The sequence below is a fragment of the Acinonyx jubatus genome, chromosome C1 (genome assembly GCF_027475565.1).
Source record: "Acinonyx jubatus isolate Ajub_Pintada_27869175 chromosome C1, VMU_Ajub_asm_v1.0, whole genome shotgun sequence".
Taxonomy (NCBI): domain Eukaryota; kingdom Metazoa; phylum Chordata; class Mammalia; order Carnivora; family Felidae; genus Acinonyx; species Acinonyx jubatus.
This window is the reverse complement of record NC_069381.1, coordinates 37,629,005-37,741,300: the sequence shown is the minus strand read 5'-3', so window position 1 is coordinate 37,741,300 and position 112,296 is coordinate 37,629,005. Positions and strand designations below refer to the sequence as shown.

At 47.5% G+C, this 112,296-nt stretch overlaps 2 protein-coding genes and 3 long non-coding RNA genes across 8 annotated transcripts; 2 read left to right on the top strand and 3 right to left on the bottom strand.

The window, feature by feature from the left end:
- Positions 1–17,252: 17,252 nt before the first annotated feature.
- On the bottom strand, positions 17,253–45,597 carry SLC5A9 (solute carrier family 5 member 9). 3 transcript variants are annotated; one of them, XM_027059251.2, is made up of 14 exons: positions 40,184–40,330; positions 38,363–38,434; positions 35,111–35,215; positions 34,598–34,762; positions 33,314–33,419; positions 32,643–32,723; positions 32,122–32,327; positions 31,806–31,941; positions 31,221–31,328; positions 28,928–29,078; positions 26,995–27,163; positions 25,416–25,631; positions 22,026–22,185; positions 17,253–18,468 (listed from the first exon to the last, which is right to left on the bottom strand). In XM_027059251.2, the coding sequence occupies exons 1-14, from the start codon at positions 40,322–40,324 to the stop codon at positions 18,260–18,262; spliced, it is 2,025 nt and encodes a 674-aa protein (XP_026915052.2). In that variant the 5' UTR covers positions 40,325–40,330; the 3' UTR covers positions 17,253–18,259. The 3 variants fall into 3 exon arrangements, with proteins under 3 accessions (XP_026915052.2, XP_053069892.1, XP_053069896.1); XM_053213917.1 differs by lacking the exons at positions 17,253–18,468; positions 22,026–22,185 and adding an exon at positions 45,292–45,593 and having other exon boundaries at positions 23,480–25,631; positions 40,184–40,404; XM_053213921.1 differs by lacking the exons at positions 17,253–18,468; positions 22,026–22,185; positions 31,221–31,328 and adding an exon at positions 45,292–45,597 and having other exon boundaries at positions 23,480–25,631; positions 40,184–40,404.
- Positions 19,367–26,399, top strand: LOC128313743 (uncharacterized). Of its 2 annotated transcripts, none has more exons than XR_008294790.1 (3): positions 19,367–20,609; positions 21,177–21,274; positions 21,695–26,399. It is a non-coding gene; the product is annotated as an uncharacterized LOC128313743 (long non-coding RNA). The 2 variants fall into 2 exon arrangements; XR_008294789.1 differs by having other exon boundaries at positions 19,367–20,495; positions 21,695–23,128.
- LOC128313746 (uncharacterized) lies at positions 32,563–48,633 on the top strand. The gene is made up of 3 exons (XR_008294792.1): positions 32,563–34,405; positions 40,950–42,566; positions 48,160–48,633. It is a non-coding gene; the product is annotated as an uncharacterized LOC128313746 (long non-coding RNA).
- A 4,275-nt stretch (positions 48,634–52,908) lies between these two features.
- On the bottom strand, positions 52,909–53,716 carry LOC106974307 (nascent polypeptide-associated complex subunit alpha-like). The gene is given in 1 exon segment (XM_053204284.1): positions 52,909–53,716. A coding segment is annotated over 1 exon segment (648 nt). The 5' UTR covers positions 53,674–53,716; the 3' UTR covers positions 52,909–53,025.
- A 2,340-nt stretch (positions 53,717–56,056) lies between these two features.
- On the bottom strand, positions 56,057–70,936 carry LOC113599369 (uncharacterized). The gene is made up of 6 exons (XR_008294787.1): positions 70,468–70,936; positions 63,941–64,059; positions 58,570–58,699; positions 58,290–58,429; positions 57,918–57,998; positions 56,057–56,891 (listed from the first exon to the last, which is right to left on the bottom strand). It is a non-coding gene; the product is annotated as an uncharacterized LOC113599369 (long non-coding RNA).
- Between the last annotated feature and the right edge of the window lie 41,360 nt (positions 70,937–112,296).

Sequence of the window (112,296 nt, the reverse complement as noted above, 5' to 3'; positions counted from 1 at the left end):
GGAGTTTTTTGTGTATTTTTTAGTAAAATTAGTGATACATGCAAAGTGTTGAAGAAGGGTATATATGTATGCTTTCAGAAAGATCTATTTCCAGGAGATTCACAGCAGCATTGCATAGTACAACTTTTTCTGAACCTCATTTTTCCCCATGAAATAATCTTAATAAACATTGCCCTCCACTCCTCAGAGAAGTGTTAGAATTAAATAGGAAAATAAGTGTGGACATTCTTTGACATACCTGAAGCACTATCATAATTGCTTTTTGGAAATGATCTAGGAAAAGGAATTTGCAATTTGAAAAAATATTCCATCCAGCATAATAGCAACACTATTGGTCTGAAAGTTGAACAGATGTTAGATGTCTTTCTTTGAATTTGTCACCTCTGTGTTACTTAACCTCTCTGAACTCGTTTTCTCACTTGTAAAATGGAAGATATTTTCATAGAGTTATGATCATTTAAAAAGAATTTTTTAAGGTAATCTCCATGCCTAATGTGAGGCTCACACTCACAACCCCAAGACCAAGAGTTGCATGCCCTACTGACTTAACCAGCTAGGTGCCCTAGTTGTTACGATAATTTAAAGAGTGAATGCATGTAGAGTACCTTTATACAATGCATGGTGTTCAAAAGGAGTAACTATAATAACTAAAATTCCAAGCCAATATATATACAGGTAGTATTTTGAAAAATCTTGATTGGATTGGAGAAAAAAAGTAAAATACGAGCTATGTGAATAAATGTAAAAAAAATATTCAAAATTATTTTAAGACATGAAACCAAATTTCTCAGATTTTTGGCATTGCCTTTAAATTTACTAGTCATTTAATTTATGTAACTTATACACTATATGGAAAGAGCCATATATACCTGGGTTTGAATTCTCTACTGTGGTGCTATCTGGAGGTATTATTTTTATGATTAATAAAATGGGAATGATACCTATCTGGGATGGTTACCATGAAGAATACATTAAGTAAATGATGCAAATATATTAGATAAATGATGCAAAGTGACTAGCATTGTACCTGACAAGCAGTAGATGCTTAAAAATGATTTAGTACCCTTTCCCTGTCATTATTTTATTGTTTTGTGTATAAATCCGCCCAGGCATAGACAGCTGCCTTAGCATCATTATTTCTATTTTCTAAAATCCTATTAACCTTGTATACAAATGTGCATTTGGTAAAGGTTTTATGAGGCTTTAACAATGAAACTAAACACATGACTTCAGTCTCTGACAGTATTACCCATTTCAACTTTATGTGTGGCTTCTCTCACTTGTTAAGGTATTATTTTTGAAATAAGAATAAATTTAGTTTGAGTGTATGTTCTATAAAACTAGTTCTGATCCTAGGAAGTTTATTTTGTCCTTTGTTTATTTTAGATTTAGCACAGATATGTTTTATAAATTAACCACATTTATATTTTTTTTATTTGGGGGATGTTAGAGGTAGAAGCTTGAGTAAATTACCCTAATTCAACAGAAGGAACCCTAGATCATCTCAGCCAGATGAACAACTCTATAGCTCTTAAGAATTTGTAGGGGTGCCGGGGTGGCTCAGTCGGTTGAGCATCCGACTTCGGCTTAGGTCGTGATCTCACGGTTCATGAGTTCGAACTCTGCGGCTCTGTGCTGACAGCTCAGAGCCTATAACCTGCTTGGGATTCTTTCTCCCTCTCTCTTGGCCCTCCCACATTCTCACTCTGTCTGTCTGTCTCTCTCTCTCTCTCTCAAAAATAAACAAACATTAAAAAATTAAAAAAAAATGTAATGAATGGGATTGAGCAGTTATCTTTAGAAGATGCACTGATACCAGTCACAGAGGTATATGTATGCACACACACATGCGTACACATACAACATACTTTTCTTAAGTAGACCCATCTCAGGTTTACCAGATATTTTTTTAGAAGTGTTAAATTAAAAATTTTTTAATTACAAAACTTTCCTTGAGGGATCTCAACCTAAGATATAAATGAAGTAAATTTTTAAATATACTTTTTTTGGGGAATTGCTGGCCAATGAATATTTTGCTGTTGATCTTAACTGCATATGAATTATTCACTGCTCAGAAAAATAGTCTAGTGGTTAGACACGGTCTCTGGAGTCACACTGCTAGATTCAGATTCCATTTCAACCACCTAATAACTGTGTTACTTTAGAAAAATTACTTCATTTCTTTTCATCTTAGCTTTCTATCTGTAAAATGAAGATAATATTACCGATCTCATAGGGTCATTATGAAGATTAAGTTAGTTAACAAATATAAAGGGCTTAAAACCTGCCTAGCATATGTTAAGGACTCTATAAATGATATTTACTATGATAATGCTAGCTAACAGTTGAACTCATCTGAAACATGCTTTCTAAAACAATTAGTAGAGGTCCTTTCTTCCCTGTTTTTAATAATATGTTCCTATTAAATAAAAATGCTATATTGAGGGGTGCCTGGGGGCTCAGTTGGCTAAGCATCCTACTCTTGATTTTGGCTTAGTTCATGATCTCTCAGGGTCGTGAGGTGAAACCCCAAGTTGGGCTTAAGATTCTCTCTTCCCTCTCTCTCTGCCTCTCCCCCACTTACACTCTCAATCAATAAATCAATAAAAGCTAAGAAAATTTTTTAAGAAGTTAAATTGAAAAGGAAACTACCACTCGACAAGGACATGTTAAAAATTGGGGTGCCTGGGTGGTTCAGTTGGTTAAGCATCCAACTTCAGCTCAGGTCATGATCTCACAGTCTGTGGGTTCAAGCCCCACGTCAGGCTCTGTGCTGACAGCTCAGAGCCTGGAGCCTGCTTCAGATTTTGTGTCTCTGTCTTTCTCTGTGCACCCCCCACCCACCCACTTGTTCACTCTCTCTCTGTCTCTCTCAAAAATAAATAAACATTGAAAAAAATTTTTTTTATTTCACATTTTCCTAAAGGATAGCAAAAATAAGCTATCCTGATTCTCCTTTGTGGCCCAGCAGTTGTTCACATGCGATATAATCCTACAACTGTGCCACATAAAGAATGTGTTTTGGCATAGAAACTGCATAATTTGGAGAGGGTTTTGTTGATAATCTTAAACAAAAACAGTCAAACTCACTTCAGTTCCAGTGGAAAGCCAGGGGGGGAATTGTTTTTGCCAAATGAGAAAAAAAGATGCCAGCTTTTGAATTAGGAAGTATTTTCAAGTGTTTGTGTTGGGAAAATGGTAAAAAAGAACATTTGACTTTGGTGAATTTTTATCTACAAAACCTTTAAAGCCTTGGAAAACTATTTCCACTAAACTTTTATGATAAATACTAGTTTGTATCTTATGTAGCTCATTACTATTTTCAAACATTTTTATACAAATTATTTTATTGTATCTCTCCATAAGATGTTTATGCATCCAGTAGGGCAGGGATAATAATGCCCATTTTTACAAATGAGATGACTCAGGTTTGGGTTAAGTGTCTTGCAGGTCACACGGTGGGAGTATAAGTGGCTGAACTAGGATTTAAACCCAGATATTGGTATTTTCTCATAAATATCCTGTAGAACTTTCCCCACTATTGTTTGATTTTCCTTAGGTATGAAACTTAATATTAGATTTTAAGAGATAATATTTGATTCATTTGTATATTTGGAACAGGCTTGTTGTCCCTGATTCAGATCTTTGTATATGTTCATGAATATCTGTAAATATTTGCTTTTCCTGCTCCCTAATCTGCTCCTACCTGTTGCCCAATTCACTTCCTTATTAATACACTTCCGTTCCTTTGAACAGCAAGGAAAATTAAATTAGCCAGCTTGTAACTTAATAGTAGCTCTACTAAAAAGTTCTGTGGGCTTTAAAGAATTCAGCGATCTAGATACCACAAATAATTAGAAAGGGTCATAATTTGGAAATAACTTTTCCTTAGGTCTAGGATTCAAAACAAGAATATCTGAGACAGACCTAATATCCATCTCATTAGTGGAATATGCATGACAACATAGCGTTCAGATCGAAAGCTAGTGAAGTGGTCATGTTCCAGTTCAGTGGTTCCCAACCCTGACTGATCAGAGTCTCTCAGGAAGCATGTTAAAAATAGTTTCCTCATCTCAACCTTTGGAGATCCTGATAGAGTAAATTTAACTGTGTTTTTAAGAGTCTTTTAGGTGATTGTTATGCTTGCCCAAGTTGGAGAACCATGGGTCTAGCACTGATATTCACAGCATCCTCTGTAGTAAGGATTTAAATTGCTGATATAAGTTTCTCTATTTTATTTTAAGATTTTATTTTTAAGTAATCTGTACACCCAATGTGGAGTTCAAACTTATAACCCTGAGATCAGGAGTCTCATGCTCTACCAACTGAGCCAGCCAGACACTCCTCTCCTCCTTTTAAAATGTTTTCATTTTGCTAACCTCTTCATCATCTGGATGTTTTGTTTTGTTTTTACATTAGGCACAAAATGCATTGAGCTCCAAGAAGGATAAAGGCTGGCTCTTGATTTCCATGTGAATTATATACCTTTTGGGTTATCCGTGGCTAATTTTTCAATACCAGGTTTTTTTCCTCCCTTCATCTAAAGCGTTACCAAGGTCATTCATTTTTCTATGTATTCATTAGCAAAAATTGGGTACCTACTGTGAACTAGTTATTGTGAGTGGCACTGGGCAAATATAAATAAGATATATCCTGACCTCTCACAAACACATTATAATACAGTATGTTCTAAGATGTTAAGTGTATTGTGGAAATATACAGTATAAGTAAATGGATGAAGGAGATGTTTGGGTGGGTACTTTAGCAGTGTGAAAGAGGAAACGATCAGTTCCTTAATGAGTAAAGGAAGACATTACGTAGGCACACACTTTTATCTCGGTCTTACTGGATGATTTATCAGAAGGCAAGAGGCAGGGCATCGGAACCTGCAGGGACATGAACGAAGCGCAGCATAACTGCAGAAGGTTAGCACGGGTAGAGTATAAGGGTGCATGGTAAAATTGGGGCCCAAGAGGAGGATGAGGCATTATGTCAAAATCACATCAAGGCCCTTCTGCATGTGCTTTCCTCTAGAATTTGAACTGTGTCCTCATACCAAAACAAATCTTTAGGGGCTCAAGTAATGCCATTTCCTTCGCATAGAATTATTAAGCAGATGTAGCTGACACTCCAAAGGTCATCACCAGACCAGGGTAACCAGAGTAAGAGTTTTGTAGTCTGTTCTTCTGGCTCTTTTTCATCTTTCAGCATATTTATTACACTTGCACAGTAAACACTACAGATGACATAAAAAATGACTCTTAAGTGTTCTCACTGAATTTTCAGTCCAGTTTACCAGATGGCATAAATACTTGAAAAGATCACAGTAAGATCTTACAAAGGAATGTATAATTGCTGAAGGGTCCGTGAATAATGAGAGCTCAAGAGACGGAGGAGCCAACACCACTTATCTGAAAAGGCTTCATGAACAGAGGAGGGACATGAGTTCAGGCTGAAGGATGGGTTGGATTGGAATAGGTAAGGAAAGGAGAGAAGTCTTTAAGTGGGGAAGTATCGAGCAGCAGCATAAAGGTGTGAAATGAGGGTTAACCAGTGTGTTTGGGGGCAGCAAGCTGGTCACTCGCCTAGAGCTAGAGGTTTGTGCCGGGAGAACATCAGGAAACACTGGCAATAAATAAACGTGGCTTCTAAGTGCAACGAAGCCTTCAGAAAACCTAGGAAGAAAGGCTGTTGCTGAATTTACTTTTGATCCATATTAAAGATCTCACATAAAACTCTTAACTTCAGCTGAACTTTAAAAAGTAAATATTTTGTAATAGAAGAGTATTTTCTGGCATCAAGATACTTTCAAACACTAAAGTCATTGCCAGAGATTTTCCAGCTTAAACTCATGCTGTTTAAATGCCTTTTATGTTTAGATAGCCTTTTATGTGTGACTTAGGCTTGCTCGCTTTTTTTTTTTCTTCCAAGGGAAAAATAGAAAAGTCTAACCATTGACCCTATGTGCACAAAGAGCATAATTGTCACATCTTCATCTGCTAAATGCTTGCGTTTCATTCATTGCGTGTAGCCAGTGAACTTTAGGGATAATTCCTTCTTGCCTCGGACAAGAATGGAACTATCCAGATAAGGGCCACCATTGCTCCGACATCAAAGATTAATAGTAGAAAAACATTTCCTGATAAACTTAGAGTCATTGCTATTTTATATCAATTTTCTAAGTAGATATTTCAGCTTTAACTGGACTTCTCAAGCATTATTTTCTGATTTAAAAAAGCAATATCACATAAAAATTGGAAAATTATAGAAGTATTTGCTCATATAAAAGTAAAAACCTGAGATAACTTGGTAATGTTTTTGCATGCTTCATTGTGATATTCTATGCATTTCTACAAAGTTGTTAGTTTTTTACAAATAATGTATCTTACTATTTCAATGTTAACACATACACATTTGGTTTCTCTAAAATGGTGCCAAAATGTATTTTTAACGGTTTTCTAACGTTGCATTGATGTATGGTGAAGTAATTTAACCATTCCTTTATGGTTCGACAATGAGGTTGTTTCCCAATTGTATGTGTCCATTATATATTTAAACTGAGGAGAAACGTGTTTGCACTGGAGGTAGGTTATATGATCTACTTACACAATATGCAAGCAGAAAATAGATGACAGAAGGGTTGCTCTTCCTTCCTTGTTTGTTTGTACCAGAACACTCTATTATTTACATACATTTTAGCCTCTGTGCCATTTTCAGAAGCTTTATTTGTCTCACTTACTTTTTGGTTTGGGTAAGGCTTAAATAGAAAATCCATCTGTGAAGCATATTGTATATTCACATTGAAGGCTAAAAATCCATTTTTAATTAAAACTTTATTCAGCACTCATGGTTCACTTTGTCCTGTTTTTATTATGAAACACTTCAGACTTCTTCCTAAAACACATATGTCTTGTACATTTCAAGATGTTCCTTGTTGCTCACGCAGAACTAGTTTCTTTATGCTGTCAGCTCACTGCCATATGTTCCGGACTGTTCATTTTGCTTCCTTTCTGGCATTTGTGTAGGCAACATCTTGTATGTAATGCAAGTTAGTTTTATTCCCTTCGCTTTTATAAAACTTGTCAGAAGGTAAAATAGCAAACTGGAAATACTGAATGAATCTCTGGCTTGGTAGGTTGTACATGATTATAAAGGATGTAGCCTTTCTTAAGTTCCTAGTGTTTATAAGATACATGTCCAGTGAGATCTGAAGTCTTGCCAAATGTGAATAGTTACAATTAAGATTCAATTGGTGCCACTTGGCAAAGGCACACATTATATAGATTGCAGTTCTGTAGGACTGATTATTAAACCAAATGTGAAGATTGGGTGGATTGGGGGAAGGAAGCATACAAATACAAAATACAAAAGACTATCCCTTTTATTTTCAGCAACACACCATCATGCTTTCATCTAAAAGTCTTTCTGCAGGATTGTCCACACCATGGAAATGATTTTTGAGGTAAGTAGTGTCGTACTTTAAGTTAGGTATATCAGAGATGAACTGATTTAAAAAGTAGTGATGTTTAAGCTGAATCTGAGTTAGAAAAGGCAGTGATATCTGATGGTATTAGAAAGTTTGCTTTTAAAGAAAATTATGTCAGGATAGGCTGTACATTCTCCATAATATGAAGTCCCCAAGTAGTCAAACCTACACTACTCAAGCCCTAATGAGTTCTGAATATTTGAATTTTTCAAATAGTTCTGTTATACTTCCGTTAAAATGTTTGTTCTTTTAATTATTGACTGGAACACCTAAATTTATCACATATCTCCTAACTTCTTTGAAATAGAGGACACTGAATATATTTGAATGCATTCTTGATGATTCCGGCCCCCCAAACTGAACACTAGTTATCGTATCCACCAGTACAAAGGTAGGGCTGTTGAGGTGGAGGAGAGCCTTTGAGCCCACAGTGACTGCCTCCACACAAATATGGCTCTTTGTTTTGTTTTAGTTTTAGTTTTTGTGTTACTGAGGTGCTTCTCCCTCTCTTGCTGGCAACTGGCACATCTCATTATTTTCAGACTTTTTCTTCCCGCTTCAAATTTCCCATTTGTGTTGCAGAGTAGGCTTGGGGACCAGGTTACCAATTTGAAATGATTGTATAAAACAAGAATGAAAATGTCCCATCAGCGACCTTTTAAGTATTGATGTTATGTCACTGGCTTTGACTATTAAGAGATTTTGTTCACATCTAGTTCCACCTAGATGGATGAACTTGATGTGTCCAAAGAGTTTAACTGTCAGTGTAAATGTTAGTCTGTCTCTCCAAATTCAGGTAAACATTGAAGGGTACAATTACTTTGGCCTAATGTCCTAGTGTCACATAAATTTTCACATGGAGAGAAGTGCGCGTGCATTTAGACTGCATGAGTATATGATAATTTAGTATATCATACACCTCCACCCAGGACTGGTTAGAATACATATCTTTAACCATAATAATGCACAACCCGTAATGCAAGACCTATCATTATCCCAGGACACACATGGTATGTTTTGTTTAAGCTCATGGTGGTTTCTGTCTAAAATGGAAATCTTTCTTCAATCACAGCACATGAAAGAGCTAAAATATAGGGTTTTGAATATTCTGTGCAGCCATTTTGAAATGGACTAAATTTTTATTAGTAACTTTTAAACTTAACATTCCTTTTTTTTCTTTTTTTTTAGAGAGAGAGAGTGCGCGTGTATGAGCAGGGAAGAGGGGCAGAGGGAGAGACAGAGAGAATCTCAGGCAGGGTCAACACTCAGCACAGAGCTTGACACAAGGCTTGATCCCATGACCCTGGGATCATGACCTGAGCCAAAATCAAGAGTCAGACGCTCAACCCACTGAGCCACCCAGGTGCCCCTGAACTTAACATTATGAATAATGTCTTATGGATTTATATATTTGGTAAGTGTTTTGCTGTCCCTGAACTAATACATATAGAAATATGCATCCCGCACACAATGTCAGTAGGGCACAGGCTTTCCTTTGATTTTTATTGAGCACTTGTGTACTGGGCCCTGTTCTAGGTGCCAAGGAAAGGGGATGTAGAGAGGAATGAAACTCCATCCCTGCTTTTGAGGAACCTTGAGTCCTAAAGAGAAAGAGACAACTTCGTGGGTTACACTTCAACATGGAAAATATGATAAGGATAAACAAATCCAGTCCTGAACTCTAGAGGCTGAAGGAAGTGGAGGAAAAAAAGAAAAGAAAAGGAGATGGGGGCTGGTGGGCAGGTAAAGAGGCAGGAGGAAATGCTTCTTTCCTGTCTCAAGGAGCAAGAGACATGCCCCCAACTCGATTTTAGGAATACTAGAGGTGCATTTATTAAACATCTTGAATGGTATAGCTATTCTATCTTGGAAAAACAAAGTATCTAGGTCCAGAGTACTGTGGAGACAAAGGGAGAATCTGGTTAACTCTGCTAAGGAAGGAAGGGTCCAGGGAAAAGTTTAGACATTTGAGCTTGGCCTTAAAGAATGCATGGGATTTGAGTGGGCAGAGATGTGCAGAAAGGTAGCGCAGGCAAAGAGAGCTGCTAGGACAAGGAGGAAGTCATGGTAATGGAGACTACAATACCTATCCTGCCACAGTGAACTCCTGCGTCTTATCGCAGAGGAAGAAGTACAGTGTAGTAAGAGCCCTGGCTTAGTCAAGTCAGCTTGGTTGAGCCCTGTCAGTTTCATGAACCAATGGTGTGAGTTGGTGGCCAGACGCTGAATCATTCACTGCCTCCGTTTTCTCTGAAAAAAAGAAAGTAACGCCTATCCCCAGGGCTGCCATGTTGCACAACTGTAGGAGGCGTCATTCACATTGCACACCGAGGTCTCTACCTGTCTCAGGTGGATTGGGAGGATTCAACAAGATAATACATCTACACACTTAGCACAGTGGCTGGCACACAGTGCTCAGTAAACATTAGCTATTGTTAATCAGGCAGCTACAATTTTAAGGGATGAATCTATTAGAAGTCCTTTCTATTCATAAGGTTTTATGCACCTCTATCCTTGTTAAGTAATCTATATGGTGTGAGATTTCTTTGAGTACAATGCAAGATGCACTTTGCTTAAATTACTGGGCTTCAATACTTACTGTGAAGGAAGTATACAAAGAAACAAACCGAAGCAAAACAAAAAATTAAATCCCTCTAAAAGGCTTTGAATGATCAATCTTTTGTCCCTAGTCTTGGTTCCTTTGCTTCGTACCAATGTATAGAAGTCTCATATTTATTTTTATTACTAAAACTTGTCTTTTGTGACCATCCAGTGTTTCCTTTGGGAACTTTTTCTAGTGTAATTTTTTTGACCCTGTAGTTTAAAGATGTTTATTTCATCTTTTCCCTTTATATCCAGAAGCAAGGCTGTTTAGAATGGATTGGTAGGTTAGAACATCTGCCTCAGAAAATGGGGCAGCCATGAATTTGCCTGAAGATTCAGAAATGTGGCCAGGGGACAATTATTACCAGACTTCAAATGTCAGCAAACACTTCAGGGTTGCAGGAGAAAGAGAATAAAACACAGAAGGTTTAATGGCTTTTGCTATGGGGGTGATTGGGGCAAGCTAGGATGGAATAATTTGCCGAACACATGATAGTCTTTCTGTTACTTGTCCAACTGGGTTAACTGAAGCCTGTTAACACTCTAACTTGTGAAACAGAAAGCAGCCATTAGCTACTCAACAGTACACATAGTGAAGGCGGAGGTTAGGGTCTGTCTTTAGAGATGGAGTCAGCAGAGTTGGTGATTTATAGCAAGGACCATGACTAGGTAAAGTCAAAGGAGCTTGGTTAGTCATGCAGACCCCTGTCACTGGTTGAAATCAGACTCTGAACCTGGCATTTGGAGGGCAGGATGTTTATAAGGGAGTGCCCTGGATCCACACTAGTGGAAGGAAGGACACAGGGTTGGGTGTAGGGAGAAGTTGAGATGTGATATGGGTCTGATAGCAGCCTTGGCCAAGCCCGAGGGGCTCTCGAGCTAAAATGACCCACCAGAGTTGTCTCACATTAGGCTGAAATGACTATGCTTTTATACAGATTAGTCACTGGATGTGGGCTGCCCCTGAAGGGTAGGACCTCTGACAAATCACTTGTAGGGCTGACAGTTGAAGGCTGCCCCCCTACAGAACTGCCAGCAGTTGGGGCGCGTCCTTCCTGTCTTCACCTCTCCCACCCACCTCCAAATTCTATTGTAACATACGTGATCCAAACCAGTTCCAGAAGCCTCACTGGACAGAGAGGGGCTCCACCCTGTCCCTTTCCCAGTTTCCCCCACAAAATAAAGTCTCAAGTAATTCACTATCCAAAAATTACTTAGCCACTGGGCATCAAGCACCCTCCCCCACCCCATAACACAAAAATAGAGATCTAATACTAGTTCTGTGAGGTAGGTTGTATTTTTCTCAAGCAAGACGTATAAGGATGTTTTACAGCCCTGATCTCTTCACCAAGCTCCAGACCCACAGATACAAAAAACTCTTGGGCAATTCCAATGTGATATCTCACAGGACATCAATATCAACATACTCAAATCTGAACTCATAATTTTACTGTATTTGCTTCAGCATATATCCATCCATCCATCCACCGATCCTTATTTGTTATTGTGTAAATATATATAACTATTATTTTGACCATTTGTAACCATACAGTTCAGTGCCATTAAATCATTCACAATGCTGTGTACCCATCACCACTATTTATACCCAAAACTTTTTCATCATTCCCAACATAAACTCCATATCCATTAAACAATACCCTTTCCTTCCCCCCTCTCCTTACTTCCTGGGAACTAATACTCTACTTACTTTGTGTCTCTGCAAATTTGTCTATTCTAGGCACCTCATATAAGCAGAATCCTACCACACTTATCCTGTGTGTCTGGCTTATTCCATGAAGCATGTTTTCAAGGTCCATCCGTGTTGCAGCACATATCAAAATTTCATACCTTTTTATGTTAAATGTCATTCCACTGTGTGCCTATACATGTTTATCCATTCATCAGCTGGGGACTCTTACTTCTTTTCAGTGACACTGCAACAGCCCCACAAACTGCCACCCCTTAGCAGCCTCTGACCCTCTCATTTATTCTCTTTCTGTTGCCATAACAACCTTTCTAGATAAACAATAAGATGCTCCTTGGATATATCCATTGCCCTTCCTCACCCTCCCTGGCCCTATCCCGTTTTTGGTTACATCATGGCGCTCAATCTATAGTGGCATTCCATGGCCTTAGAATTTCCTCTACCCGTTCCTCCAAGCTGTTGTGCTTTACACATCTTCACATCCGATGCTTCAGCCACATCACGCACCTCACATCCCCGAGCGCGCCGTGCCCTGTTACCTACTTGTCTTGCTTTGTGCCGTTACTGCTCCTTGGAATATAATACACTCCATTTTTCTGCACATAAGTCTCTACTCCCCCTTCAAAATCCAAAATAAATTGTCATGTCTGTGAACGTACCTCCCCAACTCTACCAGGGAATCTGTTGCTTCTTTATTTTCCCGAAGTATTTTGCTCCCACTTCTACTTTCAGTCTTCAATGCAACATACTGCAATAGTGTACTTGCCTGCCTTTTTTATAAGATTGATCTCTGCTTAAACTGTCAATTCTTTGCACTTCTCTCCCATGTACCTGGAAGCTCACACCACCCACAAAGAACTCTGCATCTGGAAGCAGCTTGGGGGGTGGCCCCTGAAGGCAGATCCCCATCTCTGGGCTCAGGGACTAACTCTGCTACTGAGTGATGGGGCTTGGACACATCACTTCTCCTCTGAGTTTGTCTCTTCATTTGTAAATAATTCCACATTCTAGAGTGGTCCCGAGAACCAAATTAGATGACTGATATGGAATCGTCTTTACAAAATAATTGTGAGTGGTCGAAATTGGCCAGATTCGTTAGTCTTCACGTACTTCTCTTCCCAGATTAATTTGTCTTCTACAGGGAGTTCCCAGTTTTGTGAATTATTCTTTTAAGAATAAATCACAAGTAGCGGGGATGTAATTTTGGAGTAAATTATTCACTTGGAGTAAATGATTCATTCCACATTGTTGGGTCAGTTTCTGTAAATGGTTGGAAATGCAGGGATGCGAAGTTTAGGCAGCAAGAGAAAGAACTGTGGTCCAATGATGGCTGCCAGCTCAGAGGTAGGCGGCTCCCCGTCACTGGAGGCAAACAAGCAGAGTCTGATGAGACTTACCTGTCAGGGAGGCAGGTCAGAGAAAGTATGACCAGGACCGAGGTCACAGGAGGTTGCTGACCCCTGAGACTCCTTCCCTTTCTGAAGGGACACCATTCTAAAATTTACATAAAAACCACTCTGAGAGATGGATAAGGCTTTTGTATTCTATTCAGGGGATAAGGTAAAATGGTGGGGGGTTTCTTTCCTCTTGAAGTGAAAGTTGTAGATTTTATGTAAGACCACAGCAAAAAAATCTGACATTTCTACTTTGTGAGTCCAAGCTAAAGCTGAGATTTTATTTTGAAATATGAAAGTAAACTGTTACTAGCTCAATTTAAGTCTGTAGGATTTATATTTATATATAACCTTTAAAGTTCTCCCAACTTCTCACCCTGGAGAAAAGAAGAAATTACAGCAATCTTACTTAGGGCTGGAAGTCGGGAGAGACACTAGTTCTAGGTTAATGGAAAACTGACACTGTTTTGCCTGGGCTGCCAGCAGCTTCCAGCGGCTTCTAACTGATGTGAACTCTCACGCCCAGAGACACAGTTACGAGTCTCACATATTAAATTGAGTGCTTTTGTGGTCCAAGCTCAATTACGATTCAGTTTTAAAAACGTTCCTTCGTGGTATTTTTAAGAGCACTATTTGTTTTTACACACTACCCCTTCACAGTCCAAAGCAACTTCTAAATGTCGTTATTGCTTGTGGCAAATCCATTTCAATTCTCTAGAAACGACTTTTCAGTGTGTTTCTCCTTGTGCTGTGTCCGCTCCAGTGTGCAGGCATGTGGCTTGCTCTCCCTGTACACCCACCACCAGCACCGCGCGCTGCCTGCCCCACAGAGACAGAGCTGCGATAGGCACACAGTGTTAGAAGGCTCCTAGATTTCATCTCAACTACTATGAATTTTTGCAACACCCCCTCCTCCCGTTTACTAATGTTGAAGAAACTGACGAGTGGTAGGGGCAGGGAGGGTGGTTCACAAAGCAAGTAGTAGCACAATTAAGCTCGGGCACAAGGACTTTGGAGTCTTAAGCAATTCCCTTAGTTTGATTTCCCAGAAGCAGCACATGAGTGCAGGTGCAAGTAGTTTATCGGTCGGGCGATCCCAGGAAACACCGGCAGGAACAGGAGGAAATGAATCAGGAAAGGGGAGGCGGCTATTTAGGACGTGTTCATGGACAGGTTAACGCTGTGGGCCTGGAGGCCACCAGGGCTCCAGTCCCTGAGAACCTCTGGAGATGGTTCACAACAAGCCTCCGACTTGTTTGACCAACGCTTGTCTGTCGTTGGTTGAGCCTTGCTCTTAGGCTCTTAACTCCCCCGCACTTCCAGCCCGCTCTGTGCAGGTGGCTAAGCATTTTTCTGCAGCCAGAGAGAGCCCTCGGCAGAGAGTTGCAGGGCTTTGTTTAGGAAGTCACCCAGCAGGCAGCACTGGTGCAGGCCTGGGAGACATAGGTGGGACTGGCAGCCTCTGCTTCGGTGGTCGGATGCAGATTTCTCTCCTGTCTCTGGTCAGTAAACACCAGAGCTCCGCCTTAGAGGTGAGAGGCTGAAACAAAACGTGATTTACAAGGGAAGATTAAATAGGCCAATGAGTAAATACTATCCCTATGTTATGGGAACTTACTATGCACATATGCACCTCACCACCTTTGCACATGCTGTCCCTCCACCTTGTGTGACTCATCCTAGAAAACTCCTACTCATCCTCCAAAGTCCAGCTCCAATATGAACTTGACTGTTAGGTCCTTGCCTGACTCCTCAAGAAAAATTCATTGCTCCCCTCTTTGCTCTGACCGCACGCTGTGCCAGCTCTGAAATAACAGGACACGTAGTGTCCGTGTCTCCTGTGCGCCCACCACGGTGCTACTATTACTAGTAATAGTAGCTAACGTTTATGGAGTTTAATTATGACTTTATGTGCCAGGCACTGTTTAAAATGCTTTATGTTAATTACCTCACTCAATCCCCTCAGCAACTCTATGCAGTGGCTGCAATTAGCATCTCCAGTTTGTAGAAAGGAGACGGAGATGTTAAGCAAATTTCCCAGGATCATGTAGTTAGCAAGGGGCAGAGCTAGAAGTTTCCAGAAAGTCAGGCTTCCAAGTCCCTGCTCTTAGCCGCTGTACAGAACAGCCTATCTTTGGCTGCGGTAGAGAACGGGGCCCAAGGACTGAACCCTGGGGGTATTTCTAGCAGTTTTTGTAGGGCCTCCTGCTAGGCTGGGAAGCACGGTAGAGAATCTTACAGGGGCAGGCAACACGAGATTCACATTTTACAAAGACCCTTCTTGCTATAGTGTGCAGGGTGAACTGGAAGAGGAGAGCTTGAACACAGAGGCTGGCGCAGTGATCTGGGAAAGAAATAATGAAGTTCCAGGTTTAGCATGAGCTGGCCCCCGCTCATCTCCCTCAACACCAGCCAGCGCGGCAGGGCTGACACTCCTGGGTGTGCAGGTGGAGCATCTGGACAAAGGGGCTGTAGCAGTGAGAATGCAGCCTGGGTGCCCTGTGAGGGGTCACATAACACCAAGGTGGAGGGGCACTTTTGCTCACTTGCCCAAGAAGGCAGGTGGCCTAGCGATAGCCTTGCCAATCTGGACATTTTATTTTATATTTTATTTAATTTTTTTTTATTATTTTAGAGACCGCGTGCAAGCAGTAGAGAGGGGCAGAGGGAGAGAATTTTAAGCTGGCTCCACACTCAACATGGAGCCCGACACAGGGGTGGATTCCACAACCCTGGGGTCACGACCAGAGACGAAATCAAGAGTAAGACACTCAACTGAGTCACCCAGGCGCCCCCAATCCAGACATTTTAAGCTGCTTTTTTGTTTCCTGATTGTGTCATGCTTTCCCCCCACTTCTGTGTTTTGAATATTTGGTTTCCTCTGCTATGGATACTCTTTCACTCATTCATTAATTTATTTTTTTCACTTATTCGTACAACACATTCTTTTTAGCATCCACCATGTGCCAGTACCTCTGTATTTGACGGTGATTCGGTGGGAGAGCTTACAATCTAGGGATGAGATGAATATTAATGAAATTGTTATACAGATGTCACTCTGACACTGTCTTCGAAGGTCAAAGGGGACCATGAGACTGTATGCTGGGTTCTGGGGACTTATCTGCTCCAGAAGGCAGGTGGCCGTGGTAAGGTCACCACTGAGACAATACGGTTTCCCTTAGGATGTGCATGACTTTTATGCTGATGTGAAGACAAATAGGAACTAACCTCTACTAAAGAGGGTAGAGAAGGAGAGTGGCCACCCTTCCTGCAGCCCTACTATGTTTGACAGCATGCTCATGCACCCCTGGGCTGGAGGACAGAGGTGTGGATCCAGACAGGCTCGACAAAACAAAGAGAGGGGACACTGAGGAGAAGGCCTGCAGGATGGGGAGAGTGTGCAGTGAGGAGGGAGTGAGCACCGCAGTGCAGACAGCAGGTTAGAGCCTGGGAGATCTGTGGGAAACCCTCATAGCAGGCTGCTGAGGAGCTCTGGAAAAGAGGCATGTTCAATATTGAATTTCCAATTGTGCTTCTGTGGTTTAGGATTCTTCCCTTCCCCAAGCCTTCAGTATACTCAGTTGCACACAAATCCTTCATGGGAATGGTTTTGGGGAAAATCAAGGGGGAAAGCTGAGTTCCCTGTAAAGTCAGTGGGGAACAATGAGAAAAGCATGGGCAGGTGAGGTGACACGGGTAAAGTCAAAGGGTCAGAGGACACTGAAATTTGGAGCAAATTTGGCAGCAATAGGAGGTGTGCATAAAATCAGCCGTTTAAGCCTCAAAGGACTAGAATTTTAATTGTGGTCAATTATAGTGAGTGGTTAGCATGGAGTGATGATCACAGACAGCACTGGAGAGGGTCTGACGAGAGTAGGGACAGCCTAGACGCAGAGAGAGAAAGGAAGGGACCTTCTCACTGCGTCCTTGGCAATGGGACAGGGTTAGGGTTAGGGTTACTGTGGTCTCTTTCCAGACACCTGAGACGCAGTGTGTTCACTCCAGCTGAAGGAGGCTCCCCCTCCAGCCTGCTCCCCCAGTCACAGCCCAGCCAGCCACCACACAAAGCCTACCATTTATTGAATGCTGTTACTTTCTGGGTACAAAGTCACTCGGGACATGGCCCTTGGTCCTCGCCCCTTGGAGTACTCAATCTCCTAGGGGAGATAAACATCACAGAACCGTCATCAGTGCCGCCACAGAGGCAGGTCCAGAGGACGTGGAAGCAGGAGTGGGATCGTGACCCAGTTTCCGGTCATGGTGTTTTCCAGGGTAGGTGGGTGCCTGGCAGGCAGAAGGAGAGGGGCAGGGGCCCAGGCGCCGTGGCTCCCAGGCCACCCATGCTAGCCCTCTTCAGGGCTTATTCTTTTCAACAAGTCCTGTCTCTCCAGCTGGAATCCAAATTCCTCAAGGCCGTGGAGACTCTGCACGTGTTTGGATGCGACAGTGGGAAGGGGCAGAATTTGAGTGGTGCCAAGGAGAGTCCTTTGCCCCAGAGCTCCCTGCCCAAAACTCGGTCTGTGGCCACGCTTACACTCCACCCCAGTCCCTCACTCCCTTGGGGCTGTCAGGGGAAGTAAAGGCCCTCTGGGGTAGCACTTGCTAGAAACAGATGACTGGGGGTGGGGAACTGGAGAGGGAGGGGAAGGAGACAGGGAGAAAGGAAGAGATATGGGTGAGCAAAGATACACTTGGACTTTTGTAATGTTCTTGCTACCCTTTTTCTTATATCCTCCACTCTTTTACAACTTAAAACACATGCATAGTAAAAACTCCTGAATAGACGCACCAAGAGGGTGGAAACTGTGTTTTTGAGGTAGGGATGTATCGCAGTGTAATGGAAAAAGAGCTCGTTCGAGTCCTGCTGTGTGGCCCTGAGCAAACCCAGAGCCCTCTCTGGCCTCCGTTTCTCCACTTGGTGGGTGTGGGTGTGGGGGGGGGGGGGGTCTGGTGTCTCCTTCTCGGTGGTCGCCGGTTTCCATGGCAAGATGAGAGGGAAGCCTGTCTCTGAGGCCGCAGGCTTGGGCCCCGTTTCCTCTGCGTCCGCTGGAGGTCTGCGGGTCTGCGAAGTCACGCGAAATAGCCCCAGAGGAAGACGTTGACGGCCAGCAGCAGGACGGCATTGACGTTGCAGACGCGTGTCCAGAGCGGTTCCTCGGCGATGCTGGTCAGCTCCCGCTGGCGCGCGGCCGTCTCCGCGGGGCTCAGCGCCCGCTCTGGGGGCCCGGCCACCCCGCAGAACCAGTCCCACAGCAGCCGGCCCCAGCGCCTGCGCCGGACTGAGGACCAGGAGCGGGGGGGGGGGGAGGGGGGAGGGGGGGGCAGGCCAGGTGGAGGGAAATGACAAGGGGGTGGGGGAGGGAGAGCTGGTGAGACACGGAAGAAAGAGGGGCGGGTGGCGCTGGGCCCCTCCTGAGAGCCAACAGGCCAGGCGCCCGGCTGGGACTGGGAGAGAGCTCTGGCTACAGCCCGTCTGGCTACAGTCCCGCCGTCCAGCAGAGCCTCCCAGTGCCGCAGGGTGGGGTACGGGGTGAGGATAACGGGGTCTATCCACATTCAGAGCACGAGGACAGGCGGGGCAGGATCTGTCCCAGGAGGGCCGGAGAGATCTTCCCGCGCCAGGGCCGCTCCAGCTGGTCTGCCTGAGGTCCCGTGCAACCCCCCTCCGCGTCTCCCAGCGGCAGGCTCTTTTCCTTTCGGATAGGCCTGCCACACCGCGCGCTTCTTCTCCGGGTTGTTTTGAGCATCGAATGACAATGGACATTTGGTAGCGTTTTAAAAAGTGACTCGTGCTGGAGCAGCAGGGAGAGGCTCTGGAAACTGTAATGTTCTCACCGCACGTGAGACTGTGCCCATGCAGACCCCAGCACCAGGGCCGGGTTGCTTTGAGGTTAAAGGGTAGCAGAGTTCATTAAAAACTACGTTCGAAAAGAAGTAATAAAGTATTTTTAAGGGGTTTCCTTTTTGCATTAGCGGATAGCATATTAAAATAAAATTAATATGAAAACCTTTTCACTGAGGTTGAACAGAACCCACATTACTGTCTTAATGACTTTGGCACTTGGTACTTGGTAAGTTCAATGTGACTACAGAGTGTCAGAGATACGAACACTCCGGATGCCATCTGGTCTGGCTCCCTCCTTGTACGGAGGAGGAGGAGGAGGAGGAGGAGGAGGAGGAGGAGGAGGAGGAGAAAGGCTCAGAGAAAGGAAGGGACTTGCTTAAGGTCATCCAGCGACAAGCTGCACTAAGCAGTGCCAGGCATGTGGCATTTCAATTCTACTAGCTTTTATCATTTTACAAGCCCCTCCAAGTACTCTCTTCTGATTCTCAGGGCCCCCCTTAGGGGCAGATGACACACAGGAAGTCACGTGCCGATTCTGAGGCCCAGAGCGCCTGTTACAAGGTGCTCAGCACATCTAAGTGTGTCCACAAGCTGGCTGTATACACTTCCTTCAGATCCACTCTGCTGTCCTTAACAAGTTTTTCATCGTTCTTTTTCTAGGACACAAAATCACACTGCCATTTTGCTGTTTAACCTGAGGACAGCACAGATGAGCCTTCATGCCTGTGGGCCTTTTGTGAGGGGGAATCCAGAGTTCGCCTTTATTTTATTTTATTTTATTTAAAAAATTTTTTTTAACGTTTACTGATTGTTGAGACAGAGAGAGACAGAGCATGAACAGGGGAGGGTCAGAGAGAGAGAGGGAGACACAGAATCTGAAACAGGCTCCAGGCTCTGAGCTGTCAGCACAGAGCCTGATGCGGGGCTCGAACCCACGGACCTCGAGATCGTGACCTGAGCCGAAGTCGGCCGCTTAACTGACTGAGCCACCTAGGTGCCCCCAGAGTTCGCCTTTAATGGGAAGGAGCGGGAAGCTCCTCCTTAGCCTTTCTGGGGAGCCAGCCCCCAATAGGGAGCAGACATCTCTCTGCTTCTCCAGGGCTGGGCTCTGCCCTGTGGCATGGGGGCCAGCCGGGGGGAGGTGCGACCACCACATGAGTCTGCAGTGCTGGGGGTCAGCCGGGAGGGCACAGGCTATGCCCTTCCTTCCCAGCTTCTTCCTCTTTGTTCTCTCGCTACCTGCCTCACCTAAAAGAGCCTGTGCCTCCTCTGTGCCATGCATTTTACAGGGGCCAAGACTTGCTTCTTGCCATGACTGGGGGAGAAACAGTTTTGAGACCCCACCTGGTGCGTGGACCACAAAGCCTGAGAAAGAGGCCGGGGTTACATTTTGCAGAGCAAAACACACTGGAACTAATGGGGCACCTGATCGGACTTTGAGCTTCAGTGGCACTTTCTGAAGTAAGCCCTTGTGGGTTTTGACCTTGCAAGTTTGTAAAGGATTACATTCTCCGTTACAGATAGCTTTTATCGTGGACCACTGGCTTTTAATCGCCACAGCTTGGGCAAGAGGATGTGAGTCTTAGCTCTTGGTGGGGTCCTGGAACTTATGATGTCATTAGATCCAGGCATGTGGCTGTTTCTCTAGGCAGGGCCTTAAGCAAAGGTGAAGGGCCTCGAGAAAGGTGGGCACTTTCTCAGGTCTTGGGGGAGCACAGGCCCCCCCACCCCCGAGCCTGGGGAAGGCGAGGGGCCTGAGCAGCACGGTGCCACCAGCTGTTCAGGTCCAGCAGCTGGCACTTTGATGATCTAACCTAGGCTCTCAGCCTAAGTGAGTTATTGAAAGTTTGGACACCAGAGGCTTGGGAGGAACCCCAAACCCAAAGGGAGAAGGCCGCTGCCGAAGGCACCCCAACTCCACCCAGGTGCTGGGGTTCCCTCTAACTGAGGCGGGAAGTAAATTTAGAATTTACATTTCATTAAATTATTAATTTCTGAGGGCAATAGAATTTGATTTGGGGCTTTTGCTTGCAAACTAATTTTTATGACTGTAATTTTTCCTTAGGAATTTTATAATTTAGGAAGTCTCTCCAATGTCATTATATCAGAATGTTTTAACAGCGTTATTTAATCACACTGTAGAAAAGCTATAGCTGCATTATGTCTAAAACAGCTACATTATGTCTTATGCCAACTTTCCACTTTAGATACCGTGCGGCCTTGGAGTAAACCTAACTCAGGTACTGTTCTAACACCTTTGAGAGCCTCCAGGGGGCAAAATTGATATGGCCCATAGCAGCTCAAGGAGGATGCCTATAGGAATGGTGGTTGGTCTGGAGGGACCTGATGAAGATGGGGAGAACTATATAGACACACGGCTGCCCTAGTCCCGGGAGGGACAGCCATGCTTCTGTGCGACTAGAGGCAGAATTGCTAAGCTCTATGGGGAATAAATGAATAATATGGGTGGGGCACTGTTACTTTGATGTGCCTGGTGTTTCCTTCCATCTGGAGGGAACTCAGTGTAACACCCTTTGATTTTCTGACCTGAGGCTCATCCTCCGCAGGGGAGGTGAAGGGACGTCCCTGTTGGTAGGTTTGGGAAGTGCGAAGAGGGCATGCTTGGCTCTGTCTCTCCCTCCTCCCTCTCGGCATTGCAGTGCTCACAGGGGCAGGTGGCTGACGGGCTCCTCTGCCTCATGCTGGCCTTCAGTAGAAGGAAGCACACCTCCCCATGGATATAAAATGAATCTTTCCACCTGTCCTTTATCAGTAACAATAAATGGCAATATTTTGGCTCTCATCTGCCTTCTTGTTTGTCTTCTCAAATAGTTTAATAGCCATGTGGGAAGGGAAGGTGACTTTTTTGGCATCCTTCAGAGACCCCATCCCCTATGACTCCCACATGTGGGTCTTTGGGGATCCATGACATGGCATCTGTCCCCATTGCTGCTCTGCGGTGTGTGCCCCCCAGCAGACCCCCCAGCCTACCTCTGTGCTGGTCTTGGTCCTGGCTGGAGTTCTCTGTCTCTCCGCCTCCTGGAGGGCATGCCCCAGATGGCATCTCTGAAGTCCCTGGTGTGCCCTCCGGGGCCTCCTTCTCCAACTCAGAGTGGGAATGGCTCCGTGTCCACCACGTCAGGCGAGCGAGCTGGAGGGAAAGAAAATACCGCTTGAGTCGGTTACTTTTGAGGGGAAGTCTTACTGTGGGAAAAGACAACCCCCTTCAAGGAGGCCGGCAAAGCAGTGAGGAGCTCGAGGAACAGGCACAGGGCCGAGTCAGGAGGCCTTGCTCCAGCCGAATGCTCTGTCTTTGAAAATCTGCACCCCTGAGCACCTGTTCCAGGCTCCATGCTTGGAAACTGGGAGGAAAGAAGCCGGACAGGGAGGCAGGTGCCACACGGCAAAAGGCTTCCAAGATCAGGCTGTGGAGTTGATACTCGTAAATAGAAACTCGTAGGCAATGGAGAGTCACTGCAGACTTCAGACAAAGGGAAGAGACTCTAAGTTGTGGAATTTAGAAAGATCTCTTGGAGGGGTGCCCGGGGGGCTCAGTTGGTCAAACATCTGACTTCATCTCAGGTCATGATCTCACAGTTCGTGAGTTCGAGCCCCGCATTTGGCTCTGTGCTGACAGTTCAGAGCCTGGTGCATGCTGGGGATTCTGTGTCTGCCTGTCTCTCTGCCCCTCCCCCACTCGTGCTCTGTCTCTCAAAAATAAATAAACATAAAAAAAAAAGATCTCTCAGAGTGAATCAAAGGGATCCTGCCTGGAGGCTGCTGGAAAAGCAGAGCAAGACGTACAGAGCCTCTGGGATAGATGGAGGGGGCAGTCTTTGGGATGTTGAGGAGGAAGACCCACAAGCCTTTGTGACTGATTGATTGAGCCGGGCAAGGAATCCGCAGACATGGCTCTCAGGTTCCTGTCGTGGGCCATCAGATGGGTGGTGGGCGAGCTGGAGGACTCTGCCTAAAGACTGCCAGCAGAGCCCGCCTCCGCAGGGTGGAGGTGTCCAGGTGAGGAGCACCACACCTGTGTCCCGTGGACAGCCCTGGTGGCTTGACCTCTCCTCCCTTTCTGGAGGCTCGGCAGAACGCACAGCAAGTCTTCTGGCTGATATCAGTTGGACCCAACCGTGACCGAGCTCTGGACGGCCTCCTTTCCAAACAGCCTTTTTTCGTAGCCAGGCAGCTCTTGGTTCCATATTGACCCAGGTATCCCCTGCCCCGCCCCAGATTCCTACAAATATGTACAGCGGTGCAGGGTGAGAGGCCGTCTTCTGGGGCCCTTCCTGCCGGCGTCCAGCTACGCCTCTGCATGGTCGTGAGAGCCTGGGCTGCGTCTTCCCTTGTAAGTACATCTTCATAAATGTTACTTCAGACTTATACCATGTGTCATTGAGCAGTATGTGGGCGGTGTCACTTCATGGCATGGGAGGCAGTTGGATTTGGGGTTTGAATCTTTGGCTAGCGACAGAGAATTGAGTTTTGTCTTCATGTAGAGGGTGGTTGAATCCACGGACACAGATAAGATAACTCAGAGACAGTGTGGGGAGAAGGGTTATAGGCCATATTTGGGTTCCTAAGGAACCCTGACATTTAAGACCACAGAGAAGGCAGAAGAGCAGAGGGTGGAAAGACAATACTGGAGAGGAATATGTCACGGAAGTGAACGGAAGAGAGCCCTTCAGGAGGCAGGGGGTGGTCAGCGGTGTCTGGTTCCCAGAGCTCACTGAGGATGAAGATGAGGACGTGACCAGTACTTTCTGCAACAAGAAGGTTATTGGGGTCTTGGCGAGAGCAGCTGCAGTGGGAAGGTGGGACACCAGACTGGATGAGACGTATACAAGAAGTGGAAAGTAAGGCTGGGGGGGAGACCCCTCTGCACGGTGTCCTGGTGAGGAGCAGGGCGGGGGGCAGGGGAGGCAGCCGTAATTAGGGAAGGGAGGGGATTTTCAAGTGTGAGACATCTCAGTGTGGGGCTGAGAGAGCAGACAATGGAGAAGAAGTTGAAGATTCAGGCAGTGAAGAGAGACCATTTCTGGAGTGAGCCACCAGAGAAATTGGTCTCTCTTGGCTCCTCGGTAGGAATTAATGGTACCAAGGGTATAAAGTCGTTTTGCAAACTCTAAAGCACCATACAGGCCAGAGGTGTTATTCATAAGTTCCACCCAATGTTTCAGGGACTAACTTCTGGCATGGGCTCTGTTATTTTTGGGCTGAATTGTGTCCCTCCTTCAAATTTATATGTTAAAGTCCTAACCCACAGGACTTCAGAATGTGACTATACATGGAGAGAAGGCCTTTAAAGAGGTAATTAAGGTTAAATGAAGACAATAGAGTGGCCCTAATCCAACATGACTGGTGTCCCTATAAGAAGGGGAGACTAGGGGGCGTGTCTGGGTGGCTCAGTTAACTGTCCCACTCTTGGTTTCAGCTCAGGTCATGATCTTGCAGTTTGTGAGTTCGAGCCCCACATAGGACTCTGTGCTGATGGTGGGGAGTCTGCTTGGGATTCTCTGTCTCTTCCTCTCTCTCTCTGCCCCACCCCTGCTTGTGCTCTCTCTCTCTTTCTCAAAATGATAAATAAACTTTAAAAACAAAAGAAGGGGAGACGAGGGCACAGACGGGCACAAGGAAAGAGAGGGTGAGGACAGAGAGGAGAAGGCAGGCATCCGCAAGCCAAGGACAAGGGACCTCAGAGCAAACAGCCCTACAGACACCTTGACCTCAGACTTCTCACCTCCAGAACTGTGAGGACATACATTTCTGTTGTTTCACCCCCCCAGATTGTGGTTTCGTGTCATGGCAGCCGGAGCCAATACTCTTTTGCTCTAATGAAGAAAGGTTTCAAAGGACACCTTCAAAGTCTGAAGACTGGCAAATCTGTGAGCACAGGAGTGGTGAGGACTCGCTCTGGTGGACTCCCCTCATTTACCTGTGTCTCAACTGGCCAATGAATCCCTGCTCTTTCTTCTAGGGCCAGCTCAAAGTGACCTTGTCAGGGAACCCGATGCAACCCCCAGGGGTGACAGCGCCTCCTGTCCTCGGCCCCTCCCTGTGAGCTTGGTCCTTCTTCACTCTCTTGTGGTAGAGTAACTGCGTGTGCTGGTGCCTGTCCCCGACACTTGCTGGCAGGCCCCATTCATCTTGGTAACCCTAGCACAGAGCCCGGCACACAGTAGGTGCTCATTGAGTAAATTTCCCATTGAATGAATTACTTTTCACATGGGAATTACTAACCCAATGAGCTCCTCCTCCCAAGGACTCTGTGTGGCTGCAGAGGAGACAACCCAATGGAGTAAAACTTGGGGGTAGAATTTCAGACACTGGGGGTAGGGAGAACATTTCGTGGGGCCCCAGAACAAGCACTCCACTTGCCTTCTCCTCAGGGATGGGGGTGGTACAGAGACTGACAGTGACGATGACGATGGCAGTGAGCCCACAGAGCAGGAGTGCAAAGTAGAGGTAGTGGAAGTCCTTCAGCACGGCCGGCCTCCGGTCCACCTCCCCGCAGGCTGGGGCTGGGTATGAGAACTCCAGGATCATGCGCAGAAGCCCCACTGCCAGGCCAAACATGAGGCCCCAGAAGGCTCCCTGTGGAGAGAGGGCAGACACGGGCAGGGGTGAGGTCCAGCTGCAAGGCCCTAGGAAGCTAAAAGCCACTGGGTTGTTAGGGTGTTTGCAGGTCCGCCTTAGTGAGCTCCCCATTAATGCTGAGGCTTTGTCTGAACTCAAAGACGGGCAGAGTGGTGCACTGGGAAGGGCACAGGCTCCAGAGTCAGACACACTAGGATTTGGATCCTGGCTCCATTCCAGAACGATCAAAGCAGTGACTCAACCTATTGGCTTGGAGTTTTTGTGTGTGCAATGATAAGAGAAATTGATACTCTGTATAGATGCTTAGTATTCAACTAGAATGGAATATGCTTTTGTAATAAGCAAGGAAAACCAGGATCCCCCATCCTGATTTTCTGTTATAATAAATTAAAAAATCAGAATAGAGCTCTTCCTGTTTTGCTTTTTAAAAAGAAAAGCCCCAGCACCTCCCCTGTCTTGTTTATAACACCAGTTGACCTAACCTATACCTGTTTCCCATATGTATTTTAAAAAATGAGATGCTGATCCTGATTTCAAGAATTCTGGGATGAGCAAAACACTCAGAATTCAACCAAGCCCTGCTGTGCACCATGGTTATCAGCAGGGAGATTCGACCTCTGGAAACAGTAGACAGATTGGTGGGTACTCCCCCGGGAGAGGGGTTTCTGAGGTCTCCTTTGCAATGACTTTGAGCTGTCATGTGGCTCCTGCAGAGGTTGTCCATAACATCCCTTAGCCCCAGCGGAGTTGGGCCCCTCTTTTCTATCTGGGACTTCTAGCTCCTCCAGGCTGTCAGCTTTCAGCAGCTTCATGAACGGCGTGCCTGCAGGGTCCTCCCCATGTCCGCACTTTGCTTCATTGCTGTTATATTGCCTACATACAGAACCTTACGGTGTCAGAGAGGAAACAGACTCCAGAGGTCCTCCAGTCTGACTTGGGCTTTCACACACGCCATGCTACGTGTCTGGAGCACTCTTCTCTTCCCCATCAATCCTTCGGCCTAGGCTCAGATGTCACTTCTGACCCCCTCCCAGGCATCCCATAAGTTAGGTGCCCCTGATCTCTACTCTCACAGCAGTTATTATATTTCGTTATTATTTCTTATTGAATCACCTTTTCTCCCATCTGGCAGGGATGATTCCCATCCTTGTAAATCATTGCATCTGGGAGCCCCCATAATAGGATCGATGAATGTTTGTTGAGGGAATGAATGAATCAAGACCCGATGCGTGGGGAGATGGAAGCCTGAATGGGGCAGTGGGTATGTCTAATATGTCACAAAGAGACCCTGGATTAAGGATAGATCAGGTCTCCGGCCCCTCTGGTGTACTGGGAGAGACAGGTGTCCTGCTGTACTCACAGGCTCTGTGACCCTCTTGCAGAAGATGGCCAGCAGGAAGAGGGCAGTGATAGGCGGGGCCAGGTAGCTGGTGACAGACTGGATGTAGTCGAAGAGCTGCCCGCTGTTGGAGCTTTGGATGATGGGGATCCAGAGGATGCTGATGACAACCAGGAACACCACAAACAGTCTGCAGGGAGGACACAGGGCACCGTGAGGCATGCTCAGGGTGGCTGGGCATGGGGTGGGGGGAAGGTGATGCAAAGGAACCAGGAAAGGGGAAGGGAGGGGATGCATGGGAACAAAATTAGAGAATGCTATGAGACCAGAAATGCCAAGGTTCTGGAAATGCAGACTGTTCAAATCCCAGAATATCAGAATTCCAGAATCCAAGAAACCCAGGAGTTTTGAGTTGGATGTCTTTAAAGTCATAAAGCCCACCTGTTCTTCAGGAAGGAATCCACACCTTTCACAGCACCACCCACCTCAGTAAATGGCCTCTGGTCTTGGCTCGGGATGCCTTTCCTTCTCTTCTGCATTCAAACCCTGTGCAAGAGAACCCTCTTCTCCAGGATGGCTTTAACTTCAGGGACTTTTCCTTTCTTTGGGCTCCTCCAGATCTAACCCCTGCACCCTTACACTGGCATTTAGCTCATAACAGGTACTCCACCTTCGTCTCCTGACTCCCCTTCAAATGATCCTGGCTCAGGCTCAAGTTCCCTAATGCACTTCCTTCGGATTTTTTGTGAAAACAGTGAAAAACGTTTCTTGGATGGGCTGGGTGCAATAATGCATGTGGCCAGGAGATGGCGCCCAAACCCCACTGATGGATGAAATAAATGGCAGTGAAACTGGGCTGTGAGGGAGCTCAAAGGACGCTTCTTTGGAAATGTCTCTGCACACCTGTCCTCTCTTCTCCCTTCCCTCGCACATTTTCTCTCTCAGGCCCCACTAGAGCGGCAGCTACCACAGTCTACAGGGCGATCCTTAGATGCTCAGGTGCTGTGCACAGGGCTGGGGGCAGAGTGAGCGGGTGCTAGGGCTCCATTAGGCAGCAGTGGACTGAAGGCATCCTGGTGGAAGGAGCAGTGTGTGCAAAGGCAGGAGATGGAAGAGAGCAAGTTATCGAAACTCAAGTACCGCCTACCAAAAGGGAAGAATAAACATGGTAGTCCAGAAACCTGAGTCACAGAGCCTTAAATTAGGAAGCAAAGATTTCAGACAGTGCCCCTGTGTAAACCCTGTAACCTGTGTAAACACAGTAACCCTGTGTAAATATCAAGCCTAGGGAGGAAAAGAAAATAAGCCACCAAGTGATACTTTGAAAAGCATAAAATCAAAACCAACAAGAGAAAGTTCAAACTTCAGCTTGGTGTGTAAGGCTCTGCATCCTTTGGAGACAGCCTTCTTAGGGTCATCTCCATGGAGGCAGGCCCCACACCGCATCATGAGACCGCGAGCAGCCCTCAGGGCAGGGCAGGGCACGATGTCCCTGGGTGCCCAGCGCCAGGTGTGATGCAAGGGGGATGGACGGGGCGGGGGGAGGGGGGGTCCGATGGAGAAAATTAACAGGCTTTCTGTTATCCTGGAATATGGCCCAGAGCCGATCCTGAAGCTCCTGGGAGCGAGCTACTTGCTAACTTCCGTCCACTCACACAGCTCACCTTTCCCTTCTTAAATGCCTTGTCAGCTTCTCTCACTCTGTCGCTCACTTGCAAGAGAAAGTTGAACACACAGGGAAGAGATTTTTTTTTCCTCCTTACTCTGGAGGAGGAGCGTCCAGAGCCGGCGGGGGACTAACCTGAGGTCATGTAGGGATCTGACACTAGAACCAGGTGCTGGGACTCCCCACCCGCAGAATCTCCCCAGGGCAGCCCAGGGCACGGAGGGGGCCGGGGGTGGGGGGGGGGGTGCCTGCAGGGAGGGGGGAACTCCGGAAGGGGGCGCAGCGCACCTGCCCACCACCATCAGCTCCTGCTCTGTGGCCTTCTTCCGGAAGCGCTGCCACACGTCGATGGCAAACAAGGTGCTGCTGCTGTTGAAGATGGAGGTGAGTGAGCTCATGAGGGCGGCCAGGATCACGGCGATCATCAGGCCCCGCAGACCTGGGGAGAGGCGAGGTCTCCCGTGAAGGCCAGCTCCGCCGGGAGCCATGGAGGCTGCAGCGTCAGGCGGAGCCGGGAGTCTGGGGGTGGTGCTGGCCCTGCATGAGGTCCCCCTCCATGCAGATAAGGAGTCCAGGAAAACCAGAGGCCGGCTTCTGGATAAGCTCTGCCTTCGCCCCGCTCTGCCCTCTGCCCTGCTCTATGGCCTTGGGCGAGCCATCCCATCCACCCTGCCCAGTGCCAGCTCCCTTATCTGCATCCCTAAGAGCCGTGCGGCTAAGTGGTCCTTCTGGTTCTCTGCAGCTTTGACGTCTCAGTCTGGGCGTCAGAGCCTGGAGACACTTGGTTAGTGGGCCCCTGATGGGGAGGAGGGTGACGGTTAATTGAGTGTTTTCAGTTTTTGTTCTTTTTCACCGACACTGAGGTGCCAGGTTAAGGCCCTCGCCTGGGACGGGTGGCCCTGGGAAGCCCTGGATTTGTTTCTTGGTTCTGCAAGTAACCAGGTGTGTGATCTTTGAACTAGTTCCTTCCTTTCTGGGCCTGTTCTGCCCCATGTGGCAGGAGAAGGTGGATCCCGTTGCTATCTGAGGTCTCTACGACTCAAATTACCAAGATTCTGGAAACATGACTACTCATGTTTCCCTGGGGAGATGACTGTCCCTCAGCCCTGCCTCAGCCCTCTTTCCTCTCAGTCCAAATACTTAACCACCTCCTGGAGGTCTCCCTGAAAGACTCAAAATGTTCCAAACAAACCTAGGCCAGCACCTTCCAGCACCTTCTTCCAGGGCCTGTTGTTTCTTTCTTTGGTTAATAATATCCAATCTCCATACCAGACGCTCAGTTATCCTAGACCCCCCTCTTCTGCTCCCCTCCCACCCTACGTCCCTCAATCAGCCCCTCTGTGGAGGCCCCGTCCCACCAGCTCCACTATTTCTTTCATTCATTCCCTTTTTTCTTTTTCTTTTTCTTTTTCTTTTTCTTTTTTATGAGCCGGAGGTGCAGAAGAAGAGAGACAGAGAGAATCCCAAACAGGCTCCATGCTCAGCAAAGAGCCCAATGCGGGTTTTGATCTCACAACCAGGGGATCATGACCTAAGCCAAAACCAAGAGTGGGACACTTAACCGACTGAGCCGCCCGGGTGCCCCAATTCATTTCTTGTTCTACTGAAGGGAAGGGGTAGCCCAACTCAAGGACTTCCCCCTATAAACCTGGCTCTTTTCCTACGTCTCCACTCTCAATGTCATCGTAAACCCCGGACCTGGAGGCCTCCCTGGATCCCTCTTTCTCATCCCTCAAACATGATCAGTCATCAAATCCTGCCGCCTCTACCTCACAAATATCTTTTAAAACCCTTTCTGTCCATCTCTGAAACCACTGGCCTGGTCCAAACCACTATCACCCCTCACCTGGGCCACGGCAAACCCCTTGTTAACTGTCTCTCTGCCTCCCCTTAAGCTGAACCCTCCGTGCAGATGGTCCCCCTCACGTGCTCTGGCCTAAAACCCAGCGTAAAGGCTCTGCTCCACGGTGAGGCATAGCCACGGCCTCCTCTCCAAGGCTATCCATTCCTCCCACATGTGCGTCACACAGGTGACTCTACTTCGGTTCAGACTTCAGTTCAGACTTCATGCTCTCTCTCAGCCCAGGGCCTTTGCACACACAGCCCCTCCTCCCCCGAATGACATTTCCCACACCTGTCTGGCTTGTCTGCCTAAGATGTTCCTCAGGATTCAGCTCCGTTTCCTCTCCTCCAGAAAACCTTCTCTGACATTCCCAGGTGGAGCCAGGTGCCTCCTTAGGGCTTCCTCGGTGTCGCTGTGTCCCCACCCTGGTGACATAGTGTTGTGCCCTCTGTGAGCCCGGGTGTCCTGGAGATGGCATGAAGCCTCAGAGTAGGGGCCTGCCTTTTATCCCTGCCTCTCCAGGATTAGAGCCAGAATGGGTGCCTTACAGATGTTTGTGAAAAGTGTCTGTGTGTGTGTGTGTGTGTGTGTGTATTGGGGAAGGAAGTGTGGAGGTGAAAGTTTTTTTATTCCCTCTTTGCATCCGTGTCCACATTTAGTGCAATCCCTCCTGGGCACTGGGGATTGGAGGAGGCTGGGGCATGGAGTGAAGGGTGGTGTGGGGGAGACAGGACTCACCAACAGGCATGAGGGCTACGACCAGCTTGGGGTAGGCGATGTTGGAACACCCCACACGGGCCCCACAGATGCTTTGGCAGATGTCAGGGTCTACACATCCCACCTCATCTATAGAAGAGTGATGGCCATTAGGGGCGAGTCAACCTGTGTGTGCCTTCTTGGTTTGGCCCAATATTTGCTTTCCAACCCTACAGGGAGTGTTTACTGGTGACGCTGGCAGGAATCAGCATCTGTTGTAGAGGCCAGAGGGTCAAGGGGCAGGTAGATGTCTGGGTACTATGATTTAGCTGTCGCTGGTAAATTCCTTGACCATATACTACCCTGCAAAGCCTGGTAGATGCCTTTGCGTTGTAGGCCTTACATCTTGATAAAGGGCAAACATCCTCGGAAGGCACCAAGAATGCCTTCATTGTTCTTTCCCTTATGAAGGGAAAGTAGGATTTTAAAATGATATTCAGATACAAATTTCTTCTACTGAAATACTTATTGTATGTGTGGCCCACAAAGCCTAACGCACTTCCGATGTGTTCTTAATAGAACTGGCATGTGACCCCTCCCCCCACTGCAACATTGCCCAGCTCTTACCTGGGTACAGGGCCCGGCTGATCATGCCAGGCATGACGATGAAGAACATGGGCAGGATCTTCAGGTAGCCCCCCAGCACCGAGCCTCCCTTAGCGTGGGACAGATTCTTGGCAGACAGAGACCTCTGCACAATGACCTGAAAAGGGAGCAGTGGAGGCGTGCCACTTAGGTCAGGTGGGGCTCAGCTCAGCCATAGGCGAGCCCTGAGGTAGTCCCAGAATGAGTCCCAACACTCTGTGCACCTAGACGCGTGGTTTTCCCACAGGGAGCCACCCCAGTGTGTGATGGTCTGGGCCAAGCTTGTCTGGGGCATCACCTGGTCCGTGCACCAGCACCAGGTGGCCAGCACCGTGAGCCCAAAAATGAGGCCTGGCCAAGGAATGTCCCCGTTCACAGGGTCCCGGAGCATGTGGAAGGCATCAGATCGGGGGAGATGGCAGGTGGTATTGGGGACTGTGGCATTAGGGATGGCCTGTCTGTACCGTTGCTCCAGGCCTGGGTACCAGCCCACCTCCTGAAAGCCTGTGGAGAGAGACCACAGTGAGCAACACAGCTCCGAGACCCCAGTGGGCCTGTCACATGCCCCCACCCCACCTCCCAGTCCCATGTGGAGCCCCGGGGCTTGGAACTGGTATGCAACTTGGGAATGAGGGAGGGATGTGGGGTGTATTGAGAAGTTTGCTCTTTGGCAGTCCCACCCTGGAAATGGGGGTAGGGAGGTGGGGAACATGACCCTGTGTTCTGGATAGTTCCAGTCACAGCATGGGGGTGAAAGCCCAAGACAAATCGGAGAGCAATTTTGATGTGATGGTGGGTATATTCAGGTCTCTACCTTACCTAGAAACATGAGGACCAGGGCGCCCCCCACCATGATCACCGTCTGCAGAGCATCTGTGTAGATCACGGCCGTGAGACCCCCTGGGGACCCAAGGAGAGGGCTCATCAGTCAGCACCAACAAGGGGTTCCTCTCTGGCTGCCCGCCCTGTGCTTGGCCACACTGGGGAGACCAGACAAGACATGGAGTCCTCTTAGCAGGTCGATTCTAGCCACCTGCCTTCCCCCCACAGGCTGGTGCCAGCCACTGGCACTCAAATCTAGCTCTTTCTCTCCCCAGTGGCCCTTGGGTACCGCAGCTGCACCTCCCTCCTTTGTTCTTATTGTTTTTAATACCCCAAGACTATTCCTCTGCTGGGCTGATAGTTCTACCAGGAATACTCCCTCCCTCCCCACCAAACACCGTTTAAATTCCCTATATTTGCAAACTGACTTAGCCACAAGCCAGGAACCCAGGTGCCCAGGCCTATGGGAGGTGCTCTGGAGGAGACAGAGGAAGGCAGGCTGGTGGCTTTGCCTGGAACAGTCCACAGCCACACTACTCCTGGTGACAGTCCCCTAGTCACGCTCCTGCTCACTGTAGCATCCCTAGGTGACCCCACTCCACCTCTCCCTGTCTCTCTGTCTCTGCTCCAGGCACCTGCACCCCAACACGACCCGCCCTTGGCCTTACCTGCAATGGTGTAGACAGCTGTCACCACCAGAAGCATCACTGTGGAGAGGTATAGGTTCCAGCCCAAGGCTATCTGGATGAACAGGGCTCCAGAGAAGATGTCAGTCTGCAGAGACCGGGACCCAGGAGTCCAGGTCACCTGAGGCCCTCGCTGTGGCCACCAGGGTATGATGCCTCCTGCTCAGCCATACCAAGTGCTGTCAGCCCTCATCACATAATGAGGCTGAGCCTAAAGTGCCATGCTGAGGAGAATGGGTTTGGCCTCGGGGATGCTGAGGAGCCGTGGAGATTTTCAGGCAGAGGAGCACCGCATAAAACTTTGAAACCGAGAGCAATGAGGTCTGGTGGCACTAATGGGATAGTCTGTGGGTCGTGATGGCAGGGGGGAAGGAATGAAGAGTAGACAGAGGAGAGGAAGTGGGGAGCAGGGGTTGGAGAAGAGAGAGCAGGCACCCAGAGGCCCTCTTTTCCCTAGCAGAGCAGAGGCCCGCCCAGCTGCCAGGGGGCCCACGCTGACCAGACGGGCAGGAGCCCCAGGACAGATGACCGCACTTCTGGAGGCTTTACATGTTTGGGTTTATTAGAGGACCCGGCTGACCAGACAACATGCTGACTTAGGCTTGTTTTCCAGCATTGGTGGACAAGTGGCTGTACCATTTTTCCCATCTCTCGACCTGGCAACTCGTGGACTCAGTCCCCTTCAGTGCCTGCTTGCTGATCCCATTGCATGGCTGTTTCATGAACCCATCCCAGGGCTACAACAGGACGGAGTGCCAGGACGCCTGGACCGGGTCACAGGACCCAAACTTTAGTTCAGTCCCACAGCTCTATTCTGTGTGGACATGGGCGAACCATCTGCCCTAGGTTTGTTTTCGGAGTGTAGGTCAGAGGAGGAGGAATAAGGATCTTTTGAACAGTGACATGTAGGCAACAAATTCATGGTGCTTAATGGAGGATCAATTAATGGAGAGAGAAATGAATGAATGCACTCTAGATTAGGAATTATTTAAATAGAGGCACTGTCATTTACTTAACAGGTACTTCTCATTCATCTGTGATCGCTCCACTGCTGAGGGAGAGCGTGCATTGAAGGTATGTGGATTCATGCTTCCTCCCTTCCTCCCTTCTATCTATCTATCTATCTATCAATCATCTATCTATCTATCTATCTACCTATCTATCATCCATCCATCCATCCATCCATCCCTACATGCAGCAACAAGCCATGACTCAAGCTCAGCATTTTCAGGGAGACAAGATGGCCACATTGCGGTGGGTACTCACTGAAATCTTGGTGAAGATGTAGAGGATGAGAGACAGGACAGACATGTACACCTGGATCCTCTGGCCCCCGAATCGCTTCTTCAGGTACTGTGGCATTGTGACCACACCAGCAGCAATGTACACGGGGACAAAGATCCAGCCCAGGGCCAGAAGGAGCCAGGTTGCCTGGGAGAGTGGGGAGAACAAGAACAAGAGACATCTACCCGTGTCCTAGATGCACATGGAAGGACAGCCTCCTGTGCACGTCACGCTGTGAGGGAGCACCGAACTGGGAGGCAAGGGACCTGGGACCTGATTTTAGTGCTGTGTGACCTCTGATGAGTCCCTCTGCCTTTTCCAGGTCCTGGTTTCCTCATCTGTGAAATGGGTTCTCGATTTACCATACAGCCTCTCCAAGCACCTCCGAGGTTCCTCTCAGCACTAAAGCCGGGGGTGGGGTGGGGTGTGGGGTGTGGCGTGTGGGGCGTTCAGACCCTCGTTATCTCTGAGAAGCCTCCAGACCAGCTTCCTTACATTCCATTCGAAGCCCCCAACAGCAAGGCCTCCGGCAGCTCCTGTCCCAGCCAGGCCGATGAACAAGCCACTGCCCACATTGCTGGACATCAGAGAGGCTCCAATCTGCAAGGCACAAGTGGGGTCAAAGGTCGGGGTCAATTTTAATCCAAATCAATCTACAGCCAGGACCGTGAGCTTCAGGAGCTGTGAATAGAGCAGGGCCTGGGTCAGGAAATCAGAGGGAGGAGAGGAAGGGAGGGAGCAAAGGGGAGAAGGGAGGGAGCTGACGTTTATTGGGTACCTACTGTATGTGGGCACGGTGTGAGGCATTTCATAGGCACTAATGCACTTAATCTTCATAAACATTTCAAAGGATAGGTTTAATCTTTTCAATTTACAGAGGAATGAAACAATGTTAGGAAAAATGAAGCTGCTGGCTCCAGGTCCCCCGGTGAGTGAGTGGCCAAGTGGGAAAGAAGGGAAGCCATGGGAAACAGCATCCATGCAGGGAGGACCAGGCCCTGCACTGGGACCACCCATCTAGGGGCCTCCAGAGGCAAGGATGCTGAGGGGAGGAGGGGAGGTCCCCATGAGAGGGACTGAGGGAGGCCCTCTGCCACCCAGTGCCTCCAGCACTAGGCCAGGCAGAGGGAGGAGCTGAGGGGCTGAGCACAGGCTGGGCCAGCCTCGGAGTTGAGATCATTTTTCCCCAGGAGACAGAAATAGACACAATAATATAACTCTGATGCAATAGACACAATAAGGACGACATCATAGCAGTTAGTACATACACAGCATTGCCAAGTGCCAGGCGCTGGTCTAAATATGTTAACTTGGGGCACCTGGGTGGCTCAGTCGGTTAAGTATCTGACTCTTGGTTTGGGCTCAGGTCATGATCTCACGGTTCATGAGCTCAAGCCCTGCTCTGGGCTCTGGCTGACCATGTGAAGCCTTCTTGGGATTCTCTCTCCCTCTCTTTGCCCCTCTTCTGCTCTCTCTCTCTCTCTCTCTCTCTTTCTCTCAACATCTATATATATACACACACACAAACTAACTCAACCCTCACCACAGCCCTATGTGGTAGGTCCTATTATTATCCCCATTTTACTGAGGAGGAAACCAAGGCACAGATAAATGACTTGCCCAAGTTCCAGAACTAGTAAACAACAGAACTTTTGAACCCTGGCTGTCTGGCTCCAGTAATTAGTGCATGATTGTTGCTGGGCACCTAATAAGCACTCATTAGTGTTATCTTTTATTATTTGATGGGAGTCTTCACTGGATGGGAAAGGGGCAGAGGGAGGGGCTCCGGGGCCTGGGCAGAGGCAGGACGGAGGTGAAGAGCTGTGCTCCAGTCTTGCGCCCTGTGTGACTTTAACAAAATCACTCCCTCTGGCAAGTCTTCAGATTCCTCACCTATAAAATGTGGGGACTCACCTGCTCCCACTCACTGACTGTTCTAGCGGTGCTGGGCGATAGAAAGTGAGAAGGAAGGAAAGGTACTGAGACATTCAGAAAACAGCTGAGCAGCACGAGGGCACAAAGATTCTCATGCTGAAGCCACTCCGTGCTGCTGCACACACATGCGCACACACATGCACACACACTCAGGCGGTCCTGGGGACGCTGGCAGGGCTGGTGGGGAGTGCCTGGCCAGAGCATGGAACACTGGGTCTGCTCCCTTACTGGGAGCAGCGAGGTGCCTCGGCCCCACTCAGCCCAGGGCTCCCAGCTCATGACTGGAGGAGTCATCAATCAGTCAACAAGGTTGGCAGGGGGACCAGACGGGCCCGTCAGGGACAAGGATGCTGTTACTCCTTCTGCTCTTGGTTTCCCAGCCACACACTCTGCTCAGGCCACAGAGAGAGGAGTGAGGCACTTCTCAGGACTGGCCTGGTAGGGAAGGGTGCAAAGCAATGGGACCTGCGTAACAGATGCCCAGACACACAGACACACGGGCTTGTGTCACAAACAGGACCAAGCAGAGCAGGTTGTGCGTCCAGGAGCAGGCAGAAGCCCTGCCCCACTGAGGCTCGTGGGAGGCAGGGCTCGTCTCTACACCCTGCTCGTCTGGAGGACACCCTCCTCCTGCTCGGAGGCCTCGGGTTTCCTCACACTTACAGTGAGACACAGTTTCACATGGAGCAGGGAGATGTCCTCTCTGCAGGACTGGACGGGCACCCGGCCGCCCCTAGCCACTCTCCTGGATGGACCAGAGAGGCCCTCTGTCCTGCTTCTTGTCCCTCTTACAGACTCATCTCCAGGGCTGTGATGGGGGTGGGGGAGGGTGAGTACCAACTGAACAGAGTGCCCTTCCGTCTGTTGAGGTGATGGCTGGCAGGGACCAGTCACTGTCCCTGTGAGCTTCCAGCCCCTCGCCCCTCACACTCCTGGGGGTTCGTGCTAGAGGCATGAGATCTCCTTGCCCCTGCCTCCTCCTGTCCCAGATACTCGAACCTTCCAGAGAGCTCTGTCAATGTCCAGGGCCCCCTCTACTCTTCAGTGAGTCTGTCACCAGTGCAGGCAAGAAGAGTGGTGAGAACCAAGACAGGCTGTAGGGACGGCTGGTGGCGTGTGAGAGCATGCACTGGTGTGCCATGCGTGTGAGCTGTGCGTGCCCAGGCGTGCACACAGCCTCAGCTACCAGGGGGGGCTGACAGCTCCACCCTGCCTTTTCCAGGCAGGGCTCACCTCCCTCCATCGTGTTGCAGGAATAGGAAGTTAGTTTTGAGGAGCGAGAGAAACAAGTGAGGTGGCCTGAGGGGGGAGATGGGCTCACAAAGGTGTCGGGACCGATTCCCTGAGGATGCTGGGGATTGGACCTCTGTGACCCCCCCTCGCTTCACTCCTCTACAGTACTAAGCAGATGTGTCTGCTTCCCATGAAAGTCATTGCTAATCCCACCTCCCCTGAGGCCAGAGGCTTCCTGCACGTGCTCACAGCCCCTCTGTGTCCCCCAGCTCAGCATTCATCCTGTTTTCTGTGAGTCTGTCTGCCCAGCTAATCTGAGCTTCTCCAGGATGGGAACATTCTAGATTATTTCTGTAGGTGCAGTGTCCAGCCTAGGGTATGCACTTAAGAGGCGCTTATGGGGGGGGGGGAGGGGCGCATTAATTAGCAAGGTCTCTCAGGTTATTGGGTGACTTTGGGCCACAGAGAAGGAGCCCAGAGCCAGGAAACTTATCTGGAGGGCTGCTGCCTTGGTCCAGACAAGAGAAGACAAGACGAGGATCCAATGGTGGGAGGAGACAGGGGGGAAGATCAACTCACCGGCCACCAGGTCATGGACCTCCCCGCCAGGAAATAGCCACCGATGGTCCCTCGGCTTGCGCGAATGGACGACTGGAAAGGAAGGGGAGAGAGATGAAGGTTTCCTGAGCTCCTCCACCTCTGCCCCACCTCAGCTCCCCATTCCTGGGTGCAGGCACTGGGGTGACACAGAGCAGGAAAACTGAGACATGCAGTTTCACAGGTTTTATTCTACGTGCCTATGAGAGGGTCACAGCCTCTCTCTGGGCCTCACCGTTCATCCCCTGGGCTGGTGCAGAGAGCAAAAGGGCTGACAGAAATTAAAGCCTTCATGAACAGCACGGTGCCTGGCAAGTGTGCAAGATTATGGCTATTGTCCCCTGAGCCCTCCCTCTGTCCACACTTGTGTCAGGAAGTGATTTGTATCTGATTGAGAGGCTTGCATGGAGGCACCCTCTCCCTCCTTTCTGCAGGACTCCCACACACTGGGGACGGGGGTACAGAGAGCCCAGGAGCCCCCGGCAGAGGTAGGGCTCTGTTTGGGGGGCTTCTCTTGCCCTGTCCTGAAGTCAGACCATGCTGGGTAAGCCTGTGCAGGACCCACACAGACCCCTGCCCTGAACTGGTGGGTGGTGGTTTGCAGCCTTTGGGGGCGGGGGACTGCTCTGAACAACAAAAGGAGAGTGGACACGAAGGAACTTCCTCTGGGGACTAGGGGCTGGCAGCAGGGCAGTGGGCAGGGAAGCGGAAACTGGAAGACTTCATTAAGATGCCAAACTCAACAGGTCTCTGATTAGGTCTAGAGGTGGGAGAAATACCTGAAGGAGAGGAAGGAAAAAGAGAAATGTGAAAGGAGCCTCTTTGCCCCCAAGGCAAAGTATGTAGTCACTGGGGAGTGATGGGGAGGAGAGGGGCTGGTGCCGACGATCAGCTGCTTGCCCATTTCTCCTTCACGCCAGCTTGGGAGGCAGGGGCTGTTCACCCTGCTTTGCAGATAAGGAAACTGAGGCCCAGAGAATGTTCCCGAGCTTGCCACAGTACCAGTTGGGACTGGAACCATTGTCCCCTGCCTCCAGAATGTGGCCGTGGCCATGATAATAGCCACGTGTATTGTTGCCAGCCGAGTGCCAGCCTCTGCCTGATGCTTAAATGTGTCCTTTTGCTCAATGGTCATGACCACTCTACAGCATAGGCTTTATTATTCTCACTGCCTGGATGAGAAGACTGAGGCTCGCAGATTGTTCTCATGTGCCCAGGGCCCTGTGGCTCTAACAGTCAGAGCTGGGATCTGAACTCAGGGCTCCCTGACCTCTCAGAGCCTGGCCCCTTTTCCCGGCACCGAGGCTCAGGTGAACAATGGAGAACAGAAGGACCTTTGGACTCACCTGGCTCCCTTCCCATGAGCATTTGAACCCCGGCTCCGTTAGAAAGCCCTACTCCTTGCCAAGACACCCAGTAGTGGAGGGTGGATAGGCCGCGAGTAGAACGTCCCCAGAGCTGGCGATGGTGGCATGGGGAGGAGGGCAGGAGTGGGGCTCGGGCTGCCAGGTATGGGTGAGGCCAAAGGCAGCAGATGCATAGAGACCGGGAGCTGGGAGATGGGGGTCCCAGCCTGGACTGCCTCAGCTTGCTGTGTGCCCTCAGGCAAGTCACATTCCTCTCTGGGCCTCAGTCTGCCCATCTATAAAGAAGTTGTTGGAGAGAATGACTCCTAAAGACCTCTCCATCTCAGCCTGTGCTTTCCTGATCCCCTTGCCCCTGCCCACCTTGCCCCCAGCTCCACGACCAGCCAGAGGTGAGAACCTGTGCCTGCCTCCCCCGCCAGGCCCCAAACCTACTCACCCAGATCCCCACGCCAATGACAAAGACAAAGTAGACGACCAGGACCCCTATGTCATAGGCATGCAGGCTGACTCCGGAGCCCAGCGCTGAGCGTGGAGCTGTCACTGTCCTGACCCCACTTCCTGAAGTTCCAGGCCCCATCGCTGCCAGCACCACGCTCCTCTGTTAGAGTCGCTCACCACTCCGCTGGACTTTGAGGCGCTCCTGGCTTCGTTCCTTTCCTGTAATGATTAAACAGCCCCAAGGGCCATTAGCTGCTGAGAAAGCTCTGAGCCCCACTGGCATGGAAAGTCCTGGTCCCCTTTTCTCCAAGCTGCCACCCCATCCTCTGCAGGACTCTCTCGCTTTCCCTGCCCCCAGTACACACACACACACACACACACACACACACACACGTGCACACACATGCACACCGTGTATACTCCCACCCCTGAGAGGAGCAGGAGGAAGAAAGGAGAGTTGTAGAATTCAGCAGCTGGGAGGGACTTCAGAAGTTGAGATATTTAAGCTCTGGCTTATGTGGAGGGGAAACTGAGGCCCAGGGAGGGAAGGGTCATACGGGCAAGAAAGGTGGAGCTGGGCCTGGAGTCCAGGTTTCTTAGGAGTGAGTTCAATGCAATTTTCCTTGCTCCCGGTGGGAGGGGGACAAGGGAGGAGAAGGGGAAGGGGTCTGCTGCTACCTGGGCAAAGCCTCCATCGTCAAGTGCTCCCACCTCCAGTCCCCGACCCCCAGGTGTCATTTTGCCTTTTTTTTTTTTTTTTACAGTGTAGGAAACTGAGTCCCGAGAAGAGACATGTTTATTCCAAGCCACAAAGTGGGGCAGGAATTCACACTCCTGCCCTGTGCTGTGACAGATGAGTGATCTTGGGAAGGACACGGAACACGCCGGATCCAGGGAAGACCAGCTGCCCCAGGGCCCAGGCAGACTGCTAGTCCCAGCAGCCCAGCCCACTGAGCTGCAGAGTGACCATGGACAGGTCACTAAGTGACTCCGGACCTGGGGTCCCGTCAGCGTGGCCTATACCCTGCCCACCTCGCAGGGCCAGTGAGTGCCGGTCCTCCTATCCTCCCCTCCGGAAGTTACCCTTAGGGTTCCACTGCCCACACGCCCTGTCCCCCAGCCCCATCCTCACAGACACCCAATGCCAAGCCCTCACCCTGCACATTTTACCTAACCTAAACCAGCAGGCTGGGCCCATAGCAGCCATCCCTCTGATGCATCTGAGACCCATCTGTTAGCCAGCCAGACATCTTAGCAGCCCAGAGCCAAGAGAGTGCCAGGAAGGAAGTGAGAGAGGTTTTGAAACCTTCAGAATAGATGCTGTGAAGCTTATACATGAAGGCCACCCGCTGACGCATTGGTGAGCCCCAGATCCCCCACTCAGGGCCTGTCTTGTTTTGCTTCGCCTAGAGTGTTATTTTGTGCTGCAGCTCACAGCAAATTAAAAACAACAACTTAACAGTGGGAGAGAGACTGCCAGAGGCGTGCAGGGCGTTGCAGGGCCATGGGGGGCAGAGGGGGACGGCCGCTGATGGGCACACAGCACATGGGCGTCCTGATAACCAGGGAAAGTGGAAAGGATGACGTAAGAGTGGCCAAATTAGAGCGAACAACCTAGGAATCAGGCTCCATCAATTCTCAGCCGAGGCCATTCCTGAACAGCAGCTGAGGATTCATATGCAAAGCAATGACCCAGAGTCACTGAGGAAAGATCGCACCGTGCCCATTATGGATTTTCTACTTAGCATGGATTATGAAATCCAGACAGGAAGAGTTTCATCCAAATGGTTTGACATTTGAGGCAGGTGCTGGCAGGCCAGGAGGAGGCCCCACTTATGCAGGAAATCCTCTCGGAGAACCCCCGAGACAGAGGATATGGTGGCGTTGTGGTTCTTACAGTAAGCGCGCACCTGTTCCGCACCTGGCTCTGGGGGCCCCCGGGAGGCCACCAGCGTGCTGCCAGGCTGGCCGGAAAACAGCCGGGCACACGGGACAGGCGCCTTCAGCACAAGGCACGTCAAGATTCACCCCCCTCCCTCTGAGCTGCAGAGTTCCGGGAAGGAACGACCGACCGAGTCCAGTTGGGGAGGCGGGGCGGGCTCTCCGGGGAAGCGCAGCAGAAGCAGAAGCGTAGCAGGCCGAGAGGGTGGAGAGAAACCAAACAAGCTGGCCTGGCAGCCAACCCTGGCAGGGTGGGAGCTGCAGGGACAGTGTTTACATGAAGATACAAGTGTTGAATACCAGCGTCGGACAGTGCAGTTTCTGAGGAGTATCTGAACCAAGGCTGCGTTTTCAGAGTTACAGCAGCGGCAGGGACTGTGTGGCCGAGTTTCAGCTGGGGGGCGACAGAAGAACTACATCCCCCTGGACCAGCTGTTTAGGTCAGTTGCTTCACAAGGTTGCTTTTAGGGTCTGGCTCCCTGCGTTCTCTTTATTCCGTGTGTGTGTGTGTGTGCGTGTGTGTGTGTGTGTGTGTAGTTTGCAGTAGGTAGACCAGGAACCTCACTCCTGGCATTCACAGCCGGCGTCTCCCTTAGGCTTTAGGCTGTGCCGTCGCTGAAGACTCTGGAAACCAGGGTTCTGCTTCGACTCCTGGGGCCAGCTACTTCTCTAGCCTTATGGCCTTGTCTTCGGAGGTCCACCCAAAGTGTCAGTTCCCTTGGACAGCTCACTGTCCCCTCACTATCCTTGCCATGCTATGTTTGCGCGGCCCCTCGCCAACCTCCAGCCACTCTGCTCATGTCCAGCCATGCACAGGGCCCATGCCCGTGGCCTCTCTACCCTCAAGCTCCTCACTGGCAGACTGTCCACAACTGTCACGGTGTCCAGGTTGTCCCACAGGCAGCCTGCTCACGTGAAGGCTCTTCCTCCCCTCGTGCCCTCAGAGTTTGGGTCGGAATCCTTGCTGCTGCACGTAACCGGATGTGCTTCCTGGAAGGGCCACGCTGCCCCTCGTCCCCAAGTCTCCTATGTGCCGGGTGCTCCCCCACCATCCTTTCCCTGAAGACTTCGCTGACTCCCTAGCCTGGGGAGTGTCCCCGAACCCAACCTGTCCCCCCCATTCATCTCACTGATGTGGGCTTACTAGATGTGAGCCCCTCAAGGGATCTGGGTACCTCATTCCCATTCATGTCCCTAACGAGTGACTGGCACCAAGTCCGTGCTTAAAAAGCAGAGAATGGTTTTCATAGACTGTGTTGGGGTGAGAGGCACAGTGGGCAGTGAGCAGAAGCAGACAGGTTCTCCAGGCAGAGGGAGGCAGGAACATGGCAGGGGAGTATAAGCAGGTGTGGGGTGTTCGGGGAATGGCTTGTTGTGGCTGGGCTGCAGCCTAGGGTCTGGAGGGAGAATGTGGGCAAGGGGCATGAGAAGAAAGGGAGTGGTGAGACTGGCATTCTAGAAAATCCCTCTGGGGGCCAGCGTGGGGGCTAGATGAGGATGAGGAAGCTGGCACAAGAGATAAGGTGGAGACTGGCATCTAGTTAGAAGGATGGAGAGGAAAGGGTCCTGGCTGCGTTCTTACCCAACTGGGAAGCATGTGGACCTTTGTGGCTTTCTCTCCCGTGGGGTCCCTGTCCCAACCATGGTGCCAGGGTTCAGGACCCTCCATGCTGGGTGGCCCTTCCCTTCAACTCCCAGTGCCTATAAACCCTCATCCCCGCCACTAAGCCACGAATGGGAAACAGCCTTCAGATTGTTCCATTCCCAAAAGGACCAACATTGTAGCCAGGGTAGGCAGGGTGGGAAGCCTTTGGCTAAGGGAATGACAGATGGCGAGATCTTGAGCACGAGCCATGAAATGCTGATGGTACAAAGTGGGTTGGGACCCCCAAATCCACCGTGGAACCATGAGTTTTCCATGTAGAAGGGAACCTCCTCTCCCTCTACTGTCTGGGTATCCCCATCTCCTCCAGCACCCTAGGAAGCCCCCGGAAGAACCCTGGGCAGGCTCACGGGTACCTCTGGCTGGCCTCGCCCTGGCTGCTTGCAGGTTCTTCCTGAAAAACCACTCTTGGCCAACCTTCCTGCTGAGAACTTCCTCTTCTGAGAACAATACTGGGTAAGGACTAAATTTGCCAGTATGTGCCAGAAATATTGGGTAGGTCACAGCCCAAATATGAGTGCCACTATTAGAGTAACTGTAGGAGTTGGCCTCATTATTCCTATTTTGCAGCTCATTGGGGATGTGACATAATTATGGCTTATTTGGATTTTGAATTCAGGCTTGACTCACTCCAAACACTGCTACACACTGTCCTTTTTCTCCTAATCCTATGTCTACGGGGGCAGACACGGAAGATGTATCCTGTCGGATGGAGGGGTAGAAGTCAGTTCCGTGTGGCTTCCTCTAATGGGAGCTCTGAGCAGGGCCCAAAGACGGCTGGACTGGGGACGGGAACCCACTGGGGTCCAGATCTGGTTCCAGAGACCTCAGCCCCTTGCCTGCACCCCAGCCCTCAGCCACCCTTCCTTCCCTAGCCACCTCTGCCCTGTCCCCACCACCGCTCTAGCTCTCAGCTCAAATGGCTCATGACCCCCCCTCCCCTGCCATGTGCCTGTGATCTGATCATTTCAAACCCAAATGCAATTCCATCTGATTGACCCCAGCCACTCCGTGAGCACACTCCGTGCAAGGCCCTTTGTCAGGGCTGTCTCACTGCACAGCTCCAGGGACACCTCTCCCCCAGGATGCAGCATCAGTGGTTCCCCCGGCCTTACAGAAGGCTGTGCTCTCTGCAGTGGGAGACGGTGGTAAGCAAGGCCAGGTCCCGGAGGAGGAGCTCCGTGGAGGAGCCAACCACATGGCCTGCAGAGGCCAGGAGAGGCACTGGCTCCTTCCTGGCATCGCCCCTCCCCCAGCCTCCAAGGGGCCGAGGCTTCTGGAGTGCTCCCAGGTCAGGGTCACTCAGTGGGAAAGGGTGGAGGCCTCGGGTGGCCAGGCTGGATGCTTAATTCCAAGAGGAAAGGATTATTACATAGGAAGAGCAGACCGAGAAAGGTGGTGACAGAGCCCCAGGGAAAGAGAAAAGACAGGAAAGAAAAAGAAAAGGTTTACAGGCTCCAGTCACCATACACGTAGTCCTGTCAGACGGGGCCGACCCCTACCTGTGCCGCCGGCCTCACAGAATCTGCTGGGGCCACTCCCAGCCTCACACTCCCGGGTCTGCTGTCCTCTGGCCTGGCCTCTGACAGCTCCAGTCCAGGTGGTGGATGAGACCTGGCCCCTCCCCCAGGGAGGGGGCGGGGGGAAGGCCCCAAATCTCTCTCCAGCCCCTGGGCCGGGTTCCGGGGGACCTCCCCTGTCCTTGCTGCTTGATGTTGTCTCGGGAAAAGAGAATTTGTGCTGCACTCAGGGTTCTCGGGGGCCCCCAGGGCCAGATGTAGAAGGCCACAGCTCAGAGTTAGCTTCTGTGGCTGCTGTGGCCACTGTCAGCCATCTGGCTGGACAGGTTTCCTAAGACGGGAGGTGAGGCGGGGCTGGCACTAGAAACTTGGGCATCATTTGGAGCTTGGGAGGGGCTCAGGATGGGCCACAGGTGTGGCTGGCACACCCACACACAGCCCCCACACACAGCTCGTGCACAGGTGTGACTGGCGCACACACACACATGCCTGTGCACACACACATAGCTAGTAGCTTGTCTAGGAAACACTGTGGAGTCGTCACGAGTACACAGAATCTCTAGTCCTATCAGCGCAGGCTCATTTAGGTGCCTCCATGCCCTGGCAAAGCCCTTCACCTTTCTCAGCCCCCTTTTCTCTTCTGTAACTTGGATATAGTGACTATCTCATGAGTGGTTGGAAGGACGAGTTAACACAATGGATTTGAAAATGTTTTATAAGCTGCCAAGTACAGTGCCTCTGGGAGGCATCACTGTTAGCTGAGTCCCTGCAGGATTTCAGCCTCAGTCATGAGTCCCTGTGGCCAGACTTGGGGAAAGTAAGAGAGCCACAGATGAGTCCCAGTTCCGCTGCTCACTAGCTACACTGATGGAAGAATTATTTAACCCACTAAGCACACAATTTTACATCTGTAAAATGAGGTAATGATATGCTGGAAAACAGGAGTGAGGGAAATGAAACGAGATAATGTGTATGTAATGCGATGCTGAACTATGAGATGATGGACTATTTCTGTCTCATTTTTGACTGAGGTCCAAAGGGTGAGACCGATCTAACAGGTGCCTACCTCCCCCACACCTTCCCCCGCCCCCAACCCTCCTGCCGTCTAGATGTGAGACAGAACTCCTAGGGAGCCTTGCTACCGTGACCTTGGCAGTGGGGGGAGCTCAGTGTACCTACCGCCCACCCCCCCAACCACCGCCACCCCTCAGCATTGAACACTGCGCTCACCCTGAAGTCCACTGGCCCCAACCACTCCTGGCCAGCGACTGAGTGTGGCTGACACTATACCTGTCCCTTCCTGTGGGAAGTGTGGCTCATGTAATGGGCATTTCTGCCTGGAGGACTCCAAGGGCCAGCCAAAACCTTCTTAGACCTGCCTGGGATCTCTTCCCCTTTTTCCTCCCAGTTATTCCTGCTTGCTCCCCTTTGTCCTCTTGTCTCCAGCTGATTTCTTGCCTGTCCCATCCCGTCTCTGTGACAGCTTCTCAGAGGACCGGTGTATGTGCCATCCCTGGCCATCCATCTGCAGCCTGTGACAGAGTGGTTGCTCCAGGGCCAGCTGGGGAAGTGGCCGTTGCTTTGGAAAGGGTTGTTAGAGGCATGTGTCCACCCTGCCTCACTTTCCCTCAGGTGGGGAGGAGGCCAGTCCTGTCACCCCCAGCAAGCAAGAGACAAGAGTTTCAGAGGGTCTGTGGCAGAGCTTAAATGTGTCCCAGGGCCTGGTGATTTACAGGCAGGAGGTGGTCTAGGCTGGGGGTGTTTTGAAAAGCGGAAGTGGGCCAAGCAGGGAGACAGGCAGGGTCGGGAGCACAAAATACCGGACAGTGACCTTTGGGCTCGTGGTCTGGGCAGACAGGACTAAGGGTCTTTAAGGCCGCCGCCCCCACACCTGCTCTTCCCAGCACTGCAGACGGCCATCTGACCGGCACATTGTTCCTTTTCCTCCCTCCTCTCCTCTGGACTCCCGGGCTAGGGAGCTCCTGTCGCAGGCCCTGTGCTCCCAGGCCAGCACTGCCTGCACCACGCTGTGTCCCCCACAGACAGTGGGTGCCTCTGGGGCAGCAGCGGTTCTGACAGGCCCCTGTGACAAAGACCCTGAGTCCCCGGCCCAGAGAAAGGTCACCAGGAGGATGGGGACTTCCTGGCATCAGATGTCTTCTCCGCAGACATTGGTCTTTAGGAGGAACCAGAGCACAATCCAAGAGTGAGGGGCTGGGCCCAAGTGGCAGAAGACAGCAGAGGACATAGGTCTGGGCTAGTGTCCCAGGAGCTGTTTCTACTACCAGCACGTTTGTGATCCTCGACACGTAGACCCACATGTCACCATGCCATTATGGGCCCCTGTATCCTCATCTGTGAAATGAGAGGTCATTTCTAATGACCCTGCAACTCTAAAGGGCTATCAACCAAATTACCCACCGAGTCCCCTCTAGCCTTTCGTTTCTAAGAGTCATGGAGAAAGTGGCATCCAGTCAGAGCTGTGGTTGGAAACCAGAAGATTGAGGGCTCCAAGTCTACAGGCATTAAGGTCAGGCACTCCTGGGCCCCAGGCCTGGCCCTGGCACTCATCAGTGTGTGTGGTTGGCTGGCTTGCTTTCTCTCTCTCAGCCTCAGTTTCCTTGTATGTGAAATGGGGCAACAAAGTGTGCCTTGCAGGGTCATCCCGAAGTAGAGGGTGAGTATGTAAAGCACAGAGCACTGGGCCTGTCACAGTGATGCCCTACCATGGTGGTGGTGGGGGGGTTATTGTGCTAATATAATCCATGTGGGTGAGGCACTTTCATGTGGTATGGACCGGTACTCACCTTAGAACAGGCAACCACTTGGTGACTTCCTTCGTCCTGACAGATTCGAGACCCGAGGGGTCGCAGCTGGGGTTGGGGAGGATGGCTTCATGACGAGTCAATATCACCCCACCTCCTCACATCCTCCTCCGGAAGCAGAGCCTGCGGCTACCCAAACAAGGTTCTGGAGAGTTCTCCCGTGAGCAGCTGGCCCTTGCTGGAAGACAATAAATGGTCTCTACTGTCTCTCATAAGAAGCTGGTCAAGGAGGTCAGAGGAGCCTGGGGTTGGCAGGTGGAGGCAGAGGCAGCGGACCTGGGCTCACGCTCCTGTCGGCCATCCCAGCTCACCTACCCCACGTCATGCCCTCTCCTGATTCTGGGTAATTGGACACCCCACGGCTGCCTGTTTCCCCCATTATAACTCCTATCAGTTGTGCTATAACTGCCTGCCTCTCCCGTTAGGGATTCGTGGAAGGCAGAGTTTGTTGGATTCATTTCTGTCCTAGTGCATGGCACGGGGCCTGGCACACAGTAGATCACCGTTACATTTTCATCAAATAAATGAATGAATACAAATGGCATTAGTTTCCTCCTTTCCCCTGAAAGCTCTTCATACAGTATAAGACTCAAAACCATGCAAACTATCATTAGTGGAACTCCATTTATCAGCTGGGACTAAGTTTGTCTATAATATATACCCAAGTTAAAAGCAGCTTAAACAAGAAACATTTTTTTTTTCACATAAAAGTCTGGAGATGGACAGAACAAGACGAGTAAGGTAGTTCACAATTTCTTAAGAGAACTGGAGTCCTTTTATCTTGTTGTCCTAGCAGTTTCCATCTCCTTGTTTAAAATGGTCGCTCCAACACCAGCCCCTGCCTCTACGTTCCAGTGTTCTTTCCCAGAAATTGCACACAGCATTTCCTCTAATATCCTGTTGCCTAGAACTTAGCAGTGTGGTCGCATCTAAGCTGCAGGGAAGGATGGGAAATGCCATCATTGTTTGGGGTGGCCCGTATCCCAGCAAGAATCTGAAATGTTTTTTACTCATTAACAGAGAAGAATGGATGTTGGGGGATACTAGGGGTCCCATACTTTACAGTCCAGACTGCACGCCATTATCTTATTATCACCTGATTTAAAATGTATACCCCAAGCTGAAAAGCTATACATTTGGAATGATCAGATAATTCTTTTTAATTTCGCACAGTGCTATCCACACAGTTTTAATTTTGTAATTTATACATAAAATACAAAGAAATGACGATAATATTATGAACCCATAAGGGCCAGGACTTTGACACGCTCGTTCAGAAACAATCCCTATCGAAAGAAGATGCTGGAGTGTAAAACCTAAATGTTTCCGCCAAGTGAAATTGCCTTATTCTGAAATATCATTTTCAGATTTTACCAAATAAAATAAAGAATAGGGGCACTGTCCTCACTTCACAGTTGAGGGACGAAGGCCCTGAGAAGTCCGTGAGCTTCCAAGACCACAGAGTCTTAGGCAGAGTTTACAGCAAGACTGGGATGGGCACCCAAAGCCACCAGCTGCAAGGTCAGTGCTCTTCCCTCGTTGTCATCCTGCCCCAGGTCTTCTTGGAAAGGGTGGTGGTTGGGTTCCTCCCACTCAACTCCCTCAAGAAACTGTGTGTGCAGTGGGCACTAGGGAGCAGGCCAGTAGGAACTAACCTTAGGGGCACACGACATACCCTTTTAGGTTTATTGCAAACGATAGTATTCCATCGGGGACAGGAGATGGGGTTGGGGAATTTGGGCTGAGCTCCAGACCTCAGGCAGAGAACACTGATGCTTATATTTGGTGTGATTCAGCAGCACAGCTCATTTCAGGCTTCGAGATCAGGAAATGTTAGTTCTCTTTTCATGGAAGGCAAGTTAGGACCTTCAGTTTTCTTGTGGGAAAACTGACACTCTGAGAGTTCCAGTCACTTGCCCAAGATCAGAAGGCAGGTGACTGGTGGAGCAAGAGTTTGAGCACAGGTCTCCCAATGGCTATGCTGGACCTCCTCCCTTACCAGGCTCTTCTTGGGGGGCTCCCCAGGCCACTCCCACTGCTCTGACCCCTGGTCAGTGCTACTGCCCCCCAGGCTGGACCAGGCTCACCACCTGGATTTCATTTTGCAGCCAGAAGCCTGATAGCCTGTGAGCACCTGTCGGAATCATGTCCCAGCAACTGGAAATAAGAAATCTCTCCAAGGGAGAGATTTGTCCCTTGTCAGCCTTGTAATGCTCTCTCTGCTAGACTCCACCGCAAGTCCTTTCCCTCCCTGCAGGGATTGTCTGAGGAAGTTTACTCATTTCTGTAGAACTCCTGGCTTCCCTCCATCCTGATGTGGCAAATGCAATGGGCAAAATATTGCCTTTTTAGCCTGCAGCAAACAGGATGTACTATGTCGCACTGACCTCAGCAAACTTATTAGGGTTTGAGGAAAATCACCTGGCATGGCCTGGGATGGCTTTCTAGCCAGGCGCTGACTCCAGTTGGGCACTGATCAATAATGATCAATAAACGGTCAAGCGGTAAACGATCAATCAATCATCAATTAGTTTGTAGTCATCAGCATTCACAGCTTCTATTGTGTAGCCAGTCCTGCACTTGGCCTGTAACTGGAGAAAATAAAGTGGAGACTGGGTTCCTTCCTTTAAGGAAATTTAGCTGGATAGCATAGAGGTAGGAACAGAGAAAAGAATACGGGATTTGAAGTAAGACAAAACGTAGGTTCAAATGACAACAGCTTATTAACTGCGTGACCCTAAGCAAGTGGCCTCACCTTTCTAAGCTCCATGCTTTGGAGACCTGGCTTGGCTGGTGCGAATGTTAAAGGAAAGAATATAAAACACTTGGCCCATAGTTTGCGCCGTGCTGGTGATAACTGGCAAGTGCAGGATGAATGCGCACAACTATAACTGTTTACACTCATATCAGAATTCAGAGAAAGGGGAGAGTCATATGTGGATTCTCTTAAAAGCCCTTGGCTTGGAGAGTGGTTCACGCCATCCCCTTTGGGTCTGAGGCCATGGAAAAGTTGCTCTTCTCAGAACATGCAGTACAGGCAATGGCCACTGGGGGGAGGAATAGGACAAATTTTAGCATCTTCCACCTCACTGTTCCCCTAGGCAGGGAAACCACAGGGTGACTGTCTTTCTCGTGCCCTCCCATCCCATTTCACCCTGTATTTGAACCTAAACTTCTACATACAATATCTGTAAATAGATGGGGACTCATGAGGCTTTTCATTTTGCATTAATATGTCAAAAGTTCCTTGACATGGAGGAACCAGAGTGTTAGAAAAATCCTTTGATTCCATTTTCTCTACTCTCAATCTTGCTCTACATTTTTTCCAGTTGTCTGTGTAGCTCTCCCAATATATCTCTGAAAATATACAAACATCTACAGTTTTCTTTATTTCTCAGAACTTTTGGAAACTCTCTGGAACACTGTGACTATCTCTGAAATATTCTGAAGCTCCTTGAACTGCTGTGACTTCCTATAAATCTCTGAAATCCTAAATCTCTATGTGCATTTTTCTTCTGGATTTCGCTACCCTTTGAAACCACACATTCTCTCTGAGTCTCAGCGACTGTCTGTCCATCTGTATACCACAGCTCATTATCATCTCACAAATGGATATTGGGCAAAACAGGCGCTGTTTGTGACAAACCGTCCTCACTCACTAGCTTCAGGAATTTGTCCTAGCTCAAGGCTACACCTTTCCGAGTTCGGAGGAAGGTGGAGATCAGATCCTTTCCCACAGGGATGTTTCAGCTAGAATTGGAGCCAGAGAAAAGGGTCAGGTATTTGGAGTCAAACTAGGCTTGATTCTCTGGTCTTCATCTTACTATTGTGTGACCTTGCGAATGTTGCTTCTGTCTCTCCAACTCTCTCCTAATCTAGTGAAAATAAGCATGCGGACTGGAGTTGCCATGAGGAACAGAGACTGTAAGAGATAGTCAGGTGCAAGTGCCTGGTGAACGCCCACAACTATCATGACTTTAAGTATGAGTTCAGAGGATGGGGAGATTTGTGTGCGTGTGTTTCCTAAACCCTTGGCATGGAGAGGAGGTGTTGAGAGTCCACTGCATTTCAGAAATTGCTTTATGTGAGCCCACAATATTGCCTTCTCTTCAGATTCTCTTCAGATTCTCTCTTGCACCTGCAAGACTTACTCTTACTCTTTGTTTTTCCTCCAACTTTGAGGTATAATTGCTAAATAAACGTGTAATATATTGAAAGCATGTAACTTGGTAATTTCATATATATTTACATTGTGGAGTTATTCTCAGAATCAAGTTAATTAAAACACCTGTCACTTCACATAGTTACCTTTTTTTGTTGAGAATGCCTAATATCTACTCCCTTAGCAAAGTTCAAGTATACAAGACAGTATATTAACTATAGTCACCAAGCTGCCTATCACACTCAGAACTCATTCATTTTACAACTATAAGTTTGTATCCTTTGACAGACTGCTCCCCATTTCCTCAATCCTTCAGCCCTTGGCAACCACCATTCTATTCTCTGTTTCTATGAGTTTGATTTCTATTTGGTTCCACATACAAGTGACACCATACGGTATTTGTCATTCTCTGTCTGGCTTACTACACTTAGCATAATGCCCCTTGGTTCATCTGTGTTACCACAAATACCAAGATATCCTTCTTTTTTTTAAGACTGAATCATATTCCCACATATATCATACAATATGTTTATATATATTTATCCATTGTATAATATAAAATATATTCATATTTATATAATATACATACAGATCACTTTGGGTAATATGGACTTTTTTTTCATCCAACAAGAAGCCATAACTTTATTAATGATAGAAACAGTACAAATTTCAAACCAAGCTGCAGTTATTCTTTTGAAACACCAAAAAAGGGTCTTCGTTTCCAGACGGTTACATTGTTAATTCCATAATAGCATTTACAATATCATTACTGTTGTTCTTCAGGGCTCGAACTGCCTTTGCTTTTGATACATTTGCTTGCGACATGACCAGTTCTATGTCCTTAACCTCTACACCTGTTTCATCAACCTCTTCCTCTTCACTCTCTTCTTGTACAGTTGGAGTCTGTGTGTTTTCTTGAATGTTTGAGACAGCTTCACCTTGAACTTTGAATTTCTCAGCAGCTGCTAGTTGTGCCTGCTGAGATAAATCCTCGATCTTGGCTTCCCCCAAAACTATGTAGGTATCTGAAGCTGGGCTCTTGTAGACATCTGGTTTTGTGATGACAAAGAGGATATTCTTAGATTTCCGGATAGTGACTCTTGTAACCCCTGTAACCTGTCAAAGACCTAGTTTGGACGTAGCCTTCCGTGCCTTCTTTTCACTCCGGCTCTGTTTTGCTTTACTGACTGGTTCTTCATCGATTTCAGCTGCTACTGCCAGCTGGGCTTGTTGGGTGGTTGCCTGTGTGGAATCCTGTTCCTCAAGCTCCGGTACTGATTCATCACTGTCCGATTCTGTTCCAGACCCTGTCTCAGCCTGGGGCTGTGGCAACTCCTGCTCTGTAGCAGAGACGGTTTCTGTGGCTTCACCAGGCATTTTGTGCGGGGAACGCGGAACCAAGATGGCGGCAGAAAGAGAGCGAGCGCTGGACATTTTAACAGTATTAATTCTTTCAATCCACAAATGCAGCACATCTTCTCATTTGTGTCTTTTTCAATTTTTTTCATCAATGTTTTACAATTTTCTGCATATAGATCGCTCACCTCCTTGGTGAAATTTATTCCTGAGTATTTTTATTCTTTTTCATACTATTGTGAATGGGATTATTTTCATAGTTTATTTTTCAGATAGTTTGCTTTTAGTGTACAGAGATGTGGCTAATTTTTATATGTTGATTTTGTATCCTGAAATTTTACTGAATTTGCTCATTGGTTTTAACAGTTTTTTGGTAGAATCTTTAGGGTTTTCTTTACATAAGAAATGTCTCATTTGTAGAGACATTTTACTTCTTCCTCTCTGATTTGGATATCTCTTATTTCCTTTTTTACCGACTTGCTTTGGCTAGGACTTCCAGTAGTATATGAGTAGGTGAGATTAGAGTGGGTACCTGTGTTTTGCTCCTGATCTTAGAGAAAAAAAGCTTTCAGCTCTTCACGATTAAGTATTATATTAGCTATAGGCTAAGTTCAGGGTCTTTCTTATGTTGAGATGCATTTCATCTGTACCTAATTTGTTAAGGTACATTCCATTTATATCTAATTTCTTGAGAATTTTTATCATGAAAGAATGTTGAGGTACATTCCATCTATACTTAATTTGTTGAACATTTTTTTTAATCACAAAAAGATGTAGAATTTGTCAAATGCTTATTCTCCATCTGTTGAGATGATCATATGATTTTAATCCTTCATCTTATAAAATGTGTATCACATTTATTGATTTGTGTATGTTGGGCCATGCTTGTGTCCCAGGGTAAATCTCACTTGATCATGGTGTATGGTCCTTTTAATATGCTACTGAATTTGGTTTGCTAGTATTTTGTAGATTTTTACATGTTCATCAGGGGTATTGGCCTATAATTTTCTGTTCTTGTAGTGCCCTGTCTGACTTTGGAATCAGGATAATGAAGGCCTCACAAAATGCATTTGGAAGTGTTCCCTCCTCTTCTATTTCTTAGGAAGAGTTTGAGAAGGATTGGTATTAATTCTTCACATATATATGGTAGAACTTACCAGTGAAGCCATCTGGGTCTGGGGTTTTCTTTGTTGGGAGATTTTTGATAACTGATTCAACCTCCTTACCCATTATTGACTTGTTCATATTCTATTTCCCTGATTCAGTCTTGGTAAGTTGTATGTTTCTAGAAATTTACCCATTTCTTCTTGGTCTATCTAATTTGTTGGAGTATAATTGTTCACAGTGGACTTTTATAATCTCATGTATTTCTGGGATCAGGATGTAATATCTCTTTTGTTACTGATTTAATTTATTTGAGTCTCCTCTCTTTTTTCTCAGTCTGGCTAAGGGTTTGCCAATTTTGTTCATCTTTTCAAAAAACTCTTTAAGTTTTGTTGACTTTTTCTATTGTATTTCTAGTCTCCATTTCATTTATTTCCATTATGATTTTGGTTACTTCCTTTCTCCTAACAACTTTATGCTTAACTTGTTTTTCTTTTTTCTAGTTACTTGAGATCATTTGAGATAGTTCTGTTTTCTTACTGTGGGCATCTATGTGTTGTTATGAATTGCTTCCTCTGAATAGGTAGTATTAAGAGTTGGACACAAGGTGAGGCAACAAGCAGATCTCAGCCTCTTGGCCTGCTGTTCACCTTTAGTGGCAAAGGGTAAAAAGCATTTGGAGGCACTTCACACACTGCCTATGTGTGACCCCATCTGCCTGCAGGATTCAGCATTGGGTGGGGAGTGTTTGGGCAGCTGGAAATCTGAGCTGTTGTGGGACAGTATGTCTCTGTGTTTAGTCTTTAGTGTGGTCCAATAGAATGTTCTGCTATGCCGGAAATATTCCAAACCTGTGCTGTCCAGAATGGTAGCTATTAACCGCATGTGGCTATTGAGCACTTGATATGTGTGACTGAAGAACAACAATTTTAATTACATTCACTTAAATATAAATAGCTATATATTTTTTAAGTGCCTTGAGGTCATTTCCTCATGATCCAGCCATCATAAATTCAGGGTCATGGCCCTGAATGGCATTGCCAAGGTAACTTGGAGATGACTCCCCTCTATTCTTGCCCTTAGATGCATGGTGGCCTCTTCACATGTGTCACTGCCTTTAAATAAAGAATGGTACTGCCCTCTGTCAAGAACACCGATGTGAATTTCAGGGGTCATTTTGCCTTCTCACAGGAAAACTGTGCAATTCATGTAATAGTGAGTATTTATTCCACAGAGTTCTCTCCCATCCTCCAACTAAACCAGTTGGGAGTTGGATCTGAAATCAGCCCAGTTCCATGTGCTCTGCTCACTGTGGTGGGGAAGCTGGCAGCTGAACTCAGCCTGTCTGCCTGCTGGGACCACCTGGAAGCTTCACCTAGATCCCTCTGCACTGGCACCATCAACCTTCTTCCTGGTTCTTGATGCCAAGCCTTTCCTGACTTTGGAAGTTTGCTCTCAGACAGCAGCACAATTCTCTCCGACGCTCCCGTCATCACTGCCTTCTCCTTGGTCTCTCAGGTCCCAGCTTAAATGTCAGTTTCTTGGAGAAAATGTTGATGACCATCCATTCAACATTTCCCCTAGTTATACCTAAACTGTCTTCATAAGACATATCACCACATTATATTTTTTTAATGCTTATTTATTTTTGAGAGAGAGAGAGAGAGAGGAGACAATTGGGGGAGGGGCAGAGAGAGAGGGAGACACAGAAACCGAAGCAGGCCCCAGGCTCCGAGCTGCCAGCACAGAGCCCGACGTGAGGCCCGAGCCCACGAACTGCGAGAACATGACCTGAGCTGAAGTTGGATGCCCAACTGACTGAGCCACCCAGGCACCCCGACTGATATTTTTAATTCCTGTCCTTATGTCCTCTCATGGCCCACTAACACGTGAGCCATGCAGAGTCTCTGTTTTATTCCCTTTTAAAAATTCTCATTATCGTCTCCAGGGATGATAGTGCCAGAACGTAGTAGACGCTCTGTCCATACTTAACGAAGGGACCACTGTCCAGAGGCGGCGTGTGGACTGCTATGCTGAACAATAATCGGTCTTCACTTATCGAATATTCCAGTTACTTTTCTCAGTGTCCATTTGGGGTGGATTAAATATGGCCACAGGTTTTTTTGATGCTCTTTCTGAAAAGAGAAGGAATGTCTCCTCTTGAAGCTGTGTGTTCTGTGATGGCTTTGCCCAGTAGAACATGGCAGAAGACAAGCTGCAACCTCTTCTGGGTCTATTTTAAGGAAAGAGCAACTTCCATCTCAGCTCTTGTCCTTTTTCTTTTTTTTTTTTTTTTCCTTTTTCTTTTTTTGGTAACATTCTTTCTGGAAGCCCTGAACTGCCATATCTGAAGCCTGACCGCCTTGACACCACCATGGTAGAAAGGCCACGTATTGACAATCTAGCTGACAGTCCCAGCTGACTCCAGCCTTCCAGCTTATTCCACCAAAGCACCAGACAAGTGAGTGAAGCTGCCTTGGGCCCGTTGGACCATCCCACCAGCTGAATACAAGCGACCTCAGTCTTTGTCACGGGGAACAAGAATTCCTGACCCACAAAGTTGTGAGATATGGCAGAATGGTTGTCATTTTAAATCACTAGGCATGGGCATGATTTGTTCCGAAGCTGTAAATAACTATGACCCACTCCTCCCAGCCTCTTAATTTTTGCTCCTTTCAACTCCACCACCTTCATTCCTGACTCTGCCAAGAATTTTGATCCCTCTCACCATAAGGAACCTGAATATTAGACTTAAGGCCTGATGTGCTCAGGAAAATTTGTGGATGGTTCCAGTTCACAACAACTCCTTTATCTGAGGTCCTCCTAAACTTATAATTCATATTGTCGCATAAACGACTGTGGTTTGCTCTTAAGTAGAAGTGATATGTTTATTATGATTTGTCAGTGAGAATTCGGGATTCCCGAGGGGAGATGTTAGATGTTCGCCTCTCTCTTCTAAGTGCAGTGTTGTAGGGCTGTGGCACAGAGCTGCGGTGAGAAAGGCAGTAAAGCGATTTGTTAATTGTAAGTTGCTGTAACACTCATTTCTATCCTCAAAACTAGAAGAGAAGGGTGGAATCTGAAGATGAACTTTCCCATTTACCTCCAGTATTGTTCTTTAGAGACACAACAAATCATAAAAAAGGAATAGATGTCCCTACCTGAAGCGAGTACTACTATCTGGAAGCAAAGAATGGCCACAAAATATCCAGATACAGAGGGAAATGGGGACTCCATCACACCTAGAAAATAAAGTTGCAATTGTGGCATCAGGCAGCAAGAATCACTGTAACACAGAAAAGAAGAAAAAAGAAAAAAAAGCAGAGACCATTTAGAAATCCTGCCTTTTGAGAGAATTCCCCTTGACGGGCAAATGACTTAGTCAAACCACAGGTGTCAGACCCACTGAGATTATCTCTTTTCCTCTTTCCTTCCTGTGCTTTTACTGTGGCTCATTACCTTTAGCAGATGCTAAAGGACAGCTGCGGTGCACAAGAGCATAAAAGGTGTGCAGGGGCACCTGGGTGGCTCACCTGGTTAAGCATCCAACTCCTGGTTTTGGCTCAGGTCGTGATCTCACAGTTCGTGAGTTTGAGCCCTGCATCGGGCTCTGCACTCACAGTGCAGGGCCTGCTTGAGGTTCTCTCTCTCTCCCTGACTCTGCTTGTGCTCACTTACTCTAAAAAAAAAAAAAAAAAAAAAAGGTGTGCAGAACCCAGCTCTGCCCATCCCCACACTCAGCCCCTTCTGCCCTTGGCCTAGGCCACATGCCAGATGAACATGCCAGATGTTGCTTCATTTCCTAATGGGAACACTTATATGCCCTCTCCTTGGTTGGGGTGGACGGGCCAGCTCTAGCAAAACCTCCAGAATCCCGCAGTTATGGTCAGGGTCTGACCTGCCTGGATCCATGGAACTTCTGGTTCAACCCACAACTTCCACACTGAAATGAAACACCACAATGTGGAGGTGGGATCTCGATTCCTCAGCGGCTGCACAGAGGACCTGGGTGAAATGTCTCATATGCAAAGGTGTGTTAAATGTGAGATAATCGTGGGTCAATCAGATGCAGGAAATCGGAAGAAGAAAGCAGATAAAGGCCTCTACTTTCTTCCTTCATTTTCTAATTTCCCCTTCACTTTTGCTGCCTATGGTTGCAGCCCCCCTCCAATAAACTGTCAGAAATAAATTTTGGCATATGCCTTCTTTCTCGGTATCCTAGACACAGGAAAAAAAGATACTGCTAAGATATGGGGTATATATTAGCAGGCTGAATTGGGGGACATGTATATATTTAGTTCCATATACTCAACAGTTAAGCTAGGTTTGGTTCACGAAGGGCCTCAAGCCGGCCAATAAATAAAACGTCAGATTTTACTTGCTGGAAAACACAGAGTGCTTAAATGCAAAATATAAACAGCGTAATCTATGGTGAAATTTCTGTCTTATATACAAGAACATCAAATAAGGAATTAAAACAGAGAGAAATTACATGGTCGAGATCTCTTGCAATGGTCTAACATACCCATTGAGAGAGAGTGGGGTTGGAAAGACTGTGACAGGTGAAAGCAATACCACGGGAGGAGGGTAGCTGGTTGCAAAACCTCAACTGATGAAGGGCTCATATCCTGAAGATATATATTTTGAATTTTAATTATGCAGATTATTTTTTTATTTTAAACACTTTTAAAGTTTATTTATTTACTTTGAGATAGAGACGAGTGAGCAGGGGAGGGGCAAAGAGAGAGGAAGAGAGAGAATCCCAAGCAGGCTGTGCGCTGTCAGCACAGAGCCTGATCCGGGGCTCGAACTCACAAACTGGGAGATCATGACCCGAACCAAAACCAAGAGTTGGGTGCTTAACCAGCTGAGTCACCCATGTGCCCCTTTGCAGTTTATTTTTAAGGCAGATAAACCAAAAGAAAAATAGGCAAGGCACCTGAACAGTCTCAGCATTAAAAAAAATACCCAAATAGCAGCAAAGATAAGAAAAGGTACAGGCAGATACTCACTATGAATCGGAACAAGGCATATATTAAAACCATGATCCCCATACCCGCTGTGGGTATAATGGAAGAGGCTGACAGTACCAGGGTTTGATGAAGATGTGGGGTAATGTGGTCCACATGTTCATGGCCAGTGACAGTGAGATCGGTGGAGCGATATTTGAAAGCACTTTGGTATCTTCTTCCAGAGTTAAAAATAAACACAGCCTGTGACCCAGAAATTCTACTTCTGGGCATATGATCAATAGAAATATATGTATATATGCACAAGAGACACGTACAATAAACTTCATGACACCATTACTGGGAATAACTGAACTGGGATCAATATAAACATCCTTCACAGTGAGCCCACGCCTATAACCCCAAGTAACATCAGCATCCATCTGATCGTTCCACAAACAGAATGTTAATAACTGATTTTCTGATTAATCAAATTGCTAAAATCTCTTACCATTTACAATAGTTCTCTCAGGGATATTCTCTCAGGTTTTTACATAGAAAATCATATTTTTCTGAATAATACTTTGTTTCTACTTCTATTACAAAGTCACTGGCATTTCTGCCAGCAACAGAGTTAGCACATAGAGCTTTTCAAAACTATCATTTATTAACAATAGCGACAAAAATATAAAGTCCTCAGGAATAAGTGTAACAAAAATGCAAACCTTGTATTCATTAAATTATGAGATTTCGATTCTTCCCCCCTTTTGATGAATCTACAGATTCAGCACAATCTTAGCCAACTATTTTATGGCTATCAATAAGCTGACTCTAAAGTTTGTATAGCAAGACAAAAGATTAAGAACTGCCTGCACAACACGGAAGAAGCAAGTCAGGGGACTGACACTACCTGACTTCAAGACCTGCTACAAAGCTACAGCACTTAAGACTGCCTGGTATTAGTGAAAGGACAGATTCATAGAGATTAATACATCAACTGAAGAGGATAAAGAGCCCAGAGATAGTCTCATACAAATAATCAACCGATCATTGACAAGGAAGTAAAAAAACTCAATGGGGGAAAGTATAATCCTTTTTAACAAATGGTGTTTTGAACAATTGGATGTCCATATATGAAAAGAAAGAAAGACGAAAGAAAGAAAGAAAGAAAGAAAGAAAGAAAGAAAGAAAGAAAAGGAGGGAGGGAAGGAGGGAAGGAAGGAAGGAAGGAAGGAAGAAAATTACACACTCACACCTCAAAACCAAAACAAACAAAAACGTACAGACAGTCCTTATTAAACCATTCACAAAATTAACTCAAAATGGATCATAGACTTAAATGTCAGATGCAATACTATAAAATTTCTAGAAGAGAAAAATAAGAGAAAAATCTGTGTGACCTTGAGTTTAGCAGTGAGTTTTTCGATACAATGCCAAAAATATGATTCATGAAAGAAAATTTGATAAATTGGGATTTATTAAAATGTAAAACTTCTTTGCAACAGATGCTGTCAAGAGAATGAACAAGTCACAGCAAGGGAGAAAATATTTGAAAAATACATATCTGATAAAAAAAACTTGTATCTACATATTAAAATTAAAAATAGAAGGCAGGCGGGGTGCCTGGGTGGCTCAGTTGGTTAAGCGTCCAACCGGCACAAGTCATGATCTCTTGGTTCACAAGTTGGAGCCCCCCATTGGGCTCTGTGCTGACAGCTCAGAGCCTGGAGCCTGCTTTGGATTCTGTGTCTCCCTCTCTCTCTGCCCCTCCTCCCCCATTCGTTCTCTCTCTCTCAAAAATAAATAAAACATTTTAAAAATTAAAAAAAAAAAACCAAGAACAGGGTGCCTGGGTAGCTCAGTTGGTTAAGCGTTTGGCTTCACCTCAGGTCATGATCTCGAGGTTCATGAGTTCAAGCCCCGCATCAGGCTCTATGCTGACAGCCCAGAGCCTGGAGCCTGCTTCGGATTCTGTGTCTCCCTCTCTCTCTCTGCCCCTCCCCTCCCTCAAAATAAATAAACATTTTTTTAATTAAAAGAAAAGAAGACAGTCACCCAATCAAAAAAATAGGCAAAAGATGTGGACACCTCATCAACAAAGACACATGGGTAGCAAATGCACATAAGAAAAGACGCTCATTTGTCACTGAGGAAGTACAAATTAAAGCAATAATGAGATACCATTATGCACTTATGAGAGTGGCTGAAACCCCCCAAACTGACAATATCACAGGGGAAATCTCATTCATTGTTTTCAGGGATGCAAAATGGTACAACTACTTTGGAAGACAGTTAGGTGGTTTCTTAAGAAACCTACACAGTCTTAACTATATAATCTAGCAACTGCACTCCTAGATATTCATCTAACTCACTTGAAAATTTATGTCTACACAAAAACTGCACAGAAATGTTTGTAGCAGCTTTATTCATGATTGCCAAAAACGGGAGTCACCAGTTTTTTTCAACAGGTGAAAGGATACACAAATGGTGGTCTGCCCATAAATTGGAATATCATTTAATGACAAAAGGAAATGAGCTATCAAGCCATGAAAAGACATGAAAAACTAACCCTTGAACGTATATTGCTAAGTGAAAGAAACCAGTCTGAAAAGGCTACCCACTGTCTGATGTTAATTATACGACATTCTAGAAAAGGCAAAATTCTACAGACGGTAAAATAATCAGTGGTTACTGAAAATTCAGGGGGAAGAGAGGAGGGATACAGAAGTGAAGCACAGGGATTTTTAGGGGAAAATAACTATTCTGTAGGATACTTCAGTGGTGGATACATGGCATTATGCATTTGAAAAAGCCTAAGAACTTTATAACATAAATAGTAAACTTCAGTGTATGCAAATTAAAAACATTTAGGAGGTCACGGGTGCCTGAGTGGCTCAGTCGGTTAAGTGTCCCACTTCCCACTTCAGCTCAGGTCATGATCTCACAGTTCGTGGGTTCGAGCCCCATGTCAGGCTCAGAGCCTGGAGCTTCCTTCGGATTCTTGGTCTCCCTCTCTCTCTACCCTTCCCCTGCTCACTCTCTGTCTTTCTCTCTCTCTCAAAAGTAAACATTAAGAAAAAATAAGAAAAAAATTTACGAGGTCAGATAATCCAAAGAAAGAATATAAATTGTGACAGGGGAATCTAACTGTATTACAAATGTATGAAACAAGAGGATGGATGGAAAAGATACCTGAGTTACCTGAGTAACTTTGCAAATCAATGGAGTCTATAAGTTCAAATGTAAAAGGAACTACAGGTTAGCACTGAATTGTCATCGATGAAATTGTTTCCCAGTGGGGTAAGGATTAAAAATTCTGAATAGTGCTATACATGTATACTGGAATTGAACAAGTAGATGGGTAGAGGATAACGAAAGCCCAAGCATCTTACTGTTGGAGCAGGATTTACAGATAAGCAAGGGGAGGAGGCTAGAAAGATTCCTGTGGCAATGGATTAGATTTGGAAATCTCAGTATGAATTCATGTTGAGCTTAATATGATATAGATAGTTATATACAGAAATATGTATAGATAGAAGTCTATCTGGGTTAATATATGTGTATACATATATTTCTTTGCCCTATCAGTTGGGTGGGCCTAAAGAAAACAACATCACCCCTGCAGTGAGCACAGCTAGGGTCCAGCTCTTGGTTTCTAGTACCACTCACCAATAAAGGAACCAGGGCTCTTCGGAGAAATGACTGATCCTAGGACTGGGGCTGGGAATATACAAGATGATCCTGGAATAGCTTGTAGGGCCAGAAAACCAAGTGCAAAAAAAATATATATACATATACATATATATACATATACATATATATATACACATATGTATATATATGTGTATACATATGTGTGTACATATATATGTATGTGTATATGTGTGTATGTATATGTATGTATATATATATTAATAGGTTATGTCATGGGAGCCAATTGAAAGAGCTCCCAGTGGCCAAAGCTTGATGAATTTGAGCAACAAAAACAGCAAAATAAATAAATTAGTATTGGACTATAACCCAAAGTATAAAATAAATATCCATGAGTTCATGATATCATACAGATCAAGGTCAACATCAACAACAAGTCATGTTGATAATATGTACCCTTGATACGATGTGATGAGAATTACCTGTTACCTCATAGTCTTCCTCCCCAAACCCACAACCCAATGTAATCATGAGGGAAACAGTAGAAAAATCACAACTGAGGGACATTCCACAAAATATCTCACCAGTACTTCTTAAAACCATCAGTGTAATCACAAACAAGGGAAGTCTGAGAAATTGTGACAGCCAACAGGAGCCCCAGGAGACATGACACTGGATGTGATGTGCTGCACTAGATGGGATTCTGAAACAGGAAAATGACATTAGGTAAAAACTAAGAAATCTGAAAAAAAAAGTAAGAATGTAAGTGTATCAATATTGGTTCATTAATTATAATAAATGTACCATACTACTATGAGATGTTAATAATAGCGAAATAATATGGGGCACATGGGAACTCTATAGGATCTTTGCAATTTTTCTGTAAATCTAAAACTGTTGTAACAAAGTGTTTTTTTTTCTGTTTTGTTTTTGTTTTTGTTTTTAGAAATGGATCACAGCCCTAAATATAGAATGTGACACAATAAAACTCTTAAAGAAAACTTAGGAAAAGACCTTTGTCATCTTGGGTTAAGCAAAGGATTCCTAGTATAATCCATAAGAAAACAAACAGATAAATTGAACTTCATCAAAACATAAAAATTCTCTTCAAAAGACACTTAAAAAACTGAAAAGACAAACTATAGATGGGGATAAAATATTTACAAAGCATATAGCTCACAAAGTACAGAATATATAAAGAACTCCTGTAACTACTAAATAATAAGAAAACTCAATAAAAAATGGACAAAAAATTTGAACAGACACTTCACTAAATAAACAATGCAAACATGTTCAACATCACTAGTCATTTCAGGAATATCAGTTAAAACACAATGAGATACCTCCACAAAGCTATTAAAGTGGTTAACATTAGGGGCACCTCAGTGGCTCAGTTGGCTCAGCATCTGACTCTTGAATTCGGTTCAGGTAATGATCCCATAGTCGTGGGATCGAGCCCTGTGTTGGGCTCCCTGCTGAGCATGGGAGCCTGCTTAAGATTCTCTCTCTCTCTCTCTCTCTCTCTCTCTCTCAAAAAATTTTTTTAAATGGTTAGAATTAAAAAGGTTGATCATACCAAGTTTTGGCAAGAAAGTGGAGGATTCCATATCACTGATGGAAATTTTAACATTGGTAAAGAAGAGAAATTATCCCAGAGTTTATTTAAATGGAATCATACAATATGTATTTTTCCTTTGTTGGGCTTATTTCACTCAGCATAATTATTCTGAGATTCATCCATGTTGTTTTGTGTACCAACAGTGTCTTCCCTTCGTTTCTGAGTAGTGTAGCACTGCTATGTATGGGCCACAGATGACCTATTCACCTGCTGATAGACATTTGGGGTACTTCCGTTTATTTTTTTTTTTACCTTTTTCTTTCTTCTATATTTTGGGACATTTTCTTGACTCTTTCATCCCAATTTCCTATTAACATTTTTATAACCCCAATTTTAATTTATAGTAGTTTGTTCTGATTCTTTCACTTTTAGTGGTATGTTGAGGTTCAAATATTATTGGAGGCGGAGGGCAAATCATTTTTTGTTCACTTGCTTGTTGTGTTTGATTTTATTCTGTTTTCTAAATCTATCCATTTCTTTGTGTTTTCTGCCTTTTAATCTTAGTCTTTCTTCACATTGTAGACTTTTCTTAAGTATCCTGCAATTATTTCTCCAATTTGCATGTAAGACTGGAGAAAATGGAAGGCAGAGTTAGAGCTCTGTTTGCTGAGTGAGTCCCATGGACCATCCACCTTTAGCAGCTACCAGGGAACCAGCCGCTCTTCTGGAGAGCCCCTTGCCCAGAAAAGCTGCAGGACATGGAGGGCTTTACCTACGCAGACAATAGCAATACTTGTTATCCTAGACTTCCACATATGGTGTGTTTAATATAGCTTCATAGGAACCTCTGTTTTATTTGCTTGTGATCCCTTTTGCTGGTTGGCTTTTGTCAAGAGATAAATACTGGCTAACGGCTATTCTGTGCATGGACGTAGGGGTGCAAGCTGACTATTGCATGTGCAAAGTCATGTTTCAGCTATGCTCCTTGTTTTCTTCACCACTTTTCATTCCCATTATTTATCATGCATAGAGTCTCAAGCCTGTCTTTAGCTGAAGCATCTTTGGCATCAAGAATGCCAAATATAGGGGTGCCTGGGTGGCTCAGTCGGTTAAGAATCTGACTTTGGCTCAGGTCATGATCTCACAGTTCGTGAGTTTGAACCCCGTGTCAGGCTCTGTGCTGAGAGCTTGGAGCCTGGAGCCTGCTTCTAATTCTGTGTCTCCCTCTCTCTCTGTCCCTCCTCCGCTCACACGCTCTCTCTCCCTCAAAAATAAACATTAAATTAAAAAAAAGGAATGCCGATGCAGGAACGACTGGGTGGCTCAGTTGGTTGAGCGTCTGACTCTTGATTTTGGCTCAGGTCATGATCCCAAGGTTGTGGGATTGAGCCCCATGTTGGTCTCCATGCTCAACATGGAGCCTGCTTAAGATTCTCTCTCTCTCCCTCTGCCTCTCTTCCCCCCTCACACTCACTCTCTCTCTCTCAAATAAAATAAATAAATAAATATTAAAAAAAAAAAAGAATGCCGATGTAGAGCTGGTTCCCTCTCAGCTCCAATGTCACCCCAGAAAAGTCTATCATGACCACCTTATCTGAACAAACTCCACCTCTAATTATTCCCTCTCTTGACTCCTGATTTTGTCACCTGCATAGCATTTGTCACCATCCGATCTTGTTATTTAGTATTTATTTCCCCTACTAAACTGTAAATTGGGGCGCCTGGGTGGCTCAGTTGATTAAGTCTCCAACTTAAGCTCAGGTCATGATCTTATAGTTCGTGACATCCAGCCCCACATCAGAATCTCTGCTGTTATTGCAGAGCCTGCCTCAGGTCCTCTGTCCCTCTCTCTCTCTGACCCTCCCCTGCTTGCACATGCACACCCAGACACACACACACACACACACACTCTCTCTCTCTCTCTCTCTCTCTCTCTCTCTCAAAAATGAATAAACATTAAATTGTAAGGAATTTGGTTTGTCTTCTTCATGGCTATATCCTCATGCCTCCACCAATACCTGTAACATGAGAGGTGCTCAAGTATTTATGGAATACAGGTGTCGAGAAGGGGAGATGCTTCCATTCCAGCTCAAAGTTCTGCTAGCCTGAGCTGAGCCCTGTTGCCACGCTTTCCTCATCCCAGATCAAAGGCACTCACTCCCTCCCATGGCTGGAGAGTCAAGGGTGATAGATCCTCTCCTTCTCCAGACCTCCTGTGCCCTCCTATTCCTCTACTCCTAACTTCCTATTTGTTAGTCTCTTTTGGTACTTCTCAGATTCACTGTTTCTCACAACCTCTTCAAACACAGTGCTTTTGGTTGTGATCTTGACCCTGCCTTACCTTCCTCCTGCCTGCCTATCTGTGTTTCAGAAGAACAGAATAGGTAGGAGCAAAGAACAAGTAGTAAATATAGAATTGACAAAGACAAATGTCCTGTGTTTCTCACTTGAGACAAAACAGGTATTTTACCCCAGAACAGGGCTATGTGGGGTCTTGTCCCCTCATAGACCCATAGTCCAAGCCCTGTCTGTCTTCAAGGATCCAGAGAGGATGGGGTGTCACTGGCATCTGAGATAGAAGGACTGTGCCAAGGACATCTGCGTCCTCTGCCTCACACATGTATGACTCAGGATGCCATGCTGTTTGGCCTTACACCTTTTTAGGCTGAGAGGAAGTGTACATGAATGAGTTACTAATAAATAAGATAAAAACATGTTTGTCCTCTGGTATTTTATTAGCCATAAGTGGACACCCTACCCTTGAGGAACATAGTGTCGAACACCAAGTTGGACAGACTTTGGACCCAACCGCAGGCTGGGCTCCTTTGAGAGCGAAGCTGTAAAAACTATAAAGGTGCATGAGTGCCATCTGGAGGTAAAAGTAGTACTACAGCCTCTCTAAAGCCTGCTCATACAAAAGGGGGCACAGAAATTTGCTCCCAGAGACCCCTAATCCTATCACAGCTTGGTGGACGTTGGTACTATCGTCAATGAGGGAAGTAAGCGTGAATGGTTTCATATCTGGGGTCAAAATCTGCCTCCACTGCATACCAGACCACTACAGACCATGTAACCTCTTCCCTGATGGTTCCTAGTATATATTCTTTACCGTTAATTTCTGATGGTCCCACATCAGAGCACTTTCCATCTGCCACAAGTATTTTTTTAGCCTATTTGTTGTGCCAGATTGTGCTTGGCAATGGGGCTATCAGCTCATTCATGACGAGTCCGTCCTCGGGCTGGAAGGGACATAGCACAGCCTCTCCTCTCCTCAGCAGGAACACTCGGTACTACATCTCTACAATGTGTTCCCTGCCTTTGTTAGGCCAGGATTCCCCAGAAGAGCACATCTTACCATCTCCAGGACAATTAACATTGGCAGGCAGGTCTCCATGCAGTGCAAATCATGGGCTTGGGAGTCAGTAAGACATACTATTGAATCATAGCACTGTCATTTGGGGAATGTGCAAAATCCTGAACCTTGGGCAACTTACTTCTCTGAGATTTCATATCATGGTTTGCCAAGTGGAATGATAATAGCCACCTCATGGTCTTATGGTTGGGGTTAGCAATGGTATTTATTATTTGTACATGACCTAGCACAATTCCCGAAACCGAGAAGGTGCTAAGAAAATATTAGCTTTTCCTATCATTCCGATAACAATAAAAATTCTAACTATGAGAGTAACTGAGCTACCCTGCAAAATTGTAGAGAGGGCCAAATGATGTACACATGTGTGCTAGACTGCCAAGTGAGACAGAACTTACAGTTTTTTCAAGAGAAGCTGCCAGTGGCTTCTGGCAAACATTGCAAGTTTTATCACCTTGAAGCGGATCATTGGTTTCTCTCTGAACACTTCGGTGGCACCTCTTAGCTATTGCCAACAAAAGGCCACAAAGTACACACCGAGATATGGAACGGGTGTCATAGGATTCTCTGACTCTCACAAAGAGTCAAAATCTTTTGCAAAATCTCCTAAAATGTGGCGATTTACGAGAAGGGGCTAAATTTGCACAGAGTTAAGGAAGCTCCAGGAAGAAAAAAGATTAAAGCCAGTCTCTTCCCTTCTGAAAATCAACAAGGTTACAATCTCTTCCACAGACTGAGTGCACCTTGAAGCATCACCAAACTTTTTATACCACACGATGTTCTTGGAAAAGTCAAGGAAGGTAGCTTTATAGGCTCGTAGGCCTTGAACAATTAAATGAGAAGTAAAAGCCTTGTAACTTTTTTTTTTTATGCCTCCAACTGGTGAAGAAGGTCATTCGAGCATTGCATCTGGAATATGGTAGCACTCAATCAATGGTGGTTCTTATTACTGATATTATTGTTCCACGTGGTTTCTTGCTAATCCAAGCCAGAGCTCCTGTCATCTGGCAGAAGCCTCATCTGGGCCTCTCTGTGAACGCTCACTCAGTGGCTAGGCCAGAGCGCTTTAGGGTGGAGGGGGAGACTTCAGGGCAGGGGGTGGAGGTGGGGGGCAGACCAGGCTGCCAGACGCAGACATGGCTCAGAATTCTAAATATTCTCCACATACTTCTCTCTTTGGATACATGGTTTTCCCTAGCAGGGAGACATTGGAGAAAGGCCCCCAACGCAAGGCTTGCCTTCTGGACATTTCTAAAAAGAACCACATGCTCTTTGCGGTGTATCTGAAGAGTAACTGTGCAACCTGCAGACTGCGTTCCGAGAACGCTCACCAGTGTTGTTTCTGGCGCAGTTCAGCACAGGATACAGGGAGAGCAAACAGGGGAAGGAATGAAGTCACAGTTCCCTTGGATGTGACGAAGTCCAGAGGCCTTGAACCATCTCTCAAGCGTGGTGCACTTTCCCTCCCAGTGGAGTTCCTGTGTTTGCTACATGAATAATGCACTCTTAAGCACTTGCACCCCACAACCTCAACAAAATGGCAATTCCGAGGTAAACTGCCATTAATAATTTGCATCTCAATAGTGCAGCTTCCTTTGTAATGCACACTTAATTACATTAGAGGCCTGGAGAATAAATCATATTCCCGCTGGCTGTTGTTGGGATTACCTTATGGATACAAGCATCGAGATCTATCTTTAGGTTTATTGGTGACAAATATCAGCCCATTGTCCTAATGGTGACATAACATCATCTACTACCACAGGCTACAAATTAAATTTAGTGAAACTTCTCAAAAATAATCTCTGGATCACAGGCAATGGGAGCTGGAGGGATCCGAGAAAAGAACCCACGCCTTCCTCAGCCTTGGCGGCATCATCTGGGGGGGAGATTAAAAAAACAGCAACGCGCTGGCCCCACCTAAGACCTATTAAGTCAGAGTCTCCAGGGATAGGGCCCAGTTAGCAAGATGTTTTAAAACTTCCCCGGTGATTAGTAAGTGCAGCCTAGAATGAACACCACGAACGGCGCTGATATAAATCAGCCCCGTGTGTGCGCAGGCAGAGGCTCTGAGGCCCTACAGCGGAGGGTAGTGTGTGCAGGACTCCCGGGGTGACCTCTTTCTACCCGGCTGCCATGCCTTCCCACCTTTTGCTTTGGTTCCCTCTTCCCCGCTGACTCACCTCTGCTTCCGGGTGTCTGTTTCATTCAGTGATTGATCAGACTTGTATGGAGTGCCATCGATATGCCGATATGCCGGAGAGCGGGATTCCTCTTAGATGGGCCAAACCTTGTCCATCGCGGTGATTTTCTCAGCGTTCCTGAAAGGCATGGCCTCCTGCAAGCAGGAGTGTCTCCTGACTAATGCGACCACAAGAGGGAGCTAAGCGCCCCCACTCTTTTTGGTAGAGACCCACGGGATGGCTGAAACAGGAGAGGGCTCACAGAGTGCAGGAGGCAGCTCCAGGCAGGGGGTGACCCTTGATGACCTTCACCTGCCAGGTGCTATGCTTCCCACCCTGAAGAAGGCACTGGGCTACCCAGAATAGACCAGGTTTGGCTGTCTATATACCTGGGCCTTACTGGCTGGTGGTACACCTTGGGCCATCATCTGTAAACCAGCCACAGGTTGTGTGAGAATTGAATGTGACCACCATGTGAATGTGCCCCGTAAGTAGTGGATGCGATCTTCTGATGTCCCTTCCCCTGCCTTCCCTTCCCCCCCCCACTCCATCTTTCCTCCTTATCTGCTGTAGACTGAATGTGTGTGAGATTCCTCTGTTGAGATTCTAACCTCCAATGTGATGGTATTAGAAGATGGGGCTTTGGGAGGTGATGAGGTCAGACGGTGGAGCTCTCCTGAGTGGGATTAGTGTCCTCGTAAAAGAGACCCCAGAGAAATGCCTTCCCCCACCAGCTGTGTGAGGACACAGTGAGAAGACAAGAAGACAGCTGTCTATGAACCAGGAAGCGGGTTCTCACCAGACATGGAATCTGCTGACACCTTGATCTTGGACTTCCAGACTCCAGAACTGTGAGAAATAAATTTCCATTGTTTATAAACTATATTTTGTTACAGCGACCCAAATGAGCTACGACATCATCCGATTCTCCTTCCTTTTCCCAAAAAGCCAAATCATGCAAGGAGAGCCTGAGTCACTGAGAATCCACATCTCACTCTGGATAAGAATTCGTTTTGTAGACTCTCCTGAAGGACTATCCTATAAACTTTAAACTGTAAACTTTACATTCTCCAATTATGAGATGAACAATGCCTCAAATGGCCCTACTTGTCACCAAGCCTCTACCAGATAACTCCTCAGTCAGGGGATTTACGATGTTATGGCTCTGCCCTCCTCACACCCCCCTGGATGCCCAGCCCCACTAGTGAGCAGTCCTTGGCCTCTAGTCTTTGTTGAACACTCCCAGGTTTGGAACTCACTGCCTCACAAGGGCAGCCATGTCAGAACAGCTGTCCCTATTTTAATCTAAAACTTGGCTCTCCACTGATGCTCCTACACTGGGACCTTCAGAGGTCTGGAGTCAGAGATACAGCCCCAAGAATCTTCTTCAGATTTTAACCAATGAATCCCTCCCCAGCCTGGTAAAATCTCCCCAAGTTTGGGGATGGCTGGTTTAGTGTGTTCTGACCAGGGCTGAAGGCATGAACCCCACATTACACCCTTTTCACTGCTGACCAGGACTGCATGAACCTGAGAGCAGTCGGCCAGCCAGCTGCTTCCTATTCACCCAGTGGCCCCTCAGGGTCTCAGCTCATTCTCTTACACTTTAATGGTGCAAGACTGGGCTCCTGAAGACTAGATGTTCACAGTTAGGGATTTGGACATGACGCCGGTCCAGTTCTCCTGGGCCTTTCCTCCCAGATCCTTCTTCCTGGTCCCCTTTCCTTCTAGCCTACTCCCCATCTCTCTCCCAGCACTCAGATTGGTGTCTGACTATTAACCCACACCACAAAGTTCAGCTCTCTCCATCTCAAAAACCTCAATCTCAACTCCCAGATTCTTTTCTGGGCAAATACAAACCAGTTCCCAAATGAAGAGTCATCTGCCCGCTCTCAGCCCAGCACTACCAGAGCTGGTCCTGACCAGCAGAAGGAGTGACTCATTCCTTCCAGGGTTGTAAATGAGACACGCCTTTTATGTGGATGCATGAGGCCTTCTTCTTTCTCCCTTGCTCCCAACACACACACACACACACACACACACACACACACACACACACACTGCCTTTCCACCTAGCTGCAGAGAGCTGAAAATCTCCTTAAGCATGGGGACTGTCCCTGTCATCCCCGTAGCCCCAGAAAGTGCTTGCCACCCAGTGCACTCGCAATAACTTGTAGCTAGATTGCAGATAACCACCAGGGAGCCAGTCCAAGCAGCTACTCAGAGCAGCATTAAGACAAATGAGTCCTGTCTGGATTTCCTGCTGATTCAATCCTGCATATAAAGTTCTAACTGGAAGGTTATAAACTGCAAACATATTTGTGAGACCCTCCTCCTTCCTTTCCCACAAAGCTCAGGGTCCATCTTGGACTCCAGTAACATGGCCCCTTATCTCTTGGCTGCAGTTGACCAGTAGGTTTTAAGCTCCCTCTTGGCCTACCTGTGTGCCCCTAAGAAACCTGGGATCTTGGGGAACCCCATCATCAGACAGTGTCTGTTTCACTGGGAGTTCTACAGACCAAGGATTTCCTGAACAATATTGTACCCCAGACTTTCCAGACTCCCGAGCCTATGCTTGAAGCCACTTTGCCACACAGCCTCCAGTCCTGTCTGTCCTCAGGTAGAGGTCCCCTATGGTGAAAGCTACATATCCCAGCCAGTCTGGTAGATTCATGAGCCACAGTAGGAAGTTATAGCAGGGGCTAAACCTAGCTTCAAGAAAAGACAATTCTTTCTGTTGGGAGACCTCAGAGGCTACAGGATTATATGTAATGAAATTCATTCATTCATCCATCCATCCATCCATCCACTCATTCATTCCTAAAGCATTATGGAATATGGTCAAAACAATGGTTCTAAAATCAGATACTACTGGGTTTAAATCTCAGCTTTGCCACTAAAAACCCATATCACCTCAAGCAAGTCCCTTGAAGCCCCTCACACACTCCACCAGGCATCTGAGAATAATTATTATCACTAGTTCAGAGGTTGTGGGCAAAGATGAAATGAGGTGCTGTGCACAATGTACTCATTTAATCCTCACAGAAGCCTGATGAGAGAGATACCATTATCCTCATTTTCCAGATAAGGAAACCGAGGCACTGGAGAGGGAAGGGAATTTTCCCAGGTCGCACAGCCCGTCCCCGGCAGGCTGGGGCACGGCATACAGTTCCGTCTGCCTGGTTGGCCTGTGTCTTTGTTGGGGCGTGTGGGGTCTCCTGCATTCTGGGTGTTTACCCTTGCAGGGGTAGGTATCGTCATGGCCCAGAAAAACCAGCCTCGATACCCTCGGAATCTGTAGCTGCTTTCTGCCCCGGAGTCCTGCGCAGCACCAAACACAGACTTGTCCCTGGTCCTGTGCCTTTCTGGTTTGGAGCGTCAAAGTCCCACAGCATGCCGGCAGCCTGGGCATCAGTAAAGGCTGCCGTGCTGTCTATGGTGGGTAGAAGGCGCTGCCTCCCGCTAAAGCACTCTCCTGCTTCAAGAAACAACCTGTCCAGCTCTCTGCTCTTCTGGAAGCCCCTGTTACAGGGCTAGGTAAGGGGAGAGGCCCAGCGCTCAAAGCAGTGCCGATCCATCTCTGCCTCCGGGACCTCGTCCCAGTGTGAGCTCGTTGGCCTCCCTCGAGGAGTCCTGGCCCATCTCACCTTCTTTCTCTGTCTCTCTCATCTCAGGCCAGGAGGGCTCCTTGGATTCGCAGCTCTCCTGTCCCTTTATCTAGAGGACAAGCTTCCCTACCCCAAGCACTCGTCTGGGAATAGTCATCTCAATGTCATGAACAAAGGTAGGTTCATATGACTCTCACAGATGGTAAGAGCATAACAATCACCTTAGACGGTTGTTTAAAATGATCCCCCTGCAAGAGACTTTGATTTGGAAGAGCCCGAGGTGAAGCCCAAGAAGCTGTAATTGTAACTGTGGGGACTCAAGACACCAGCCCTGGGGAGCACGCTGCTTTAATGCCCCTGACTTGGGGTCTTGGGGCAGGACACCAGCCATTAAAACTCAGCCAAGACCTCCGAGGTGAAGCTGACGAAACACAGGCTTCCGCATCAGACAAGCCCGTTCACATCCCAGCTGTGCTGCTTCCCGGCCATGCAGTTTGGGTCTAATGACTTAACATCTGTGAGCCTCAATTACTCTGTCCCTGGGTCCCCCTCCCTCGTGCCTATTTTTAGAGTTATCATGAGGATTAAGTGAAGCATTATACATCAGCTGAATGGTCCAGAGCACGTGAAATCAGATTTCCTTGTCTGTGCCGATACCCCCACCATGGGGATCTCAGTCCTGTGTCCCAGCTCAGCATTTGTTGGGACGGACTGAGAATGTCTGGCTATGTCTCTCTCTCCCCAGTAGTGTGTGGGCGCTATGAGCACAGGGGTTGTGATTAAACCCTCTTTCTATTTCCGGGGCCTAATGCAGAGCCCTGCACACACACAGTTGGGTCTCCGTGAGGTAGAAACTATTAAAGTAGAGAGAAGTCCTTCCATGCGTTCTTCACCCCTGGGCCCTCAGTCAGCTCATGCAAGAATAACAGAACCTACAGCACTTACTGAATAACTAGTTGGTTCCCCAGTGCTGTGGCATGGGCTTGGCACACCTCACTCTTGATCCTTGTGAAATCCCTGAGGATATGGGTTACTAACCCTGATCCACTCTTTGTTTTTGTTTTTTTTTAACTTAGGAGGCGACTGAGGTTTGGAAAAATAAGGCATCTTGTCCAAGGTCATGCAGCTAGAGGCCACCAGAGCCAGGACTAGACCCCAGTCCATCGAACCCCAAAGCTTGTGGCCTCCTCACTGCAGCAACAGCCTCTCCACTATAATCAAGAACGAACCTCTTTGCCTGAAGCTACCTTCCCGTCCCCAAGACTCATGGAGGTCATGGTGAAAGGCACAACAGAAGCCAAGCAAACTCAGGGGTCTGCAGTGTGCCTTAATGCCCATCTCATACATACTCCTCTAAAATCCTCGGCAGACTGAAACCATAAAATCACAGCCTTATTTACTGTGTCTCCAAGGCTAGCTTAGAGGCAGCTTCATAACTCTTGGCCAGGAATATTATTTCAAATAACTCATGCGGACAGCTGTGTAACCAAGAGGAGAGATAGATGGGTCCCGGAATGCCCCTTTGCTGTAGATCATGGCCCCCCACTCCCAAGCCCTCCCCCAAGCTGCCCGGACAGAAAGGGTCAATGATTCATTATGCTAAGATAAACAGAGTTAATTTTCTTCCTGGATAAAACTAATTACAACTGTGTTTGTTTTGGTAGGACATGGAATTACTGTCCCCGGTGACAAATCTTCCTAATTGAAAAGAGTGTTTATTTTAAAGGGGTGGGGGTTGGGGTCACTAAACAACAGTTAGCTAGCGTTTTCTCCATTTTTCATTTGAAGAGGGACAGTGATTAGGTGTTGGCCTCAACGGAACATGCAAAATCTCTTTCTCTGGGCCCACCTCCCTCAGGCCTGCTGGAGAGCTTCAGCAATAGTGTGTGCGTGGGGAGGGTGTGGGGTGTTTAGCATGCAGTTTGGAGAAGGTTTCCTAGAATTCATGTCCTGTTGTTGATTAGCTCTTAGCGCTGGCTTTGGCAACCCACTGAGGAGTGTTTTGAATCCCACCACCCACCAATATCATACACTGTAGCAGAGAATTTGATTAAACCCAAATCAATTCCTGTAGCATTATGCTAGGTCAGACTGGGTGCTAAGGCACTGGGGAGATAGAAAAGAGAGAAACAGGGTGCCTGCTCTCAGAGAGTCCATGACCAGATGAGGGGGCTAGAGAATAGTTGGGCGATGCTGCAGCAGCACGGAGGTGGGGGGTGGGGGAGCCATGGGGAAGAGCTGATGGGTGGGGGGGCGGTGGGGAGGAGCCGCCTTTATGCAGAGGGACCGGCGTGAGCAAAGGTGTGTGCATGCATGGTATGTCTGAGGAGCCATAAATGATCCCCTGAGGCTGAGATAGCAAGGTGAATCCTAGCACAGGATTGCAGACGAGGCTGGAAAGACGGGTGGTATTTGGATCACGACAGGCTGTATTATTTTGCTAGGGCTGTCATAAGAAAGCACCACAAGCTAGGTGGCTAAGACAGCAGATGCTGTCATCTCCGTTACGGAGTCTTGAAGTCCGAGATCAAGGTGTTGGCAGAGCCATCCTCCCTCAAAAGAAGGAGAAGAATCTTCCCTGTCCTTTCCAGCTTCCTGTGGCCCCACACATTCCTTGGCTCAGGACACATAATGCCAATCTCTGCATCCCTCTTTATGTGGTCATCCTCCCTCTGGACTTGTGTCCATGCCCAAATTTCCCCTTTTTATAAAGACACCAGTCATATTGGATTAAGGGTCCACCCTCCTCCAGTATGACTTCATCCTAACTAATGACATTTCAACAATCCCATTCCTAAATAAGGTCACATTTGGAGGTACCAAGGGTTTAGAACATCCACACAGCTGTTTGGGGAACACAACTCAACTCATATCAGGTCACAGAGGGCACCTTCAGGAGCATAAAGTTTACTCTGCGGGCGAAGGGGAGACACTGAAGGGCCGTAAGTGATGGAGTGGCTTGCATTCTTGGTTGGCTTGTTTTGTTTAAAGAGTCCTCTGGATCCAGTGTGGAGGACTGACCGGAAGCACAACCAAAGCTTAGAAGCCAGTTAGGTACAAGCTGTTAAAATCATCCCGGTGAGTCTTGAACATACTGGAAGTTTGAGAGCAGCCGAAAAGAATCTGTGGAAGGGCTAGTTAGAGCTCTAGGAGTCTCTGATTTGAAGAATGTCATCATTACTGGGGTTGTCAGAGGAGTAACAGAGTGGGAGGGGTCAAGAATGGCTTCTAGGTTTCTGACTGAGAAACGAGCTCCAAGCTGGTTGGCAAGGAGATGAGTTGTTTGAGACAAGTGGCATTTGAGTGGTCTGGTCAGAGACGTTCAGGAGGCGGTGGATGTGAGGGTCTACAACTCATGGAGGCACCTTCCTCTAGAGATGCAGGTCTAGGAGCCATGACGACATAGATGCTCATCAAAGCAGAGAAATAGATGACACAGCCTGAAGCCCATATAGAGTGGACAGAGCACGGGGCCACAACAGACGCCTGAGGCGCGTGGCACACAAGGGTGTAAAAGAGGAGGGGCGTCTGGGATGGGCTTGAGCCAGCACCGTCACAGGGGTGGGTGCAAACGCTGAACGGCAGCCAGGTCTGATTTCTCAGCCTTCCCATCCCCAGACCTAACTAGCCTCATACCAGTACTGTGCACACAGCAGTACTGACGCGCCCCTGCACCTTTGCTGGGCACTTGTTATCCTCCCGGGGTGTGTGTGCGTGTGTGTGTGTGCGTTATGCACATGTGCGTGAGTGTGCATGTGTGCGTGGAGGCTCTTACCCCACATGCTACCACCTCCTTGAGGGCATTATGGATCACGTCCTTCTCTGCTGCTCTTGGACCGCTCACAGCTTCCCTGAAAAGAACTTCACACAAAGCAAGTGCTCGCTGCTAAGTATGTGGTTAAATGTAAACAGATAAAACACCATCAAACACATACTTGGTAAAGACGGTGGATAAAGTTCTCTAGCAGTGACCTAACACAGGGCCCCAAATAAAACAGGTCCCCAGTAGACACTGACAAAAGGAAAGCAGGAAGAGGGGTGGGAGGAAGCAACCAGCTACATCAGGAATATTTACAATAGTAACAGTGCGCGGCTCCCCTGGAGGCTGCAGGCTCTGAGAGCCACCTCGTAGTATTTCATGGTGCACAGGACAGCCTACCCTTCTGTAAAGTGGGAGTTGAGGCTATTGATTTTCTGGCATCCCTGGCGTCCGGTGGGAGTCTAGCTCACAAGCGTTGAGTCAGAAAGGGTAGAGAGGAGAGCTGAGCCCCGCTTGCTTTCTATAATGACACACAGCAATGCCTACGTCTCCCCACGCCGTGAGGCCCAGGGAAGTTCGATTTGCCCAAGGGCTCAGAGTGGAGGGAGGCCCCTGAGCGGGAGGCAGGAAAAACCCAGGGCAGTGGCAGAGGGGCAGTGTGTTGCCGGGTAACTGAGAACACGGCCTTTGGAGCCCTGTTGCGAGGGTGTGAATCTTGACTCAGGCAAAAATGTGTTCTACACATTTATGAATTATTTGGGACTTGAAGTTGTTCCCAAAGCAGCTAAAGCCACTAACTTGGGGGAGGGTCATTCCTGTAGCTTCCCAAAAAGTGTTCTCAGATCTCTGGGCAAGTGGGGCAATGACGGTGCCGTAAACACAGAGCTGTGGTGGGCAGGCCCCTGACCGTGGGCAAGTCCTGCCTGGTCTCAGCGGCTTCCACATGTGGGTTCCCGCAACACGCTGAATCATAATTACCTGCGGGGCTTTCAAAAAATGTGTATGCCTGGGCCTCACACCAAACCCAAAGCATTAGGATCTCGGACGTGGGGCTGGGCATCTGTGTGGTTAGAACTCTCCCAGGTGATCCTGGTGCCACCTGCAGAATGTGTAGTGTGGCTGTCTCACCTGCATTTTAGGTGCACACCTGCCACCTGGTGAGCACAGCAGGTACTGCAGGGACGCTACAGGTCACCAAGCTCCCAAGATTTCTAATCTGGGTAACCAGCCACCAGACAGAGTGGGGCTTAACTACTTGCCCTGATACCCTCCAGCCATGTATCCAGAGGTGTATTTAGAAAAACTGGGCAGGAATCCAGTGTCAAATGTGGGTTCTTCCCAGGAGCAGCAAGAAATGTTCCCCTTCTTTCTCCTGTGAAGAGGAGAAGTGGTTTGGCTAAGTAAAGATATGTTTCTTGGAGTGGTGAAGGAGACAGGCAACGAGGGAGGAGACAGCAAAGATCAGGGGGAAAAAGAAATATGTATATTTGGATTCATTCAGACTTGTTTTTCAGTAGCAGAATGATATGGCAAACTCATGACAGAGTAGATAGCCCATGTGTCAGATACTGATTGAGGACTTTATATTAACACTCTGTTCAACCCTATGAAGTAGGTACTATTACTGCTATGGTCTGAATGTTCATGTCCTCCCCCCCAAATTCACACATTGAAATACTAACCCTTACAGGTGATGGTATTAGTAGGTGGGGACTTCGGGAAGTGATTAGGTCATAAGGGTGGAGCCCTGATAAATGAGATTGGTGCTCTTATAAAGAAAGCTCCAAAGAAAACCCTAGAACCTTCTGGTGTGTGAAGATACAGCAAGAAGTCTGCCGCCCAGAACGGGGTCCTCACCCGACAGTGCTGGCTCCCTGGTCTCAGACTTCCAGCCTCCAGAAGGGTGAGCAATAAATTTCTGTTGCTTGTAGGCCAGCAAGTCTGCGGTATTGTGTCAGAGAAGCCCGCACAGACCAAGGCAGTTGCTATCCCCATTTTACATAAGGCAACTAAAACACCAAGAGGTTGAGTGGCTTGTTGGAGGCCAGCCACGTATTTGATGCCTCTCACTTGAACATGGTTCCCGTGAGCCCTGATTCAACATTCCACCTGCTTACGATAAATGCATTCCCGTATTGCCCCTTTCTTCATCCTCCTCTGTGCCAGCAGGTAAGCTGTGCTGGTCTCATTAGGAGATGGGTTGACAGAAAATAGCGTGGGGAAATGGAAGAAACCCCGAACATAGGCAAAATGTTTGGAAAACATGAATAAGAGCCGTGAAGTTAAGTAGAATGGGCTTTCCCTAGACTGAAGTGATGCATGAGATTGGTGCAATCAGTATTTCAGATCAGAAATTTCGAGGCGCTCTATTTAGGCAAGTTAGTTGTGCCTCGGTATACCTCCCTTGCAAAGTGGAAGAAATAAAGCAGTAACTGTGTCATAGGCTGTGAAGAACAAATACGATAACATATGTGGAGCACTCCACACGGTGGCTGTCTCAGTATTTGTAGCTACTGTTAGCAGATCAGATGTAACCGGTTTATTGAGAAGCCTCAGTTCATTGGGTGTATAAATACGGATCAAGTTATTTTCCCCCTTCACTGCAGTTACCCAGTCTGGCCAGTCTCTCAGTCTCACCCACGAATGCCGTCTCCAGGCAGATCCTATCGCTCTCCCATCAGTAGTGGCTACTCCAAGCCCAGTCTTGCCCAGTTCACGACTTTGATGTCATATCATATCCAATTTCAGTATCATTTCTTCTCCTCCCTTCAGATTTCACCAGACTTTTAACATGTTCCAAGAGTTTGAGGGGGCTTGATCTTGCCTTTTACTCCTCCATCTTTCTTTTCTGGGCCTAGTGCCCCCCACATCGAGGGAAGAAGGGAGACTAAGGGGTATAGCAGAGGTCACCTTAAATAAGTGGCTGCTTGTCACTGGTGGAAAGAAGGCCCTGTTCTCACAATGGCTTGGTCTGCCTCCCTCTGCTGCTGGTGGCCCCTGCCTACGTGTTGGTTTCCTATTAGTGTGGTGTATAGAGTTATATGTCATTGGAGGGAAATGTTGATCTTATGGCATCCCCCTCATCACTGAGAACCTCACAGAGAGGAGTAGCCTTGTCCTATAAGCAACCTTTGCCCCCAGCCTTCTCCGGATGTCATCTTACCTGGTCCAAACGATCTCCTACCTTCTCTTGTAACTTCTGTCCTCTCATTATAAGGAAGCCCAGAGAAACATGGAGGTCTTATTCTACACTCTCTAAAGGCTAAAGATAAGCTGGTGGGTGGACACAGGTCAGAGGCTTTTCTTTTTCCCAGAAAAACTTCATGACAGTACCTACTCTCCCATCAAAAGTGGGTTGCTCTGCCAGACGTCAGACTTCAGAAATCTATGGTAAGAAGCAAAGGCCAAATGTCCGTTTTTACCCAAGATAAAGTTACAGGGACTAGATTTACCCTCCTGCCTGAAACAAACAAAAAAGAAACAGACAAAACAAAACAAAAATAACACAGGATCACAGAGTCCAGAAATTGACCCACACGTTTATGGACAACTGAATTTTTGACAAAGATCAAAGGCAATTCAGTGGAGAAAGAACAGTCTTTTCAACAATGTTGTTGGAGGCATTAGATTTGCATAATCAAAAAATGGGGGTTCAAGCCCTAGTTTATACCTTATATGAAAGATTAATGCATCATAAGCCAAAATGTAAATCATAAAGCTATCACACTGTTCAGAAGAAAATATAGGCGAAAATCTTTGGGACCTTAGGATAGGCAAAGTTTTTTAGATTCCACATCAAAGCACAACTCGTAAAAGAAAATTTTGACAAATTAGACTTTTTCAACTTCTGCACCTTAAGAAAACTCTTAAGGGAATAAAAGGATCAGCAATGGACCAGGTGAAAGTGTTTGCAGAGCGTATATTTGATCACAGCTTAAATCCAAAATCTATAAAGAACTCCTAAAACTCAATAAAAAGAAATAAAAAAGAAAATAAAAAATCACAAATTATTTGAAAAGACATTTCACCAAAGAAGATACATAGATGGTGAATAAACATGGGAAAAGGTGATCATCACTAGCAATTTTTAAAGCCACGGTGTAAGACTACTACACATCTGTGAAAACAGCTATAATTAAAAAGACTGATCATGCCAAGCGTTGGCAAGGATGTGGAGAAATAGAACTCTCATACACTGCTGGCGGGAATGTAAAATGGCAGAACTGCTTCCGAAAACAGTTTGGCAGTATCTTAAAATGTGTAGCTACCATACAATCTAACCGTTCCACTGAAGATATATGGAAGCATATGTCTATACAAAGCCTTGGACACAAATGGACATAACAGCTTTATTTGTCATGGCTAAAAACTGGAAACAACCCCAAAGTCCATCAGCCGGTAAATGGATACGTAAATTGTTACATACAGATGTAGTGGAAAGCAGTTTGGCAGTAAAAAATAATGAACTAGTGACACATGCAGCAACACAGAGGAGTCTCGGTATCATGCAGACACAAAAGAGTGCATACTATATGATTCCATTTAAATAAAACTCTAGAAAATACAAACTAACTCTACAGTAACAGAAAGCAGATTAACGGTTGTCTGAAGAGGCTAGGTGTGAAGTGGGCTGGGGGGAGTAATGTACCAAGGGACAAACTTTTACAAAGGAAGTTTGGGGATAATGGATCCATTCACTATCTTCACTGGGGTGATGGTTTCATGAATGTGAGTATTCATACATCAACACTTGTGAAATTGTGCACTTCAGATATGTGCAGTAGAGGTCAATTATACCTCAATAAAGCTGTTTAAGAAAAGGAAGCAAGTGCCAATCTTGCGAGTTCATGTGTACCCTCAAACTCCAGGACAGAGAGGTCAAGCTCCCCCTTGAACTTTCTCTCTAAGCTCTGCTGTGCTCCAACAGCGGGTCAGGGAAGATGCTGCATATTCAGTACTTCAGCAGGCATCAAACCAGGGAGTGAACCGCCAGTCTCCCCTCCCCGTAGACATTCCCGGGCTCTAGGGGTCTCTTGGAAACTCCTCTCTCAATTAGATTAAGTTAGGGGAGAAGTAGAGTGGAGGGAGTATACTCTCTGTGAACATTGCACTTCCCACGATGGTTATGACAAATTTCCCCCTCTCTCCTGACCTATCTTCTCGTGCAAACTTGAGGGATGGGGTGCTTCACAGGGTAGGGCGGTTGTGGGCCCAGAAAGCTTCAGGCTGCATATTGAGCTAAATCAAAAAGTCTTTAATGACATCCCTCTTGGGGGAATTAAGATTTGGGTCAGCCAGATCTTGAAATCAGCAGAGTTTTGTCCCAGGCTCCCTTCCCACATTCTTCTTCCCTCTTTTCGCTCCTCCTTCCAGCTTTTAGTGCTGCTGAGTAGGGAGAACAGACGACTCTTTTATGTCTGGTGTTTTTCCAGTATGTATTCTTTCTAACACATAATTATTTAGCTTTCCAAAAACAATTTAAATATTCAAATCGTGTACATGTCCTGTCAAGGCAAGTAGGTTTTAAGGATGCCTGCTGTATGCCAAGTCCTGTTCTGGATGTTCTGGGAGACATGAAGAATGAAGACAAAATTTTTGTAAGGATCCCATAAGAAACTCTAGTGAGTGTTCTCTGTGAACCCCACTTTGAGTCGATCCCTTACTCTCCATGCCCACAGGCTGACCTCTCACTTCCCACCTGACCCGAGATTCTCTACCTCTTCTTTGAGACTCTTCAGCAGGCCTTGCAAAGATGTCTGAGACCCTGGCTCCAAGCCAGGCTGGGGTTAATGTGAAACTTTGCAAGCAAATCTGCCAGGGAGCATTCTTCTGGGCTCCCAGCTTTGCCCACATGGGCCACATCAATCACTACAGAGACTTCCTTATGAGGAAGTGAGGATATGAGCCCAGTTACTTATGACAACCTCTTGAGGACTTCCCTCTGCCAACTGGGCTCCCCAGGACGGGAAACGGTCACGAAGCTACCCACTTCAGCTGTGCCCTTCCTTTATAAACAAGATCCCATTCTTCGAGTGGGTACTGATGCCACGCTTGGTGGGGGAGAGGAACGGGAGAGGGAAATACAAGGGGCCCATAGGCTCACCTTAAACCTTATAGCTAGAAGGAAAGTCACCTTGCTCATCTCATAACAAAGACACGAGGGCCCAGAGAGGAAATGTGTCCAACACTATGCAGGAGGAGGGACAGGACTGAAACGAGGAGTCAAGTGTCCTACCTCCCAGTTGAGTTTTTTTTTCCTGCAGCCATTTTCATTTTCAAAGGAAATGTCTTAGCAACTAGGAGATAGCTTAGAATTCTGCTATTAGGAACCCTGGATATGGAAACTTCTTCTTGCAAGCTTCTTCTTTCTCCTCTCCTGGAGAACTGAGTTCTACGATCAGGATGAAATTTCATGTTCCGGAATGGGGTACCTCAGGATTTTCTTCTGAGTGGAAAAAGGAAGGGTCACTTCTCAGAATGCAGATAAAGATACAGCTGGAGGAACAACTCACAACAACTCCCCATGAGGTCAGTTTTATTATCTCCCTGTTGTAGGTTAGCAAACAGAGGACCAAAGAGTTAAAGCAGTTTGCCCTAGTCAGCATTTGAACCCATGGTTGATTCCATCTGAAGGATTTAAGAGCTAAGAGAATGTAGATAGAGACCAAAATACTATCGTTATTGGTCAGAGCTGGAGACAAATGTGTCTTATGGCAGATACTGGATAGACACTCAGGAAATCTGCTTCCTCTTCCTCCTGGACATCAGCTAGGCTACAGTTCCCAGCCTCGTTCACTGTCTGGTGTGATAAAGTGACTTAGTTCTGGCCAGCAGACTATGGGCAGAGGTGACATACTCCACTTCCAGGCAAGACCATAAACTCTGCCCACATGTAACTCTCTGTTCCTTCTCTCCTTCTCCACCTGTTGGTTGAATGCCCCAAGGAGGCCCTAGAACACGCTTTTTCATCCTTAACACTACTGGCATTTTGGGCCAGATAATTCTGTTGTGGGGGCTGTCCTGTGCATCGTAGGATATTTAGAAGCACCCTTCCTGCATGTGTCAGTAACATGCAAGAAATCAACTTTTACTTCATAGAGCCACTGTGGTTTGGGAGCTGTTGGTTCAAAAATTAGCTCACCCTGGCTGATACAGTACGGCTAAATGATCCCCATCCCTATAAAGAGACAGACGTACCCAACCAGGCAGAACAGCACTAGACAAGGGGCCACCCCTGCCTACAAGCACCAGGCCCAAGAGAAACATCAGACAGTCACTTCCTGTGAGCTGACAGCTTTCAAGGTAAGGAAAATAGCAAGGCCAAGCTCTGCATGAGCTCTACATGAGCTTCTACAAAAGTTCCTGCCCAGGGGCGCCTGGGTGGTGCAGTCGGTTGAGCGTCCGACTTCAGCCAGGTCACGATCTCGCGGTCCGTGAGTTCGAGCCCCGTGTCGGGCTCTGGGCTGATGGATCAGAGCCTGGAGCCCGTTTCCGATTCTGTGTCTCCCTCTCTCTCTGCCCCTCCCCCGTTCATGCCCTGTCTCTCTCTGTCCCAAAAATAAATAAACGTTGAAAAAAAAATTAAAAAAAAAAAAAGTTCCTGCCCAAATTCACCCCTATGCTTGGTGGGAAAACCTTCTTCTTGGAAACCCCTTACTCATGACGCCAGGCGGCTGTGCTCTGGCAAACTTCAGAGCCCACTGTCTTTTCTCTATATCCGAAGGTCTAGCTTCGTATAGAAAACGGCCTGTATTCTGCTCAGCACAAAACATGGCCTATGTTCTAATTTTCTAAGTACTTTATCTTATTTTACTATTGCAGTCCAGACTCCGTCTTTGGCCAAAGTCTCGGGTTGGTCTGAGGTCTCACTTTGTGACCAAGGTGCAGGTTCAGCCCATCAAGGACAGAACGTGGTCTGTGACAGGAAGACAGAATGGGCCATAGAAAGTTAAAGCCCACAGTCTTGCCCTGAATTAGCTGGTGAATATTGTCTATAGCCCCATCACACAATCCACTTCCTTTCTCCATTGTCTTTTATATTTCCATTTACTAAATAGCTCAGTGATACACTGTTTCCCATAAAGCTGTCAAAGCAGTGAAATGAGTGACCTCTGTCCAGGAGAGGCAGACCAGTGGAAGGGAAGTAACTAGCTGGAAGTGAAAAATACACAAATTTGTGTCCAGATCTGATCTGTCACTAAACGATTGTTCCAAACTGGACAAATCGCTTTCTTTCTGGAGACCTTTGTTTCCTTAACATAAAGTAAGAACACTGGGCATCTCAATTCTAATGTTCACTGCACTGAGAAGTATTACACTGAGATCCTGTTTATACATCTAGTGTGAATGGTAACCATGTGCTGCTGGTTTTTTCTTGCCCATTCCACTATGCCTAGCCCAGGCCTTGGATGTTGTGATACTTGGGTGTTGTGACACTCAACCAAAGTTGCACTAAGCTCCAATGTGTCTTCATTAGCTCAGACTCTCCCCCAAACCCCAATCTATTCTACTATGGAAGAAGAGACTGAATTAGATGAGTTCATAAGGCCCTTCAAGCTACGCTATCCTAGAATTCTAGGATTCTAAGATTCTAATAATCTGTATCTTTAATATTCTAGATTCTAGTCTTAGTATCTGGGAGCCTAAAATTCTAGACTCTTTTGTAGTTTTATATTCTAAAGCCATGAAAGCATAGAATTCTAAAGATAACTTGAATTTCTCCAGGAAATAAATGAGGTTGCATAATAGTAATAACTCAGATTTTCACTGGCTCCTGCCCCCTGTGCCCCAGATCCCTAACAGGTATCTACCATGCCCTTTTTGTGAACACATGCAATCCTCTAGAAAGCACAGCCTTCTGGGCCTCTCACTGGGCCATTTACTAAGTGGAAACATAAAGGACAACCAAGAAAGGGAATGAATTGCCCCCTCCTGCTCCCTTGCTAGGTCTATCTGATTACTAGTGGGCATTCCTCTGGCCATCCCCCACACCCTCCACCTTTCTTCCCCACCGCCCCCCACACACAAATTCACTAGACATATCCAACTTTGTCTAAGCCTCAATGGTAGACAGAAGCTTAGACTCAAGATGAGTTCCTAAGTTCTTAATATTCTTATCATTCAATATTTTATATATTTTAGCTCTTTAATACTTTAGTGTTTTAGTGGTTTCAGAGAGCTTAGAATTCCATGTTTCTTCTAATTTGTAGCCTGAACATTCTTGGATTTTAATAGACAAGGATTACAAAAGTTTTAGATTCTGAAATACTGATTCGAAGATAGTGGAAGATACAGAGTATATCCGACCTGCCCTCAGAGGCCCTGGCATGAAGGCAGGCAGGGAGGCCTGAGATGGTTCTGAGCAGGGCCGTGGGCCAGAGTCACCGGCCTCAGGTGCAGACACAAGCATATGGAAAGTGTCGCAGGCCCACGATGGAAGGAAGAGCAATCAAGCTTCTTCGTAGAATGCCCTAGAGAGCTTCCTAGGCCCTCGGCAGGCTGTGAGCACCAATTTAACAGCCTCCAATCAAATGTGTTATTTATTTTACAAGTAACTATAAATAGCAAAATAAAACTGAGAGTTTATGTCCGTGAGTGGGCCCCAGAGTTATGAAAGCTGCTCGTGGCCATACATTTGGGAAGCTCTTCTTCTAGGGAGGAGGGTGCCTGCCCATCCTCCATGCCCCAGCCTCCTGCAGGCCCGGTCTGAGCCCCCTGTCTCCTGGGGCTAGAAGTTCTGAAGGTTTGATCCCTCCCAGCTTGGCTACAGACCCCTCTGGCTGCGGTGAGTGGTGGGGAGGCGGGAGGCTTCAGAGCAGTGGAAGTGATTTAGGCATGTGTCAGGAAACTGGGGCCCGGCCCGAATCTCAGATTTCATAAGAAGCCCAGGGGGCTGGCAGAAATTCTTGGCCCAACACATCCCGGAGCCAGGGGCACCATCTGTGGCCAGAAGCAGCACAGTCCCAGCTTGGAGGAAATTGAGGGCAGAAAGAGAATTTTCTCTGCTGTGGCAGGGCTGGGCCTTCAATACAAATGACTCCAGTCAATATACTGTCTGATGCTATGGAGGAGTTTTGTCAAATGCTTTAATCAACCAGGCAGTTGGTTTTACTAAGCACCTACTATGTGCCAGTCAACATGGGGGAAAGGAAAGTCTCTTGTTCTTGAAGTCTCACGCAGGCCAGTGCTCAAGGTAAAGTCCCAGTCTTTAGCCTGGCCTTCAAGTCTTCTGGCACCTGACCCTGTCGCTTTCCAGTCTCACATCTGGCCCTCTCCGTTGTGAACCCCACTAGCTAGCTCCGCAGCATCCCATACAGCACCAGTACATCACAGCCCACACTCCCCATTCCCTCAACTGGGGTTTTCTCTCCCCACCTTGGTTCTCAGGACCAGCTCAGGCATCTCCTCCCCTGTGAGTCCTGCTCTATGCATGCTTGGGTTGCACCTGCCCTGAGTATTTAAAGCACATTTTTTTTTACTTATTTTATTTTATTTTTTAAGAGACAAGAGAGGGACAGAGCATGAGCAGGGTAAGAGCAGAGAGAGAGAGGGAGACACAGAATCGGAAGCAGGCTCCAGGCTCTGAGTTGTCAGCACAGAGCCCGACGTGGGGCTCAAACTTGTGAACTACAAGATCATAACCTGAGCCAAAGTCGGACGCTCAACCGACTGAGCCACCCAGGCGCCCCTAAAGCACATTCTTATAAGGTTCCATTTAAATGTCAGTCTCCCCATCAGACTGCACCTTTGCTCATGTGTGTATCCCTAGCCCCGAGCACAGGGCCCAGAGCAATGTTTATTTAGGATATTTGCTGACACGGAGGAGTGGGCAGTGTGGTCAAAGCACATTTGAATAAAGTGGAAGAATCTGTGCAGGTTCAATGAAAGCAAAGTGACATCTTCACACAGTAGGGGCAAGGCAAGAGAGACCTGAGGCCAGATGGTGCCAGGTTTTTGATCCCAGCAAGGTGTCTGGACCTTTATGGCTGGTTCCTCCCTCTGCTAATGGGATGGCTATAAATAGATTACTTAACTTCATTGTCCTCCTCTGTAAAATGGGAGCAGTTGTGAGGACTAATTGAGTGAATACATGTAAACTACTTAGGACCATGCCCAGCACATGGTAAGCATTCAAAAAAATACTAACTTTTGTAGCAGTCATGATAGTAGAAAGAGTAATGGCGGTGGTGGTGGCATGTTCATGGAAGTCATGAGGAAAACACAAGGACTTGCCAGCCAGGTTGAAATAGGCAATGGGTTGGCTTCCAGTGGAAGTTGAAACTTCCCCTCCCCCCTCCATAAGAGTCTGTCCTGTGACTCACATGGACAAAGATCAAGGGCACTGCTAAGCCAGAGTGAGGGTAGAGGTCTCAGTGTGCTGAAGAAGTGTTCAGGCTGCCTGTCCTGTGGTCTGTTTGGGATTTAATTCCTTGTGTGTCCTAGCCCTGAGCCTCTCTCTATCTCTCTGTCAATCTATCTCTCTCCTTCCTCCCTCTCCTCCTCCTCTTCCTCTTTCTTCTTCTTCTTCTTCTTCTTCTTCTTCTTCTTCTTCTTCTTCTTCTTCTTCTTCCTTTCTCTCTCTTTCCCTCTCTCTCTCTCTCTCTCTCTCTCTCTCAGGATTGGAGCAGGAATGCTTTCTTTCTCTTAGCTCCTCTTTTTCTTAAGCTTGCCTTTTCCTTGCTTCTCTACCTCTGTCTTCTACTTTCAAAAGCTGAATAGTGACATAACATACTACAATTAATCCCAGCTGAGGAATCGGAAGGCTTGGGTGCCAACCCCAGCTCTACCATGAACTTCTGATGGGGCCTGGGCAAGTCTTTTCTCCTCCTTGAACCTAAAAGCTTCTCAAGAGTGAAAACATCAGGGCCTGGGTGGCTTAGTCGATTAAGCATCTGACTCTTGATTTCAGCTCAGGTCAAGATTTCACAGTTTGTGGGATTGAGCCCTAAGTCAGACCCTGCACCGACAGTGTAGAGCTGCTTGGGATTCTCTCTCCCTCTCTCTATGCCCCTCCCCCACTCACTCTCGTGCTCTCTCTCTCTCAAAATAAATCAACAAACTTAAAAAAACAGTGAAAACATCAAGCTGCATGCTGTTCTAAACTCCTTTTGTTCTACACACCCATATATCTCTGGGGCAGTATTCTCTTGTATGGAAACTGCTCAGTATCTGCAGAAATTGTACAGACAGCTTGTTTCCCTTCATCACTCAGGCAATGTTTATCGAGCACAGATACACAGATAATGTGTCACACATTATACCAGGTGCTGCTGATCATGAGGTGACCAAGCCAGACAGAGTCCCTGTCTGCAAAGAGCTCACATTAAAATGGGTCTGGAGAAAGAACAGATAATAAACTCATTACTTCACAATCATGGGCCACTTAAGAAAGGAGCATTCATGTGTGCTGAATGCCTCATGTGGACCAGATACCTTGGCTTAGGTCATTTAAGTGGTCCTTGCAATTTCTTTGTGAATTAGTTATTGTCCTTTCAATTTTTTAAATGTTCATTTTATTTATTTTTGAGAGAGAGAGAGAGAGCGAGAGGAAGAGAGTGAGTAGGGAAGGGCCAGAGAGAGAGGGAGACAGAGAATCTGAAGTAGGCTCCTCACTGTCAGGCAAACCCCAACACAGGGCTCAAACTCATGAACTGTGAGATCATGACCTGAGCTGAAGTTGGATGCTTAACCAGCTGAGCCATCCAGGCACCCCTGTCATTCCTGTTCTAAAGGAAGGAACACAAGGTTAAGAGACATTCAGTAGCTTTTGGTCAATGTCACCTAGCTAGATGTGACAGACATGAGTCCACTACCACGTTGGGTGTCTTCCCCATATGAGCATGCCCCTCGATCCATCTTGCTCCTGAACTCTGAGGCCTGGGCACACCTGGAGAGCAAACTTCTGGCCCCACTTGCTAGGACAGGCACCCAAGGCAGGCCTCCAGTCTGGCCCGGGCTTCTGGGGGCATCCAAGATTCAGACCACTACCGCTTGTCTCCCGTCCACTGTCTCAGCAGGGAGAGCCGTGAGATTTGTAGCTGTGTTCTGCCCTCCTGGCTCAGAACCCTATAAAATAGCAAGCAGCCTCAAAGGTAGAGAGAAAGGGGGACAAAACCAAAAAAATAAACACTGATGAAGATTAAAAATGACCAGTGAGTCTTGGGGATTTATGTCTCATAAAGTGAGATGGCCAAGGAGGCCAGACAGGGAGCAGACAGCCCTGACGCCTCTGCCTTATGCATAATTTATTCCAGAAAGCAGAGGCCTCTTTTGCGACTCACACAGGCCAGGGTGGTTCTCCAGTTCCTCCCAGTCCACTGTCTGCAAAGCCTGGCCGGTCGGGCTGAGTCAGAAGTTTTGTTTTTGCAGACCAAACCCACACGTTTGATACTTTTTCATGTCTGTGATGTTGTCTGAGGTTCATCTTACACTCCTGGTGAGGCTGACAGGACAGGGACCTTTATCCCCCATTGGTCAGATGAGAAAATTGAAGATGACAGAGGATGACTCATCCAGGGTCTCCCAGGGAGTCAGGACCCTGAGCCGAGCCATTGTTGGTTGATGTGACAGTCCTGATTGGGTACACATTTCCTTTCTTTCTCATCCTCCCTCCCCAGTGCCTAACCCACTCTCACAGGAACTGTGGTCAGCCAATAAATTAATTGAATGAACCTCAATTGAGTAAGAACCGTTGCAAACAGAGAGATGAGCAAGATGAAAACAGATGCTAAAAACAACTTAACACTTTTTAAATACGTGGTGTTGGTGATGATAAAGGTCATGTTAATGGAGGGCTTCTTTCCAATGTAATAATCAGAAGAACAAAAATTAAATAAATAAATAAATAAATAAATAAATAAATAAATAAAAGCTTTGAAGAGAGGTTGGGAAGAAGGAATCGATGTGGGTGTGAAACACAGGAGAGCCTATCTATTTGCCAACATCTTCCAAAGCAGCTCCCTAGGCATCAGGGAGGATTTTGCCTTGGATGACTTCCCATCAGATGAATTTATGGGTAAGAGGATGTTTCAAGATTAAGAAGTAGCTGACAGCCAGACTGGACTTTGATGCAAATGTCCTCACTCACATTCTTGCCATCTGTATGATGGGCTAGCAAACATTGTGCTGTTCCCCACCTGCTGTGGCAGTACAGCCTCAGTCTTTGTAGTAGGGTGGAAAGAACTCAGGTTTGGGGATCTGATTAATCTGGTTTTCAATCTCAACTAATTGTTTAGTTTCTCAGCCTCTCTGAAACTATTTTCTCAACCATTATATGGAGATGGCAATATCTACCTCAAAGTTTTGCTTTGAAAATAAAATAAATGGAAATAGAATCTTAAAGTTTACCCATATTAGTTCAGCCTTCATGCGAGGCCCCAAGATAATGGATAACACATCCCCACGTGAAACACAAGACCACCACACAAGGGCTGCAAAAGGTGGTGTTGAAAACTGCATTTGTGGCTCTTTGCTGACCACCCACCTCTAGCATTAAAAAAAAAAAAAAAAAAAAAAAAAAAGGTGGGAGAGGCCAAGAATGGAGCCAGGGATTAGATAGGAGATTTCTGGAAAGAACTGTAAGTACATTGTGCATCTTTGTCCACTCCCTCCCTTAACTCAAGCCCGGGAAAAGTGGTTTCAATGGGATAGTTGGAGAGCTTATGTGTTTCTATATTGTGGGGATATAGTGGACTAGAGTCTGACTCCCACTGGTAAACATACAGGGCAAGAGGCTGGCTGACCAGCTATTCTAACAGCAGAGTAAAGGGTGGTTGCTGTACTGTGGCAACCTGCATTCTCAGAGTTTATCAAGCAGAGGATAGATACAAAGGTGTTTTTCTAAACCAGATCTGGACCAACGAAAAGGAGAAGGTCTACATCATCCTGGACCCTGTCCCAAGACTCTGTAGGGAAAGGAGAGACCACAGCAGAAAGAGGCTGATGTGCTGGCAGAAGCCTAGGGGCTCGCAAGGAGTCACAATCAGCCAACTGGAATAGAAATGTATTTGCCCACATCAAGTCATCAGCTGTATGGGGAGGGGGATGGATTTTCTCCAATGAACACACAAAAATGTCTCATGAGAAAACAAGCAAGGTTAAATGCCTGCCAGGCCCAGAGAGCACTGACCCTGGACCTTCAAGTCTATACTAGTCAAGTTAAGAACTTTCCCATCCCTTTTGTTTCTCTCCCTAGCTATTCATGACAATGGAGAGATAAAAAATCCACATTGGTTAGCAAGATGAAGAAGGAGAAGTGATACTCCAGGTATCACAAGAAAGAAGAAACTGAGCCTTGTTCTCACCGTAGGAGATTGGCCAGCAGCAGTTCCAGGTCCAAGTGGGTAGTGAGAACAGCATTTCCTCTAAATGAAGTTTGAAGTTTATTACTAATATTAGCAATAATATGCTGATATTGGCAATATTACTAATGTTAGCAATAATAGTAGTACACTGGATAAGACATGTTACTGAGTAGAAACGATGTTGTGTGAGTTGAAATAAAGCGGAACTTCTTATTACCTAAGAGAAAAGCAGAAGAGTCATGGGGCAAGTTCAAGTTTTCATCTAATAGGATAGAGGAGATTCATCCCCACAGAAGAGCTGGTGAAAGTAGTTTCTTGGGTCTCTCTTGTTCAATGTAATAGTTGCATAACATGACGTATGTCATCCCTTGCACACAGCTGAACTTGAGTACATTTGGGTTTGCTTCCACCATTTCTCTGAGCCTGGTTGACAAGCAGTGGGCAAGATTAATCAATGAAGATATCTTTAACCAGCTACTGTGTATCTGGCTTATGTTTCCTATCTAACTCAGAAGTAGGAATAAGAAGAGAAGATCTAGTCTTAAGCCTCAGTGAACACACAGTTCACAAGAGGGGGAACCCCTTACAAATATCCAGATGGGATGACAGAGACCCAGAGAGGGGCAAGGACCTCCCAAATCCATTGTAGAACCAGATGTGGAACCTGGTTCTCTTCCTTTCCTCTTCCATACCTGTACCATTACTTCAGATAGCCTCCTCCTAGAAATCTAAGACAAAGTGGAGTCAAGTGCTAGGTTAGCAGATCTGATGGTTTCTACCATTTATTAAGCACCTACTATATGTCAGGTCCCTTATGTATGTTAATCTTGGTTCTCACAGTAACTGACCAAAGTAGGAACATCAATAGGCCTTGCACAGACAAGAAAACAGATCCATGAGGTTAAGTGACTTGTCCATAGTCATATGGTCATTAAGGGGTAGAATTGGAATTCAAACAGGTCAGTCTGACTTCAAAGTTAGCACTCTTGTCATACAGCTTTACTGCCTCTCTTGAGGGCTGTTGGAGTCAACAAAGACAGGGGTCAGCAGAGCTATGCTCAGGTCTGGGTCCTCAGAGCCCCCAAATAGGGCTCCAGCCACCCCACAGCACCATCTTTATGGGAAAGAACCAGTCCAGACTAACCCACAAATTCACCAGCCATCCCAAAGCTAAGATCACTGGAATAGGTTTATACTTTACCAGTTCCTTCCAAGGAACAAAAAGTAATACAAATTAAAAAATCATAAGTGGTGTGAATAATTTTTTAATTAGTTGGCAAATTATATGGTTGGGGGGCTTACTTCATTTTCTGAAGTAGATATTAACTTTATTACTGTTTATTCCTTTTGAAAGTTAAATTGGTTCTTTGTGAAGGTGGGTGCATGAGAGTGTGGTAAGTTCTCATTTCATTTGCCAGGAATCTTGGCTGGAGTTTATAAGGGAAGTTACTTTTAGATTTTTCTCCTGACGGTGAACTTGTCCTCCCTCACTCCCTGCTGAAACCCAACTCTTTGCAGGCGGAAACAGGGGATAAAAAAAAAAAAAGATAAAGAAAGAAATAAATTAGAGGGGGAAAACAACTGAAGAATAAATAATCCTCTTAAAACAGTCACTGGGGGAGGCAATGGAGAGGGTCTGGACAAGAGCGACACGGTTTCTGGTTGGGCGAGTCATGTACTAGCTGGCTTTCTGACCTTGGGCAGATGGCCTACCTTCTCCCAGTCTCTGTCTTCCTGGCTGTGACATGGGGGATAATCCTTACTCTGAGGCCCCACTCAGGTCTGCTAAGGGTTCAAGTAGGATATCATCTGATAGCATGATTTGACTTTTCAAAGTACTGTCCACACTGAGAATAATGAAGCTTCAGGTATCCCTGATACCTGGACCAAGGTCCTGGGGTATCACTGGAGCCAACCTGATGTCAACAAGGGAGCCTTCAGGGCGACATGTGAGAAAAGGATCTCCCTTAGTTGAGGTCCTGGAAGGGACTCGGAAGGAGATCTCTGGTGTGGGAACACAGGTAGGAGTGAGTGTGCTGGGTGTGTCTAACATAGGTCAGCATGCCCCGGTACCCGAGTGCGTGTCCAATCCCTTGTATACATGGGTATGGCGAATGTGAATCCCTGCATCAGGTATTGGGGGAATGAGCATATTTGTTCCTTCCTTAGAAGAGTTTTGAGGATTTAATAAGTGCTCTGCTCTAAGTACTAGGGATTCAGATGATGAAAAAGATACACTAGTTTCTGCATGTGTCTGAGAGTGTGTATTAGCAAGTCTGAGGGAGTATTCACATGTGTGTGAGGATGTGTGTGTGAAAACACATGTCTGTGTATCTTAGGGAGTATGTACTTGTGTGAGAGTCTGCATGTGAGTGAGTGGGAGTCCATGTGTTTGTGTGTATATGTGTGTGTGGTGAGAAAAAGAGAGAATTCTTAGTCACCCTAGAGGGTATCAAATTTTGTTAAAATACCATAAGGCTTGAAAGGCCCTGTGATATCATCTCACCCAATCCTAGACATCCAAGAGAGAGAATCGGAGGCCCAGAGAAAGGAAGCAGTGTGTAGAAGGTCAGCCAGCAGCAAAACAAGGACCAGAATATATATCTGCTGACTCTGAGCCCAAGGGTCTTCCCCATTGAAGATGTGTAAAAATGCAAATGTAAATTAATCGAGGGGCTGTAGGGAAGGATATGGGGGACTGAGCAGAAACATAAGTCAGGCCAGAGTATGGAGGGGAGGAATCTGTAAGGAGGCAGGTGTCCACGTCTGGGCAAGGGAGGGATAAGGCTTTAGGGAGAGGTGAAGAAAGGAGAGAACAGACTGAAGAAGGCTTCTAGCCTAGAATCAGAAGACTTTGCACCCATTAGTCTGTGGGGGGGGAGTAGGTTTTCATTTTTCTGATCGTTTTCACGATGAGGCAGTTTCCCCTAAACGTGGAAACTAGAAGGAACCTGGGAGTTTATACAAGCATCTCATTAAAACCTCACAACAGACCTGTGGAATGGGCATTATTTTCTCCATGCTAGTAATGAGACAACTATGGCTCAGAATGGGGAGGTAACTGCCTGACGACACCCAGTCTGGCTCCAGCAGATCTGAGACCAGAACTCGCGTCTTAATTGAGTTTTGAGTAAGTCAGTAATCACATATTGGGCATCTACTTTGTGCCAGGAACTGGACTTGGGACCTTATGCACCTTACTTGACTTCAGCCTTCCAATGACCATTTCTCCACCTTTCCAGTGAGGGGAATGAGATTCAGAAGTGGTAAGTAAATGGCCAAGGGTACAGAGCTAGTTCAACCTGTACCTGAATTCAAGGCACCTGATTCCAATGCCCATAGTCTTTGAATAATCTTGCATTTCTCTTCAAAGTCAGGGCAAAGTTTGCAACATAGTTTATGAGGAGGTGAATTTAGGACCTTCCATCCCTAGAGAGTGTGTAAGTTTAGAATAAAGTCCGGTTCAAAAAGTGTTGTCAAATGCCTGGGTGACAGGCCCCTGCTGGGGATTGAACAGTCCCACCCGTCATCAAGAACCACATACAGGAAGTCAGATTGGGCCTCAAAAGTCCCGGTCTTGCCTCCTTCAGATATTGAGTAAATGTGATCTTTACTGAGCTTCCAAGGACAATCACGTGGGGCTGGGGGCTGGAAGTCAAGACATGTGAGACACATGGCTCCAGTAATCTCATTGTGAAGGTAGGGCAAGACCTTGTTGGTACAGGTCCTTCCAGCCATATGGGAGTCTATGTCCTCACACTCATCAGAGACACCATGCCTTTCCTTAAGCAACAGGGATGCTGGATATTTGCACCAGTGCCAGTCTGGCTTTCATCACCCTGAACAAGTACTGGTACCAAAAGCCTTCCCACTGAGTATCCAGACCTGCTCCATCTATAAGTCCACCTTGTCTAATGCAGAGAAGATAATGGCTCTCCCCACCAAAGAGTGAGATATAGAATTTGTCTCGTTTTCCTAAGCCTGGTGTCAGGTTTAGCTACCCGGAGACTCCCTGGACCTGCTGCTCTTTCAAGATATTTCCTTCTCTCCCCTCTATTCCCATTTCTTCAAATTGCTGACTGAAGTCAGGACACCAGAACTGTCACATACTTCCCTGAAATTCCCACTGCCAGCCCCAGTTGAAGACTTGGATGAAGCATCAGAACAAATGGAACCTGAACACCCCACCCCCTTCTGAACTCACAGCTCCCAAACCCGTCACTCTGATGGTCTGGGGCCATTGACAGCTCCAGCACTATCCTTGCCTTCCTCACCAGCTTAGTTGCCAAGACCCCAACATGTACTTGAGCTGATTTCTCCTGACTTTTTGTTCCTACAGTCTAACCTCACTCCACCCTAATCCCTGAAACTCATTCCTGGCTCCACTTGAGAGGCCTATCTGACCGAGTGAAAATAGTCTTCTGCCCCAAGCACGATGACATCTAGACACCATGGGTATTTCCTTCCTGACCAGAAACGCCGTCAGAGAGCCCAGTAAGGGTTTGGCTAGCTGCCCTCGTCAAGGGCTCCCCAACGTCCGCTCCAAAAACATAATTGGCAGAAAACACACCCAAGAAAGTTGTCAGGAAGTAACCAGTCGTCCGAATTATTTACTGTCCCCTGGAACTTAGCCAACTAGATGCTGGCCATGCAGACGCTGGGAAAATATTTATGTGGGTCCTGATGGATGCTTGGCCAGTGAAGACTGCCCACTGTCATCTTTCTTTCTGCTGATAAGGCAAAGCTACACATGTCAGACGGCTCTTAGCAGGGCTCGGCGGCAGGGCCCTGGCATCTGATCAGAGTGAGGTTAATGGCTTCTACCACAGGACTTGGTTCTAGTCCTATCTCTGCCACCAACTAGTTCTTCCCCTCCCCAGGCCTCAGCTCCTCCATCTGTAACATCGTGGAGTAGACCAGATAACCTCAACGTCTCTGTGATCCTATGAGATTGTGACTCAGAAAGAATCAGATCTATTTTCCAGATCTGCCATCATGATGCCATTGGCTCATCACAGAGCTATTTTTCTTGGCATCCTGGAAACGTTCCTGAAATTCCAACATCCAAGAATTTCTCTTTCCACTGATCCAGTTTCTATAACCATATGGGAGAAATCCATCTGGAGGAGGAAGATCTGAGCTTAAAATAAAAGGGTAAAATGGAAGAGGGGAAATGGAGTTCAAGCAGTGTTTATCACGCATCCCATATTTGCAAAGCTTGATGCTGGGCCCATGGAGATGGAGAAGCACCCCCATGTCCTGTCCCTTAAGTGAAGAGTTCACAATAAGGCAGTGGGGAGGATGGCCCATGGACTCATCTTATTCCCAAATTGACCCTCATGTTTCTTCCTTCCCACAAACTTCAGTACCTCAGCCTACAGCCCTCCTCAGCTCTGCAACTTTGTCCTTGTCTGTGATCATCATGGGCTCCTTGCTGTAAGGAGTTTCGGCCTCCCCAAACCCCTCTCCCTGTGGACAACCTGACCTCACAGGTCCTTCTCCAGCTAGAAACTCTCCTTCAGAGTTTTTAGCTACTCCTTTTGAAGCCCTACCTGAAGTAACAAGATCATGCATACAGACACAGGACAAAGGTTCAGGAACTCCCAGAGTTCTTTTTAATGCTGTCTCTACTCAGGGGCTCCTGTGGCTTCTCCAAGATGCTTGATGACATCTCAGGACCTCCTGCCTACCTCAGTTTCCCTAAGTGGGGAGCCTCCCCCTCCTTCTTCTCCAGGAAGCTTCCATAGCCTGGTCTGAATGCACAGTCTGGTGGCTGCAGTCCCCACCGAGAAGCTGGAATATAAAAGCACTCTAGGCTGGGTGAGTGTATTCAATGCATATCTTCCCAAGAGAGGAATCAGGACAGGTCACAGTAGTTGGGCCTGGGGTCACCTCAGTTTACTTCTTCTGAAGAACCATTCCTTGTGGACTCTCCTTTTTTCCACCTAACAGACTCACTTAACACCTATTCTGTGCTAAACTATGTAAGGCATGAGTGAAGGGACTGCAAAGACAGACAAAGGCCCCCTCTCTACACCTGCCCCAGGTGCCTGGGATGCCCAAACCAGGGCCTAGATCATGACTAGGCCAGCCTCTCAGCCTCTTCCTATTACCTGTCTCACTCCTGGAATCATGGCATCATAGCCAGAAGAGTTTTGAAACCAACCAAAGACAGTCTAGGCAATCAATATGAAAGGAACTGTGTGGTCTAGGTAAAGAGCAGCCTTCACCTGGAAGGCCGTGCCCTATATGGTACAGCCACGTGACCGAGGATCAAAGCTTGAAAAATTCTGACAATAGAATCACATTATATCACGGATGAGGAAATGGAGAGCCACAGAGAGGCAGAGCTGGGACCCAGATGATAAGACTCTAATAGTCCTGCATCTCAGGGCAAGATAGTCTATTATTCAGTATAAGTATTTCTTATAATCTTCACAAGAACCCTAAGAGGTAGGCTTTGTAAACTTCCTATTGTTCAAACAAGGAAACAGACAAAGAAAGACAAAACAATGCTAAAAGTTTTACAGATTTGAGGTGGTTGAGATTCGTACCTGTTTGCTTCTAGAGCCATTTTGTCTACAACCCAGGTATGAAGCTGTTGAAAAAAAAACTCATGCTGAGGAACAAATGACCAGTATTGCTATTGTAACTAGCTACAAGAAGAAGGCCAATTCTACCCTAGAAGATGCATTTTAATATTCCTTATGCATTTAAGAAGAAAACTAGCTAAAACCCAAGCAACGTACTCTGGTGCTATGGTAGTGAGAGCTATGATGTGCTACAAGACCTGGGAGAAGCAAAACTCAACTTTGCCATAAGTTTGTAATAGGGAATCAAGACGGCTTCTCAGGAGAGGGGGCAGTTAAGCAGGGCCTTAAAAGGTGAACAGGAATTCACCAAGAATAAAGGGGTGAGGAGCTGGGATATGCCAAGCCAAGGGGAAATCAAAGGTCAGTTTTCTATGTCTGGGAGGCAGTCGATGGGTGGGGAGAAGCAGGAGATGCAGCTGAGTGGGGGGAGGGGTGGTGGCTTCGGCTTGAAGGGCCTTAGGTGCAAGGCAAGGGGCTCCTGACTTCATATTTCAGTGCCCTGGGATATACAAGTTCTCAAGCAGAGAAGCAAATCATTGTCAGTTGGAGACTCCGGGGAGAAAGACTCCATCCCAGGAAAAGGAGCTCATAACGTCAACAAATGATAATGACAGCTCACACGTGCACATCATTCTCATAAACCTCGAAACAAAACTTACAAGCAAATTGGTTTATTCTTAATATCAGTCTTATGAGTTAGGTAGCCTTATTCCACTTTTGCAGAAGGAGAACGCAAGGCCCAAGGTCACACAGATCTGTCCCCACCGAGTCCAGGGCTGTTCATCAAGGCGCATGTCTCCAGAGAATCTGTCAGTGATGAGTGATCACGCTGAGCCTGGAGTTCTGCCCTGGGTGGGGGTCTGGACTAGCTGCTCTCTGTGTCTCATCTAACTTTGAGATTGTAAAATTCTGAGACTCAGCAGCAGGCTGGCTGCCTCACGGGGCTGCTGGGCTGAGCCGTGGGTGGTCAGGAATGTTTCAGGACTTCCTGGGACCAGTGTTCCAGGTCGGAGTGTCTGGATTAATGATCCGTCTCCAGGCAGAGCCAGCTGAGGCTCCGACGCCAGGCACCAGGCATCGATTAGACTTTACACTCTGAGCTTGCTTTCATCTGGGGCTCTCCAGGTGGGCTGGGCCTAATAATTAACATTCTCTGAGCCCCACAACATGAGTGAGCTGGAGGAGGGGAGAAAGAGTCTCTGAGCAGGTCCCCATCAGTGGTGGGAGTGAAGAACCCCTACACCCCCCAATAAGCCTAGGCATGGCTGCATCTTCCAGCTGACACTTCAATATTACCCGAAGTTTGGTCTCTGTTTGAGCTTCACAGCATATCTATGGCAAATAGCCACATGGGGAAGTAGCACTAGGACCATGCACATGGGAAACTGAGGCCCAGAGAAGGGCAGGAGATTTCCCCAGGGCAGAGAGATCAGGATTAGAACTCAAGTCTCCTGCTTCTCTGCCTGGCATCTTCTCAATGCAGAAGGCTCTCTCTTGCAGGGATGTTTGGGGATTCCTGTCACCTTGAGGTGAGGGAAGGTAAGGGTGTGATATGATTTTCAATTTTATAAGAAGAAATGATTACAGAGGTACTCTGTTATTTATTCATGCATTGGTTCAGCCAATACTTGCTGAATGCCTAGTATGTTCCAGCCTCTGTGCCAGGTGCTAAGGATAGCAGAACACAGTCATTGAAGAGTTTATAGCCTGGGAAGGGGAACAGTGGAAACTGTGTAGGGGAGAGGTGGTTATGTAAATTCTAAGTCCAGTGAGGTGCCATGGTGCCAGTCTACTTAATAGAACAGAGAATTTGGGGCACAAGTTCCCAGGAAGGGCATGATCAAGTCTACCCAGAGAAGTGAAGCATAGGCAGTAGTGGGGATGCAACGAGCGAAGGCTTCAGATGGGAAAAATGCAAAAATGGAACCTTAAAAGAGGGGCTAGGTGTTCATCAGGCAAATGGGAGGTAGAGAGAGGGTGTAAGGGTGGGATCAGCCCAGGAAAAGGGAGAGATGATCCAGCAAAGACAGAGAGGCATGAAGTAGCTCAGTTAACTGAGAGCAATGGAGTTGGCTGAAGGGTAGAGTTTAAGTAAGAGGTCGTGGGAGGTGAGGTTGGAGAAATAAATTAGAACAGATCAAAAAGGCCTCATGAGCCAACGTGAGGGGACTGCACTTTATCCTGAAGGATTCAAGCAAGGAGGCAATGTGGTCAGGACTGCATTTTTGGAGGCTCCTCCCGCTGTAGTGTTGAAGACGTAGTGAAGGGAAGAGAGATTAAAACAGATACATGTGGGAGGCAGAAGTGAGGGTGGCCTGCTTTTATTGGTTTGTGGCCACTAAGGACACCAGAAACCTTGCCTGGTCTGAAAAAGCCTATGTTCTGAGAATTTTCTTATAAAAAAAAAGGACCCCCCATGGTTGTCAGCTTATACCCACGTTCACAGCTCTGGACCTATTCCACGCTCCTCTGGTCTGAGTAGAAACCACAGCATTCTTTCCTCTCTTCATATAGGATTCCCCACACCATTTTACCCATTCTGCAGGATCCTCACTGCCCCATCACTGCCACCGACACATAGTGGCAAGACTCCACACGTTCACAACCTCTGCTTCAAGCCTTAGATGATTCTGTATTATCTGGCCATGCCCATTCATTCAACACCAGGTCTGGATTAATTGGGCATCTGTATGCACCAGGCACTGCCAGGCTCTGTGGAGGTGGCCTCTGCTCTCACCTCCATAGGCCCCTGTGGTTAAAATCCAAACTCTTTATCCCAGCATTTCAGGACCTTCTTAGACTGACTCCAGCCAACCTCCATGGCCTCATGTTTTCCCTCTCTCCCTCCAACTTTCTACACTTGTCACACTGAGTCATTTAATGTTCCTTAAATACCCTATATTATTTTTTCCAAATACACAAATATTTGAAATAGAAATATCTTCTTTTTATTAAAATGCTAATATATACACACTCTAACTGAAATAATACCAAAGATGGAAAGCAGAAAGTAAAAATTTGTCCCATTCCCACCTCCCACCCACTACCCTGCAAATCCCATTCCCCAGAGATAAACACTGTTAACATGTGGGTAAATATCCTTCCAGATTCTTAAAAAAACCTCTCTATGCCTTTTGCAAACCCCTTCCTGTCCTTCAGGACTCATTACAATGCCCTGTTCCTCCTCTGAGAAGTTCTCTATCGCTCTACGGAGAATTAGGGGCCCAATGTTTACAACAAACATGGCGCTTGCCACCCTATATTGAAATGATCTGTTCCCATGGTTTGCCTCCATCAGGCTGAGTGTGAGACTGTAATCCGAGGTGACAATCAATGAGCACAGGGTTCGGACCCTCTTGTTCCCTGCTGTAGTCACAATTCCTTGCATGTACTGGGCTCTCAGGAATTATCTATAGAATACACGGATGGATGGATGGATGGATGGATGGATGGATGGATGGATCGATCGATCGACGGATAAATGAGTAGGTGGGTAGTTGGGAGGACAGATGGAGTGATGACAGGTGGGAGTGCTTATGGCATGCGCTGCAGAACTAGGGGGATAAGATTGGCACTGAGCAGCAAAAAGGACGCCAGTGAGGGGGTTAAGGACTTGGATTCCTGTTCTGGCCCCACCTTCTACTGCTATGTAGCTTTATAGAAGTTCCTTGCCTTCTCTAGGCTTCAATTTCCCTACCTGGACCTGAATAGTGGGGCTGGGTAGTTCCCCAGAACCCTTCCCAACGGATGCTCCAGAATGCTCAGCTGGCCCTGGCCCAGCACTCCTATTTCACACCTCTGTAATTACCCACCTGCATGCCTTTATTATAGAAATTGGGGTGGGGGCGGGGGCTCATTAAATAAAGGGCAAAAGGAAATTGCTGGCTTGCCGAAATGACATTGTTGGAGTTAACTAGATTAACTTCTGAAATGAAAAGCCCACAAAAGCAAAACCAAAACAGAGACGGAGCCATGGCTTCCGCTGGGGGCTTCATGGTTCCCTGCTTCAGCCTGCCTGCCCCCCAGCCCAGGCCTCACAGTCGATCTTCCCTGATGAGGTCACGGGAGCCACTTTCCTATAGTCACACAGTCTCCATCTCAGTGATTCCAGGATAACGGCACTGGGCACTGAACGCCAGGCCAGGAATTGGGAACTCCTCTCAGAACTCTCTGTCTGTAGGAGACAGGCAGCAAATAGACCCCCACACAGAGCATGAAAGCTGGGCTGGGGAAGCCATGGGCAGAAGGGCTGGGAGTTCACGGATCAGGGAAGCAACACACGAGCTGAATGACATCCCAGGGGGAAGACACGAAGACAGGAAAGAGGAGGGCATCTTCAGGCAGTCAAGGGCTGCCCCATGTGGCTGGAGCAGAGAGGGAGGGGATGACTGTTCCATTTAGTGGTTTCACCTGGTCACGCTTTTCACGATGAATCCAGGAGCAGGCCCTGCAGCAGGCTGGGCCGGAGACTGATGTATGGAACCCCCACAGGAAGCCAGGGATGCCAACATGCGAGAGCGCTCAGTAGGCAGCTGTGGGGAGGAGCTGCTGACAAGCCCAGTGCTGGTGCCAGTGGATACTAAGACAGAAGACAGAGGCAAGATGCTCTAATGGACTTGGATGGAGGCACCTTCTCAGCTCACAATCAGGAAAGGCAGGCAGACCCAGGGAGATGAGGGAGGTGAACCCAGTCTTGCTCACTGGTTCCAGTGGCTCCAGGGGCAGGAAAGGATGGAGCCCTGGTGCCTGGCTAACTAGCCACTCTCAGAGGGAGAAAACCAGTTCTTGTAAGTGTCCCAGAGCACACAAGAAAAATGTTTCTCCAAGGATAGACCTGGACTCCTCTCTGCCTTCCTGCAGAGGGTCAGCTAAGGTGGATCCGAGCAGGGAGAAAGCAGGGAAGAAACACTATTTAGTTGGCGCCTCCTCTGGGTCAGCTACTTTCCATGCACTCCTTTCATCCTCTAGGGAGCCTAGAGGGAGGTGTTCTTTTCTCTACTGGATAGACGAGGAAACTGATGGAGTTACCCAAGTTCTCACAACTAGTGGCTATCAGAGCTAGACTTTGCACGAGTTCTTTCCAGCTCCGAATCTCGGAACTCTCTCCCTCATAGTCTGGTTGTGCTGCGGATCCAGTGACGTCACCCTCGCCTATTAACCTTTGACTAAAAATCATGAATCCTGCAATCCCTCTGAGCTCAGAACTGTCAAATCAATAGCCCAATGAGTATTTGAAACATAATTTGTATTCCTAGTTCTCCTGACCAGGGGCATTTGTGACGTCCTACTTCCGAGCAGTGACATCCAATGACAGAATTCCAGACATGGCACAGAAGAGATTCTTCTGGGTAAGAAGCCATTCCAGCACCCCTCAAACCTCATCCTGCTGAATTCCAGCCCACATCTGGGTCTGGAGGCCAGCAGCGCTCTCATGGGTCAGTCCTGGTCAGGATCACCAGATGCCAGACTAGGTCACTGGGTATTAATCATTGCCAAAAGGGAAGTTAAACTGAAAGCCAGTTCATTAAAGATTAAGCTTCATCTCCGTAGCCCTCAGGGAAAGGGAGCTTTGGGTGGAGAGCAAGGTCCTGTTCCAGGAGGTCACCTACCATGAAAGCCTTCCGAGAGAGCCTTTGGTGAGGAGTCAGGAAGCCTGGGTTCTAGTCCTGGCTCGGCCCTCCACCTGCTGGGGGGCCTTGGGCAGGGCACTTCCCATTCTGAGCTCTCATTTTTCCCGTTGACACATGGAGAAAATTCTATAGGTTTCCTTGTGATGCTCTAGCATACGTTGCCTCAAGAATAGTTTCCTCAGTCTGTGTTTGCTCTTTACCCCCCAGGTTGTGCAGCATAAGTTCACTTACTGTTCACAATATCTGTGGCCACGGAAAGCTGACAGTAAATCACAACTCCACCATGAGGCCTGGAGCGCAGAGTCTCCCTTCTCTCTTCCTTGCTCCCACACTAGCCCGATTGCATCTCTGACCCCAGAACATGCCCCCTTTGCTCTCAGGGAACTGGCCCAAGCTGTGTCTGGAGGAAACTCCTCTAAGCCCACTGACTGACGAGAACGAAAATTCCCCATTTGGCCAATTCCTGGCATTTTCCTTTGGATCCTCCCATCCCAATGGGATCTGCTTAACCAAACCTTCACACAGGCCCTTCACAAATCTTGATCTAGTACCAAAGCAATTCCACAATCTATAATGAGCAGTCAGTGAACAGATACCTAATCATTTTGTACCCCGTACAAAGTGTTGTGATGGCGTCGGGACTCCAGCACTGGTCCCGAGTGGAAATGGAACCAATACGCGTCCTGGTTTGAAACTAGAAATTTCTATGAAGGCGGGACATCTGAAAACTAATGAGGTAAACAATGATAGGTTCTAAAATATTAGGGCAATAAGATGAGAGGTGCTTGAGAACGGCAACTCATTCTCTTTGCTCTGCTCTTCCAAGCTCTTCTTGAAATGAATCTAATCACTTTTCTGTCTGTAGATGGCAGCACTGGTCCCTCTCACTCCCAGAGGGGGACCGCGATTTCACTTGAGGACAAGTGCTCCATAGAACAGGGTAGTGCAAGGACAAAAACGAGAGGAACTAGCTTCAGAACAAATATCCTCACACACTTAAGAAGTGAGCGCATCTGGTGAATTCGCAAAATCTCCAAAGCCTCCCTTACCTTGTAAAATACTCCCTTCAGGATGTAGCAGGACACCAGAAATCACCAGTAACTTTCGAAGGAACTGTTGCAGACCTGGAGGAAGTTTCCCCAGAAGTCCGCCAGGGTCCACAGAACCCGGGTGGGACACCCTTGGGTGGGAGAACAGCGGACAGCCGTCCAGAAGGCAATAAACTGCCCCCTCTGTCCGCTCTGCATCAGCCTGAGTCGTCTTGGGGCTGCTCTCCAGGCAGTGCCCAAAACTCATATTCAACGAGTGCTCACTATGTGCCCGGCAGGGCGCTAGGCGTGTCAGCACACTGCCTTGTTTACTCCTCATGCAGGTACTCCTGTCACCTCACTTCAGAGTGGATACAGTGGATCCAAGAGGTTAACTGCCCGCAATACCCAACCACCACCTCGCACACATGGGGAAACTGCAGCGAGTGAAAACTGGTGTTGGGTGTCACATGGCAGATCGCTGACAGAGCAGGTGAGGACCCTGAGCGCACCTTAGAGTGACAAGCTTATAGAAGCTTCATGATGATAGGGTCACTGAATAGCCTACCCCACCCACTGAGAAGTCCCGGGGAGGAAGTCAGGATGGCCCCTCAGAGCTAGTGCCGGCTGTGCCCTGAACAAGCTGTGTGGCCTCAGGCAAGCCCCTTCACCTACCTTTCTGGGCCTCCGCACCCACCCCCAAGTGAGAGATAGTGGCAAGAAAAAAAAAGCTGTTAAAAGTATAAACACGCCCTCTTGGTGGTATTATTATTAATTATTATGATTATCATCATCATCTTTCACGGTTATTAATGACCTGTTACCTGCTAGGGATCTGTCATCCAGGAATTTCTTTAAGCCCTCCTTGAACCTGTTTATATTTCCAGCCAGCAGCACCCCTCTTGCTTTTCATCCCCGGCCCCCAGCCCAGGGAGCTGCAGGCCAGACTCCACCGGGGAGCAGGGGCAGGGGCTGGGTTCGAATGGCCTGTCTCAGTCTCTTTTGTGGAGTCCATCACAGCCGATGGGATTCAGTACTACGCGGCTTCACTTCCTCCCCCGAACCCCATCTATGCGCTCAGGTCTGTGTTAGGGATCTCAGGAGGAAGGAGACGAAGGTATAGGCCTTGCTTTCTCAAACCATCCCCCTCAAGCCCAGAAGCCCTAAGCAGGGTGGGGACTTAGGACCCCCTCTTAAGTGCCTTCTTAGGGCTGAGAAGAGGGCCTGGACCCCACAGCCCAGAGCCCATTCAAGAACCAGGGCACCACTTACTGTCAAAGACAGTGCACAATCCAAAAACACAAAGCAACCTCAACCAATTTTGGTACCTATTCTGGGGTGAACGGCAGATGTCAAGTTGCATCAGACATGGTAGGGTCCTATCCTCTAGAAGTTCACGGTCTGATAGTAAAACTGAGGCATTCACCATCACCTTGCAAGGCAGGTTAGCCGAAGGCTTGAATAGAGGACTTAAGAACAGCAGAAGTCCAGGTGAGGTCCTCACTAGCCTTGCCTGGGACAATCAGGAAAGTCTAATAAAGAAGGGTCATTTGAATTAGGTGCTATGGGGTAGACAGGCACTTGCCTGGTAGAGAAGGCAGTGAGCAAAAGGGAAGGCTTTCTGGAGCAGGAAGAACACGAACATGGGAAAAGAGATGGGCTGGTCAGGGGACAAAGGGGCCCACCTGGGTGAGAACTGGGTGTACGGGTCTATCACCCAGCCTGACAATGGCCTTCATTTCCTGATCTTCAGAATTCAACTGTTGACAATTGAAGTTTGGGACCCATAGAAGAACGAACTCCCTGACTCTCCTTAGGGAAGGCCTTGCGATTTCTCAGTTTGTGAAGAACCCAGAAGAATCTGGGCGTCAGTATTTTCCCAGCCTTGGGCCAGCATTGATTCTGTGGATCTTAGAACGTCCCAGCTGAGAAGGGCTTCTCAGACATATGCCCCCTCTTTCCCTTAAAACCCCTTTGTTACAGGTGGGGAAACAGAAGGAAGCCCTTTCCTCAAGAGTCAGGGACAGGGTAGGAAAGGAACCCAGGAACCCGGGCCTCTCGCCCCGCCGCCCCCAACCCCCCCCCCCCATCTCCCCTCTGCTCCCGTTCCTGGAGTGGGGTAAAGCTCACCCAATCCAGCTGGAGGAAAGCTCCAGACAAATTCAAGGTGATTGTAACAGTAGCATTTGCAGGCAAATTATACTCCATGAGCTAATTAGGAAGGGATTGGGGCCCTTAGCCTTAATTAATATCTAGTCCCTAACAACTTAATCCTGGGTGAGATCACAGCAGGGATTGCCCCTGAATCCTGAAATTCTTTCCTTCAACAAATCACCTATATAAATACATATATTTTTAATAGCAGCAATTATAAAGTTCTCTGCCAACTTATGGGGCTGTTTAACATTCCTGGATCGAGGCCACAGTTTTTTCTCCCAGTCTCCTCCCTCCCCACAACCAAAGCCTAATGAATAGTAACGCTTTTGTGGCTCCGCGTTCCATTTAACCAGTATCTCCTACCCAGTGGGTCTTCGCAGGGAGTTAATAAGCAGTCTGGGAGGACTGCCTGAGGAGGTCCACGAACCTAATCGTTAACTGCAAGGCCTAATCAGCATCTGCTTCCCACCCAGAGTCCCCCACAGCTACGCGGCCCTGGTCCCCCCAGTAATGGATGGAAAATCGGCGATTTCCTGACAGTTAGCAACCAATTTTCCACCAATTAGAAGAGAGATGGTGGTCTCTGGAGGAAGCTGGACGGTTTGGTTGCACGGAGCTGGGAGGAAGAGAGAAGATCCTCGAAGCCCAGAGAACCGGAACCTGGGACCAGACCCCGCCCCCTCCCGGGTCCGGCTCGGCTTCTGTCAGTGGGGGTCGTCTGCGCCCCCGCAGCTCCTATGGAGCCCTTCTCACTCCCTGAGCCGGTTTCACAACGAACCCATCTGCCTTTCCTCCTCTGGGGACGTCCAGCGCGGCCTCCTCCTGCTGGCTCCCTCCTCGGTGCCCAGAACGGCTGGGAAATTCCTGCAAAGCAGCTGGTGTGGCGGCTTCAGGAGAGCAAACGCCCTGGACAATTGTGCCTTCAAATCCAGGATTTGTCTCTTTTCTGTTGTGTGCGACCTTGGGCGAAACATCTAAATTCTCTAGGCCTCAGTTTCCTCATTTGTAAAATGGGGCTAGTCGCAGCACCTACCCGATAGGATCTGAGGATTAAAGGGAAAACGTGGATAAAACGCTTTACACCACAGGGCATAATGTTCGGCAAATGGGTGCTATTTTTATTCTGTTCTTTTCATAACAAATGGTACTATTATTAATCCATACTGATAACAAATGCAGGTGAGGCATTGTGCTCTGGGCTGTGAGGACCACTATCCCACATCTTCAGACATGAGTTCGCTGGCCTGCCCTTCATCATCTCCCCCTGGGTTAGCGCTGTCTCCTCTCCAGGCTGGCCTCACCCGTCCAGGCCCCCACGCCAGTGCCAGTGTGACCCTTCTAAAATAGGGGTTTGACTGCACCCATGTCACTGGCTGCATCAAATGACTCCAGTGGTGGGGTGCCTGGGTGGCTTAGTAAGTAGAACGTCTGACTTCGGCTCAGGTCATGATCTCCCGGTTCGTGAGTTCGAACCCCGCACGGGGCTCTCTGCTGTCAGCGCAGAGCCTGCTTCAAATCCTCTTCCCCCAGTCTCTCTCTGCCCCTCCCCCACTCACTCTTACTCTCGCTCTCAAAAATAAACAGACTTTTTTTTTTTTTTTAAACAGACATTTTAAAAAGGGCTGCAGTGGTTTTTACAGCGCGAATTCCCGCCTGTGCCTCTCACCCCTTCCCTGCTAACCCCCTTGTTTCCTCCCTCACCACTTCAGGCCCTCTCTTACCATCTGGAAACAGAACGACTCCGGAATGGCCACGGCCCTTCAGCAGCCACCCCCTCTCGGATGGATGTGAAGATTCCACGGCAGAAACAGAAAGTAGGTACACAGGAAATGGGGCTCTCCCCTTCTCCCAGGCCACAGCACAGCGACAAAAGGAGGTGAGTAATGACCTTGCTGACAGGCTTTTGAGTCATGAGAGAGAGTCACCCTCAACGTGATTTTAGCGTTTATTGGACTTGATTGTCCTCGAAATTCTTGGATGATTGGCCATTCTCATCTGGTAATTGTAGCCGAATCAGACACAGTCTCTCCCGCAGGTTGCTCGGTCTGCCGGGAAAGGAGCAGCAGCAGTGACTGTTTGATGAGTACTTACTCTGCACCCAGGCGCACTGTTGAGGCCTTCACGTGGACTGTTTCACGGATTATCCAATGTGATCGTCACAAGAGCATCAGGAGTAGGGCCAGCATATAATTTATCATACAAACCGAGACCCTTCTGGGAGTGAAAGGGGGCACTATTAGTAACTAGGTGAGGACAACAGGAATGACCTGGGGCCGTGGCAGTCTGGCCAGCGCAGATGGACGGCCTGCCTCGAAGGCAGGGAGGCTTTGGGAGGTGGGGGACCATGCCCACATTTACATCACTCTCAAGAGCGGGGATTCAAACCAGGCCCTCTGACTCCTATCACGTGGGCACAAAGAATTAAGATTCAAGGCGAAACAGGGTGTTTCCTAAGTGAAGAAGGGAGAGACGTGGCTCCAGGCTGAAGTCGAAGAGGGAAGAGGGGGCAGCAGAGGGGGAAGGGCTGCGGGCCAGGGGTGGCACGTGAGCTGGAGGCGGGTGGGCATTCAGAAGCAGATGGGGAAAGACACGCGGGAGGGAGCGTGGGATGAGTGAACAGGTGCAGGCAGGGAGGGAGGGAGGTGTTTGGAGAAGAGTAAGGAGCTGGAGTCCAGGCAGGGGTGGGGGAAGGGAAGCTAAGTTAGAGATGTGGCCACAGACACAGGTGAGGATGATCACGGAGGGTGGAGAATGCCAGGCTGCAGGAAATAAGGAAGAAAGAATGGCTGCTGGGCCCCAGTCCCTGCCTCCTTCACACACACCTGGTGCCCCCTCCTTGCTCTTGGGACACATTCCCCCAAGGCCTCTCTGTGCTTCAGATACTGTCCTTTTCCAAACATACACTCCGCCCACCCGCCTCTTCCAAAGCAGGCTGGAAAGCCATGGGCCTCAAGCCCTCTGCGGCTTCTTGTTCTCCTGCCTCAGACTGATGTCCTAAAAGTTCCCAGATTTGGGCAGGATGGGGGTGGTGACCTGGCCACGGCCACTTGGCAGAGCTGGGGCTCAAACAGCTTCCTCTTCTCCCAGGCTTTGCTTTTCTCAGGTTCCCAGTCCCCATCCCTGCTTTCTACCACTGCCAGCCTTGCCCAGCTAAGCCTCCAGCTCCTCTTCCATAGAACCCAGCAAGTTCCTGTGGGAGGAGGCAGGTGTCATGGTCCAGAACTGCTGATTTGGCAACTCAAGTGGTCCCTGGGTTCCAGGCTCTGGAATTGGGAGGGAGTTTGTCTCATGTCTATACTGGGAGAGGCTCCAGATGCTGCTTCTGACCTGCGGGTTCAGGTCTGGGAAGGTAAGGGTCCTGCTGGTGGAGAAGAAGCCCCACACCCACAAGGGCTGGGCTTGAGGAGCACCCCAGGGTGTGTCTGCCTCCAGCACCTCCTCCAGCTACACAGGCAGCTCAGCCATGCGTCCAGCTCTGCCTTCCTCAAGCCCCAGAGTTCCCAGCACCATGGCCCGTCCCATTCTATCCACTCAGCAACGAGCTCAGGGTTTGCCACGGAGCGTGACAGCACATGTGGCTGATGGTGACTCTGCTCCAGTCTCTCCCGTCAGAGCCACATCCACACCTGGGCCAAAGCGATTAGTCTAACAAATCTGATCCTGTCACTCAATAGCTTTCCATCACCAACAAGAGAAACGTCTGAGTGAGCACCCTCCCGTAGAGCCTTCGGGGAGCCCTGCAGCTCCAGGT

What these genes read in the sequence shown, in the direction of transcription:
- SLC5A9 (XM_027059251.2), bottom strand. Translation starts at nt 40,324, where the DNA reads ATGGGGCCTGGAACTTCAGGAAGTGGGGTCAGGACAGTGACAGCTCCA. An exon ending in GGTGCTGGTGCACGGACCAG is followed by an intron (nt 31,942 to 32,121) that starts GTGATGCCCCAG and finishes CTCCCTTTTCAG; the next exon opens with GTCATTGTGCAGAGGTCTCT. An exon ending in GAGCTGATGGTGGTGGGCAG is followed by an intron (nt 27,164 to 28,927) that starts GTGCGCTGCGCC and finishes TCCTCCCTGCAG; the next exon opens with ACTGTTTGTGGTGTTCCTGG.